The sequence below is a fragment of the Dermacentor andersoni genome, chromosome 3 (genome assembly GCF_023375885.2).
Source record: "Dermacentor andersoni chromosome 3, qqDerAnde1_hic_scaffold, whole genome shotgun sequence".
NCBI lineage: Eukaryota > Metazoa > Arthropoda > Arachnida > Ixodida > Ixodidae > Dermacentor > Dermacentor andersoni.
The window spans coordinates 166917696-167039463 of NC_092816.1; the positions used below are offsets into that span (position 1 = coordinate 166917696).

The window sequence follows — 121768 nt, forward strand, 5'->3', positions numbered from 1 at the left end:
GGGTCAGCTTGTTGCTAATCAGTACGGCGATCCCCCGTCCTTCTTCGTGTTTTGCTACGGGCTTGTAGCCAGACAGCGTGACGTTAGATGTTAATGTTTCTTGTAAAACGATAACATTTGGCTTCTCTGCGTGTGAGCGAATATATTGTTGCAGGGGAGCCCTCTTGGGAAGGAAACCCCTGCAATTCCATTGCCACATTCTGAATGAGCTAGTTTGAGTGGCCATCGTATTGCTCTTGAGGTGCTGTGCTAACCTTTGTAGGGCCGATCGCCCCCGAGCTCTTACTAGTCGATGCTGTTGCTGGGAGTGTAGGAGCTTTAGGTACCAGCACAGGTGCTACAACGTTTTCTAAGAAGGATTCAATTTTGCTGATCCGCTGATTAGTGCGCTCCTCCATGGACGTCATGTTGCTGTGGAAGAGCGAGAACTTTTCATTTATCTGCTTTATGCTGTCACTTAGAGCGGAGAGCAACTCGCGAATCTCCGATTTGGCCCTGCCTGGTGCTCTTTCTTGCTCGTTAGCGATTGCCCTCTTCTTAGCGGGCCTCTCTGTATCGATCATCTCAACCATGGGGACTTCCATTGGCTGGGGAGCTGCCGGTTGCTTATCCGTATCGCTCTTCTCAACCATGGGGACTTCCATTGGCTGGGGAGTGGCTGGCTGCTTGACAGCCATGACGGGTTGACTGCCCTTCTTAATTTCGGCAATTTCTGTCATCAGTCGAGCTATCGTGTTCTTCATCATCTCGTTTTCGCGCTCAAGTTGTGCTAGTCTGTTGTTACCTCTATCATGCCCTGGCGGTGAGCCCCGCGTTACCTTTTCCGGCGTTCCTCGAACTCGGTCGGCCCAGGTTGGGTAGCACTCGGGTCGGCGATCCCTGGAGCAGGACCTCGAGCAGGACCTGAACCGGACTTGACTGCCTCCGCGCCGGGATCCGGAGCGACCCCTGGAGCGTGATCTGGTCCTGGTTTTGGAAGAAGAGCGCCCTCTGGATTGAGAGCGACTCCGTGGGCTCCCTCTGGAGCCAGAGCGTCCCCTGGATCGGGAGCGCCCCCTAGGCTCTTGCGGTGGAAGTTGCTCGACGTGATTCTTGATGCCGCTGCTATGTGGTGTTGACGAAGCCCCACTTGTTGAAGCTTCCACCGTCGCACTCTCCCATCGTCTCCTTCTGACGATGTACGGGACCTGCAATCTCTCCTTGCACGTTTTGTCCGCCGTAGGGTGTGGGCCCCCGCACAACCCACACTTTGGCGTGCACTGGTGTTGATCGTCCGGGTTGACTGCCCCACATCCTCTGCAGGTGGACTCTTCGGGAGTCGGGCAAACGTCGGCACGATGGCCGAGTTTGCCGCACGCGTAGCAAATATCAACTGACACCAAGGACAACATACGGGAGATTACTTGTGCTTAATGAATGAAACAAAGAAACGATAGATTAATGGAAATTAAAGCGGATGAAAAAATTCCGAAGGTTTTTCATCAAGAAGAACAGACTTCTCAAAGATGATGACGAAAGGACACGCAATCCCCCCGGCATGGCACCATCAACGTCTGCTTCCGAAACTACGGAGGTTTGCCTTAGCAGCACAGGCTCGACATCTGCCACTCTAACCCCTGGCTGCGCACTCGTGCGGGTTGTTGGTGAGGATCCACTCCCTAACGTTAAAGCACAACAGGGACGACATTACCAACCAGCTTTGAAACATGCGCACAAAGGGCTTCTGTTTGACGAATCAGTGGACAACGTATTTTGCGAGACCTGTAGCGCTTCATCTGAGATTAGCATTTTTCTTTCAAATACTTCAAGTTGAAGGGATAAGGACTCTCGCTTGTTGACGCTTGTGCGAAATGGGTTTTCCAACTGAAAGAAATCTCTTATAATGCTTAAAAGTGATGAGGCCTTGAATCTGCAATGCGTGGCCAGGAGCGGAACCGAAGCTGTAAAAAGGGGGGGGTGAATATAGCGACTGCTTGTGTAACTGGAAAACAAAAAGCAATAGAAGACGCAGGAAAAGCGCTGATAAGGACATTATCTTCAGCGCGGTACTTAGCATGCCAGGGATTGGCAGTGTGTGGTCATGATGATGCAGAAAGCAATCTCGGACAGTTTCTAGAACTTCCTGCCAATGACACTCCAGAACTGCAATCATGGCTTTCCTGAACCAAGTACAACTGGTTCTCAGCGCTGGGTTAGGGGGGGGGGGGGGGCTAAGAGGCTGCAGCCCAGGGCCTCACCTCGGACAGTAGGAGAAGGGGGCCCATTTATTCTAACCTGCTTATTATATGGAACCATGGGCAACGGAACTTCGAGCGACATGTATGAAGCGAGAAAACCAGAACGAGCATACGGGGTGCCCCGCCTAATGTAACAGCACGCGTTTAGCCTGATCATTTGAGGAGATGCTTGTCGAGCTGCAAATACAGGATTCCCCCACCACCCCGGCGAGGCCCTATTTCTTACGAAGCGAGGTGCGTTTGCTTGGAAGAGGTTTCAGGTTTCCCGTGAGTCCATCTGTCCAGTGCTGTGTGGAGAGGAGGGACAAGGGATAAACACCTAAAACATGTAATGTGGGATGAGGCCCTAATTCTCCCTTGCCCCTCGTTACCATCACGCCGCCCTCCACCTCTCAAATAGCTCAGCCGCTGTCCTTCTCATAGAAAGGATGTGCTGCAGCACCCAACAGTGCCTCCCATTCGACTTTTCTTTACCGTGATGGTAATTTGGGCGGGGTAGGGTGAGTCCGATAGCAGATGATGATGAGTCTGATGGCAGTGTCTAGGCAGGAAAGGAAAGAAGACGTCACACGTGCTTTTGTCCACGTGCCGTGGTGCATGGAATGTTCACTATTCGGGCTATAGGGTTGTCGAAAAGTGAAGGGGGAAGTTGGAGAGCTGGACACAAAGGCCTGTCTCCAGGGCCCATTCTTGCCTAGCGGCTGCGCCCCCTCGCGCGCGCTCGACAGAAAAAGTCGGTCAGACTGGTCGCCGAACTTTCGAGAAAGTAGAAAAAGATGACTCAGAGGCGACGGAGGGCGCGTAACTTCGCCCGTGCTAGGAGTCGCCCTCTCGCCTTCGTTCTCGCGCTCGGCGTCGACGGGGTGAAAGAAAAATCGAGAACCTCCCAGAACAGACTATTGCACCAAGCCAATAGGAAGACGAGACCGGAACGGGAGAAGGAGTGAGTTTGTGCAAGGAATTCTATGCGTATGTGAACGCCTGCTTTGGCGCTAGTAACAGACAGACGCGGCCGGCGTCTATATAAGGAAGTTGATCACGGGCTGCGATTCAGCCCCGAGCCGCCGGTTAAGCTTGCATAAGCACGCCCGCTGAGGAGCTCCCGGGGACGTAGCACTCTCGGCCAGCCACGGACCATCCAGGCAGCGTGCGCCAGTCATCGGGACGGCCACCGTTGGAGACCTGCGGTCGCGTCGGACTCAATTAGCATCCATTCATGCGAAAATGCTCGGTCGGAAGCAACAAAGTGGTGCGTCTAACCGAAAGGCGAAGTTAGAAAGAGAAGAGCGTGAAAAGAAGCTACCAAAGATGACAAAGTACCTACTGAATCCAACTTCCACGGAGCAGTATGATCGCTCTACCCAAAGTCCGTGTCAAACTCCCAATAGTACCGACTGTGCATCTGTGGAGGACTTGCCAACTCCATCACCATGGTTTCCTGGCAAGAAGCAAGGTTTAACTCAACTTGGTTGTCTGGATTCTGTGAAAACGGTGCCAACCTCGGTCGTCCATACTTCTGGGCAACCGACGCTAACCGAGCCCTGTCCTGTTCCTGAGTCAGCAACGGTGTCTCCAGGTGTCCAGGTGTTCCAGTCTCCAGGTGTCCGGTCCGCCACGCCCGATTTCTACTACTGCTAATCAACAGGTGCCAAACCTCCCCGATGAGCCTCCTTCTACTGACGAGCGCCAGAAAACAACACTCCAAGAACCGACTCACTTGTTTCCTGTTAGTTTGGCTTCAAATAACCATGTTCCCACCCACAAAGTGTCCCTCAAGAGGATGAATGAGACGGCTTCTCGTTGTGGCGACAGAGCAGTACAGACACCCCCGCAGAAAGAGGTCCGTTGCGAGATTCTCCGAAGTGACCCTGCTAAGTGGCCGGACGTTATTACTGACAGCTTTCCGAGTGTATGCCTTGAGAAAGGGCCATCGTATTTTGAAAATCGGGCAGAAAATTTTCCGTCTTCCGAAAGGCAATACAAAACTCAGAAACGCTATATGTCACCTCATCTTCTCGTGCGAAAGGCTGTAAATGGGGAGGCGTGCGAGCGACACTGGTTAATGTACTCGGAGTCCAAAGGTTCCGTTTACTGTTTTATGTGCAAACTATTTTCGATTTCAAGCAACCCCAGTGCTTTCACCACGCACGGCAATTTTGATTAGAAAAGAGCAGAAGAAAAGGTTTGCGCACATGAAAATAGCGTGGAGTACCGGAACTACGTGGCAGCATGGCTCGCCCACTCTAACTCGAGCAGCACAATTGACAAGGAGCTGGTTAAGCATCTTGTCACTGAGACTGCTTACTGGACAGAGGTGTTGAAGCGCGTAGTCGTAGTTAAGCTTCTAACTGAGCGCAACCTAGCGTTTAGGGGCAGTGAGGAGATTTTTGGTTCACCGAGAAATGTCAATTATATGGGAGTTCTAGAGGCCATTGCCAAGTTTGATTCCTTTCCAGAGGAGCACATCAAACGCTATGGGAACAAAGGAAAAGGTCACCCATCGTATCTGTCATAAACGATTTGTGATGAATTTATCCAGCATATGGCAAAGGCTGTCAAGGAACGTCTCGTTGACGAAGTGAAACGCGCAAAATACTTCTCTTTAATTGTTTATTCGACTGCAGACCTTACTCACGTTGATCAGCTGTCAGTTTTACGATACTATTTAAATGGGAAAGTGTACGAACGCTTTCTTGGATTTGCTCCAATTGAATCGCATACACTCTTAGGCAAAGTTACACCCTTTGGCTTGCCCCTTCTGCCACACAACAATAATCGTTATCTGCCTTGATGCGTTTCCTTTCTTTAACGCTGCGAGCCCGGTACTTTCCAGTAACGAACGGCATGCTCCTTATCAGCATAGAACAGTTTACACCCTTTGGAGTGCCCCTTCTGATAACGCGCGTGCCGTTCGTTACTGGAAAGTTCCGGGCTCGCAGCGTTAAAGAAAGGAAACGCATCAAGGCAGATAACGATTATTGTTGTGTGGCAGAAGGGGCAAGCCAAAGGGTGTAACTTTGCCTAAGAGTGTACCGGATTGTATCTTTTCGATACCGTGATGTCACTCTTGACGACCAATGGCATCTCAATTGATGATTGTAGGGGCCAAGTTTATCATAATGCGAGTAATATGTCAGGAAAATACAAAGGACTGCAAGCTCAAATCAAACATCTGAACGAATTGGCAGTCTACGTCCCGTGTGCTGGTCATTCACTGAACTTAGTTGGCGCGTGTAGTGTTGACAGTTACCTTAAGGCAGTCAAATTTTTCACTGTAATTCATAGACTGTATGTGTTCTTTGCTGCCTCATCTAAGCGATGGAGGTATCTTTTAGACAGCATGGGCGGAACTGGCCAGCAGCTTGTTTTGAAAAGTCTCTCTGAAACCAGGTGGTCAAGACACCCTGAATCATGTAAGGCCATTCTGAAAATTTTCAATGCAGTCTTGTGTTACCTTGAAGCTATATCAAAGAACGAGGAAGAAAACGGTGACACTGGGAACGAAGCACACTCTCTCAAGAAAATGACAAAACTAGAGACTGCATTCATGGCGATTTTCTGGAGTGAAATCTTGGAGCGCTTTGACAAAACGAGCGTAGTACTTCAGAAACCAGGCCTAGACATTTCGACTCCTGTAGACCTGCTGAGCTCTCTAGAAGGCTTTGTTAATTCTTTGCGAGCTCTCTTTGATACCTTCGAAGAGAGCAGCCAAGCTAAGTAACAATCAATGTTATCAGGATGGGGGCAAACGCATCGTTTTGAGAAAGCACCGGCACGGAAAAAGCGATAGCGCGCTACAAGGTAAAAAAAAAGTTTATCGTAGAGACCTACAATGTTGTACTTGACAGTCCAGGCTCTGCTTTGCGAGTGCGAAAGGCTGCCTACACTGAACTCTGCGAAAGGTTTGGATTCTTAAAATTGCTGACAGAAGTTGCGAGCGAGGCCTCTGTGGCACAGCAGGCTTAGAAGTTGGTGATAACCTACAAAAATGATTTGGAGCCAGCATTTTCCGCTGAAATCGTTCAGTCTGCGAACTTTCTGCACAACTCTGTGTGCCAGGACACGAGTCCCTTGGGAATAATGAAGTTGCTGCACGAAAGAAAGCTTACTGATGTGTTTCCGAACCTTTCTATTGCTTTGCGAATGTACTTAAGCATACTCGTGGCAAACTGTGAGACCGAACGATCGTTTTCCAAGTTGTCGCTGATAAAAAATCGCGTTCGTTCGAGCCTCCTTCACGACAAGGTCAACTCGCTTGCTATCATGTCCATTGAAAGTGACCTCCTGCGCGATCTATCCTTCGAACAGACTATATCTGATTTCTTCAAAGCGAAGGCGCGAAAGATGCCATTTTAAGAGAAGACTGTTTGCGCTATAAATGAATAGTTCCAATAAGTTCGTTGTGTCACCTCCCAGCCTCCACGTTGCCAATGAAACGCTGAGCAGTGTAATTCAAGATATGCAAATTTTCGTCGTTCGTCTTTTGTTTGTTCTTGTGATATTTAGCGTGCTTATAAAGAACTGTACTTTTGTCGTTTTTGATAGTGTCACGTTTATTTGGTGTCGTCTTTGCTTGTCTTACCTTTAACAAAAATATTTTCAAATAATGTTTTGTAATTACAGTTGGTAATTTTCATCTGTACTATATTGCATTTTTAGGTGTTTGTATTGCCTTAAATATTGCATATATATATTGCATATTTAGAGAGTGACGTGTATAACGATTACTGCAGTCTGATGCTTGAGTTTTAATAAAGTATGTTTTGGATACAACGATGCGTCTCCTCACGGAATTAAACTTAGTGATGCAAACAAAGCCTAGCTTCAGAAGGATCGACATCTGAGCTGTGTTGTCTTTTCTACGTTCTTGTTCGTCTTCAGTGCACTAAACTTTTCCTTAAACCTAGCTTTTGCTGAAAACAGAATGACAATTATTCGCAAAGTGAACATATGTATTGGTGTTTACAACAGCACGCGTTTCAAGCAAGTTTTGTTGTTTTCCTTATAATAATAACAATAATAATAATCCCGTTGATCGCACTTTGTTCTTTTTAATTTGGTAGAATTAAAATGAAACATGGCATATTTCTAGTAGCGTAGCAGGCGACGGAGGGGCGGGGGTCAGTACAGGAAGGGGGGGCCGGCATGCACATTAGCCCAGGGCCCCCATTTTTCTTAATGTGGCCGTGCTGGTTCTCCTACGACATTTTAAACGAAATGTTGGAAAAATTGAATCATGATGTTCTTCAGTCACTCACAAATTATGTTCGTGAAGCGGGGCACTATGGCGTGATCATGAATGTCACAGCGGACATATCTGCCAAGGAACAAGTGTCGAAAAAGTCTCATCCGGAAAATAAATCTGTGACATCGCGGACGGTTTTCTTCAGAGATCAAGTGTGCAAAGAAACAGATTCTCGATCGTGCAGTAGCCTTTGTATAAAATAACAGTGAACTTCACGAAAGTATAATGCGCCAGCTTTATTCGAAGTGTCACAGCCCTTTACCTTAATTTATCCCTTCCAATAAGATCTACATTGTACGGCTTAGTTATTAGAACCTTGCTCTTTAAGTATTGTTCTTGTCTTTCTGTTTCGTATCAAGTTCGGTAGCTTGTTTACTTTATTGAAATGCGACGAGCTTATGACCGGTCTTTAGATTTTATATTGTTAGCTTATTGTGGAAATGTTTGTACTGGCCAGTGTTTCCTAGACACGAAGAGTTTAAGATCTCTTTTTAGTTTTTTGAATTGGCTTATTGTGGAAAGGCTTGTATTTTCCAGTGATTCTTACGAGCAATGTGTTTGTAGTGAGTTGCAATACTTTAATTTTGACTTGTTGAGGAAATGCTCGTGCTGCCCAGTGTTTTCTCTGACTTTGACTAAGGGCGTCATGAATGTCTGCCAGGTGTTTACGTGTTTATCAGTTTCCTTTTTCACTTATTTATTTAGTACCTTAGCAACTATGCGGCCATTTTTAGTACATTTGCTCGAGCTTAGAAACAAATGAACTCATGTTTACATATATGGCCTCTCCGCCTCAGTACATCTCTTGCCAAAGAGCTTTCGCAGGGTAGGGGGGCGGGGAGTACTAATGAAAAAAGAGAAGGCGCGAATTGGGCCTCAGCCGTACTCCGATCCGCACACCGGCAGACTAACAACTCGGCGCCTCTGGACACAAACACAGGCACACTTTACTGCCTTAAAATTTCTTCGGCGTTTAGATAGGTGTATGCGTGATGTGAGCATTCATTTTAGAAAGGAGTTGCGGCTGATGCCAAGGGACTACTTATGAGAAACTTGGATGCATTTTGTGTTTGTAATAGTAAGTAGTAATAGTATCAGCACCACAAAAGTCAATGGTGTAGTGCTCATTTCCCGGGAGCACGTTTTCTCCAGCCATGGAAGATGGCAGGAGTGTGGCAGAGAGGAAAGACGAGTGTCTGATTTCAGAAATTGCCAGCCGTCTGTGCGCAGACGCGAGTACAAACAGTAGCGAGCGAGAAACTTCTGGGGGCTTTTGCTCCTTGAATGTCTGACTTTGCCTAGGTGCCACGGAGAAGTTTCTCTGCTCGTTTTGTATACGTTTGTCTCTAGGTGTACCGGAATTGCGGTTTGAAGTCGTGTATATGTGTGCAGGCAAGGGTTAGACGCAAAACAAGAATGGCGCACGAATACAGCGGAAGTGGTCCACGTTATTGTCAGTGCTGTATCACGTGACGTAAAGCACCATCCGGTTGGATCTTCTTTCGAAGTCTACCGCGTTAGTCGCGGCATAGTGGACATGGCTAGGAAAACAGCGACAGCATAGCTCATTCTGCTTAGTAAATGCACCCTGCAAAGTTCGGTGCAGGCTTGAGAGTTCGAAAAAATCGGAAAGCCTATATAAAAAGATATCACTCGAGAAATAGCAGTCCGAAAAAAAGTTCACTGCTGGCCTACCGCAGGAGATCATGGCCAACCGACCTGGACAGCTTCAGTGCTATCTGAACAAAGGACCACTACTGCACGTAGCGCGAAGATGCCACCACTCACGGACGTCCTGGCCTGCCGGAAACTTCCACTTGTAGATGCCGTGCTGAGCAACGCACAGCGGGCACAGGTCCTCCTCGAGTGTGGTGACGGTAAATTTTTGTTTCCAGTCGAAGTATGCCTCGTAGGCGGCGGGATGGTCAAGCAGGTAACGAATGTACTCTTCTAGGAACATGGGCTCTAGGATTTCCTGCACGCTCACAGTAGATTTGGGAGGGAGATTGAGTGGGACATTCGGCGACGACAGTAGGACGACAGGAACCAAGTCGTGCTTAAACGCTTCATAAACGAGTTCGTAGAGACTAGGGAAGCAGGCTGGCGTCTGCGTGACTACAATGAAGTTGAAGTGCCTTGCGACATACGCGACGCAGTCCGCCATTGACTCGCACAAGCCGACACCACAGTTCGGTATGACGTGCAGATTGACGACCTTCGCGACACAGCCGTTTATCTGGTCTTTGGATGCGCTCCAAGTCCGTATTTCTTCCTCGAACACGCGCTGTTCGCAGTCGGCAGCAATCCAGGCAGCGTCCGCTCTTCTCCTAAGCATTGTCGACTTCTCACTAGAATTGCGGTTTCCAGGGGGCTGTTGCCTCCTGGAAGCAGCGGTGGAGCAAGGGTGTTCGACGGACGGGGAGCGAGGACGAAAAGACTTGTACGTACTATTGACGTGGGCGCCTTGTCGACTGCTCATGGTCCAGTTGAAAAGTGCAAGCAGCTCATCAGAGATACTCGAGCGTGATTTCCATGGCCGAAAGAGGTTGAATGGTGCCACACCACTGACGTCAAGCGCCGGAGCTGTGCGCGCCCACAACACCCACAACTGCCGAATTGCACGCCGACCGGGAAGATCGTGCACGTTCACGCTGTCGGCAGGGAACACGATGGCGTCGCTTTCCATCACGAGGCGCCGATCGTACGTCACTGTGCACCTCCTCTGCGCCAGCATATCATCACCACTGTAGCCGACGAAAGAGCACGTAATCCACTTCTCATTATAGCTGGAGGGTTCTGGCGCCGCGAGGACGGACGCAGCGTTCACAACTGGTGGAGCTGCCGACGACTCGGAAGGTGCGCCGGTCCACACCATGATTCGAGGGACTAGGGTGTCGTGCGGACGCTTTATCCAGGGGATCCACGGCTGCATCAGTAGCATGGTCGGGGATGCTCGAGGTCCCAGTATGCCGTAGACGGTAACAGAAAAGAGAGCACAGATCGTACCGCAAACCAACCCATATTTAATCGCGCGGCATTCCTTTAGTTGGTGCAGGAGCGCAGTAGCTGTTTTGTTTATGCGAGGCGTTTCTGGTAAATTTGCAGGAACTTCTGGTGGGTTTGGTGGTGCTCCTGGTGGATTCACAAGGATATCCGGCGGGTTTGGAGGTACTGCCGGTGGGTTTACAGGCGCTTCCTGTTGGCCACCTGCTGCATCTTCAACGAGATTTTCAATAAGCAGATCCAAATCGGGACCGGCTTCGACTTCAAGAGGGACGATGCTGCGAAGAGTGCATAGTTGTATATATTAGATGGGGCAATAAACATTTGACTACATATAGCTCAATTACAGCTTCAGAACCGTAGCTAATAACGGCTTATTAGCAAAGCAGTAGAAAACACAACGTAAAAGAACTGTAACGGCGGCTATAAAGAAGGCAGTGCTTGAAGCAACAACAAAACTAGTAGGAAGGGAGAGCTAGGTTGCAACACGGGAAGTGTTTAACTACCAAGCCTCCCCCCCCCCCCCCCCCCCCGTTCATTCCCTTTACTTTGACAACAGATAGGTTTAGCTTGTCCGACATTCGGGTAAACGCAGGCGGATGGGGCATTGGGGCGGAGGCGTAAACGGAAACGGCCTGCATCGTGCTGCCACCTGTTGGCGCAGAGCTCAAACAGACTAAAAACCGCTAATATTGCCTTAATCAAGTGTATTCTACTTCGCTGCATGTGTAACTTTTCGGCACTGGCGTAATCGTGTTGCTGTCAAAAATTTACACCCGCAGCAAAGTAAAATACACTTGGTTACTGCAATATTAGCTGTTCTTGTACCGGACAATACCGGACAAGCTAAACCTCTCTAGTATTCCGCAGTTTTCTGCGTCACATACCGTCACACTCAATATACATTCCTGTGCTGTAATGGCAGGCTCGCCAATATACCTGGCATTTTCTTATGTGGAACGCTTTCTTTAATACACTGACGCTGACATACTTGTGCCTTCCTGTGTCCTAAACGAGTTCAATCTAGTCAGTTTTATAGTGTTGACTCGAGCATCAAAGACGCACGACATATTTCAAATAAATTTGTTGCATTTGAGAAGTAAATATAATGTTTACCGACTCCCGTTAGCAAAACTTGCGTTTCGGTCCTTGACGATGGTACAAATATTGCCGGAAGCCGCTAAAAAGTTGAAGCGCACTATTTACAAATATTTAAATTTGCGCCATGCACAGGCGTCGTATTTTCCTAATTTGCATATATTATAGCAGATTAGATGGGCAAATATCATATATAAATATGCAGCTTATGTGAAATTATTACAATGATCCCATAGGTTGTGCAAAAGACCTACTCGCAGATTAGTGGTATACTTCAAAAAATCCTGCAGCGCCGAAGCATTACAGCAAGAGAGTGAGTACAAATAATAAAAACAATACAAATAAACAGACAGACAAACAGTTGAAGAGAAGAAGAAAAACCAGGTATTCGCAATTTCAGAGTATGCTATGCACGCCGTTAGAACAGCACAGTGCAACAATAACTCTATTAATTACGAAATATTCATCATTTGAGCGAAGTGGGCTCCGTCAGCTGTGACCGCCACCGCTGGTAAGGTGTTCCATTCAGATATTGTTTTTGCAAACAACGAAAATGTCAGGTAATTTTGCGACATTTAATTTCTCAAACTTTACAACTGTGATCACTCCTGCTTGAGATGTAGTAGCGTGGCTAGATATATTTAAATTTGTCCATACGAGTTGAGTTATTATAAATTGCATGTATTAGTTCCAGTCGGTTTTCCTTGCGCCTTCTGTCAAGAGGTTTGACTGCAATGCTAGCCTTGATTCGCGTGGCACTAACTCCCCGGGAATATTGTTTTAATATAAACACCACCACACGGTTCTGTATGCCTTCAATTTTATCATCGAGGCGTTTTTGATGAGCTCCAACAACCTGGACGCGTATTCTAAGCGCGGTCTTACTAGTGATGGGTATGCCGCCCTGTTGAGTATTTGAGGTGCGCCACGAAGATTCCGAATAACGAGGCTTTAAACATGCTGGCAGATTTCTTTTACGGTGTTATTAATATGCTGTTTAAATGAAACATCTCCCGAAAGAAGCACGCCTAAATATTTGACTTCGAGGACTTTTCAGAGTACTTTATTACCGACTGGGTACCTTGTGTTCAGTGTGCGCTTTCCTTTGCTAAATGTTACGTGGTGCTCTTATCTACGTTTAGACCTAGTTCAGGCGATTGCATGTCACTATCTGTACTGATTGTCCTTTATATTACGCAGTGATACGCGTATAATCTGACAGTGGAAGAAATATTAGACGCGATGTCATTGATGAAAATTAACAATAATAATGGCCCCAATATCGAGCCTTGTGACACAACCGATGTTACTTCCAGAAATCCAGATTGTTTGCCCCCCTGTACGACGTATTGTTTTCTTTTATTAAGGTATTCCCTAGACCATTTCAAAATAATTTGATCAATGCTGAGAGCAGACAGTTCGTGCTCTAATAATTCACGCAAAACAGAACTAAATGCTTTTCTAAAGTGTATGAATATTCCGTCAGTCCGCAATCTACTGTGAGCCGCAGTGGTAAGGTCATGAAAAAGCTCTATTAAGAGAGCGGTACATAAAACACCAGCGTAAAGCCCGTGTTGGCTCTGTAAGAAAAAAATTAGTAGCTTCTAAATGTTTCATCACATTACTGTGGTATAAAGGTTATGAACAGGGATAAGGTGCCTCAGAAAGGCTGGCCAAGGTTTCGATAGGAGGACCTATTTTCGTCAAAGGCGGCCTCGTCATCCTCGGCATGCTAGTTTTAAAGGGTCAGTGCAGTGACGTCACGTGCGATTGTTGTCGGTGGCGGCTGGTTGTAAAGGGAGATTTATACCACAGCGTGCTATTCCATGTGTCAGCCCCTTTCTTGAGTTTGGATTATGCAATATCTTCAAGTATCATTCAAGATATGCAGCACAAGGAAGTCGGCCTATGGTTGGCAACTATACACTTCGGCCCATTTTTGTGAATGGGTGCAACCAAAGTCGTCTTCGATTATTCGGGAACAATTGCAATTTCAAGCGATTTGCCATAAAATATGTACAGGTATTGAGAATTGAGACACAATATCCAAGCAAGGTTTTAGTGCTTTCGGGGATATCTGATCTAGACCAGTTGGTTTGGAATCAGCCAATGAGTGTAGACATGTTCTGATACCCTCAATTGTGATTGTTAAAGGAGGAAGCAAACCTTGCACGTTGTCTTTAACAGCAGATAATGTACGATAACGCTTTAGTTTCAAGACAACTGATTTAAAGAAAACATCAATTTTATCTTCTTTAGATGTATCCGTAGTGGCTGTTAACAAAATTATGATATAATGTATTGTTCCGTTGTAAACTCTACCCTTCATGTTCCTTTTGGGGGGATCTTCAGAAATTTCTGTAAAAAAACGATGGCCTACATCAAAAATGTACTCCCTACAGTGCGTAAATTTACACTTTTAAATGCAACAAACCTTATGGAAATTGATGGTGGCGATGCCATGCAAGGAGATTTTCTATTCCAACGCATTTAGATAAGAGCTTCCTGAAGTAAATCTTCGCCTTGAACATACGCCGGCTCTGCCCTTCACTGTCGTTCCGGCGCTGAGTTAACTAAGTGCACCGGAATTACAATCACTTACAATAACCCTATACTTCCTTGCCAACTTTCTTGACCTCTTCCTCCATTATGTGTCCACGCTTTTGCGATACAAATATTTGTGCACTTCAGCCGCCCATTTATTTTTATACATCTTCCTGAGTCTTTCTTAAAAACTAGTTTAGCTCTGCGCTTCTGTGACTTGAAAGGAAGCCTAACCAATGACAACCTGCACTGCCTAATTTTCGTTTTACAGTAAGCCCTCAAAGCAAACCTTCCTACTCACTTTGGTTAACTTCCAACCTCGACATGATGTCGATTTTAAGCAAGAATGGCATTACCGAACGTTTGCGCTGTCATCATTACTCCTTTTTAAATCCTTCGCACCACCTTATATTTATTGTAGCCCCAAAAAGGTTATATGTTTCGTCATTGGTACATTCCACTTCCCTTTCATTTTTACATTATTATAGTGAATGTTTGCGTTGGTCTTTTCTTCGCTGACGTATATAGCCGGGTATTTTTATTGCTTCACCATTGGTATGACTTACTGTTGAATTAACACCAGGTAATTACTCGTCTCTTCAATAAAGGTCATGATTCCCGATTTCTCTGTGCTTAACTTGAGGCCTGGAGTTGTTGTATTGCCACATGTAGCGCCTGTGTTGTGTTCTTCCTTCAGTCCTCGTCTTTTGCGCTGTGCAAACATGCCACACGTATTCGCAAGTCTCCGAGGATTAAGACGAATGTGTGGCACAAGGTTAAAATCAACGTAAGAAAGAAAAAAAAGAGGAGACAGAAAGAGCGCCACACTCGCATCTAACTTTATTCAAAGAAGTACCAAATGTATAGGCACAGAAGATACGTGCGCAACAGCCGTTACATTCGGCGCACGTGCACGAATTCTCACAGAATAGCTCAACACGCAAGGTAGCTATCACAAGCCAGAGAAACTATGAGCAAATCGAATCTAAAATTTCAAATTCGCTTTTCTGAAGTGAAACCGACAGAACGCTACTGCAGGAATCCCCATTTTCTTTATGTGAAAGGCTTCCAGCAATTCTCGAGCCTGCGCATCCCGGGCTATTTTATAGAGACAGCGTGTTATTAAACGGCGTCACGCACCCTTACGGGGTAGAGTGCAAGCGCCGGTGTGACCGTGTTCCTTACTTAGTCGATGAATTACGTTCCCTTAAACGGTAATTAGTGCAGCGTCCTGTTTGGCCAATGTACACTCTGCCACGGCTCAGATCTACCTCATAGATTGCGCCACGGTGCATCGCAGGAAAGGCCTGGTGTCCTTTTTTTTTTTCGTACACATGGCTTAGCTGTTCGGGGAATAAAATGCGGGCACAGAGCCTCGAGAGCTTGTTTGGAACACAAAAGACCACTGGCACACCGCGCCAGTCTACAACTTTGTTCAGGTCGTGGGATATCTTGTGGCTGTATATGGTAAAACACGTTATCTTTTTTTTCTCTCTCTCTCTCTCTCTTCGAGAGCCCAGGTCTCCTGCTGACGCCTTTCAGCCTTTGAATTGCAAGGGTTATCTGTGGATCTCTTGCATTGTTCGCTAGTAGCACTATGTCGTCCGCATATCAGCCCAGGGGTCTTCTGTTGCACCTTCTGTTTCATTACGGATGTAAGATAAATAAAAAAACCTGTTTCCCATCTTTATATACCCTTAACATAAAGTCTGAACAATACAGACAGTTTTTCCTCGCTCATTTGCTGGGTGAATGTCCAGCATTTCATTGCATTTTTGGCTTCCTCGTACAGTTTGTACTCGGTTATCCCGACATATTTCCCTCTGCAACCCCACGAAATAGTTATCTATGCCGGCGTGCTTGACAATATCCAATAGCGATTCCCTTTCTACGTTTTGTTAGGCTCCCTTCATATCTAGAACTACTATTCATAAAGGTCTATTCCGAGCTGTTGAAATCAACATACACTGAGTTAGTACAAAAATATTACTCTCTAATCGCCTTTCCCTAATTAAACGATTACTGTCTAATCGCCCAGGTAGCAATCGTCTGCCTGGTCTGAACCCATTCTGTAGTTTCCCAATATATCAAAACATCAACCCACTTCGACTACACTTGCCGTGCTGCGCTTAAATTGCTATTCTATATATCACTGACGTTACTGTAACTGGTCTGTGGGCGGTCGTGACACTAACAGTAACAAAGCTCCTGCTTAATTTGTAACAAGTTCTCGAGCCATCTATGACCTGAGTAAAAGAAAACACCTTAAGAGGGAAGCAATATGGGTTTGTTGGCATTACCTGTCCTACTTGTAGCATCTTCTACTTGTGTCGAGCAATGTACATGTGTTCTATGAAGTTTCGAGGTGCATAAATACTGCTGTAAAAGTGGAAATCAATTTCTTGTTGGAAGGGGTAGCGCTGTGTATTGTCTAATGTGCATTTGTGTGTGCCTGTCATTTTGCCTGCGCTTCGAGTATAACAACCAGCTGACTCGCCGCATGGCCTCCGAGATCTGACGAAGTGCTCTGGACAATTTCGGAGGCCGTTCTCGCCGAGAGCCACGTTGGAACACCTTATCAATCGTGTCGGCGCTCCTGTCTATCTTACACTTTGTCCCCGATCGTGCAAACACTGCACCTCACAACTTACGTGAGCTTGAATATCGTTATGATTAACAGATGAGTATACTTGGAGTTATTTTGCACAATGTAATGTTATTTCTTGCGTAAACGCGTCATGTGCGGCAAATATGAAGCTTCGACTCGGCTCGCGCCTACGAGCTGTTCAACAACGCCTGCCTCACCGATTACTTCATGAGCGCGAAGAAGGAACTCAGTGAATGTATCGTTCACACATTTTATGTACATTTCCGTGGCCACTCGCACTAATCAACGGAAGCTCCCTCACTGATGAACATCGTATACTGTAGGTCAGAATGATAGCAAAAGTCGTACCACAATCACCATAAATAGCGTCCCATACCGCAGGCTGAAACACACTGTTATTACACCATCATGCACCTTGGAGTGACGTCTATCCAGCTTGAAAATAATTAACCTCTATGTCGAAACTTCTTTTTTTATCACGCACCTACGATAGGAGGAATATTGTAACCTGAAAGTGGAGCACAACAAGGGCTCATCTGGCAACTTGGAGGGAGTTGCTACGAAATCCTCCGATTCAGCTGTTATTGTATCAGCAGGGCACTTCTTGATCCATGCCACAAGAGTATATGAAGGAACGTTGCATTCGGAAACACATGCTTAGAGCTACAAAGTAGCACGCAGTGGGTCCTTTTCCGTCGTTCAAAACATAAATATTCAACTAAAGTTAGAAATAGTACTCAGTATTCTGCATTCAACACATGAAAGAACAATATAAGTTGCACGAAAACGAACGCACTCATGCAACAATCATACACTTACTTTTTGGGTTATTTCTGAAGCTTGAGACAACCGTCGCTAAGACACCTAACCTCAGACCCACGGTTATCTATCATAGATTGAAACTTGAAACGGTGCAAAAAGTGTTGGAAAATACCGTAATGGGAAACTTATGCTTGGAATATATTTGTTGGTTTACCACCATTGTACAAAGAGCTTTATTCACAATATTTCTGAATTTTGCAAAGAAAAAGATTTTTCTTCGTAGTTTGCATTTATCATTTTAAAATTTCTGGACATTTTACATGTTCACATACAAGGAGTGATCTTCCACTGCGTTTTTCACGCTTGCGTTTTCTGCACATGCTGACTTCGTATCCCGGTATTCCGTCACGGCGCAGTTTCGCGAAGGTCACCGCCAACATAGACAACTAAGGCTTTCGCCTTAATAATTATTCTTGGCACGGTTTGTTTAGCGTCACTTCGGTGAAAACGCGAAACTTCGAAGCTTTTCTCGAAGCTGTTTTCTTCATAAGAACTTCAGTTTGGCCTAGTTGGTATTTACTGCAAATCATATTGACCTTTGACGTTGTCCCCGTCTTTTTTGCGGTCAATATGATTTGCTGTTTTCTTATTTGAAATTATTACGCTATCAATACGAGAAAGCCAGCGTGGTGTCAGACGACCCGCGTTGCTGTCGGTTCTACGTCCACGCCATGCGTGGGATCTAGTAGGGAAGCCCGGAGATATAGTAAAATCATAAGCAAGAAGACGCCAACGGCACGCTCGCCGAACCAGTGACGTAGCATGAACGATATTGCAAGTGAAATTGCACCACGTATATCATACCATTGCCCGGCGGCTGCAATCACTATTGGCTAACGCCTGCACTAGCGAACGGTTTTAGAGACTTTGCGCAGAACAAGGAGTTTCGTGCGTGTGGTTAAGCACACCGGTTGATTTCGTGCCACAGTACAAATCGACCTGTGTAGCCTTCACGCATTCCCATTCAGGCACGCTGTCGCAGCCGCTTCGCTTCCCGTTAAAGTCGGGACGACGGCAGGCTACGTCGGCTAAAATCACGTAGTTTTACACAGCCCCCTGATTATGTTCCATCCGAGCACCACAACATAATTTCGATGGCATCACTATCAAGCTTTCCCACGAGACAGTCATAAATACCTAGAAAATCTGGACAACAATCGTTCTGTACCAGCTCCTAGCGCACTAAGCATTTCTTGAACATACGTTAGCGCGACTCTCGACTTTCCTCAAGAGAATGTGGGCTTACGTGCACCGTCTACTACTGAACATGTTCTCCGCGGCAAGCTCGCACGCACAACGACGCTCTTCTTTTTATTGCGCTCATAGACTTCGCTTACTACTAAATTCTTGTCAAAAGCTTCGGCGCAACCTACGTCATCGATTCACACATTTACACTGAGTTCGAATACTCATACACAGTTATTTTGCATCTTTCGCTGCAGTTGCGCATTACGAACGAACAAATGCACCGCGCGTGAATGCATGTATACTTACATTGAGCTTATTGGCGCCCCTCCGACGCCTCTGCCTGGGCAAGGGCCCATCACTGTATCGTCCACCGAGCACTGGCAAGGCCGATCGATCGCGAACAAAAATAGGTGCAGAACCTTTTATAAATAGTGGACGATACTCCAATGTAGCGCATCGTGGTAAGTTTAGTAGCGCATTCTACAGCGCCGTAGATGAATAATCTAAACCTGCGTTACGGGGAGCCCAGAAATACGCGTACTTCGCCATACCAGCCGTACACGCGAACTGTGCTGTTGCTCCTGTTACCAAGAAAAAGCGAACGCCGCCACCCGCCATGCTGTTTGCTCGTCACGGACTCAGGAGAGGCATGGGAGAGGAGAATGGCGAGCGCGACGTTGGGAGAACGACAGAAGCCGATTCCCCTAAAGCCCCTCCATCCACGCGCAACCGCCGCTTTCTGGTCGGCGGAAACCTGGTCGGCGGAAACGGCTATGGAGGGGCTTTAGATTCCCCGAAACCTCGCGTGAACTTGAAAGGGAGAAGCCCGCATCCCCTGGCACGGCCGGACCAACGTTACTAGACTAGCTTCAGTTGTAAAACTCCCCGCCCGCGCGCTTATAGCCGCTGTCGCCACTTCTGTGACAGCCGCCAGAGGGCAACGCTGTTCCATCGGGCTCCAGTGCAGACGCCTCGTCACTGCCTTGAGCTCGTGCGGACGGGCAGTTTGCGCGTGTTTCACGCTCGCTGGCGGTCTCCCTTGTCCGAATGAGTGATACCACGAGAAAGCGGTATCCACCTACAGCAATAAGATTTATCGCGCCAGTTCGTTAATACTGAAAGAAGGGTAAACTGCACGAAAGGAAGAAACGCATATAGCGAAGCGCAGAAGCTGCGTTTCTAGATGTCGTGTGTTTCTTCCTGTCGCCTGAACGTTTCGCGCAGTTTAGGGTCACGAGCCTGAATATCTGGCCAAAGTGCGTGATTGTAGTATGATGTTCATCGCCACCGAAGCTTCTCACCACGCCACAGAAGCGCTACAAAAATAAAGATGATGTCGGTCTTTCTACACACAAGCCACAAAAAGAAAAGAAGTCAGATTTTTCATACCATGAAGATGTTTAATCAGCGAAGCTGAAACGTGCGGCCCCTGTGTTTATCACTGGGTTAATCCCGAGGGTTCATTAATGTATTTCTCAGTTATGAGGTTACACACACAATTGGCTGCGAGAGAGAACGACGTCACTGACGCTATGCCCGCAGTCCGCAGTTGTCGCTTGCGTTCGATGTCTCGAGTTTGCTCGGCGGCGTGGTTAGCAGCCTTCGCCTGCAATTTGCCGCTTGTGATTCTTCGAAATTTAATTTCTTCAAAATTAAATCTTTCCGTTACGCAAGACCATGAGTGGCTCATACTCCCTTAAGCAATTGCTCATACCCCCGTAAACGCGGCCTCCCCATTACGACGACAGAAGTGAAGTGAAATTCTACGCTGGAAAGATGAACGGCCACGCAGCCAGCTGTGGAAGACGACGACGAACGCGGGAGCAGTGGCGCGAGCGCGTGCCGTTGATTTTGCACAGAGTTCCCGGTCGGCACGAGGAATCGCTCTGTTTCACGCCGAGCGAAGCGTCGCATTGCTGGGAGCACAGAAAAAGTGGTGCGTCGAACTGTTGATATCGTTCCGATAGCGGCCTATGCAGCCAGGTACGCAGCACGCCGGCATCGTCTGCTGATATTCTTAAGAAACTCGGCGAAGGCTACAGTTCTACGGATGACATGCTTGCTGAAATTCGCGGTCAACAACGAACCACAGAATACACCAACGCTGCACCGCGTGCTTAGTCCGGCCCGGCCGCGTAGCCGGCTAGTGAGGAAGTGAAGCCGGGCGCGATTGCAGCGCCACGAAGGCGCGGGCGGGTGGCGGTTCCGCGCAACGGCACCGAGTTTTAAAACTGAAGCTAGTCTAGTAACGTTGGGCCGGACTCGACTCTCTCCTCCGCGCTCCCTTGCGGCCTTCGCCACGCGACGGGAATACACGGAACATTTTCTTGACGAGTAGCTCGATGGCTCGCCGTACGAGGTCGCTACCACCTCACCGTGTCTAGGATGGATGCATGGATGGATGGATGTTATGAGCGTCCCCTTTGGAACGGGGCGGTGGGTTGCGCCACCAAGCTCTTGCTATTATACTGCCTAATGCCCTACCTAAGTTAAACAAAAAAAAAAAAGAGAGAACACTATGAAATCCCACAACCAAATTTTCTGATCCCCTTTTGCGAACTGTGCTTTTCTACGTCTCCGTTTTTTGTCGTTTCCCTGCTTTTCTCCCACCAATCCTCCAATCGCCTCTTACTAATGCCTACGGCCGACGTGTTTACTTTTCCACTGCTCTCTCTGATCCCAAGGGCTTGAAGGAGGCCAGTGGTGCCGTAATCGACCGCTGGGTAGACGCCTTCACATTCTAATAAAACATGCTTCATAGTCTCCCTAGCTTTACCGCAGCAAGCACATGCTTCTTCTTCCGTCTTATATCTCGCTTTATAGGTGCGTTTTCTGAGGCATCCCCATCTCGCTTCGAAAAGTAATGAGCTTCCCTTTGAGTTATCATAAATTGTTTCTTTCCTGATTTCGTTTTTTCCTCTTAAGTAGTTACTCATGGCAGGTTTCCTTTCCATTGCCGCCACACATGAGATTATTTCAGCCTCTCTGACTTTCCGCTTGACCGTCTATGTTGCTGTGTTGCCCACCCTACAGGCCACGTACTTGCTGGTAAGCTTCCTAGTTCTTTTCCTCCACTGTGAATCAATGTTTTTCCTGTACAGATACCTGAACACTCTCCCAGCCCATTTACTTTCTTCCATATTCCTCAGGCGTTCTTCATACTAAATTTTACTGGGAATTTCCCTCACTTCAAAACTAGTCCAGCCCATATCACCCTGCACATCTTCATTTGTAGTCTTCCCGTGAGCGCCCAATGCGAGGCGACCCACTGATCTTTGGTTCCCATCGAGTCCTGATTGTACCCCTGATTTAAAGCAAACAACCTCATTTCCAAAAGTAAGTCCTGGAACCATTACACCTTTCCACATACCTCGGAGGACCTCGTACCTATTGTATCCCCATAGCGCTCTGTGCTTCATTATGGCTGCATTTCTTTTCCCCTTCACTGTTATTGTTTTTTCCTGCGTTTCCATATATCTATTGCCCTCATTTATCCATATACCGAGGTATTTATATTCTGTTACCCGAGGTATTTCCTGGCCCTGTATCTCCACTGTCTGTTCACTGTTTTAAAACCTAAATTGTTGCCTTCCTGTCCACAGATATTAGCCAGACGTTGCAAACCACTTTGCTTGTTAGCTAGCAACACAATGTCATCCGCATAAAATAAACCTGGGAGCTGATGCTCAACTACTGTACCCGCCTGTTTGTATGAGAGATCAAACCCGATATTACTTCCTTCTAGCGCCCTCTCCATCCTCACCATGTACATCATAAACAGCAACGGGGATAAAGGGCACCCCTGTCTCAGTCCCTTGTTGACATGAACTTTGTCCTCGCTTCTCATCCCTTCCCATTTAACGCAAACGGTATTTTTTAGGTAATTCTTTCTCAAAAGCTGTAGACAATCGTTACCTAAGCCTTCCCCTTCCAGAATATCCCACAAAATGTTGCGGTCTACGCTGTCATAGGCTCCTGTAATGTCTAAAAAGGCCACATATAACGGTCTGCTTTCTACTTATGATATTTCAATACACTGAGTAAGAACAAATAAGTTATCATCGAAACGCCTACCTATTCTGAAGCCATTCTAAAGTTCTCATTATTCTCTGCCCAAGTTTGAAGCTTTAATTTGATTGCCTGCATTGCTAGCCTGTATATTACCGATGTAATGGTCAACGGTCTATACGAGTGAATTCTATCTTTCTCCTTCTTGCCTTTATAAATGAAATTCATTCTACTTTGTCGCCAACTGTCTGGTATTCGTCTATCTTTTAAAGTTTGTTCCACTGCTTTTACCGGAGCTTCCCTACTTTTTGGTCCTAGGGCGCCTCGATGTCAGCGCCACCTCGGAGTAGCGCGGATCGAGGCACCCTAACCGTGTCCGGGGCGCGAAGGCACGCGCAGTGGTTCTACATAATTTTCTTGAGTAGCTCCTGTCCCGATTGGTGACTTTCTTCTACATACAACGTTCGTCAGACTTGTCCGCTAATGCCCACGGTATGAGTGCTGGCTGATTTTGTTGGCGCAGTTACCTCACCATTTCTGTACTTGACGGCGGCGCCTATGCCGCCGATCCCTCACGTGCTGCGTATTGTGTACCAGCTTTTGCAGCTGAATTTGTGAGCTTTCTCCGTGGGATCGTTGCAAGCGTGAAAGCGTTTTCTTCCTGCTGCCTCAAACGCTATCACTGTAGCCACGGTGTACGGTTGCGTGCCATTTTGCAAAGTTCAGCAGGGGAAGACGCCCGGCGTTTCCTTTCACGAATTTCCTAGCGATTCGGAACTGTGTTCTAAGTGGCGAAAAAACATTTCCCGTGAGAATCTCGTCATCAACGACAAGTCCGCATCAACTGTAGTATGTAGCAAACACTTCAATGAAAACGATTGTGTTCCCGGATGCCGAATACGGAAGTTGCTTGCGGGAGCTGTACCGACCATTTTCGAACTCTATCTGTCCTACATGGTGCCAGCTACAAAGAGGCCGCGTAAGGACCCTGCATGTCGTGACCCCCGTGCTCCTGTAAATTCATCAAAGTGAAAAGCAAAGTCACCGTTGCCTCCTCATGAAGATTTTAGTGCGCGGGACGAGGTAACCGAGGAGAGACAAAGTGCTTGAACACAAATCAACAGTAACGACGCTCACCGAGCTAGTCGCTACCTCGTCATGATCAAAAGGCTTCGGGCTCAGGTTGCGTACAAAGGAGATCCTTTGTTCACCCTATTGCACGAACAGGACAAAAGTGGACTGCACTATTCAAATCGCATGTTCTTGGCACTTTGGACAAAATTGTGGCTTTCTTCGAAATGGCTGCGAAGCACCTTCCGCGAACGAAAGTGCACAAAGTGCTGCAACTTCTCGTTACACCACACCTTGGACAATCGCCCATCTTGAAGTGCCCAGATGTCGGCATTGGTCACACGAGGCGCACAGCTGATGTGATTGCTGACAAGTTTGTTCGACTACTTCTAGTAAACTGCACAAATATGGTAACGGAAAAACATTAGAAACCAGTTGCTTATGTACATAAGCCACCAAGAAAATATTTTAGGCTTTAATGTACATGATGTGAAGATTGTTGGTACCAAAATGTACAAGAGCGCACTCAGTAAATCAGCAATCAGTAAATTTTTAATTTAGTTGTAGCCTCGCAGTATCTATATCTGTCTTGTAATGAAGTGCGTCTACTGAAATAATCATTTGCCCTAAGTAACGACATGTGTATTCATTAATTGGGGGTGCTGGCTTAACCTTCTTTAATCTTTCCAGCGTCGTCTGCCACAGGCTTACGCTTCAAAAGCTGTCAGCCGTTTCATTCACATATGAAGCTATGACGTTGACTACTGGCACTGAAAATAATGATTAAGCTTAAACATTCGGGATAAGTTGCGTTCGGATAAGTTGCGTTCGGCAAAGGCCGTAAGGGAGCACGAAGGAGCGAGTGAGTCGAGTCCGGCCGTGCCCCTGGAAAGGGGGTCTCGTGGTTCTCCCGGCTTTTAACCCCGCCCATTCGGGGCTCAACGAAGTAAGGGAACCGGCGGTGCTGAGCAGTGGGTGAAAATAATGCAAAACTAAAGTACGCAGCGGGAGCTCCTGCCCGTCGTTCATGGCCACCCGCCCGCACGAACGAACAGCCAAAATCGACATTTGTGGAAGGGCGAAGAAGACGTTTCGAAAACGTGACACAAGGGACGGACGCAGAAGCGCAAAACACCGTGTAAAACGCGACGGTTGCTTGTGTGCTCTTCAGGGCAATACGTGCCTCATAGTGAACTATGAGGGAAATAATGTGGAAATCGCGGCGCTTTCTCATACCACTAATTTCCATCGCTCTCGGAAGTCCATTTGAAAAGGCGGTAAATTATTATCGGTCACTAATGAATTTGCAAAATTGTCTTTGAGCTAATAAAAAAGCAACAGTAGCTATAGCTTCATAAACAAAGAAAGAGGCAGGCTCATTGAAATGCTTTTTCACACGGCTCGTGCACATTTTGTAGATGCGTTGGGTACAGCTACAGTGAGACATTCACACCACAATTTAAGTGAAGCGTCTCAAATGAAGAGAGCTGCGGACGATTGCAAGTTACCCTCCTCCCTAGCCGTGCTTTTTCTCCTCCTCCCGTCTTTACTGCCCCTGCGTCATGATGCGACATCATATCGTCTACTTCCTGTGTCTTGAAGCCGGCGCGCGAAGCCTCTCGAAACTCTCCGCTAGCCGCCTAGGCCCTGCACACTCTCAAGTCCAACAAATGGCCATAGAGGGCGATAAAGTAGACCGCGAAATAGGCTGCGAAGTAGCGAAATAGACCACGCAGCGCTGCTAAAAATGCAGGAATAGGCCAATTAATAAGGTTCCCCCGTGAGCGCAACATCTCCCGCTATATACGCCGTAGTAAGCGCAATTTTAGCCTACAAACTTTCTTCAACAGCAAACGAAGCGTTTTTATCTTATGACAAACAGTACAAAATTATCATTCCTAATTATAGATTGTACTCTTTTTTTACTAACCTTGTTGTTTTTTATCATTATAAACGCAAAATAGCGTACAGCATTATCGACCTCCCACGTGACTTCTGGATTGGATTAAAAAATTTTTACCGGTATGTTCGCGTGCACGGCAGGTGCAAATTTATTGGTCCGTACATCAGTTGATTATTTCGTGCTAAAACCAGTTTATTGCGCTTCGATACCTCGTGTTATTTAGCTTGGGGTGAAGAGACATGTTGCAAGCGTAGATGTAAGCCCGAAACCTAGGTTTCAGTCGTGAGCCATGTGGAACACGTCTGAATCAAAATGGGAGCCGGATACCGCTGCGACTGGGGACGGCAATACCGGTGAGTCGTTTAACATCGCTGCTTCAATCGCTATGTAATATATTTGTCTCCTTAACTACAGGCGGAGACAAGATAACGAACTAGATGCTGCATTAGATATGGGCAGTCAGGGCCCTCCGTTGCTGTTTCCGAAATAAACTTTTAGTTGTGGGGCCATCATCATATACACATTCACGAAAGAGAGAGAGCGACATTGGAATGCGCGTTACATTTTTCCATCTTGTTGTAGCCGTAGCCACTGGTGACTGAGTAGCCCTATGAATATTTTTTTTTTTCGAGCATGCCAGCAACTTCTTTCATCCACAAAACCAAATACTCATTTGATAAACTAAAGCTACAGTACAGAATTTAATTTATTAAACAGCTGTACGCATGCTAATTCAACCATATTTCATACCTGTTGGTTTAAAATACTCGTGCTGTTCAGTTTGATTTACCTGAGTACATTTTTCTTTTTTTTTTTTTGCAGTAGTGAAGCGGTGCATCACGTTCATGCAGAAAAAAGATCCATAATTTCTAATAGCCTCACGATGCTATTTTTATACTCTGCTTTCACTCTCTCTCAGCTCTCTCTCCCCCAGCTCGGCTAAGCTGCGGACGCAATGAGAAGCCCAGCAAGGTTTTAACAGTTGCACTGTATAATAGCGGTTCGCCTGGCTAAAACTACAATTGGTACCGGCCGGCAAGAGTAGTGGCCGCATCAAAGCAAGTAAAGTCATAAAAAAATTTACGCAGACTTTCTGCAAGAAAAAACTGGACGCCCGCCAGCGCCCGCGCAACGAACGCGCCTCCACAGCAGAGGACGCACTTGACAACGACAGCAAAATTGAAGACGTCATGTTGTATTGGGGTCGAGGACACACGGAGTCGCCATCTAAAGGAAGCGCCTCGCATTCGTATCATGAGGGACAACCCGGCGCCCTCCTCATAGGTTTGGCTGTCGGCGCTCAATAAAAACACCATGCGGGAGCCCTCCTGGATATTTCTGTACGTACTTTTGAAAGGAGGGAAGTTTATACTGTCAAAAGAATCATCTTGGGCAAGCAGAAAGCACAGAATGGTTTACAGGTCGCATACCTTTACCGAATAGGTACAGTGAACACCCACTGCGCGCGGTCGCCGCGATGGAGTCCTCCGAAGCGGCTTCTTGCGTCAAAGGTAGGGAATCGCTGAGAGCAAACTATACGAAACGTGTGCTTATAGTAAGCGGTCTCTATAGCCAAAATGGAGTCTAATACAGTGAAGGCTCAATGCAGTGGTCGCACGGGTTCGCTGTAGCCGGCTGCGCTTCTGCATGCATGTCCACGCACAACGTTTCGCTTTCGCTACGCGCCTGCTTTCGCACCGTGCCGCGACTTTATGCCTTGGAATATGAGCATTTGACAGTGCACAAGCAACCATTGTTGCGTGGGCGCTATCAGAGCTCTTCAAAAATGATTTAGTTAGAACTATAGGGACTTCGACGCCTGCGGCGACTTGTGATGTGCCGTTGCGACGATTCAACCTTTTTCATTTCTTTTCTTCTAAATTCTAGGACTTTGCAATATTACTGTTTCTCAAGTTGCATCGCATTGTATATATGTCTATCGGTCTTCTCAGCGAGCAATTTCGCGCTGCTTCTTTTTCATGATCCAGTACCTTCATTGCTTGCTGCTAACACAAACATGAGCATATGCCATGACTTTTTTTATTGCTTCATATCGTTTCCTTTCAATTCCAGTGAAATTGCCAGTATCTAGCATAAACAAGTCCACAGACCAGAGCTTCATGACATTAGCCTGGCAACGTGCGCGGGCGAGCGTCTCAATGCGTGCTTTCTGCTACTGACCGCGAACATCGCAGCCCCGACGCTGTATCAGAAATGTTCCTCGCGGAAGTGCTTTCTGCACACCCGAGTTGTAGCCGATGGCTGCTTGCCGGTTCTAAGTTTCGCGATCCAAGCATGACGCTGCTTCTTGTACCGCGGCTACGTGTGAAGGCTGACACCGGGTTCCGTTGCGTACGTCCGTAGCTTACCATGTTGGAAGCCTTGAAAGGCAGCCACTACCTATTATAGTCCTTTCAAGTGTAGTCAAGCAGACACCCAAACCGGGAAAACCTCCCCACTTAATCAGAACCGCAGCGCAGGCGGGACTTTAAGTGTTCGTTTTCAGCTTGCTTAGGTGCTTGCGAAGCAGCCGACGCGGCTGCTGTGTTCACGTGATCCCTCATGTCACGTCACGCCGACGGCAGCGCCAGCTTTTCCAGTGGTGGAGCTCGCCCCCAATATAACCCATGCCTCAAATATGTGCACGTAGCAAAAAGGTGTGGATATAAATTTGCAGTTGAAATAAATCACCATTATAACAGCGTACGCGAGCAATCTGTCTCAGCGCCCACAGCGAAATTTCATTGAATATGCCCCGAAGCGCGTCTCCCAAGGAGTTTTTATATTGATACTTCTGGAGTGGAGGTGGCTCACCAAAAATGAAGCTGGTCGCCACCATCTTTATCGGTGCAAACCGCGCAGCCGTGATTAGTCGTCGTAGCAGAGTATGGAGTGTGCTGCCGCGCTGCTCTTGTAATGGTATTTAATGATTGTGGCATGTTTTCCTAGAGCATTGCAGCACCTCAACAGGCAGTGGTGAAATACTGCGTAGCTTTCGGCTGTACATATAGTCTTAAAGTAGTAAAGGCAAGGCGCAGAAGACCAGGACTCAAGAAGGAGAACACAAACGACATGACCGGCGCCTATATAATCTTAAGAAGACGCAGGGAATAACATTTCATCTCTAAGTACACGTTTTTTTTTGTTAATTTGCTTACGGTCGCTTGTATGGTTTGCGTTTTCTTCACTTGGGAACCATTGGTAAAATGCAGGCGCATAGGCGCCGACTACGGGGGAGGAGGGGGTCTACGGAGTTTCCCGGGGGGGGGGGGTCTGAGCACCCCCCCCCCGCGCTGCCGAAGTCTCCCCCTCTCTCCCCATCTAACGTGTCATTGCCAGAGTTTTGTCACCCACATCACTTGAGGTTTCTTTTCACTTGCCTCGACCTTCCTGAAATTTTATTGTGGCTAATAACTTATTGCATCATTGTTGGCGCGGACGGGCACGGATATCAATTCATACTTTGCTTTATTTCTGAAAATCCTCTCAATAGGAGGACACGCGCATTAGAAGCACTAGCGGCGGCTGCTTCATCCGCATTTTCTCTCTTAAACATGCATTGTTTTAAATTTCCACTGTAAACACCATGCACATACACAGTGCATCTAAATATACACACAGGACAAATTTTATTATACTTTTTGAAAGAGAGGGAAGTAGCCACCTAAAAATTAGTCTAAAGGTATGGATAGCCTATGCTTAGAGAATGAATATGTTGCTGTATGTTCACTGCGCTTCAAATTGCTTTGCGCGCTTTTCTGACCCTGAAAAAAACTTGCAGACTTCAGTGACCCCTTCGGCAGAGTCTTTTATCAACGGCTTTTAAAATGCACGTGAATATGTGTCTCAGTATTGCCTCTCTTTCCATTAAGCTATGCTAAAAACTCATGAAAAAAAACTCTTCTCATAATTTACATCATTTATTAGGAATGGAAACATGGTCACTTGCACGCAGAAGTCATGGATAAATACAGAGTGTCCCAGTTAACTGTCATGTACTTAGTTCAAAAAAAGAGCAATTGCATTACTCGAAGAAAACCTAGTGCATATTGTTTCCGGTACAGTAGAGTAGCTGCCAGTAATTTTTCATGACTGAGATTTATTTAGGTAATTGCAATTGATTTTCTAACTCAAGACGTAATATCCTAATTATCGATGTGTCGGTGAGGCATCTGTAGGCAGAGCCAAGGGACATCTAGTTGTGGTATTTTGAGCGACGTACTAATTGCGTACAAATTGTTTCCTACTGATAAACAAACCCCGCGAAATATGGAGAATACCACGTGACTGCGCTCCCCCCCCCCCCCTCCTCCACCCGGATCATAAAGCAGCGCCCTTGAACAGGCTCCCTCCATCCAGAACGAAATAAAGGAAATAAAGAAAAAAACATCGTGATCGAGCGTGTGCCTTATCTGCCTTTGGTGTTAGTTAGAAACAAGCTGGGAAAGCTGTTGTCTTAAGGTAGATAAAGCGTACGGATGTGTGTGTGTGTTTTCCACGAATCTATCGCCACAAAAGCGAAACGACAACGCTAATGCAAATGTTTGAAGGTGCGTTCTGTTTCGTCCCAAGCGTGGCAGTTTGGGCGAGTTGGTATGTCATGACTTTTTTAGGCTTGTAGCGCAGCTCAGAATGAGCAAAAAGGAAGGTGGATGCGGTAATGAAAAGGAACGCCTAAAAGCCTAAAAAATGTTTTGACCAAGTCCCCCTGTCTTTCTCTAATGAGCAGAAGGAAAACATGACCCTTGCCTTGGGAGCTGCAAATGGCGACAAGAGGAAGGCCTCAAATATATATCAGTTATGGAAGTGTAGTGGTAGACCAAACGCATCGACTATCATCATAAATTATGAAAACCTGGGACAAACCGGCAGTCATTCAATCTGTGGCGCGGAATTTACGACGGTGCTATAATCGGTCCCATCTTCGATCGCACACTGACTCGACAGCGTTACGTGGACGAAATCCTTGAAGGAGTGGTTGGTGATTTCTCAGCGCAGTCCCGCTGTCACGTCTTCTACTTCTGTAGTGTCAGAAACATGGCGCGCCAGTACACAGCAGCAGCCGAACACAAAACTGGCTGGATGCGACTTTTCATGCGCAATATATAGAATGGGCCTGTAAATTCACCGGCTAGCTCACCTGACCTCTCTCTACTCGATTTCTTTCTTTGGGGTTATCTCAAAGATCGTGCTTACATGATCGATACGGACGTCAGATTCGCTCAAGACAAGGATAACAGATGTCTACCGCAGAATTCGAGCGTCGGTCATCAAGAAAGCCACTGAATATGTGATAAAGCGGACTCAGTACTGCGTAACTGCAGGACACTTATTCGAACTCGTCCTCTAGGCAGCAGCTGGTGTTAAACGGCGCTTACAAATTCACAGATAATAAGGGCACAGTGAAATCTGATATATTTTTTCTTTGTTTTTTGCGCAGGCGCCCCGCCCCGTTTGTCAATTCAGCTCATTTAGAAGTGATTATTTAGTTTCTTGAACGCATCGGTTTTGCCTTTTCTCAACACGTAGGTCAGTTTCCGGTCTATGTATTTCGCTTTTATTTTATGCGATGAACCTGCTTTTGCAGCACGTATACACTTTCATGAAAACTAAAAACGTCACTGTAATTTGGCTTTGGATCGAAGGAAGTTTCTGGCGCGAAATATAGCTGCGCGCGCACTCTGTCTATGCGGTGCGTGGAAAGCCAGGATCTTGAGACATGACAATTGCATTGCTTTTCGCGTTTCGTGCGTGCTTAGGGTGGCGCTTCCGCCACGTTATCAAAGGGCTTTTGTTATCAATGTGATCAGTCAGCCTTGAGAGACGGATAATAAGTGTGACGTAGAAAGGGAATAGCTGCAAAGCCGCGAAACCAGCTGTTGGTGCTGCTTGCGTACGATTACAAGATGATGCGCTGCCTATTCGGGTTTGCGACAGGTAATGCAGCTGCTTTCAAGCAGCTTATTTGAGCGCGCTGCTTTATGATACAGGTGGGAGCGCAGTCACATGGTATTTTTCATATTTCGTCAGGTTTGTTTGTCGGCCGGAAAGCATGTAACGCAAATTAATTAGTACGTCGCTGAAAACACACGTTAGATGTCATTGGGGGGTCCCTGTGGGTGCCTACAAATGCCTCGTTAACACTTTGATAATAAGGACAATACTTACTAATTAGATAATTAATTGCAATTGTCTAATTAAGCTTCAGGAACGAAAGAATTACTGGGTGGATACTCCGCTGTACTGGTAATAATACGCACTAGGCTTTCTTGGAGTAACGAAACTGCTCTCTTTTTACGTCTTGGTGCATGATAGTTGGGACATTCTGTATAATTCACTCAGTAACCGAAATGAGGCCAAGCCGGATTCATTCGAAATCAGAATCAACAGCAATCATGCGCAAGACTCACAGAAAAAAAGAAAAAAAAAAGGAGGCTGCAGTTTCGCTGGGAAGGCGAAGCAGTAATAATGATAGCGAAGTATACGACAATTACACGAAAAAAGATTACACCAACGAGATACGCCAGACTTTTGTTTGTGGGAGAGGACTCAGGCTGTGAAATTGAACAGTCTCCTACCATGAGGTCTTATAAATTCTCATATAAAGCCGTAACTTTAGTGAATAATGAATATTCGAGGTCACAAAAAGTTTCAAGCGCAACAAAAAAAGATATTGAATACCGCTGCACTGTTCTTGCTTAAGTTTTGCAGAATGATCGCATTTTGGCGTCGATTTCGTTTAGTATAACACTTGCAACAGTTAAGTGCCTGGTTTTTAAGAAAAAGAAAGTGCAAATTTGCCTGCGCTTATGGTCATGCGAGCTGCTGCCGCAACGGCGATAACATAAAATTGTTTCGCCGCCTGCCGTCAGCCACAGAAAGCAGCGCTTCAAGGAGGGCTACCCGTGTTGCCCGCTCATTGAGCCTGGAACCATGTCATGATTTTGGAACTTGGAGCTGTATCCCTGGAAAAGGTGACCATGGAGGAAGGAAAAGTTTTCATCCCTCTATAAAGGCGACTTTTCTTTTTTTCTTTTAATTTTTTTTTCTTATAGTTTTCCTATAGTTTTCTTACATTTTCTTATTTGTTTTCTGGGCTCGCCGCCATTTGGCAACATTGATGGCAACGCACATGGTCAGTTGGCGCCATGGAGAAAGGAAAAGTTGGCGCTGAAGAGTTATTTGCGCATGACGTGCTTGCTGTCTCGTGCGGTCGCACATTTCAAAATAGTATAATGAGTACCTTTAGCTTACAGTTAACAAATAATACAATTTGCCAAAGGCTGCGAGTACTGACAGTTTCTTCACTGCCAGCGTTCCCGTCTTGTGGCGTAAAATGTTCGTGTGGTGTAGCAGTGCCTGGTTGTGGAAAGCCGCTGCTGTCGGCGGTGGTCGACCACAGCAGCGGTGCATAGCCACTTGGGAGTCAGTCCGCGAGACGTGATGTCGTGTAGCACCTGGGGAGGAAGGCGCCCAGTGGCAACGCCATTTTCGTCTTTGCACACAAGGTAGTCGGCGACACAAGGTAAGTGCTAGAGCTTCTTCATTGTAAAACATTTTGAATTGGCAGGGCACGCGAAACACACAAGTTACCGGCACTGTGGCAAGCGGCGACTTTCCATATCAAACGAATGACAATTGGGCATTCTTGAGTTTTCCGAGATAATTGTCTACTTTGTACCAGCTGGCATTAAGACAATTCCAATTGAGCCGCGATTCTGTGTCGTTAGCACATATTTCAATCCAGATGGTTATTTGGACAAAGGTTCGTCAGTTGCTTATTCCGGCTGCCTCAGTTTGGAGTCTTTGGATGGAACGCTGTGAAACGGTAAAATAGGATGTAGTAAGCATAACACAATCATAATGGAGGTCCTCAAATGTGTGAGCCCACAGTAGTCTTGTTGGGTCAATAAAGAGCAGCACTTAGTTTTTCAATAAGCATGTACCATTAAGCTTACAATAATTGAAATTCAGGCAAGCTTGTCTGAATTCAGGAAAGCTTGGTTATTTGGACAAAGGTTCGTCAGTTTCTTATTCCGGCTGCCTCAGTTTGGAGTCTTTGGATGGAACGCTGTGAAACGGTAAAATAAGATGTAGTAAGCATAACACAATCATAATGGAGGTCCTCAAATGTGTGAGCCCACAGTAGTCTTGTTGGGTCAATAAAGAGCAGCACTTAGTTTTTCAATAAGCATGTACCATTAAGCTTACAATAATTGAAATTCAGGCAAGCTTGTATGTGGGCATCCTTAATAGGGCGCAAAAATACGACAAAAAGGATCATGACAGGGACAGGTGCTTGTTTTAAGCCCCTGATACTAACTGTAAACAGCAAAGTACATCATGGTGCAAGCACACTAAAATCGCCAAAAACATCCAAACGGAAGCACTTGTCTTGTCACATGTCGGTCAAAAAATCGACCCAACTGAGAATGACAGGACAAGTGCTTCTGTTTGGATCTTTTCAGTGATATACAGATTGAAATGCAACACTGCGAGTGCATGGCCACTGATACATGCAGTGCCGTCCGTGGAAGCAAGGAGTTGCATTGTGGTGTACCGCGAGAGTGAGTGTTTTGAGCGTAGGCTTGCTGCTAGCGGTTGCCTAGGAGTGAGGCTGTGGTTCCCTGCAGCACCAGCGGGGCGCTGCAAGTATGACGTGCTGAACCGTGCCTGTGTGCACACCGCAGTGCGTGCTGCCAATTTCGCGACATTCTTTATCTGCTCGCGAACGCTTGATACACGTGCACCTCCGATGCGGCACACGTCCTATGTGAGTAACACACCGTTACGTTCATCTGAATAAAACGAATGTCTGCACGAAGGAATAGCATAATTGATTCCAGAATCTAAACTTCAAGTGCAAAAGAAAAATAAGACTCACCTGTGGACACGTTCGCATAAAGTATGGAGTATTTTGTCGGCTCACCTCTCACAGCCACAATGGCAGCCATTCTGCATGGCCAACTGTTGTGCAAGCTAGTGACAAAGGTAGAGCATGCTGCCAATCTCTGCCATTCTCCGTCTACCGCCGCCTGCATGTGGTCCACGGAACACTGTTGTAGCGGCTGACATGAAAGGGCTTTCTTTATCTCCGCCCAGATGTTTTCGATAACGTTCTCGTCCGCACCTCGCGGAGGCCAGTCTAGTACCATCACACACCTGTCTTCCCAGAGGCGAATAACGGATGCAGCAGTGTGGGTGGGGCTGCGGTCGGACTTGTTAAAAAACAAGCCGTCGTGAAATGGACTGTTGAGCGCATACGGTACTAGGACGGCGTCTAGCAGGTCTGTGGAAGCTGCAGCGGTGAACTGGCCATCCAGACCTAAGCCTTCTTTGGAGACAGCACACCACACACTCACTCCAGATTGGCCGCTGCTGGCAGTACGCTGGAGATGAAGGCATTGAACCTGGGTAAAGCAGGCAGAGCACAAGGCAATAGAATTTTAGGGTACAGCAATTCATGAAGGCTATAGATTGTGACAACGATAGGCACGGGCCTGCGTGTTGTCCAGCAAGTATTAGGTCGGACACATTGGTCGGTGTAATAGATTGTGCGAGTGTAGCAACAATGTGAACAAGACCACAGGCAGTGGTCTTCTTACTCTACAGCACAATGTGTGGCTGCACATTAGTATTTAGCAAGTGTCATCAAATGTCGCAGTCAAAATCAGCTGACATGCTAATCATTAAATCATTTGGCAATACATATATCAGTGAACCCTCTTACCTTTGTCTGGCAAAGAATTGTTCTCGTCCGGCCAGAGTATATTAAAAAAGTAGTTTATTACCAGTTTTCGCTGGATAGAAAACCTGGCAGTAGGTGTCATGAAATAAGGAGTTGGAAGGTACTGCCCCCCCCTGTCATCTTCGCTTGATCTTTCCTTTATTTTTCCTTTTCACTCATTCGGAGTTGCGCTAATGTCAAGATGCGTACAAAAAATGCTCATGAAACCGTAATCAGGCATGCACCGTTTCCTCGTACAGCATGCGCTAGCACTAGTCAACATTCTTGTGAATTGCAGGTACGCTTGCTCAACGCAGTAACAAAACATTTTTCTTACAAAAAGAAATAACCATGCAATGCATTCGCTTGCCTGTCTATAATATGCAACATGAATATGAAGGTATCGAAAAGTGGATGACCTACCTAGTGTTTCTTGTTCTCCAGACATGCTGCTCTTGGTCCCATCGCATTGTGAAAGTCAATTCCTCCGTCAAAATGATGCTGCGTCACTCTTCCACTGCCCAATTCTGGTGCTGTTATGCGAGCAGCAGCCTTCTGCTTCTATTCTGGGAAGACAGCAGCGGCTTCAGTGCTGCCACACGGCTTCGAAGGCCCAGAGAGTGGAGGCGCTCACATGTCACGTGCTGGCCACGAGCCTCAGGTCATTGCGGATAGCTTTAGCAGTCAGCTTCAGATCCCGTCTTGCGGCTGCCATTGGAGTTTGTTGTCACTTATGGTCGATGTCCTAGGGCAGCTTCACCATGCGACTTTCCATTTCGAACGTCTGCACAATTCTTTTAAAGGGGGTCGTGGCTTGTTGAAGTATTTTCTGTATGTCATGGCCAAACATGACGAAAATACTCACTTGCTTAGTGTTTTATGCTGATTCCAAAGATGCAATAATTTTTAGTGTAGGTCAATGAGTTCAGGAGATAGACAAAGCAGCCACTGTGTTGTTTCTGAAGAAGATAGAAAAAAAGACTGCTCAGCAGAATGCAGGTATTATTACATAGCTAGATACTAGAACATGCACTAAGTGCAGTGCTGGAAGCAGTGTTTAAATAAATTCATAATTAGTCATTCTATAGAGGATTAAAGTGCAGTGTTTGTGCTTTGGCTACCACAAACGGAAAAAAAAATGCTGAATTTAAAAATATATATGCAGGAAATTAAAATTCTGCTCCCAGCATTATCTAATGTACAGATTGGATGTGTACAGATTTGGATGTACAGATTGGATTGGAAGATTGGGCTTTATGTTAACAGAAGAATTGTAGCTCTAGCTTTTCTAGATCATGACATATCACTCTGACAAAATAAAAAAACAGGAAAACAAAAACAGGAAAAAAACAAGCAGGTCTACTTTATGTATTTACAGCTGGAACAGCTGGGGGGGGGCTCCCGTGCAGCTCGGCGTAAAGTTCGCGAACCAACCTCGTGAAGTCGATCGTCAGGTTACGCACCGCGCGATGAGCCACGGGCGTCAACTTTGTCTTTATATAGTGTTGCCACATTTTCGCATGGAGACCACGTTGACTAATGCCCATCAATGAAAATACGTCATTCAGGGCCATCTGTCTATTCCCGGTTGCCTGCATGGCAGGCACAGCCAGAACATTCACATTGAAGAGGCTCATTCTTTCATCACTACGTACCCGTAGCAAGCTCTGCGTCGACAATGTCTGTCCATAGTTCACACACATCATATGCAACGAGTCCGTACTCCTGTTCATCTTTGCGAACTTACAGTACAGCGTTGCATGTTGTGCACTTTGCGAACTACAATAAAGTGTTCACTGCATCTAAATCTGCAATCATGGACGTAGTCCCATCATGCGGCCGAGCTGCGCTGTCCGTGCCATCGCCCACAAAGTCACATTTCCTCTCCGTTGCTGGAGTGCACGACAACTCCAACACTTTTTCTTCAGCTTTCCCATTTTTCTATACCATGTTTTCCTTTTTTCTCTTCCAACAAAATGGCCCTTGCAAGCAGCATTTTACTGGCAGCACGGTGATGCCATCGGTAGTGGGCTGGCTCTAGCTCCAAGCTTTCTGACGACTTAAAGCACATGTGGCCTTTTATGGTCAGGGAGCTTCCATGTGTGTGTTTTGTAATAGTATGGCTTTCTCCACACTGATTGCACGCACTATGGAGCTCCCTCATCATCGTCATCATCAGCCTATTTATGTCCACTGCAGGACGAAGGCCTCTCCCTGCGATCTTCAATTACCTCTGTCCTGCGCCAACCGATTCCAACTAGCACCCGCAAATTTCCTAATTTCGTCGTACCACCTAGTCCTCTGCCATCCTCTACTGCACTTCCCTTCTCTTGGCACCCATTCTGTCACCCTAATGGTCCAACGGTTATCTAATCTGCACATTACATGTTCTGCCCAGTGCCATTTTTTTCTCTTGATGTCTAGTAGAATATTGTCTATACGCATTTGCTCTCTGATCCAAACTGCTTTCTGTCTCTTAAAGTTATGCCTAGCCTTCTTTGTTCCATCGCTCTTTGTCCGGTCCTTAACTTGTTCTCAAGTTTCTTTGTCAGTCTCGAAGTCTCTGCCCCATAAATCGGCACCAGTAAAATGCACTATTGTATACTTTCCTTTTCAATGATAGCGGTAAGCTCCCAGTCAGGAGCTCATGATGTCTGCCATATGCAATCCAACCCATTTTTATTCTCTGAATTTCTTTATCATGGTTAGGCTTCCCTGTGATTAGTTGACCTAGGTAAATGTACTCCTTCACAGATTCTAGAGACTGACTTGCGATCTTGAATTCTTGTTCCCTTTCCCAATTATTTATCATTATCTTTGTCTTCTGCATATTAATCTTCAGCCCCACTCTTACTCTCTCTGTTAAGGTCCTCAATCATTTGTTGTAACTCCTTCGCAGTGTTGCTGAATAGAACAATGTCATCGGCAAACCAAAGGTTGCTGAGGTATTCGTCATTGATCCTTACTCCTAAGCCTTCCCAGTTTAATAGCTTGAATACTTCTTCCAAGCACGCAGTGAACAGCATTGGAGAGATGGTGTCTCCTCGTCTTACCCCTTTCTTGATAGGTATCTTTCTACTTGTGTAGAATTAAGGTGGCTTTGGAATCTGTAAATATTTTCTAGGGTATTTACGTAAGCGATCTGTACTCCCTGATTACGCAATGCCTCTATGACTGCTGGTATCTCTACTGAATCAAATGCTTTTTTGTAATCTATGAAAGCCATATAGAGAGGCTTATTCTACTCTGCGGATTTCTCCATAACCTGATTAATGGCGTGGATGTGAACCATTGTAGAGTATCCCTTCCTGAAGCCAGCTTGTTCCCTTGGTTGACTGAAGTCCAGTGTTGGCCTTATTCTATTGGAGGCTATCTTGGTAAATTTTTTATGTAATACTGGGAGTACGCTGATGGGCCTATAATTTTTCAGTTCTTTAACGTCTCCCTTTTTGTGGATTACTATAAAATTTGCATTCTTCCAGTTTTCTGGGACCCTTGTAGTCAATAGACACTTCGTATAGAGAGCCGCCAGTTTTTCAAGCATTATGTCTCCTCCATTTTTGATTAAATTGACTGTTGTTCCATCCTCTCCTGCTGCTTTTTCCCGTTTCATGCCTTGCAAGGCTCTTGTGACCTCATCTCTGCTTATAGGAGGAGTTTCTTTATACTGTTCACTATTGTTTTGAATAGAATACTCCTGAGTCATCTGTGTACTGTACAGGTCAGTATAGAATTCTTCCGCTGCTTTTATTATACCTTCGAGATTGCTGATGATATTACTGTGCTTACCTTTCAGTGCATACATCTTCGTTTGTCCTATGCACGGTGCAAGAATACTCAGGTGTTGACACTGCGCCCGCTAGAGCGTCCCGATTATGCTCGGCCGCGGAGGAGCGCACCTTGCAGTTCAGCTGCGAGCCGACAGATGGCGCCGATGTCAGCGGGCCCAGTTGAGCGGTGCTGGCGCCTTGAGATTCCGCTGCCAAAGCTCGATTTTCGCTTTCGTGGCATGAATTCAATTGAAAACGCTAAGGAAATTCGTAGCTTAGAATTAAAATTAGTAGTGTGCCAGTCTTAAAATTTTGTTTGCATGAAATTATCTTGTGTAAAGCAGTTAATGATATGAACTCGGTCGAGCAGCACTCGAAGCTCATTCACGTTTCGCTTCCTCGTTCAATTCATGTTTCATTCAATCTAATCATAGATCTAAGCATAATAAATATAAGTGGGGGCCATCGTTCCCTTTTCCGTTCACAAGGGCAGAAAATTATGGCACCGGAAAGTTTTCGCTCCACGCATATCGTTGCTTCTTCACTCTATATGAAGATCGTTCAAACATTGTTTTGCTGAGTGCGCTAATTTTCAAGATGCAGCGCACTAGTACAGCGCGGCTATTTACGACTCAAGTTGTGGAGAGGCTGCGTATAAGGTAAAAATTTTCTCACGCCGCAAATGTATCAGACGGGATGAAAGGGTACGTCGGATCATGGAACATAACCCAACGAGAAAGCTTGAGAAAACGGTATTTTTATTCCGATGCATATTATCATAGAACGGGCATAATTTTCAATAAGCTCCTTTCCGCTGGAGGCTAAATGGCTCTTGAAGGACTGAAGTATGCAGGGGACAGCGTTCAGCCAAGTACGCTTTCGAAACTCACGATGAGGTGAAAAAATATAAGAAAATCACCATCTCACAAGTTTAATCTGTCATGTACTCTATAATTAAAAAACGAAATGAAAAATTTCAGTACTTTATTGCACACCATATGCACAGTGCAAACAAAAAATGCAGTAACTGGGTGAAATATTCAAGATATACACAGTGTCCCTGCGCGGTAACAGCAGTTTTCCATCTAACCTAAACAGCAAAAGTCGCAAAAACTGTGGCATAAAGGAATATATTGATGAAAATTGCGGCTAAGAGGAACAAAGCTTAGCCAGTTAATTTTTTTCTTGTCTCCTTTTTCATGCTCATGTTAACATGCCTGCAGTGCTGCCTTACCCGCATGCTAACATAGCATTGAAGCAACTGAGCCACTGTTTCTTCCTTGAGCTCATCACATGGGAAAGTAATGGTGTAGGTGTCAAGAACACCATCAATTGTGTCCCAGTAGGCAGTCTGGGTGTCTGCATATGCTGCAAACAAATGTTCAGTTTGTTTCAGTAGGTGATAAAGATGCGTATTGGGATGCATAAGTCCTCCTCTGTCCTTTGCATTTGTCAGTGCTGCCTCAGCGGTACTGCTCTTTTCTGAACTGAACGCTGATTTGCATGTAGGACAGTTGGGGAATTTTTTCATTTTTCTGCTCATGAATCCTGCTAAATAAAAGACAATGCAGTCTTCAACTCCAGTTTCTGCTCCTCCTTTCGTTTGGCTGATAATGTCATCACATTCCCAGTCGTCTACGCAGATTAGTTTCTGCTTCACGTCATGTACAAAGTACAAAGTCAGCTGATGACGCTTTGACATTGTTTGGGCTTATCAGTGCCCTAAAATCTGATACATCTAGGAGTGGCTTTTCTCCTTCAACTACTCTGCAGTTGCCAAATTTAGGAGGCTTTAGAAGGGTGTAAATAGACAATGTCTGATACAGCTGCAAGAAAGTAGGCATTGAGGGGTGGTCATTTTGTCTTCCAGCCAGTCTTATCTTTCCAAAGAAGCGTTCAATTGGATCTTGGGTCATCTTGCTTGTTAAAACATATTTGAAATTCAAATCCTGCAAGAGAACATTACAAAGGTCTCTTGTGGATTTTAGTGTGACCCGAAGGCCCTCAGGGGTACTCTTAGTGAGAAACATGTCTTTTGTTATCAAGCCGCACTCAAGTTCCTTCTCCCAGCTGTCAAACCATTGAATGACACGGCTAATTACCCCAAGGTCTGAATTCTGCATTGTAATGCCTTCTGCCGGAAAACGTCGGTTCAGTGCATCGAAAAGGTCATTCAGAAATAAATTCCTCAGTTGCTTCACTGTCGCTAAGACGGCGCACACCTTGTTCTCTGTAGAATTTAATGCCCGATGCCATAGAGCGGCTGAACACTTGCATTGCCAATTTCACATGCATTTTTTCACAAGTAGTTGGATATATGTGACTGTGTGTTATCTTTGGACACATGCATAGGCCTCCAGCTTTGTCCTGGTCCTCATTATAAACTCCACTATAATCTTCCCATCTAATTTATTTGCCCTCCCCCTTCAGGTACCTCTGCTGCTTGAGGCGATTCCTAATACATTTAAATAAGCATGGCACATCCGAAAAGGCGAACACCTTTCTTGTAGGGTTACTTGGGTGGGTGAAAGAGTTGCAACAGTCTCGAAGGCTCCCGCTTATACCTAGTGTACTCCACATACTTCTATTCGTCTGATGCTCCATCACAAACAAAGCCATGAACTTTGGCACCAGCTTCTTCCATGAGCGCAAGTGCTTGAAGGAGCAACTGCACAAGAACAGCGCCTTTTGTTGCACCTTTGGCAGCGAAGATTCCAATTGGTTGGGCATAGCGGTCACCAAAAGGGCAAAACATAAAAACCAGAGCGTGGTCAGCAAGCTTGTCTGAGTCTGCTGTCTCTGAAGTCAATCCCACATATGTCATTGTCCTTGAATTGATATGTTTACTCTTGCGGACTTGCATTTCGTCAAACACTATCATAACGTGTTGTTGAAAACAGTCCTTCGCCAACTTCTTTAGAGCAGCAAAAAACTTGCTGTCAAAGCCAGACTTGAAGCCGACCGTTGCTATGTAACAACATATTGTTCTGATTGATGGCAATGCTACAATTTCATTTTCCATTAGAAATTTGTATCCTGCAGGTGACCGAATATGTAGGAGCCGACAGAGCAGTACCCAGCTGTCGAATACCTTCGGCCCTTCTTTGAATCAACCTTTCCGACTGCCACACACTCTTTAAAAACGAGCTGCTGAGCCTCGGGGAGGTTTGCCTCCTTAAGGAGATGTTCAATAGTTTCCTCATTTAGATGTTCTAGCTTTTCTTGGCACTTAGCAAGTCCTGCTTCAACTTTTTTTTTTCCCGCTTAGAAGCCGTACCTTAGATTTATTACGGGCATTTCTCGCTTTGTGTATCGTCTCAACTCTGGCCTTTTTTTAGAAAAGATGGACTTGCTATGAGCCAAACATGCCTCACTTTGCCTTTTTTCTTTTGCCTGGCATGATGGATACGGAGCACATCTTTCAGTCGTTCACAAGCCTTGCAGATTGTTCCACCAGTAAGCAAAGTGCATTTGTTGTGCCGCCACATTCCACAGATATCAACATATGCACGCTCTGGATGGATGTTATTAAACTTTTCTTTAGAGGGGCCACCGGTGCACACATGCATGTCATGGAAACATTGAAGAGCACTTTCTACTGTACTTAAAGTATTCATACTTCTGTCACTGCTCACACTCTCGACATTTATAGAGCGGCCATGAACAAATGCCCTCACCGAAAGAGAGCCGTCAGTGGAAGGTGTTACCTGTACTGTCTTGCAGAGATAAGCTGGGTGGTTACAGTATAGAGTGTTTGGCAAAGCCGCTTCAGAAAAAATCACAGCATGCAGTCCAAAGTTCTCGACTACTTGCACTGCCCATGCTTTGCTGGGGAGTTGAATACTTGATGCATGTTCGCAAAGCAGTCAAACTGATACCCCTGTCACACTGGGTGCTTTAATGTCATTCGAACCGAATGGCACTAGCATCGAATGACATTATTCGGTTGCTACACAGCGATATTTAACCCTTTGATGGATGCAACGAGAACAAGTAATTTAGGCGCAATTTTTCATCACCAGAGGCTTTCTGGGGCAGTTTTATTACAAACAAAACAAACACGAGTGGAAACTGTCTGCTTACAAAAGAGAAAAAAGTGGGACAGCGTATGTCCCACTAACCACATAGCATGTATTCACTATGTGGGACAGGGTATGTCCCACCATCCACTTCAGTCAAATTGTCAGCAGCAGTGAAACGGGCCAAAGCAAGTGACGCATAGTGGCACATTGCACATTTTGCAGAGGTATTTGGTGCGCACTTCCTTCTGCTTTGTAGAGCACCACCGGCACCGCAGTCATTTCCCAGTGAGGACGGGGTGGTGACCATTTCCGGCAAATCGGAGTTCATCTGGTACACCACTCATTGCGCGCCCATTCTTCTTGCCTTTCTTGTTGTAGTGGGCTTTCAGCGTTGTTTTAGATTTTCGAAACGTGTTTTGGGCAATCAGGAGACGCCCAAGCATCAGGCGGAACTGCAGATAGGTGACAGGACTCATGGAGGAAATTTGAATGAAAGCATTGACCACCGCTGCGTCCAAAATGAAGTAAAAGATACGGCTCCACCAGCGCTTTGAACGGCGGTCCGCTGGATAGGCATTCCTTTTCTGGTCAAATTTATCAACCCCTCCCATCCATGCGTTGTATTCTTTCACAACACATGGACAGTCCACTTCCTTTCTCTTCCCGTTTTGAAGGGTTCGCTGGACCTGCACGACGCTTTCTGGGTCATGATAGTTGGACATGATGTGCACATTTTTAGAGTCTCGCCATTGGTAGGCTACCACATCAGCCTTCTTCCTCCAAATGTAGGACCCTCGCTCCAGCTTGTTGTCAACTTTGACTTCGGATGGCAGATCCCTCTTGTTCACTCTAAATGTGCCACAAGCAAGGATGTCTTTCTCTCGCAGCTCTTGAAGCAGCTTAGTGGAGCTGAAGAAATTATCAAAAAATAACTGCGAGCCAGCAGGGACGGCACCATCGGCCAAAGTCAGGACAACGTGTTCGCCCAAGGTTCTGTCTTCTGGCTTCTGCATACTCTTTCCTTCGTAGAGCTGGAACTTGAGGAGATAGCCCGTCTCAGAATCCGCTAGAGACCAAACTTTGTATCCTCTCTTGATTTTTGGTTTCATTGGCATGTATTGTTTCATGCTTGAGCGGCCTTTGAACAGAATCATGCTCTCATCGACAGCGAGGTGACTGGATGGTGAGTAGTGGGCCTGGAACCTCTCGTTCATAATCTATATCAATGGCCGAACTTTGTATGCACGGTCAAAATCTTTTGAGCCGTAGTCGGGCATTTTTTCATTGTCGTTGAGGTGCAGGCAGTTTGTTATGTGTTGAAATCGTTTGTAGGTCATCACTTGGGCGATTTCTTTCACATGAAATAAGCTGTCTGAGCACCAGTACATTTGCAGGTGGTGCATGCGATTTACACTCATCAAAATGAGGACTCCAAGGTAGGCACGAAGCTCCAAGCATGTGAGTGTCGTCCATCGTTTCCGGTTGGTTGTTGCTGCATACAAGTTTGTTTGATCCATGATATGTTTGATCACGTCCTCATCGAAGTAAAGCATGAATGCTTCAATGGCAGTGCTTCTTTCCAAGATCTTCTGCGATCCAGATGCATTATGATTTGTCGGAATCGTCGCAATGAATTTGGACATGTCCCACTGGCTGGCTGTATTATCATCACCTGACCCTTCAGGGAGCTTCTTGACTTTTTTTGGTTTTGTTCTTTTTCCTGATTAAGGCTTGCGCGCAATTTTTTTGCGCTTGCTTGTCGTGGGAACAGGCAGAGGTGGCGAAACGTCGTCCTCTTCGCTGCTCTCAGCGCTTCCAAGCACAAAGTCTTCCTCATCAGAACTATCGCAGTACTCATCGGTGCTGTCATTCGACTTGTCCGGTAAACTAAAATAAAGCTCCAAGGCTTCTTCCCGACTCAGGTTTTTTCGTTCTCCTACGCAAAAAAAAATAAATCGTGGCATTCAGCTCCAGCGTCATGTTTGCGCACACACTAGACTCGCTAAGCCTAACACTACGGGCATCAAAACAGACCACTGCCGCAAGATTCATACATGCAACATTATTTTTGCCCGAAAATGATAACTATTGCGCCCTTATTTTTCTCTCAACATTGTTATAGTGCAAGAAATAGGTAAACTTACCAGGCATCTCATAGCAGTTCACGCAGCTTTGAAAACAGGAGAAAATCACGAAGTGGATCCAAAAACTGAAGAAAACAAAACTGACGGAATTTGTGGCTCCATCTGTTGCTAAGTGCAGAAAACAGCTATGAATGTTTTCTTCGAAGTCTCATAGAGGGAGCCACATCACTCAGTGCCGTAATACGTTTTGATTTTGCGTTCAATCTAGAAAGAAAGTAGCGCGTCAAGTGGGACCTCTGTGTCCCATCATCCATCAAAGGGTTAATGTCATTAGCACCGAATGACTTCCGCAATCGAATGAGTTCGAGAAACTCATTCGGCTTCGCACTCGGAGCGAATGTGTACTCTCAACCCCAGAAACAAAGCAGAACAGGACACAGGATTTGCGAATTGAAAACCATACTCGTACAGAAATAATAACCTTTGCGTGTTTTAATGGTTTTGCTACTTTAAAGAGACAAAATATGTGCGGCAGGCTGTCGCAAAATGTTGTTACTCTCCAGCTCAGCAGCGTCTGGCCGTCGCCCATGCCGCCGCCACTCTGCTCGTCGGCCATAGAACGTCTAATCGCTTCCTCCGGTTATTATGCCTTGCTCGTAATGCAAAGTACGCAGCAACTAATCGCTTCACCTGCTGCAACTTAGCGTCGTCGCCCAGCGTCGCCATGTCAGCCATTTTGTTTGTTTTCAATTTATCGGCTACTCTGGTGGCTAAGCCTTGTTTTGGCTTATAGTGGCCACATAGTCTGAAATAGAATAACTTTTTTTATAGGCATTACTAAAATATTTTTTTTTTTCAGTGAAGGGACGTCCCAAAACTATATTTAAATATATGGATTACTTATGCAAGCACTTTATACCTACCTTGTTCTACTTTAGTTGCCACGTTTTTTTTTTCGGAATGATCGCCATTGATATCGCCACCGAATGACATTAATTTTTCGAGTGTAGCACCTCCGCGGGCAAATGACATTCGTTGCACCGAATGCCGTTCGATTCGAATGACATTAAAATTCCCAGTGTGACAGGGGTATGACACCGGCTCTTCTCTGCCCAGGGTGTACGAAGGTGTGGCGTTGTGCTGTGTCTTGTCTTTGTTATGTTCTGAGTTTCCTTTGGGTTCAACAGGAATCCTGTTCATGCTGCTGCGTTGAGAGGAACTGGCTGCTATGCCGTCACCTTCTGGGCTGCCAATCCAGACGACAAAAGTGTGCAGGAAGGTTAAAGGTAATGATGATATAACAAGCAAAGCTAGAATATTGAGATAAGCAAGCAACTTGCAGCAACAATCTGGGGTAAATAAGCCTTGACAACTGCACTGGAAAAAAATTTCAGTTGCAACACTAATAATGCAGGTTGCTGGAAGAGCTCATTTCACAATGATGCAGGTGATGCATAAATTGAGATATGACAGGATGGCAAGAAAAATAACGCTGAGTACAGTTTAATGTCGGCCGAATAAGCACAGTCATTGCAGTAGCCAAAGCTAGTTTACCTGGCATTCTTCTTTTTCCTGAGCGAAGCAAACTGTAATGTGATGCAGTTCAATCGGGTTCCCTTCTTTCAGGTATTCTTGTGGGTTCATAGAACTGTACGAGTGAGACGAACTAGCAGTGACGGTGCTGGCTGCAGCGCAGTCCTAAATCGTGCTGTCAATCTGCATAAAACATAATTGTGTATAGATTGTTTGAAGCTATTTAAACAAAGCAACCGGGCGCACATAAAGTGAGTAACTTACCTGCATTTCACTTGGTTGAGCATCACGAGGCAGTGTATTTGTTGCACCATCAAGTACCAGACATGACATCAGAGTGGCAGAGTCAGAGTCAAGATGTCGCTTAACCTCTGGCTCCAAGGCTGTTTCCGGATCTTCAGGCATCATCACAGCAGGCAAGGAAGCTTAGAGAGGCTGCATCGCACCGCTGTCGTCGACTTTCGGCCGACATCGCTTAGATGCTTGCACAGGAGGTTTCCTCTTCCGAAGTGGCTTTCTATGTCTCTCTGGCCGTGTTAGATACTTGGGACAGTTCGAAAATAACGTAGGGACTGCCTCTCTGGAAAGCACAAGCCTCTTTTCCGCGTTATGCAGCACTCTTCCATCGAGCTCCGCGTAATATGCCCGGGATAGCACGTCCTCTGCAAAATGCTTGGCACAGACATGGTCAGTGGGCATTAATGTCTGGTCTGCCCTAGGAATTGCGTGGCGCCACTTCTCCAAACGAACATTGTCGAACGGAGCTTTGAACAATGTCACACGCTCCGCACAAGTCCGGTAGCCCGAATTGCAGTTCGGCACGAAGCACTTTCGTCCCATAGCGCAGCACTCAGCGCAGCATTCACCAGCTGCGGGCTACTCTGCGGACGATTGCCAAACACAAAGTCTTGGTCTAAAATAAAGGAACTTGTTTAAAACAGCACAGCAAGCAGCCGCATACTCCAAAATGTGGCAAAAACACGTGCGCAGTGCCGCACCACGCCGGACCGAGCCGCCTAGCGTGGGCCCGCCTTTCGCAGTGCCCTCTAAGTTAGCGACTGGTCGGACCAGTTTCCAAGGCCCCCCCACCCGAACATATTGTGGCCGCGAGCGGGCGGCGTTCTTGCGCGTGGCGGGGGGAGTGTCAACACCTCAGTATGGTATATTCTTAGACCGTGGTCCTCTGCTAAATTTCCTTCTCACTGATTTCAGGCTGTGTCCATTTTTTACGGCTTCTTCAGTCTTTCTCACGTTATAATTTCAATATCACTTATTTTCGCTCTGTTGATCAGTTTTGACAGTTCCATGAATTCTATTTCATTTCTTGAGTTGGACACTTTCATTCTTTCTCGTTTCTTTATTAGGTCCTTTGTTACTTGGGAGAGCTTGCCGACTGCTTGCCTTGGTGCCTTGCCTCCCACTTCTATTGCTGCCTCTGAAGCCAGCCTTGTTACGGTTTCATTCATTACCTCTATGTCATCATCATAATCTCTCTGTTCTAAGGCTGCATATTTGTTTGTAAGTACCAGTCTAAATTTGTCTGCTTTTACCCTTACTGCCCCAAGTCAGTGACCAATATAGCATAGGTTCTAGGAATACCAGGGGAGAGTTATTAGTAGAGTTTGCAGAACAGAATAATGTGCGGACAATGAATACCTTCTTCCGCAAGCGGGCTAGCCAAAAGTGGACGTGGAGGAGCCCGAATGGCGAGACTGGAAATGAAATAGACTTTATACTCTGCGCTAACCCTGGCATCATACAAGATGTGGATGTGCTCGGCAAAGTGCACTTCAATGACCATAGGATGGTAAGAACTCGAATTAGCTTAAACTTGAGGAGGGAACGGAAGAAACTGGTACATAAGAAGCCGATCAATGAGTTAGTGGTAAGAGGGAAAATAGAGGAATTCCGGATCAAACTACAGAACAGGTATTCGGCTTTAACTCAGGAAGAGGACCTTAGTGTTGAAGCAATGAACGACAATCTTATGGGCATCATTAAGGAGTCTGCAATAGAAGTCGGCGGCAACCCCGTTAGACAGGATACCAGTAAGCTATCGCAGGAGATGAAAAATCTGATCAAGAAACGCCAATGTATGAAAGCCTCTAACCCTACAGCTAGAATAGAACTGGCAAAATTTTCAAAGTTAATCAACAAGCATAAGACAGCTGACACAAGGAAGTAAAATATGGATAGAATCGAACATGCTCTCAGGAACGGAGGAAGCCTAAAAGCAGTGAAAAAGAAACAAGGAATAGGCAAGAATCAGATGTATGCGTAAGAGACAAAGCTGGCAATATCATTACTAATATGGATGAGATCGTTCAAGTGGCTGAGGAGTTCTAGAGAGATTTATACAGTAATAGTGGCACCCACGATGATAATGGCAGAGAGAATAGTCTAAAGGAATTTCGAATCCCACAAGTAACGCTGGAAGAAGTAAAGAAAGCCTTGGGAACTATGCAAAGGGGGAAGGCTGCTGGGGAGGATCAGGTAACAGATTTGTTGTGGGCAAATTGTTCAAGAAAAACTGGCCACCCTGTATACGCAATGCCTCACGACCTCGAGCGTACTGGAATCTTGGAAGAATGCTAACATAATCCTTATCCATAAGAAAGGGGATGCCAAAGATTTGAAAAATTACAGACCGATCAGCCTACAGTCCGTTGCCTACAAATTATTTACTAAGGTAATCACAAATAGAATCAGGAACCCGTCAGACTTCTGTCAACCAAAGGACCAGGCAGGATTTTGTAAAGGCTACTCAACGATAGACCTTATTCACACTATCAATCAGGTGATAGAGAAATGTGCGGAATATAACCAACCCTTATATATAGCTTTCATTGAGTACGAGAAAGCATTTGATTCAGTCGAAACCTCAGCAGTCATGGAGGCATTACAGAATTACGGTGTAGACGAGCCGTACGTAAAAAATACTCAAAGATATTTATAGCGGCTCCATAGCCACCGAAGTCCTCCATAAAGAAAGCAACAATATCCCAATAACGAAAGGCCTCAGGCAGGGAGATACGATCTCTCCAATGCTATTCACAGCATGTTTACAGGAGGTATTCAGAGACCTGGATTGGGAAGAATTGGGGATAAAAATTAATGGAGAATACCTTAGTAACTTGCGATTCGCTGATGATATTGCATTGCTTAGTAACTCAGGGGACCAATTGCAATGCATGCTCACTGACCTGGAAAGGCAAAGCAGAAGAGTGGGTCTAAAAATTAATCTGCAGAAAACTAAAGTAATGTTTAACAGTCTCGGAAGAGAACAGCAATTTACAATAGGTGCGAGGCACTGGAAGTGGTAAGGGAATACATCTACTTAGGGCAGGTAGTGACCGCGGATCCGCATCATAACACTGAAACAATCAGAAGAATAAGAATGGGCTGGGCTGCGTTTGGCAGGCATTCTCGGATCATGAACAGTAGGTTGCCATTTTCCCTCAAGAGAAAAGTGTATAACAGCTTTGTCTTACCAGTACTCACGTACGGGGCAGAAATATGAAGGCTTATGAAAAGGGTTCTACTTAAATTGAGGACGACACAACGAGCTATGGAAAGAAGAATGATAGGTGTAACGTTAAGGGATAAGAAAAGAGAAGATTGGGTGAGGGAACAAACGCGAGTTAATGACATCTTAGTTGAAATGAAAAAGAAATGGGCATGGGCAGGACATGCGATGAGGAGGGAAGATAACCGATGGTCATTAAGGGTTACGGACTGGATTCCAAGGGAAGGGAAGCGTAGCAGAGGGTGGCAGAAAGTTAGGTGGCCGGATGAGATTAAGAAGTTTGCAGGGACAACATGCCCACAATTAGCACAGGACCGGGGTAGTTGGAGAAGTATGGGAGAGGCCTTTGCCCTGCAGTGGGTGTAACCAGGCTGATGATGATGACCCTAACTGCCTCTAAGTTGACCTGCTTTTTTGTTAAGAATTTTACTCTTTGTTAAAATTGAGGTGAATCTTAGCACTCACTAACCTATGATCACTGCACTTTACCCTACCTATCACTTCGTCATCCTGCACTAGGCTGAGATCGGCCGAAAGTATGAATCAATCATTTCTTGTTTCACCATTAGGGCTTTTCCATGTCCACTTTCTGTTGCTTCGTTTCCTGAAAAGGGTGTTCATTATTCTCAGCTTATTCTTTTCTGCGAATTCTACCAGCCTCTCTCCTCTAGCATTCTTTGAATCGACACCGTAGTTGCCAATTGCTTGTTCACCAGCCTGCTTTTCCCCCACTTTTGCATTGAATTCGCCTATTACTATAGTATACAGTGGAACCCCATTCATACGTTTTTCACCGGACCGGGGCAAAGAAACGTAACAGCCGGGAAAGCGCAACAGTGAGGAAAGCTCCGAAAATCAATGAAAAAAGTGCAGCTTCAACTATAGACAATTTATTTCCACAGAGTGTGCTTAGGACTTAAAAAAGTCCAGAATGGTGGCTTGCCATTTCTTTCGCTCGCTAGAAATCACCACATGTTTCTCAATAGCCTGGAAGGCCGCATTGCTGTCAGTGTCGCTGTGAGGTGCAACGTACCTGCGGAGGAAGTCCAGAGCCACGACGGCTTCTCCAAAGCTAGGATTTGGCAACACCTCGGCATCATGCGGCTCGTGCTGCTCCTCGTCATCGCAGTCCGTGGCTTCACTCGCGACCGAGTTCTCAACGATCTCGGCGATGCTCTGACACTCTGACGTCATGACGGCAGCATCCACGGCGATGTAGTCATCGTATGCGACTCCCATGGCACCCAGCGCATTCATTGCCTCAGCTAGCGCTTCTTCACAAGAGGCAGTTTGCAACTCTTCAGCTTCCGTGGTAGCTTCCATCTCGCCGTCCACACGAAAGCCACACCGCGCGAAGCTGTGCTGCGCAGTTGACGTACTCACTGCAGTCCACGCTGAAGCGACGTAGTGCATAGCGTCAAGCACCAAAATGGTCGCAGGCTGCTTTCCGCAATCAATGTGCGCGAACCAATGCTTGTCAATGCACTTTCTGTAAGAATGCTTCAAGTTTTTTATGACGCCGGCATCCAATGGCTGCAAATGGCTTGTCGTATTTGGTGGTAAAAACACAAGCTTTACGTTCCGAGAAACGGCGGGTCTCTCAGGTGGGCAGCACAATTGTCCAGAAATAGGATGACTTTCGTGCACTGGGCACCCATCTTGTTGTCAAAGTACCGAAGAAGTTCCTCGAACAAAGAACATGTCATCCGTGCACGACTGTTGCTTCGGTAGTGACATGGCCGCAGGCGTGTGTTTTTCAAGCACTGTGGCTTTCGATATTTGCCAATACCCATGGCTTGAGCTTGTCTGAGCCATCCATGTTGTAGCAAAGGAGCACAGTTAGTCGTTCTTTGCTACATTTGTCTCCGTGGCATGCTTCGCCCTTCAGGCTTAATGACTTAGATGGCTGCACCCGAAAAAAGAGGCCTGTTTCGTCGGCATTGTAAATGTCACGAGGCTCATGCCCCTTAATTATTCCAGATAGGGTGGCCTTCCAATCATCCACTGCTTCCATGTTGACACTCGCTGCTTCTCCGCTTACCATCTTATAAGCAATGCCGTGCCTCTTCCGGAAACGGTCGACCCAGTCATTGGACGCAGCAAAGTCGGTGATGCCCAGTTTGTCGGCTATGTCCATCGCCTTCTCGCGCAAAATGCTGCCGTCGAAGTTGACACCGGCAGCGCGAGCTTTCTTGAAGCAGGTAAGAAGAGCCTCGTCGAGCTTTCTATACTTGGCGCCACGAGCCTGCTTTGCTTTCGGGCCGAAGAGCGCGGCATTCCCCTCTATGTCGGCACGCTTCGAGACGATGCTGTTAAGCGTCGAGGGTGGGAGACCAAGGTCCTTGGCAGTGTCGACTCTCTTCCGCGCTGGCTGCCTGTCGACTGCGCTTAATGCACAATGACGATAGCACGATAAGAGGAGTCGGCCCGTCCAACAACCATGCGGTCACCGTAATCACAGTGATGATAGTGAGAGCATTTTTCACGAATGGCCACCTAGTGGCGGTCTCTCAAACTGGCATGCGGCTTCTTGCAGCCAGTTCCATAGCCAGGCTGGGCCAAAACTCGTCAAAAGCCAAAATGGCAGTTGGAGCGCGTTGCCTGCTTTAGCCCGGGTGGGTTCGGGGTGCTAAGTTGCAACGTATCATGCAGGAACGTTTTCACAGCAACGTTTTCACAGCTACAGCGGGGTTCCTTATACATTGGATCCTATGGAAGCTATGCCGGGACCGGATGAAAACGACGTAGCAGCCGGGGAAACGCAGCAGTGAAGAATGTAACAGCGGGGTTCTACTGTATTGAGTTTGCACTTTTCTCGTTGCTAATTCTAATGGCTATGTTTTGATTGTATGTTCATAGTTGCCATATCTGTATTTGATTTTATCACCCATTGTATATTCACCATTTCAAAATACCCTGTGATGTAAAGTCTTTCAAATTGTTCTTTTGTGAATGTATTGCTTTGCCTACTGTCTGTATTGTCCCCAGGTCCCCTCAACTTGTATATGGCAACTTTTTTGCCTGGAGGACCCCCAACATTGTGTTGGAAATAAGCTGAACTAATTCAACTTCTTCATAAAACTGATTTACTTCTTCATCATCGACTGGATGTTGGAGTGAGGCTTATACTACCTGTAATCAATACCTCTTATTAAGTTTGATTATTACAACTCATTAATGCTGTAGAATTCGTCAGTGTTGCCCGCTATGTCCTTATGGATTAGGAATCCTACCCTGTATTGCTTCTGATTTAGGAGACCTCTATAGCAGAGGACGTGTCCGTTATTCAGCAATGTATAAGCCTCACCAGTTCTTCTAATCTCACTAAGGCCGATGATATCCCAAACAATGTCTAATAATTCCTCAAAGAGTCCTGCTAAGCTAGCCTCACCCTAGAGGGTTCGGATGTTAAACGTTGCAAGGGTCAGTTTCCATAGGCAGCCTGTCCGGATCCACAGATTCTTAGCACCCTCTGCTGTGTTACAGGTCTGACCGCCGCCTTAGTCAGGTGCTCCGCAGCTGCTGGGGACTGAGGGCCATTGGTTAATTGTAGATATAATCAGGGAGGTTGCGGCCGAATACTGCACCAGGGGGCCAATTCCTGTTCTGCTGAGGGAGTGTCTTTGTTCAAGCTTAGTGGGCCTTCCTAATTTGGTTGTACCTGGATTAGCATGGCTCCACTCTCTCTCTCTGCATTTTTTGCCGGTGTCAGGTGTCACTCCAAGCCTGCAGATGTAGTGCACGAGAGGCCCCGATAAGCAGACACGACGAGCGGACGATACGCGACTCGGGGCCACTTGGGGGGCTCCCTCATCATCATCATCATAATAATCATCAGCCTATTCATGTCTACTGCAGGACGAAGGCCTCTCCCTGCGATCTCCAATTACCCCCGTCCTGCGCCAACCGATTCCAACCAGCACCCGCAAATTTCCTAATTTCGTCGCACCACCTAGTCTTCTGCCGACCTCTACTGCGCTCCCTCAAGTAACTTTCAAATACTATGTTTTTTTTTTCTTTCTTTTTAAGTCTGGAGTGTAGTTCCATCCCTGCAAAAAGAATATTATGTTACTATAGTTCATGGTACTATCAAAAACATGCTAAACTTAGATACATGCTGTCACCTGACAGCAGATGGTAGCTAGTGCCCTTGGCCTCATTGACAGGGGCAGCGCGGGCAAACTTCATGTTTGAGTTCATGCTGTAGCTGGCACAAGTGGCTCAGTGGCAGTATAAGGTAATGCAATACAATTTCACTGGTGGGTGGAAGTGCAGTCTGGAGGCAGCTTAATTATCTCAAACTCTCAAATGAGTGCCTTAGGCTGTAGCTTGCAGTTTAGTTTCTCAGGCGAAACTGCTATACTTCAGGCGGAATTAGTGTTGGGGTTACCAGGAGAATTGCAGATTACCGAGTTTAAGAGTGATCCACAAGGAGGTGAACTGTAGTACAAGAACAAAAACAGTATTCTACAAAAGGTATTGAAGACATCACGAAGAAATTCTGGTAATAGACTTTGTTTTGGCCAGGAAAATGGTAGGGGACTTGGAGCACCAAATTTTATGCACTGCACCTTCTGGTAAGTAAAGTCACGCAAAAACAAATGTATACTATTGGTTGCGATTTGATTGGATTTGCCTTATTGGGAAACTGAAACATGTTTTCATGAACTCAGGAGGGGCTTTAATGAAAATGAAATGAGGGGTAATGCACTATATATTATGAAGCAGAAGTGCAAAGACCTGAAGAAAAGATAAGAGGGAAGTGAAAAATAAAGGATAAACAGGATTGCAATGGATGCAATGCCTCTAATTCATTGCTGTCACCTCATTCTTTTTGCACTATAGTTAGGTAAATTTTGGGGAAAAGGGGCGTTTACTGCTAGAAGGTGGAGGCACACGAGCCTCCACCAATGGGCGCGCACTCTAGACTGACATCACAAGCCGGACTGTCGCCGTCGTTGAGTGGTGTGAGTGGCCCTCTTGAGTAGTCTTTTTGCTGGTGTTTGTCAACCCGCTGGCTTTGTCCAACCTGAACGGCTGGGAGTGTTGTTCGCAGCGGACGTCCTTGTATTATTTCAGCTGCTGCCCGGCCGCATTCCAGTGGAGTTGACCTGTAGGCGAGAAGACCAAGCCAAAAGTCTTATTTAGCTTCACTCGTTTTCTTAAAAATTCTCTTGACTACTTGTACCCCTTTTTCGGCGAGCCCGTTGGAGCGGGGAAAATACGGGCTGGAAGTTACGTGCTTGAAATCTTAGACCTCTGAAAAGATTGCAAATTGTCTACTAGAAAACAGGTCCGTTGTCAGTGCATACCTCTACAGGTATGCCATATCTGGAAAATATGGCACTTGCTGCATCCACAATAGTTTTGCTGAAGTGTCTGCGAGCTGTCGGACTTCGGGAAAATTTGATAGGGCATCGTAAATGCATAAATATGACCGACCTGCGTGGCTGAAAATGTCCATGCCGACGCGGTACCATGGTTGGTCTGGAACCGGGCGCATAATCAAAGGCTCCTGTGGCAACTTGTATGCATACTTTTTACATACAGGACATGCCTGTACAAACGTCTCGATATCTGTGTTCACACCTGGCCAGAAGACCAGACGCTGTGCCCTTTCTTTGCATTTGTTGATTCCCATGTGGCCTTGATGAATTCTTGCCAGCATATCGCGCTTCATATTGGCAAGAATGACAATCTTGCACCCTTTCAAGAGGCCCCCCCTTTACTTCCGATAGCTCAGTAGTAGAAGACTTCAGCAGCCCTTCAATTGGTTCCCCATTCTGCAGGTGCTCTAGAACAGCGGTTAACTGTGCGTCGTTCTGTGTCTTGGAAGCCAGATTTTCCCACAGGGTTTCACTGACGAGAGACTCGGCCACACTCACTGTGTTCACTTCGATGTCGTTGTCGGTGTGATCTGCTGCGCCCGTTACAGAAGCCCTTGACAGCATGTCTGGCAGCAAAAGTTGTTTTTGGACAGCTTTGCGGCACCGCCAATGGTCCCATAGACTTAATGTGTAAAGACGACCAATATTTCAGACAGCCACCAGCTCTACATTCGATTATCCAGACTCCGTCCACGGCCGTAGCGTATGCCAACTCTGCCGCCATTATCTCCTCTGGCAACCTCAACGAGACATCAAGTATGGCCTTGGAGGTTACACGCTAGATGGTGATCACTAAGGCCTTTATCGCCGCCTTACGCCTCTGAGATTTAACTGCTACTGCTGATCTTGGAGGCTTTGTCTGATATGCGAGGTCGCATCAACATCGCGATGATCACATCCTTTTCTGGCACCCCCGCACATGGCCCGTTGTTGCTATTCCGTAGAATAAAGAACCAGTTTTAGAGAGAAGGGAAACTGTATCTTCCACAGTGGTATGAAAATAAGCAGAAGCACATGGAACTTATGTAGGTGGACGCTAGATGGCGCTGTTCAACCAGAAAGCGGAAATGCAGCTATCTTGTTTTTTTAGAGCAATATCCAATATGGCCACTTTTCACCAGTAGCATATGCTGGCACGCACCGTGCTCGCCCTGCTGGCTATGCAGCATGCCTCAATGCCTTGGCTGCCGTGTAACTGGTGCGTCAGGAGACCAATGAGCCTCCACTGATGCCCATACAAACAACTCACAATTGAGCGAACAAAACGTGCGAGTTTATTGGCAAAAGACAAACTGCGCACCTTCTCACCAAGCACGTAAATAAAATTTGCATTTCGAGATACGCTAGAATCATTATTGCGAGCTCTTAAACGGCTCTTTTTCGTCATTGCGCATGGCGGTCTGCTAACAAGTTACAACCAGCAGCGAAAACAGATTTGACAGAGCGTCCTACCTGTTTGAACCAACAGTTGCCGTTGATGATGAGTAACTTGCATTGCGAAGCAATCGGGTGACGCAGGCATCTGCTGCCGCAGCCAACACAATGCATGGACTACCCGCTACTTTAGCGTGCACCCCCTTTCCAACATGCACGTTTCTCTTTGTTCTTTCAGTTGATGCTAATGTGTCACCGTTTCGTGGGCATCACCTTTGGCAGCCACTTTTGCAGGCTTTTCTGCCCACATGGCTATGACCTTCACACACTTAGACCATGTAAGCATGTATGCTGGTCTCTGTTCATGCCAGATCGCGGCCGAGGAAGGTCACAAGCACAATTTGCCATGTAAATTGGGAGTCCATGTCACTGTGTGGACTGCAGGAGCAGCTGCTTACCTCGAGAGACTGCTGCCCAATGCAACTGACCAGGCCGCCACATTTGAGAAACGTAACACGGCAACTATGACCAAGAGGGACAGCATCACAATTGAAACTCTGTAATCACTTCAGTGTATCTGCAAAAACACGGGCTTCCAAGCAAGGAGAGCAATTCTGAATGAGACTAGCAATTCAATATGGGGATGAGAAATCTTGCATTCAAGTAGGAAGCCACTCCGCTCTGTAAGCACTGAAGGCGAAACACAAGACATCAAATGCAATGTAGCAAGAGTCGCTCGAGCTTTACGTTTGGATGGGGAAGAGGAATCGCCTCGAATAAGAATGGGGAATGAAAAAGCTTTCATTCATAAAAAAAATGTTATACTTGACACAAATGGAATAATTTGACAGGGATGGGAAGCTAATTATGAAAAGGAAATTAAAACCACGAGTCATTGAAGTGAAAAAGGAAGAAAGTGTTGCGCTTAGTTTCGTAAGACACCCTGACAGTTACCTACTGCAGCGTCATCAGTTTTCTTTTGGCAGCTGATTTAGCTGCTTTTGACAAGCTTAGCTCCCGGTTTTTAAACTGCAAATGCCAAAGAAGTATAAGGTGGAGATAGAGCTGCAGAAATTTCTGCTTGCAGTCTGAACTACAAAATTGTGGATTGCCGACCTGCTCGGCCACAATGGAGAACAATTCACTTGTAACACCATGATGGTGTACAATAGCACCTATTGCTCGTGTAAATTTGACCTCGAGCTTCTTGACATACTCATATGCTGCGTCAGTTGGCACAGTTAGAGGGCTTTTCCCTTTATTTCAACAGCTTTAAAAATCATAAATAACTGACTAGGTCTTGTGAGGTCCTGGTTACTTTCCTTCAGGAGGTTGTGGCATGAGCTGCACTGCCTTTTCTTTAGGAATGTATGTATAAAATATCCACACACACCGTAAACTATGTTTGACTCAAGCATGTCATCACTTGCTCCTGCACTACTTTCAGAAAGCCCTTCTGTAAAAGCAGCACTTGTGGAGCTAGGAGCCTCTTCAGTTGGTCTGCTAAGGTTTGTCAGTTGCAGTGACTTGAGTTAAAAGAATACCCTTGTCCTCCTTGCCGTTACTGTTGTCAGAAAGCTTGAAAAGCTTTGATACAACAATGCACCTTAGACTGGCAGAAAACTGGCAGACATTTGAAGTTTTATTGTAGCCGTGCTGCTGCTTAAAGAGCCCGAACATATTCATAAGTGGGTCCTGATTCAGCCACTGTGTCAGCAAAAATTGAAAATTATAAGATTGGTGGAGGTGTTGCCACAGCAACAAGATTGCTTTGTAACCTGCCATTAATATATAGTCCTAGGTTAGTGAGGACAATCAAACTTTTCAGGACTTGATCCAAAGCACGCAAGCCTTTAACAATTTAACGGGCTCAATGGACGAGATCATGGCATGTCTCATTTTCTGCTCTTTTATGCACACTGCAGAGCTGTTGAAAGTATCTAATAGCTTGTCCATCCTTTCTACAAAGCTGCTGTGTGTGTGGCAGTAGGACACAGAATATTAAAAGCAGGGAAGGCCTCCAATTGCCAAATACACATTGTTGCTCAAGACCTGTGAGGCAAACTTTACTTTAATGTTGTCAAAAGGAGTCTCATACAAATGCCTGTCAGTCATTTTCGGGGTATTTCAGTTTTAGGTGATGGGTGGACTCGTATATTTTGAGTATTTGTTTCCATGAAACAACATCTTTGCCAATCTCGAGGTCATATTTCTGCAGGTTGTTTCTAGTACACTTCTATAAGTGCGTCAGATCAAAAATGAAGTATATTTTCATCCCATTCATTTCAAATAGAGGATCTTGTGGGCTTATTCTGAGTGCTGTCCCAAGTGCACATTTGTTGATAGCTTGATCACAGATAGATGCCTTTACATAGAGACCACATTCCTTCAGCTTACTGAATAGTCTCGGTAAACTCGTAAGGGGTCCACAAGGAACTGTGCTGTCACTTATCAGGAAAGCTACAGGTTGGAGCCACCGCTTCGCTATGCCAGAAACAAGAGTGCTGTGTTTGCTACATGATCAGACCTTTCAGTGCTGCTGTCAGCATAACCAACAACATCAAGCTTAGAGTCATACTGCAGGTTTCATTTCAGAGAAATTTCATTAAAGATGACACATGCCCTGTCCATGAAATCCTATTTTTGTTTTTTCTTTAACAAAATCCAGAATCTCTGGCATCAATTCAGGTTTGAGTGATATTGCCCATAGCCAGGTTCTTAACGTTATTGCTGTTAGAACACTAAGGGTTTTTGTCAGGTACCTGTATGCTTTTGGGCTACTTAAATAGAGGTTAAGGGGAGACACTGGTTTGAAAATATATTTTTTTTAATTTTCAGTATTTCCAGCTGAAATTTTTATACAATGTATTTTTCACAGTTGAAAACAAATATACAATTAGATTTGGGCTATCACTCCCGGATTTTAAAATATTGACTGTTCCATAAACTTACATTCTGCCCAGCCTTTTGACAGCTTTCCCATAAAAGATTGCTACTAATTTGGTATGAGCGCTCTAGAGAGACCAGGGAGTGCAGGGAAACCATAATTGTATCTTTAGCTTCATTGGTTCAGGAGTTGTGACCGTATCAAGTATACTCATCAGAAATTTGAAACTGTTGCTTAATTTTATTGTAAATAAATCACTGTTCTAGATAAAAATATCAACATTACTTGGTTTTCCTGCACTAATCAATGTACTATAAGCTTTCAAATGCTACAAGAATTATCAAAATCCGACCACTATATCAAAAGATACTGCGGGCAATGGCCTAGGATGTGATGAAAAATGTTTTGAGAAAATGAGAAAAGAAGTTTAGAAACATGGCGAGCATTTTTATTTAACAGGAGCTGTGAATCAGTGTAGTAACGATGCTAGAAGCCACCAGGAACGTAGTTATCATTTTCCTTGGTGCGCTTTTTCATTACACACCGAAGTTTTCAGCATATGCATGCTTCTTCTCGCATGCCACTAGTCAGTGACTGTCCTTTTTTGAACATCTTTCAGAGGCTACGGCATTCTGCTGCAGGTGCAGTTCATTTAGTATTGCTGCATCTGCTCTCCCTTTGCCTGCATTAAACCTTGACTGCTTCGGCCGCAGCAGCTTCCACAGTGAAAAGGGAGGCATGTTTGTTCTTTGACACAAGCAACCAAATGACAGAGTGCAGGCTCTCATTTGGGTTTCGTGTTTTGCCTCTCTGACAACGCTTCAGCAATTTCTTGTCAGAGAGGCGCGTGTACACAGGCCGCAAGGCATCAACAACATGCTGCGGCAGGTTGTAGCGACGCTTTGGAGGAGTCTCCTGCTTGGCAACAGCCCTGCTGTACTTGCACCAGGATTCTTCACCACTTGGGCAATGTGAGTGCTTTGGGCTTGCATCAGTTGATGCTGCATGATAAAGAGTTGCCGAAACAGCATTACGCATGGCTTTGATGTTTCCTTGATGAGTTTTCAAAGCCCATCCATAATATGTAAAGAGCTTTGTGACCAGCTCTCTCATGAGTTTGCCCTTACCGCCAAGGCTTGGCCTTCCTTCAGCTCTTTGTTTCTACAGGCGGTTTCGAAGAGCTGTGCCCATGCACTTGTGCACATGGTTGACACAGTCCTCTTTTTCTATTGGCACAAAGCCACAGATACCTGTGCCTCCTGCAGGCTATTGAAGGCCGGGCTGTCCCCATCACATAACATAGTTGTGTAGTGGAGCCCGTGCCTTTCTGATGAGCGGCCAAATAAAATTTCTGCCACTTCCACCTCCATTTGGCCTGGCTTACTGGAGGTGTTCTTTTGGCAACTGTGGTCAGCTAGCCACTCGGCATACCTTAGGTAGTCCTCTTTCGGCCCTAGCTGGCACTCCAAACAGAAGTTCGATAGGACGACGAAGTCAAACACATATCCCGCAAATAGCTCGATCACTGTCCCAACACAAATATGGGATGAGTGGCCCCTGGTCAACCAAGTCCCATCAAAGGAAACAGTGATCTTTCCAGGATTTTCATAGTTCAGATCAGCATACAGCGTTTTCACAATGCTTGCGCAGTCAATAACAAATGCGGCAGCCTTCGGAGAGGCAGACTTCATCTTCAATTTGACATAATCTTGGTAGGTCTGCGTGTGCATGCGTCTCCGCGAAATATTCAGAGCAGAAAAGATATCATTTAGCGCAGTTTGTCCGTTCCCTGTGCTCGTTGCCGCGCGAACCGCGAGCACGTTGATATTGAAAAGACCGCACGCCGCGTCCCCCCTGCTCTCGGCGAGCTCCATACAGTCTTCAGTTCTCCGCACTCATCACAGGTCAGCACCAGTTTCACAGCGAGGCCATATTCTCGGTCTTTGGAGATGCTGCCAGGCCTGCCACACACACGGCACTTCATGCACTGAAGCAGTCGCGCTCCTTCCGAGTCTCGAAAAAAAGACCGCTTATGTCGTGTCTGAAGAAAGGTCTTGCTGTATATCACTCGCACGACACTCGATGGCCACTTTTTCAGCGTCGGAAACCAGGGAAGTGTCGACGCGCACAGCTTGCGTATGAGCTTTGGTCATGGCTACCGCATCCGCGATCGCGGGTGCCGCTTTCCTGATAGCGCCGGCACAGCCTGCTTCTTCCGTGTTCTCGGCGGCAGAAGGTCTCGCTGGTGATACGCTTCGTGCTCTCGGACGGCGTTTTCCCCTCTTCCCGAACGCATGAACAGTCGGGAACTTCCGATGACTGCCTGCCATCGCACCGATCGCTGAGCCGTAGCTTAGGCCTCTTTGCAAAATGGTGAACCGCGTGCAAATGTCTAGCAGACGAATCCATTGACATCCAATAGGGAATCGGGAACTGCCCCACGTGATAGAAACGCACCAATAATGTGCGACTATTCCGTTTTTTTTTTTTTTTAATGCACGATAGCTGTGTTGTTGGCAGACTGAAAGCGCTCTACCGCTAGGAACTGACAATAGAAGAATGCGTCTTTCAAATGAGACCAAAATGGCCATGCTACTTGCCGTGGTTCTCAGGTGCTGCAGCGTTGAACATGATCATTTTTGAGGTGGTTTTGCAAGTGAAAACGGCCATGAAACTGACTTTGAGACCGAATAGCTCGACAAATGCACATTACATCGCTATAGTATTTTAGGAACAGTTTCTTTAGACCTTATTGATTGTGAAAAAAAAACTTCAAGAAATCAATTTTTCAGAAATGTTTTGGCCTCCCAGACTGGTGTCTCCCCTTAAGAACAAACTGGTGAAACTTTTTGGCCACCTCGTCCATGCTTGTTCAGGGGTAGCAGGTGTATCTGGACACGAAGAAATTATAAAAAGTCTTTGTTGAGTTACCTCGATGACTCAGCCAATATCCATGCTGATGGAATCGTGGCTGAGGCTCTTTTCAGTCTTGACGCAGTCCTCCGTAACTTGCTATCTCATCCAAATATTTCTGTATCCATTTCTTTGTTCGTGGTGTAAAAGCCTTGCAAATTCAACTCCAGCCCCTTGCTGTTGCTGTACATGGCAGCTCCTGCAGTGAGGACCAAGATGTGCTTGGCACAGACGATTGGGCAGAACAGCAACACGTAAGATATAGCACAGGCACGAAAGCCAGCAATTTGCCACACACTAGCTGTGAACGCATCTTGAGCGACAACTGGCTGGGGCTTGCTGATTGGGTCGTGCAGCTGGGTCAGCTGTCTGGGTCAAGATGTGCTTGGGACAGGCTTTGTTGGGGCAGGAAAGTAACACATCACATGCTAGAACACAGGCAAGAAGGTCAGCCACTAGCTGTACAGCAGCTCTGAACGCATCTCTAGTGATGGCTTGCTGCTGAAGGACCCCGCGAGAAGTGCTTGATACAGGCTCTGTTGGGGCAGAACAGTAACACATCAGATGCAAGAACACAGGCATGAAGGTGAGTCATTAGCTGTACACCAGCTTTGAATGCACCTGTAGAGACGGCTTGCTGCTGAAGGACCCCACGAAAAGTGCTTGGGACAGGCTCTGTTGGGGCAGAACAGTAACACATCGGAGGCAAGAACACAGGCAAGAAGGTCAGTCATTACCTGTGGACCAGCTCTGAATGCACCTCGAGCAGTGACTGGCTGGGTCATTCAGACTGGGTTGAGATGTGCTTGGGACAGGCTCTGTTGGGGCTGAACAGTAACATATCACACGAAAGAACACAGACAAGAAGATCAGCCATTAGCTGTACACCAGGTATGAACGCAGCTCGAGCAAAAGCTTGCTGCTGAAGGACCTCGCAAGAAGTCCTTGGGACAGGCTCTATTGGGGCAGAACAGCAACACGTTAAATACGAGAACGCAGGCAAGGTCAGTAGTTAAACAGCTTGTGTAAGCTGTAAGCTGTAAGCATCAGGAAGGATATTGTTTCTGAACCCAGTGTTGTTTACCTTGTAGTAGCAGCCAAAGTCCACACAATGGCCTAGTTGTAGCAGACAGTAGCTTCCTTTTTTTAACCCTTTCCCTACCGTAGACGAGCTGAGCTCGTCCACACTGTTTGTACTGCTCCAACAGAAGACAAGCTGGACTTGTCTACACTGAAACAAGCGCTTGTGCACTGCCACAGTCAAGTGACCCCGATTAATTTTGTTTTGTTCCTTTTGGTTTCAACAGATGGTGCAGTAAAAAAAAAAAAAAAAAAAAACTTAAGGCTTGCATTTTAGTCGAGAAACGTTTCGATTCTGACAGCTGGCTGTAAAAATGGCATCCCCCTAATTGCGTGCACTTTCCGCAATGGCTCCGCTCCAGAAAAAAAGAAAAAAGATATGTTCGCTTGCGGAAGTTTTGTCGGACTCGGACAGTGAAGAAGTTCGTTTTTCCACAGAGTGGCAGCGATGATACTGAGCAGCGTATCTTCTCGGAGTCGTCGAATTCGGATGACAGCATCTCAACACATCGGCAGGGGACACTTATATATGTAAAGAACCCACCACCGGTGCCTCCAAGGTTTGTTTTCATGGCCGCACCTGGCATAAAGGTACTTATGACAGAGGATGGGAACTGTGTGCGGTATTTTGAATTGTTTCTAATGAATTAACTAACAGATTTCATTCTCCGCGAAATCAACCGCCAGAGGTACCTGGTGCGAGGAACGTGGAGTAGCAGTCTACACTATTCCGTGCTTTGAAATGTACCGCACCAACTCTCCAATTTAGGAGTCTGACACCCCTTGCCACAAGTATGAGCTCCGCTTGTCACAGTATTGTTCTGAATTTCCAGAGACATTTTTTGCCATGAGGACTACAAAAAGATGGCGACACTCCGCTGTGCAGTGCAGTTAAGCCAATCCTCTCTGCATGCTTAAAAAAAATATTTTGCAGTATCTTAAAAAAAAAGTGCTTTTAAGGATATTTTTTTTTGGTTGTTTCAGGATACATAGAATTATTTAGGCAATTAAAAAAATTGGCATTTTTGTAATATCTTTGGCCAAACAACTCGGTAGGGAAAAGGTTAATGTTTTGGAGTGCCTTGCTTTACACTGGTGCCATCTTTCTTACTGCATGTCTGGAAAAGAAGTTTTGACTCCATCAGAAATTGTAAAAAACCGCAATTTCGCTACGTGAAATGCAAAAAAAATAACTTTGACATTGGAATCGTTTGTGACTGCAGAACACGTGGAAATGTACACTGTTTGTTCTAGGGTGCTTAAGCAGCATGTTAGCTCCACAAAGCTCGAACACCGTTTCACGTCACAGAAATTTAAAAAGAACGTGCTCAAATGCATTTCTGGTAACAGAGAGTATATCGGTATGAATAAAAGAGCAAAATTATAATTGAGTAGAATTAATTAGTATGGTGATTACTTATTAGTATTTAATGTTCTGCAACTGAACGCTCCCTCCAAAATATCAAAAAGGCTAGTATGGGCTGTACATTGGGTTTATAGCACAAGATCAGACTTTTCAGGCATCCAATCCAGCATATCAAAAATGGTATGTTGGGCTTCATGGGGCTAAATCAAATCCAGCATATCGAAAATGGTTTGTTGGGCTTCATGGGGCTAAATGAATGTTTCTATTGTTCATAACATTGATGTGTGCCAAACTACAATGTGTGTTAACAGCTTAAGTATTAGTAGGATTACAAATGAGAGCATTTATGGGCTCATTTATACACTAGGAGTGCTCTCAGTAGTAGTTCCACAAGCAAATGTGTGAAAGACGTGAAGTTATTAGGACTGACATTTTTTTTCTGCACGAACTTCATGTACCACTTCACTACTGCAAAAACGATAGCTTAAAATAAACCAAACTATGCACCAATACAGTTTGGAACGAACAAGTATGAGATATGGTTGACTTATCATGCGTGCAACTGTTTAATACATTAAGTTGAGTACTTTCATTTCAATTTACCAAAACAATGAAGTTGCCGGCGGGCACGAAAATAAACCACTAATTCATCCATGGCCACGGCTAAAAGATGAAAACTGTGATACAGGTTCCGATATCTCTATTTTTTTCATGATTTTGTGTGTATAATGACGGCCTGCTGCGAGTGTGCGGTGTTTATCACCAGCTGAGATATGAGATATGGTTGACTTATCATGCGTGCAACTGTTTAATACATTAAGTTGAGTACTTTCATTTCAATTTACCAAAACAATGAAGTAGCCGGCGGGCACGAAAATAAACCACTAATTCATCCATGGCCACGGCTAAAAGATGAAAACTGTGATACAGGTTCCGATATCTCTATTTTTTTCATGATTTTGTGTGTATAATGACGGCCTGCTGCGAGTGTGCGGTGTTTATCACCAGCTGTCTTACGAAGTCTCCTTAATTTGACCAAACAGCACAACAAAGGAAGACAAAAATTAGAAGTCTCCACTGACTCACAACTGCTCGCAACTAAAGGTTTATTTTGGAAACAGCAACGGAAGGTCCTGACAGCTGATATGTAATGCAGGATATAGTTTGTTAACTTGTCTCTGCCTGAAAGTTAACGAGACCGATATCACATAAGGATTCATGCAGTGATATTAACCGACTCACCGGTACTGCTGTCCTCACTCGCAGAAGACTACAGTTCCCGTATCGATGCAGACGCACAGGTCACGACAGAACCCTAGTTTTCGGGCTTGCATGTCCGCTCGCAAACATGTCACTTCACCTGAAGTTAAGTAGTGTGAGACATCGAAGCGTAACAAACTGGTTTTTAGCACAAAAGAAGCAACCAGTCTAAGTATACAAACGAATGAGTCCATGCCGCCGTGCACTCGAAAGTACAGGTAAAAATTTTAAATCCACGCCATAGGTCACATGGAAGATCAATGATGCCGAACGCTATTTGCGTTTGTAATGACAAAAAAACAACAGTTACTAATAAAAAGTACTGTATCTAATTAGCAATGATAATTTTGTACTCTTTTTCATGTAATAAAAATGATTCGATAAATGTGGAAAAAGTTTGTAAGATAAGATTGCGCTTACTATGGCGCCTCTAGCGAGAGATATTGAACTTACGCAGGCATCCTTCAAGTGGCTTTATTAAGCTTGTTTTGTTAGCAGCAGTGCACAGTCGATTTCGTTCGCCCTCTGTTGCCATTTGTTGAACTTGAGTTTCCTACGCCTGGCCATGCTGCTCGTTGAGTTTGCCTTCCACACAGTGTTCTGCGATCTGTGCTTGTTTGTTTAGTTTCTGATCCAGACAGCGCTCTGCTGGCTCCAACAAGTCTTTCTCGTGAAGTTATAGATAGGCCGCATCAAATAGCACCCACGGTGCCCTCACAGTCTGACTCCAAATGAGTCTCTAGTCGCAGTTCGAATGAGCCCGACTCCGCAACTGAAGAGGCTGAACTGCTGCCTACCAAAGCGTGCTCAAATGCGGACATTATTGATGGCCTGCTGGGCTGTGGTATGCTGATTCCTGCTGCCATTAGATTTCTAAATTTTGCAGACATCGACTGCACTGTTTCGTCGTGTGCCGAACTGAACAATGGCAAAATAACTGAGCAAGTTCTCCTACTGTCAAACAGCGACTCTGACTTAGATGATAATGTGCCGTGTGCTCCAGAGCGGAGCTGATTCAAACCTTTGTAGTCCTTGCATCGGCATACAGCAAAACTCGAAACTGGCAGAAATACAGGCGGACTTGGTTGCACATAAGCAGAAGTGCGTGCAGCAATGCATTGACCACTTGTTCGGTGCACAGGGCCCTTAAAACGTAAATAAATGTATTTTGTTTTTATACATTCATTTTTTTAGACATTCAATAGTTTGGACTTTACGCTCCCCTGTGGAGTCCAAATTACTGGTCATCGACTGTATTTTCCTCCTGGCAGGACTGCTTTTCTTGCAAGCACGATGTCACGAGTCAAGAAGGAAGGCATGGTCTGCAACTGTAAGGAATACTTGTTAAAAATAGTCATAGATTCAATTGGCTAGTTCCATGAGCCTGTCCAGAGACATGTTGTCCACAAGGGCCAGGGCCACCACTGGGTTCTGTGGCAGGTGCTGAAGGAGCTGCTTATGCAACAGCGCGCTGAGTGTGTCCTGCTTGTGGTCACATTCAGTGTAAAAGCTGCCACATTCAATGTAAAAGCTGCTACAAGCTTTTTTTTTCATAAAGGAGATACTGAAGATTGGCTGCACTCTGACATGGGCTTGTGTTCCATACTCTCGCTGTGGTGGTGTGAGGCATGTAAAGATATTTTAGAATCATGGACCACCTTGGAAGCTAGGGCAAAGACATTGCAGAAATAGTACTTCACATGCTGTGAAGTAGCGAGGCAAAATGGCGGCAGATGAATCTGCACTGTGGTGCGCCCTGTGCGCTGGTCAAAGGGACTTTGTGACCACCTCAAAGTATACCCCCACAAGGGTAGGTTTAAGATAAGGGCCATCAACATCTGCTCAGACTTTAAATGGGGCATGAAAGTCTGTAAGATATTCCACAAGTGTGGCATTCTCTGACGCTCCTTCCTCAGGTGCGTGTCATATTTGGTCTTGCCTCAAACCTGTGTACAAGTAGAAAGGCGAGCAGATCAAGATTGTCACTATTAACAGTCTGCCATTGCTCAGAAGTACTGAAGTTTGGGTTGTTAGGGTGGAAGGTATGGTGTCTGTTATAAAGATCTCATCCATCTTATTGCCAGCTCTGCCATCTCGTAGGGCAGCATCGTGCCTAAAACGTTCTCCTAGAATGTCAAACTTTTGCATGCATTCCTCCTCAAACTCCAAAATGCTGCCTTATACCACAAGCACATCTAGGGTTTTGTCTGCCATGCCTCCAGGTATCTCCATAAGCTGCCAGGTGTACAGTGGAGCCTGTACGTTATGGGTGACTATCCATCCATCAGTACGTAACCCCACAGCATTCTGGCAGGCAGTCTGAGTGCAAGCAGTTGGGGGGAGTCAATGGAGGCTCAATCTCCGACTTGCAGCCATGGCAGCTATACAGCACAAGGCACGGAAGAGTGTGTTCATTTGTGCTGGTGAAGGGTCCCCAAAGGCTCAGTTAGCCAAAGGCCCTTCTTTCTTCACAAGGTTTTGTACAGCTGATTAAGGCCACATGGCTACTTTGAGTTTTTGACACCACTTAGTTCACCTGGAATGATCCCCAAAACCATCTAGGGGGCACTATGAGTTGGTGGGTGTCACTCAGGCTGCATTAATATTGCCCCTAGGCGTCACGAGCCAGTGCTAAGGAAGAAGTTAAGACTGAGGACGCAGTCTTTAGAGTTTCCACACTGTCTTGTCCAGCAATCTGTCTTGCCGACTCTGCACATCTTGTGTAATGTAAGAGTAATGTAATGTAAGTGTAATTTTTGGGGCAAAACTGGTGGAAGTGCAGGGTGCGGTTCATCTGATGCCGCAAACCCCTCCTAGTAGCAGGAGTGCCATCGGTGCCCCCACGGATAGGCATCTACATCTCCACTGACAGTTATGCGAGGTACGGCCACAACGACAACTCTGTACATGTTTCAGAATCAATGAGTGCTGAAAGTGTTCCACAGATATTTTTGAAGGCACGGAGGACTGGTGTGCTACGAGTGTATTGCAGAGATCAAGTGAAGCAATACGACTAAGTTGAGAAATGTGTAGTTCAGCTTTGATGACTGTGCTCACACTTGGTATGAGAACCAAGAAGGGCTCCTCCAATCATGGCTCGAGTTCCGCCATTCCTTGATCGAAGCCTACACCAATACTGGTCGCCACAAACGAGCTGAACGGGCGTTCCACTTCCATCTGTGGAATGAAACCGTAACGTTGTACATTGAGGACATGACACACCTCTTTTGTCAGGTGGGCTCAAACATGCCAGAAGAAAAGAAGCTGCGCGATTTGATAGATGGAGTTAAAGAAGTTACTTGCTGGCCTTGTTCGAAGTCTGCCGAAGACTGTGGCCGCATTCTTGACTGAAGGCACCACGATGGAGAAGGTGCTATGCCAATGCTCTGAAAGGCAAGTGAACGCTACTTCACCGAGAGACCAGCGGTCAGCTATGTATGACAGGGAAGTGAACACTACTTCACCAGTGGACCCAATTGCCATTGATAACATCTTTCTTTTGGACCTATTCGCCCTGTGGTGTGTTATGAGCTTGCATGACTTTGCTGCCCTCCTCATCCCATGCTGGGTTCCATTTCTGCTCTCATGGGAAATGAAGCTCAGCAAGCGATCCAGACCACTTCCGAGCAGCAAAACGCCCCCTGTATCAATACAACTACAGCATGCATCGTATGCGAGAGTTTTGGGGTGCTCTTTTCCTGCTCCGGCACTTTTCATCCTTGCCACGTCTTTTGCCACAGCGTATGTCCTGCTGTCATCACTGCACCGATCCAGCATACATAGGATCAGCGCCCACTTCGGAGGAAATCTGACACCTGGCATGCCCGGAACAGACAGCCGCTCTACTATCACTGGTGAAGCCGGTCAAGTATACTGTGAGTGCCTTACCGCTGCCTCAGACCGCGAGGTTTTTCCGTGGATTCACCAAGGCCCAGATATGATGAAAGGCCCAGGGCAATTTGGGAGTACTTGAATGAGCAGAGCATGCCACTGTTCCTGTGGTGGCAGTCATGATCACCATTTCCCAGGGATTTTCCGCAACCCCTCAGAGCCCTCCAATAGCAGTGCAGGGACAGTTGCCAAGCCCCTCACCGGGAAAACTAACAGTGACCTTCGGGAACTAGGCCACTGGCAATCACCCTTCCAAAGACCTCCCATCGATCTGAGTACGAAATATTCAATGCAATTCAGTGACGATAGCAGGTGATCTCAGAGACAGACTCTTGTGGGACATACTTGTTGTGTTCAACAATCAACATGTTAGTGTGTTATTGGACATGGGTGCCAACTACTCAATCTTGTGTGAGAAACTAGCAACAGAACTCTGAAAAGTTAATACACCTTAATCTGCAACCCAAATTCGTACTTCTGGCTGGCATATCATAACACCGTTGCACATGTGCACATTCAGAGCACAAATTCGTGGGTCGTTTCCGGCCAGCTGCCTTGTATCCAGCAATTGTGCTCAGGGCCTCATCCTGGGCGTCGACTTTTTGCTCCAGTATAGAGCCATTGTAACCTCTGGGAGTGCACAATGACCTTCTTGGCAGAGAGACCTGCGAACAGCCTTGACGGTTGCCATTGTAATACGCTTCGAGTTTACGCTGACCGCGTAACGGTACCACCGTATGCAAGTGTGCTGCTGGCCGTCATGCACAACGATCTTTCTGAGAGCGAAGTGGTTGCAGAGGGCAATTTTTCTTATGCCGACTCAAGGTGTCTGTACAGCCCGCACTCTCGTCATGCTTCAAGGTCGTTCTGCGCTTGTGATTAATTTCAGCAAAGGAACATTGGCACCTATTTCTTTGTACTGTTATCGGTTTCGCTGACCCCGTAGCAGATGTTATTAAAGGTTCTACGTCTATGAAAATGGACAGCCCAGCCCCACCACTTGGCATTATCTACCATATCTTCCGGTGTATAAGTCGCACACCCCCCAAAACAGCAGTTTTTTCGAGAAATAGCGTATATAAATAGCACCGGTATACAAGACGAACCTGTTGATTTGGTAAGTGATTTAAAAAAATATAGACAGTGACGTTTCACTTCGGGAACGAGGGTCACACGCAAGCAGTGATAGGACACTCCAGGCGCATTTCTGCCATCATGGTCACCGCAATGTACCATCTAAAGTCCAGGGGCAATACCATCGCCTCGCACGCCGTTTATGCTCTATGTGCGAGTGAAAGCTAGCAACCGAGCCAAAACACGCACAAGGGTGGAAAGCGGGAGGGCAGCATGGGAGGGAGGAAGGGTGGCTTGTACTCTGGTAGCAGCTGCATAGTTTGCGCAGCGGTGTGCGCTGTACCTTGAAAGCAATCTGCAGATGTGACGACTTCGGAGTTGGTCGACTCGCGGCCTACCACTGCTTGCATTGCTGCTCTGTCCTTGCACTGCCTTCTGCAACTCGATCACGAGAAGGACCTAGCACCTCCATAGCGCCCACGCAACCTGTAGCAACTGCCAGAGAAAGTCAACCCAGCACGTTTCGCATGGCCATGTCATCCAGACCGAAGAAGCAGCTGTATATAAGTTGCACCTGTGTATAAGACACACCAAAGAAAATTTCAGAAAAAGAAAGCGACTTATACACTGGAAAATACGGTGCTTCGGAAAATACACGGAAAATAGGTGCTTCGCATCTTCTAAGGTATGCCAGACTCCCATCACGGGACGCTGAATAATCACGTATGATGATTGTCGTCTTATATGACAACTGCCTTACCATGTTTGGCCAAAACAGCACAACGTGATTAATGCACAAGTTGGAGATACTTGACAACAACATCATACAACCGTGCCAAAGTCCTGGGTCATCACCAGTGGTCCTTGACAAAAAGAAAGAACGCTTCGGTTCCATCTTGGACTACACAGCGAGCTGAATCACATCACAAAAAAAAAAAAACTTTTATCCGCTTCCACGAATCGTTGATTCCTTAGATTGACTGCAGTGAACCAAGTATTTTTCACCCATAGATCTGAGAAGTGGATGTTGCCGTATCAAATTTGACGAATGAGATTGCGAAAGAACTGCCTTTGTTATCCCAGATGGACTGTATGAATTTAAAGTGCTCTTATTCAGCCTGTGTTCTATACCAGCCACATTCCAGAGAATGATGGACACTGTTCTCACCAGTCTGAATTGGCTCAATTTAGGGCACAGATGGCGTCGTCATGTTTGTGGCAACGTTCGAAGAACATCTGAAACATCTAAAGATGGTACTTGAGGTGCTCTGCTCCACTAATCTCGCACTAAAGTCGGAAAAGTGCCCCTTCGGTAACAAAGAGCACAAGTTTCTCGGGCATGTGGGGAGCAACGGCGGCTTTTGGGCTGACCCCGATGAAACTTCTGCTGTGGCTGCTTTTTCAGTTCCGCATGCAAGAAAGCAGCACATTGCTTTCTCTGCCTGTGTGCATAGTAACACTGCATTGTCCCTGATTTTTCCTCAGATTGCAAACCACTCATTAGCCCCACGCAAGATGACGCACCCTTCATTTGGGCTGATCATCAAGATGCAGTTTTCACAGAGTTACAACAATGCCTGCGGGATCTACCCATCCTTGCCCACTTTGATGAGGACGCTGACACCGAGATGCGTACCAAAGCAAGCAACATCAGTCTCGGCACTGTACTTGTTCAGCACTAGGAATATACTGAGTGAGTTATCGCTTACGCTAACTGCACTCTTTCGTGCACTGAAATTGACTGCTCCACCTCCAGGAAAGAGTGTTAGAGTTGAGTGAGCCATCATGAAATTTCGGCCTTATCTCTATCGTTGCCCTTTCAAGGTAGTGAGACACCCCCATTCTTTGTGTTGGTTGGTGAATTTAGAATACCCGTCCAGGTGACTGGCATGTTGGCATCTTTGTCTGCAGGAGTTTGATGTTACCATTGCCTACAAATCGTGCTGCAAACATGATGATGCCGACTCGTTGTGACTCATTATCGGACGCCTGTCAAGCGTTGGAAAAAGAACATGGACAAAAATGGCAGATTATCTGAAACCCTCACTGCATCTCACCTAATCTTATGGCAGCACGAGGACACCAAAATTTGCCCTCTCATCAATCACGTAGAAGGAAAGAATGTTGCCATGCCACAGCACCTTTCTCGCAGTCTCTTGACCTTCTGCCTTTGAAATGATGCCCTGTACAAGCAAAACCCGAGTGCCAGTGACAAAGCCTTTTTGGTGGTTGTACCTGCCGACCTCTGTAATGACATTCTCCTTGCTTGCCACGATGAGCCCACATCTGGACACTTGGGTTTTTCACGTACCCTTGCCAAAGTACGCCAGACATGCTACTGGCCCAGAGTTTCTACCATTTCAAAGCGTTAGATGCAAAGCTGCCCTGAATGTCAACATAGAAAATCACCGTCTATAAAGCCTGGGGGTTACTCCAGCCCATCGTACCGTGTAACATGCTGTTTGATCAAATTGGCATGGATCGGCTGGGACCTTTTCCCTTGTCAGTCGCCTGCAACAAGCAGATTATAGTTGCCACAGACTGCCTAGCACGCTACGTCAAGACAAAAGCTGTACCAGCCTACAAAGTTGCTCAGCTTTTTATGGATCGCATAGTCCTCGGACATGGGGCCCATCATGTCATCACCGACAGAGGAACTGCTTTTATAGACCAGATGGAGGAGGACATGTTTAAGCTGAGCTGCACGCAGCATAACATGGCAACTGCATATAATTCGCAGACCAACAGACTTGACGGAACATTTGAACAAACTATCACTAACATGCGGTGGATAAACATTGACGTTCAGCATAGAACATGGGATCAGATCCGGTCATAGGTTACACTTGCGTAGAAAACCGCTGTTCAGGAAACCATATGATTCACGCCGTTCCATCTTGTCTATGGGCGTGCGGTTCAGATCGTGTTTCACACCGTGATTCTACACAACATTGACGCTTCAATTGCTTCTGACGCTGATCAACTTATTCAATACTCAGAGGAAGCTCGTCAACTCATGAGCATACACATCATGAAGCAGCAGTGTTCGGACTCGCAGTGCTGCAACTTTTGGCCTCTGCAAGTTGAATACCAACCAAGTGACCAAATCTAGATGTAGACTTTGATCCATCACCAGGGGTTATCTGGGAAGCTGTGTCAGGCCTTCAGGCCTTACAAAGTGCTACACCACATTGGTGAAGTGAACTCAGAGGTTAATCCAGACATTTCTGCGTCGCCTTGGCATCCAAAGCACCACTTGGAGATACTCCACAGTGTTGGCCTGAAACTATTTCACATGTTAACGCATTGCGATCCCCATTCACACAAATTTGCCAGTTTCATTTCGCAGAATGCTTCTGTGTTGTCCAGTGCTCACTGCAAGTGCACTGCTATGTTCTTTTGTGCTTTATATATTATCAAGCATTCGGACGATGCTTTTGTTTTGGCGAGGAAATAGTGTCACTAAGTGTCATGAGCCAGCACTAAGAAAGAAGTTAAGATTGGGATGCGCACTGGGGAAGATGCAGGCGTTGAGAAAGAAGTTTGGACTGACGACGAAGGCTTTAGAGGATAACGCCATCTTTCCCAGCTATCTTGCTGATGCTGTGCACATCTTCATGTGTAACTTTATGACAATACATTCAGAAACTAATCCACATACCTAACCCCAAGACTACGAAAAACTGAAGAGGTTGACCTGAACAACAAGCATCATGACAAAGACCCAGAAGTCATACAAACCGGGCAAAAAAGTTGATCATTTACATATCTTGGTCTAGTATATCCACATGTATGTTTGTTTCTCTTTACCCATGAACCCAGAAACGGCACCGTCATACTTCCACTCTAGGATGGGGTCTCCCACGGTGCTCTTTGTGGTTCATGAGGTTTTTTTTTTCTTAGAGAAGTTGCTTTACTGTTTTAAATTTTTTCCTGCTATACGAAATTTTTATAACAGACGACATTTAGAAAAATAGACAATTTTCGAATTCACATGAAGCATGTCGTCGGAGTTCGAAGCTCATTTTTCAAGTTTATAGGAGACAAGAAGTAAAGCAGCTTGAGGGATGCCTTGCCACCTACAACTACATGACTTCACAGTGTAGACCTGCAACACCATGACTTAAGGAATGGGAAAAAGAGCAAATGTGCATTTCTTCACAGAATAAGAAATTGTTTGCACAAGAGACCTCTCATATGCACATGCTCACATACAAGTCTCATTAACAAATGAACCACAGCCAAGCTGCAACCATAGTTAAATGAATGTACTTCACATATGAATTAATTTCCCAGCATTAGAAAAATGGAATTACATATATTTCACATTTTTAGATATATAGGGCTGATTCTTGTATAGCAACATTTTCTTGGGAACGTTGAATACTCCCCACCAGGTTTAGTAATTGCAGAGTCCTTCCATTTTTTTTTTCTGGTCACGAAACTGCCACCTCAGTTTCATATAGAGCCAGCGCCCGCTGCTAGAGGCGCAACTGTGCATGAGAGGGCATGCGAACGCCGCTACCGCTGTGGTTGTGTGTGGGGCAGCCTCGGTATTCTAGCTTTCTCAACTTCCTCAACCACCGCTTTAGTTTCACGTAACTATTTTTAACATTGAATATGCTTAAAAAACTGCCTGAGCGCGTCTTCTGCATAATATGAGTGCCCGGGACGAAAAAAAAAAAAAGCTGCACATAACATGGAGCTTGCGGCGGTCTCAGAGAGAAAAAAAAAAAGGATTTTAAGAGCCAGAACCGCGATACGATTATGAGACATGCCGTAGTGGGGGACTAGGATTAATTTTGACGACCTGGGATCCTTTAAAATGCACCTAAATTTAAATAAATGTCTCAATGAGATTTAGGTAGGATTAATGCAAGACAAACTTCGCTACTAAATGTCTTTAAATGCACCTAAAGGTCTGCAAAGCGATGCTATTTCTGAATGAGATTTAGGTAGGATTAATGCAAGACAAACTTCGCTACTAGATGTCTTTAAAATGCACCTAAATTTAAATAAACGTGTTTTGCATTTCACCCCTGTCGAAATGCGTCTGCTGTACACGGCCGGGTGGTCTCGGTCCGGATTTCTACATCATCGCCGTTCGCCTCAACACTTCAGTGGGCTCCGCTTTTTAATATTTGCCTGAAATTAAACACCGCGCATTCGCAAAAAAGTGCCAGTGGTCCCACTTATCACCAGATGCAAACATATGGGCTGTCACCCCTGCTTACCAGTAAGTAAGCGCCAACTCTCTGTTGTGCATAGTGCCAGTTGTTCGCCAAGCACCAGCTGTTAACTTTCTGTTAAACTGTGGCAGAGAAGGACTCTGACTGTGAGCAGTATCTTATAAGGAGATCAAAAGAATCAAATTGTTATTGCGAAGGGCTACTACTGTAGAATACTTAATGACAAAGAAAAGGAAATTGAGCTGCTCCGTGCGCTTAAGATTTCTCTGCAAAGCAATGCCATTTCTGAATTAGATTTAAGTAGGATTAATGCAAGACAAACTTCGCTACTAAATGTCTTTGGTGTGGCTTTTAGCAACGGATTAAGGCAAACGTGAAGTGTTAGGACCTGCGAAGTTGAAACTAGCTGTGTTGTAATTAGGCAATTGCCTTAGCAAGGAGTCGTTTAGAAGCGTCGGTAAGCCCAGCACTTATTCACGCTGCTCGTGGTTTCGACGCAGACACAACGAGACTAGATATTTTGGTTCTTAATGTGCAACTATTTACAATATGTTAAAACCTTTAATTACAATATGTTAAAAACTTTATAATTCGATTAAGAAAAGAAATAGAACGTGTTGGTGCAAAAACAACATGCAAGCACAATCATTTATCATGTAAAGTAAGCGGAGCAAAATACAGACAGCACAGAGGCGTCCGGTCACAAATGGTCCACCATTCACAATGCAAGAAGTTTGTTAAAAGCATGACACTGATATAATAAGCATAAAGAAATAACGTCAACTGTGAGAGATATGTATTGGGGGGCAGGAAACAAACACCAGCAAACGAATGGCAATAAATACAGAATGCATAATAGATTGTTTCTATAAACAAGAAAGTGTAAAGCATAAGCATTTCATAACACATTGCAAAACAACTCTCAAACGAACACAAGTAGCCACATCACAAATACAGCAACTTTTTCTTTAAATAACTTGTTAGAGATACCACCATTCTACTTCTTCAGCTGTTACTTGAAACACGTGTTCGGCATCGTTGTCCCATCCCGCCACTTCAACTAAACAGCCCAGCACTCGAAAAATAGCGCAGCACATGCACAGAACGCACCCGATCACTCAGCTTGCCTCGCACTGCGCACGTGTTTCGGCACGCGAACGATGTCCTCTGTGGCACAGTGGCGCCGCGTCGCGGCACCTTTGGGCAGCGTATGAACCTCTCCCATAGCGTCACGGCGGAGTTTCGTGACCAGAAAAACATGGAAGGACTCTGGTAATTGCAAACTGACAAACGCCGTTCTGAGACATTGTTGGTACTAATATGACACACACAAATAGATACAAAAGAAAATAACACGGGCAACACCCAGTTGTCCTCAATGTAGTGCACTGTCTCATAAAAGTTGCTCATTGGGATAGGATCATCGATTTTCTGGGTCTTCAGTACCTTTAATATGTACTGGCTAACATGAAGGAGCCAAGTACCTCATTTGCTAACAGAACTAAATGGTATACCAGGCTTGTACATTTTAGAAGTGAAAAACACATTGAGCATAAAACTTTTCACGTTACTTACGCCCCTTGCAAACCTGTCCAGTTTTAGGCACGTCATATAACTTTACTTTTTCTCCTCGAATGTGACTTTCTGATATAAGAAAGATTCTTATTCAGTGCCTCGGAGGCTTTATTACTGAATGTACCTTTGGAAAACACTACAAAGCATTCCTCCTAATCCACTTCCAAAATTAATCAATGTCCCTACAAAAGCTCACTGTCCTTCATAATGCTGACACTACAAAGATTGTTACGGCCCTTGCGAAGCTCTTCTGAAAACAGTCAACTCTATTGAGCAGACATCTTTCCTGGTTCATTTAGAGCGCAGCTCTTGGGCGCCCATTCCTGCAGCAAGCACCGGCACAACCGTGCGAATGAGCAAAGGATGAAGGAGCGAACATGGAGTGCAGCGGGGATTAAAGATGTGATGAGGAAAGTGGAGGAGGGGGATGTAGGGAACCATGAAGTGTAATGTGGAAGACGAGGGTATGGCAAAAGCGTGAGAAAAACATAGTGTAGCACCGATGGCTATAAGATGGCGCCAGAGTAGAGTGCGTAATCTGCTGTGAATCGCACCGACACATCACCTGCACGCTGCCTCTTGCGATCTCTACGTTAGTGAGGCAGTCGCCCCACACTTCACTCCAGTTGCAATGTGCTGCACAAGACAGATCGTTCCCACCAGCCAATATATCGCAAAAAGAAAACCCGTATGGAGCTACACTCAAATTTCACTTTAGTGAGTATCGTAATCGTCGGTGAATATTTCTCTCTACTTCAGTGCCGCCAGCAAGGCCAACTACACGTTTTTCGAAGACGAGCAGTGTGTAGCTCACATGGGGACAATCATGTTTACAAGGCGTTACACCAATGTATACCGTGAAATCAGCTGAAAACAAAGAAATACCTGCATGCTCTTGAAAGAAACCACTGACAGCAGGCGGGATGACGTTGTGTACAACAGTGCTACGATGTAAGGCACGTTGCTTGTACTGCTAAAATAGCTGGCAGCAGCAGCGAGAACAAGTTCTGCATTTCTGTGACACACGCAGCACACGAAACCACCTCTGAATATGCACCAAGAAGACGAAAGAATGTTGGGCAGCGCCGTGACAGAAAAGGAAGTGGGTCCTTAGCTGTGATGTGGCAGAACATAGGAGAGGTGTGCCACTTGCAGTTGCTGACTGAACCAACAGGGAGTGTCTGCTTGCTGGGAAGGTCACCTTCCTCATTGAAAAATTACTGCCCCATAAAACATGTGGAGAGCTTTTTCTTTTCTTTTTTTTAAAGAAATGAGCCTAATCCACCAGAAAAGGAATGAAGAAAGAAAAGAGAAAAAATTAGTTACCCAAAATAAAAGAATGCATCCAAGTTATTGTATTTTGCTTTACATGCAAGCTAGAGTAATCTTACAGTTACAGATAATGAAATTATTTACATATTTGGCCAATACCAGGATGTAAACATAGGATTTGATTCATATTGAATCGAAACATTGTTTGACTCGGTTTTGTTCCGGAAACTTTATTGGTATTGCTGTAAGTGGAGCTCGTAAATAAACATGACCCTTTAGAATGGTGATGCTGTTATTTCAGCATGAAAGGCATTACAACATTCACAATCATGCGCACTGGTATTCATCAGCTATCTTAATTATACATGGATAACAGGTTGAGTGTCTTTGCAGCATAAGCAGTCTTCTTCACAATTATTTGCAAGCTTTTTCTCTTGAGTATGATGGAAGCAGAAATGAAATAGGCAAATTCTTTATTGTCTTCCTATAAAATTCCAAAATACTTCACGAGAAGGCCGGTGACATCTTTCACTTTCACAAAATTTGACAGAGATCTTATAGTGGGGCTCGGCTCTAATTTGAGGGCTCCTTCCCGCAGCATTCTTTTAAATCTAGAGAACCTTTTTCTGTTACATCTAAAGGCGAGTTTGAAGTAGGCCTCATCATTGCCATGCCTTCCAGTTGTAGACGTTCCAGTGCTTTCTGAGCTCTAATACAGTGGCATGATTTTCAGAAATCCACTTATACCATTCTGGACTCGGTATTTCTTCATGACTTTTCATCTACGTTATGAACAACTCGACTGGTACCACGGTCATCCTTGGTGTTTAACCCTTTCAGCCCTCATTTTTTTTCTATGCAGATTTTTTTCGATACATTATTTTTTCTTGTTTAGGAGATAAATAACATTGCCAAAAAAATTAAACTTCATAACATCGGTACTTACAGAGTTACAAGCATGGTGTAAAGACCATACATCAAGGCTAAATGGTAAAAGGAGTAATAAAGGGAGTACAGGCTAATGGTAAAATAAAGGGAAATCAGGAAGTCTACTTTATCGACCCCACCCACGCTGCGGTTGTATGCGTTAATGACAGCTCGTCACTTCACTCTACAAAACGCTTTTCCGCCTTGTTCCAATGACGAACGCTACCTTCCTCCTCAATCGCAACAAAATTGTATGCAAGGGTCACAATCCTATTGTCCATCCACCTTGTTATCGCTATATTTCCATTAGTGCTCACAACACACTCCGAAGAAGCGCGGCCACTTTTTGTCGGCACCTTCTGTATCGACCGGGTCCCGGTCGAAGAAACCAACAGCAGGCGTTTCAAGACAACAGTGAACTCTTATGTTTATTGCGCTGGGCATTTTATACCAGAGCGAGGGAAAGGGGAGAGTGGAAATAGAGGGCAAGGAAAGGCACGTGTCGTTCCAGCGTGCTAAGATAGCTTGTGCTCGTTGAACTGATACGATACACCTTCTCAGTCTTCAAAGGGCACTTTTCACACCTGTTCGATCTTACAGTGCCGGCAGGAAATATTTTTTTTACACAACGTTTTACGGAGCAGTGGCGGGGACGTGAAATAGCTGTAGAAAAAAAAAAAAAAGCTTGTCCCACACCAGATGGAATTCTGTCAGCTAAATGCGAAACTATTGCACCTGTAACACCATAGTGCTGTTTGACGTGGTCTTCGATCTTTGTTGTGGACCCCTGATAGGGTAGAAAGTCATATACAAGGCCAGATTCGCTGCAGAGCATAAATATTTTGATGTCCCATGGGTGCGGCTTTCCTTTGACATACTGTTTTATGTCAAGGCATCCTCTGAAGGGCATCATGTGCTCATCTATGCAGAGGCGCTCCTCCGCTACAAGTGATTTACACTTGCTTTCGAAAACATCAAGCAGTGGCCTCACTTTCCAAAGACGGTCGGCAGAGTCAAGGTGGTTCACGTCTACAATGTGCAGGTTATTGCGCAACTTTTCGAAACAGTTGCATAACATTCCTGCAGATGCCATGAGATCGCACTTCATGTTTGGCTTTCAATAAAGTCTGAGCCTCGGGTAGCGGAGAACACCCATTGCGCGATGTAGTGCGACTAGACGCCTTATCGCTGCCTCGTTGGTGTTGACGAAACTGCCTTCGTGAAGCACCGAGTACTGGTTTGTTTTTTTCAGCCAGCTCCAGAAATACCGTATTTACCCGCGTATAACCCGCCCCTGCGTATAACCCACACCCCTAACTTTGAACTCGGCGGAAAAAAAAACTCGCGTATAACCCGCACGTTTACCTGAAAAAAAAAAAAAAAAGAGTGCTAGAAAGATGCAACTCACACTCAGTGATCATTTCGTTTTCAGAACATTTATTCAAACGACCGCCACCACGTCACTGGTTATCCGATTCTTAATCGTCGCCGCTCTCACTACTGCCATCCGAGGCTTCATCGCCACTCTCAAAGACGTAGTCGTGCTCGGAACCATCCAAACTATTACTGATCGCACATTTTTTAAAGCTTTCGCGCACCAAATCGGCCGGTATCGTTTTCCACGCATCCACGATCCACTGGCACAGCAATGGAATATCAGGCCTTCGCACGCGTCCCGTCGGTGTGAGGGCGTGAATGCCGTCGGCCATCCACTGGGCATACAGCCGCTTCACGTGTGCCTTGAACGGCTTGTTCAGGCACACGTCGAGTGGCTGTAGCATGGACGTCATGCCGCCAGGTATTATGACGAGGTCGGTGCTGGTCTCGGCAAGGCGAGCCTTCACCGCATCAGTGCAGTGGCCTCTGAAGGAATCTAGTACGAGCATCGACCGGCGTGCCAGCAAGGCACCTGGTCTTCGCTCCCAGATTACTCGAAGCCAGTCACAGACTAGGCCACTGTTCATCCACGAATTTTCTTCTGCACGCACAACGATTCCTGGGGGCAGTGGAATGCTAGGTAGCGTCTTGCGTTTGAAAATGACATACGGGCGCAGTTTCGTGCCGTCAGCCAAAGCGCATAGCATGACTGTGCAGCGCAGCTTGGCATTTCCGCCGGTCAGCACGCTGACTGATTTGGAGCCCTTTTTTTCCATGGTCGTGTCCATCGGCATCTCAAAGTACACAGGTGTTTGATCAGCATTTCCCACCTGAGACAGCAAATAGCTGTGCTCCTTCCGAAGTGCGATCACATATCGTTGAAAGTTCAACAACTTTTCCTCGTAGGCTTCAGGAAGCCGCTGGCACATGGTTGTTCGCCGCCGCATAGAAAATCCATGTCTTCGCATGAAGCGCTGAAGCCATCCACGGCTTGCACAAAACTCACGTGGAATGTTCAATTCCCGGGCCAACTTCAGGGCTTCCATTTGCGCCATCTCAGTCGAAACAGCGTGGCCACGACTTCTCTGCTCCTCAATGAACTTCGCAAGCTGCGTCTCGAGGTGGGGGTACGCGCCAGTCTTCGGACCCCGAAACGCTCGCCTGTCCCGGTTCGTTGCTTCGAGACTCTCTTTTTTCTTCCTCCAGTCGCGAATGCACGACTCGTCGACGTCATGCTGTCTTGCAGCAGCTCTGTTGCCGATTTCTTCGGCAGCGGCTATAATCTTTAGCTTCTCTTTCGTTGTGAAACACTGCCGTCGAGTCGCACTCATGATGCCAAAACAAAGCAGGCAAACAGTGCAAACTGGGGTAAATACACTAAACAGCGCCTAACGCGAGGCTCAACAATGCTGGCCTTTTGTTGGCCCTTTATCGGCTTGACAAGCGTCGATGACGATGGGGATGGCGGACTACACGGGGAGGCCGCCGCACATTGCGGTGAAGCCGACCCCCCCCCCCCCCCTCCCAAGGAAAAAATTCGCAGATAACCCGCACCCCCACTTTTTAAACGCGTTTTTTCACATTTTGGTGCGGGTTATACGCGAATAAATACGGTACACTATTGGACACATACCCTTCGACAGCAACTCTCCAAGTTCCGATGCTTTGTGGACATCACCTGTGTAGAGTCCGGTGCCTTGAACGATTTTCGTCTCCAGCTGCCAGATGTGTCCACTGCACTCTCGTTATCAGCTTTCACTGTCGCTCTCCATTTGAGCTTCATCAGAAGCACAATGCCGCACACCCTTGTCGTCTGAGTCATCAAATTCGCCGTCTACGTTGGACGAGTTGCCGTTGTCGAGCTCCTCGAACAGCAGGTCTTTTGTTGCTTGTAGCTATGTGGAGCGGGTTCGGTGGCACAGATAAAACGAAGTCACAGGTATACCTACACCTGTGAACAAAGAGAAACAGGGTAAGTGACATACCGCGTCAGCAGTCATTCAGATATTGCACCTCTAAAACAGGCGCCACAATCGACTTGCACAGCCCCATTTGCAACCGTTGAGCCCTGACGGGGTCAAAACCATACATGACAAAAGCATGCCACTGTGAGAAAGCTGCATGTGCAAACAAAATAACTCAAACGCCTTCTCACTAATGTACTACTAAGGCACAACATACAAAATATGGGCCCATAATCGTAGGGAATTACGTAGCTACAGTTGCAGAAAGTCGGAACCCACCTGGCTCCGTGTTCGCCACGAAGTCGCCGCTACTTCTTCGTGAATTCAGCGTTCAAGAAAACGTGATGTGTCCATGGCAGTAGGTGGGCCAGGACTTCACTTAGGGTGAAAAAATGCAAGTTCTTGTTTCATTTTCTTTGCGTGGCGGTACCATTTCTTTTGTGGTGCCAATTGACACCGCCAGCACCAAAAGGGTTAAATAAGGGGAAATGAGACATCCACCCTACTATTACGTCAAACTCTTGCCTTTGCTTCGAGTTGACAAATTCGACTTCACCCTGCCATCTGCTAGCTGCCTGGTTAACTCAGATGAGAGCGGCTGCCCCGGAAAGGTGGTGGTCCCGGGTTCGAGTCCCGGACCAGGAAAAATTTTTCTTCAACTGCGAACCTTTCTTTCGTATGGGTTTTCTTTGTAGCAACTGCTAAGAACGGGTGGATGTTTAATTTTTCCTTTATTAAACACATAAGTTATCGCACAACCCAAAAAGGATTACCCAACGATCGAATGTGCAACTAGTATTCTCTGCACCTAACAAGCTAGCAAGGCTCTGCCGGATGAATAACCCGAATGCTGCTGCCAAACACCACTGCATCATCTGCCACTTACACCTGCAATGCTTTAGATCCGATGTAGGGCAAACAGGATCATGCCTGAATGATTGGCTAGGGGAGCGTAACAACAATGCAAAGAAATTTGGCGGTGAGTCACTGGCCCGATATTGTAGAAAGTGTGGTTGCACATTTGTTTGACCAGTGCAGTATCATGGGCAGAGCCGGACAACAGCTGACATGTGAGGTAATAGAAGCTGTTCATACTCAGTACTTAGCAGACGGGTCCATCAGCACTACGTCCCTGTCACCATCCCATAAAGAACTTGCTTAGTTAAAAAGTCATGTATGCATGCTGTCATTTACATGACATGCCATTGTGGACATGTGTAGAGAGTCCATAAAAGGACATGTTCCTTTCCAAAATAAGCAGTTGGAAGTTACCACCATAGGTAGTTGTTTCTTATCTGTCCCTGCCTTTTAAGCAATATTGAGGCTCCCAGTATAAGACCAACTAGCCTGAATCAATGCCTTGGCACACCACTATAGAAGTGCACAGTATCTTCCTATGCATACCATGTGTAACCCTTTGTGATTCGAAACCTTTACCCACTTTCTGGCTGTCCTGGTCCGAAAATCTTTTGCCAGTTTCTGGCGCCGCGAATAAAAACGCAAACTGGGCAAGAAACACTCACAGGATATTTATTTTTGCTCTTGAATTCTGCAGGAGGCTCCTTTACAGATATTTGAGCAGCGTGTGATACTGCGTGAAGCATTCTCCCAGGTGCAGGCCAGGGTTGTTACTGCAGGTTCTGCAGAAAAGTTTCCCTCCTGCCTCCTTTTGTTTTTCGATCGCTACAAACAGCACAGTCGTTGCTGCTTCGGCCTGGGAGCTTGTAGATGAAATTGCTCCTCCCATCTAGCCTTGCCTTGCACTTTTTCCATGCAGACGGGCCCCGGCTTTTTGGGTGTAGCCCTCACGTCGACCACTAGCTGTTGGATGAGGTTGATGCGGCACTGCAGGTGTAGCTGTTCTTTCTTCCCATGATTCTGCAGCTGTTTGTGCCTCAAAATAAAGCTATTGACAATGGAAACCTCTAGAAGCCAGAAAAAAGGCTTTTGCCACGTGGTGGCACACCGTCCGTTTGCGTGTCAACAGAGGTGCTGTCTCCACCGCAGTCATCTTCGTCACTCGCTTCTGTAGAAACACAGTCATCGCTATCTGATGGAGGCATGTAATTCTCTTCATCACTGAAGTCATCATCGCTTTCACTAAATGCACCACCGTGAAATGCACGCGGTGAAAAAGTGGCCATGCTTCTCGGCGAACCGCATGCATGTGTGGTTCCGCACGCAAGTGAGGACGCCCTGTGATCCAGCAGCCATTTGTGCTGCACCCTAGTGCAAAAAGAAGTAAACTTCAAACAAAGTTCACTTATTCCTCAAGAGATCGCGCATCATGTATACAAAGAATGCGTGCGAATCGCAGGAAGAAAAACCACGAAATTTAACGCCCGAACACCCTTGTCGGGCAGTGCCCGACAGCGGACCGCTATGGCTGTGTTGCTTTGTTGGGCTCTGCCTGACAACGGACCACAAGGGGTTAAATCAAGTACTATGGATGCAAATCAAGTCAGCTGCCAAAGAAATGTTGTGATAGATGTCATGATAGCAGTGAGATTGCGGCAGCGAAAGGTTAAACTAGATTGTCAAGTTACCAAATTTTAAATATGTCCATGGGAAGCAGTGCCTGACTTGATTTGACGTTTCAAAATCATGAAATTTTGCTCCCCATAAAATATCAATATGGCATTACATACCTGTGAAGGCAACCTTGCCTCACGAAGCTCTGTTTTTACTGCCTGAACTATAGAGGCCTTCAAGGAATCTGCATGGTGCACATTCACATAAGCGCAATCACAATTGTCACATAAATGTCCATACATAGCACAATCACTTCCACTGACTAGCATTAATCTAAAACCTTAGCTTGCATGCTGAGGCATCTTACTACACCATTCATGTGCAAGGACTGACAGCACACTTGTGAGGCAACACAGAATACTGCAAAAAAAATTCTAAACAAAGTGACACAGTCATTTAAAAATAAATTATCGCTCACTCATCCTCTCCTCAAGCAAGCCGTGCAAGTTTCAGGTTTTGCTGCGGCCCTTCCATCCGCTGCTGCTCAGATATTCTTAATTTGTTTTGCAGCCCTGCAATTTCACTTTCAGCTTTCTTGAGCAGCTTCCGGGGCACCAACTCGTCTTCACTGCTGGAGTCTGAGTCTCCACCAGATTTTTTCTGAAAGATCTTTTGCATCCTCGATTTTGTGGCACTTTCTATTCAGCGCCTCTTTTCTTTTGTTGGTGCATCTTAGTAACAATGCAAATGGCAAGACGAAAATGAAGTTGCGTGATATTTGTTTCGACAAACTTTGCAATTGTTAAAGCATTATTATCATTATTATTACTTTGAGGGCTGGCTTCTGCCTGTGGCGATATCTCTCACTTGTATGTTCAAAAACATCCATGGGCACAGGCTTGTGCTGCTTAGACATTCTAGAAATAAGATCAGCTTTGCTGCCTGAAGGATAAGGTAAACAAAATGCTGATTGCAACAAAATATGGCATTTGTGATGATCATCGCAGTTACCGATTAAAAAGCAATAATAATGACACATGTAGAAACATTAGGCGCTAAATATAACTGAGGAACTCCACAAGACATACAGAAAAGGAAAAATAACAAGCAGAAGCAGTAAGTGCCCCAAAACAAGCACACCCCAGCATGGGCATTTTGTTGCTTCACATCACAAATCCGTTAACATGTGTTAACACAGGTAAAGTCTTGATACAGCAAGTTTCCGTTCTTTTGAACACATGTTGCACGTGCCAAATGAGAAACAGAGGGTCTGTTGAGCTAAACCTTTCGGCAAAGTGGGAAATGAGGTCGAATTTCAGGCGAAGTAACGCGTGGCGAGCACATGCAAGATTAATTTTTTTTGCAGTTATTTTCCCATTTCCTTTATCAATGGCATATAAACCACCTACGTTGTGACATGCTTTGCAATGTATGACACTCGATTCTATGCCACTCTATCATCCATCGTTCACAGCCCTGAACACATTGACAGCGCGGTCGGTCACTATGACCACTGATGCAGCGAGAAGGAATAACTTCGGAAAAATCATCGTGATAAAATCGCAGAACTAATCTCATCGATCAGAAGGACTTGTTACAATAACTGGGCTGAATAAAAGAACGCGCACACAGCGCTGTATGCATGCTTCATTTAGCGACATCGAGGCTGCATGAAATGCAGCCAAAGCACCTCGATTGGCACAGTGTTATTATAATCTCAGGTGCTTTCCCGAGGCCTCCATTTGCTAGTTACATGTGCCTTCCTGGAGAAGTACTTGTGAAAAATTCAATATATCATCGCAACAAAAAAAAGCACCCAGCTATGAGAAAAGCCTCCCATGACACCTGGAACACCAGTCAGAACCTTGCCCTGCAGTCGACCTCTGTGTGAAGCAAAGAAAGTGTTGAGAGTTGGTATATACTCACATCCCAACACCATGACGTTGCCAGAGTAGTAGCCTTCCTCACCTTTGTAGCCTTTTCCATTTTGTCGCAAATAAACTCGCTTATTGCAGGCCAAGTCGTTCATATCATTGGGACAGTAATTTTTTATCAGGCTTACGGAGACAATCGCCTTAACTCTGTCCTCATATTCGACATACACGTATGTCGGCGCTGCAATTTCAAAGCACAAATATAGAAACAAAGTACACTATCACTGCAGAAATAAATACGATACCTACAAAAGTGTGAAAGTAACTAATAAAAGAAAGTAGCACAACTATATAAATAAATATGAAGCAAGTTAACTACACTAAATACACATCTACAAATAAATATAAGCACTTATAGAAAAAAACTGAAAAGAAAAATTAACCACGACACTACACTCAAATTAAGCTATATATAGATATATATGTGAAAGATATAGAAAAAGGAAATGTGAATCTATGGGAATAGGAATATATAAGAAAGAAAAAAACTTGGCGTATGGACAAATATGGCGAGGGAAGCAGCGACGATAGCAGGGCTAGGGTAGCAGGGCTTTACACAATGACATACACATGCTTTTATAGTTTTGTATGGCTTGTAGTAGATACGCATAGACTGCTGGCACCTTATACGAATTTATGGAGGTGCTGAATGTGCGTGCTCTGTATTGCCAGATGGCAGTGGAGAAAAGAAAAATTAAAAAAAACAACGTTTATGCACAATCTTTAACACATGGAGGCCATGATGTATTATTTTGCAGTCAGTTCTGTCAATTGCATGCCGCAAAAGCACAACCTTTGAGATCTGCTTCTGGTACCAATTGAAGTTGTCGATGCGCCGCGGATTCAGTGCTACCAATTTGCAATGTACTTAAGTAGCCATTTAAATACCACTTTATCTTATCTGGATATTACCTTTTTGAGGATCATCAGCTCCATTGAAACTGTAGAAAAGAACTGTAAATGGTGTCTACAGTCTGACGTCTATGACATGTTTGTGACTCCGGCAACCGCTTCAGCTGCCTACTGCAAGCAACAGCATGGCCTTCAAGATCGGTATTTTCTACCTAGATGAGGGCATCGCTGAGCCGTGGATTTGGACACCACCTGCCATTATTATTAAATCTCAAACCTCACGCGAACTGATTCGCAGAACATAAAAGACCTGTTCGTGTCTCACGTGCACAGTTTTACTAGCCTCTTTGTTTTCAAAATTACCAGGTATTGCAATGGAACCAGTGGCTCGGAATGTCTTCGAAAGAAAAGCCAGCACCACAGTGTTGGAGGCCAGTTATTGCAACCAGTAATGTTAAAATTTACTAGCAATAAGTTGGCATGTTCAGTTATAACTAGTTTATTGCCAAGGTAATAAGATGTGTGTGGCTCCTTTCTTGTGTGTTATCCGTGCTGAAAGCTGTTGCTGTGCGAAAAGATTTCAAAATTGTGCAGGCAGCTGCTATAGCAGAATATGCACAAGAGAATTATTTCATTGTAATAGTAGTTCGTCAACCAGGTTTTCACGTTTTCAGACATTTCACATGCAAGGTATATTTATGTTCTTTTTAAATTCAAAAATGGGACTTGAATTGTTACATTGTGTTTGTGGTGATCCTCCTTTGTGTTCTCTTGGCAACCATGCGTTCAAATGCTGTCTCATTTCATTTATAGAATAATTGTGCAGACGAAATCCATAGCAATGCATGGGGCGTGTAACTCTTCATAATTTATATTTGTATTTATAGTGTGAGTGATATGTCTTTCTCTTTTAGTGGCATGGTAAGAGCAGATAAATTTACTATGCACAGTTCACTTACCAGTTGTTAGAACATTGAAGCTTAATTACATATTTATCCTAACTGTTAAGAAATTGCTATCTCTGATCCTAATGTATCACTATTTTGACATTTACATCTCTGGTCTACTGTAGTTAAAAACATATCTTTAGTGCAAATGAGAGGTGGCCTTCTAGAAAAGTGATAGTGAAAATTTCTAGTTGATGCATTCACTCTGAAGACATTTTCCAAGGAAGTGTAAAAAAACATGCTCTACTAGCTGTAATACATCTATACCTTTTATTACACAAAAACTTTGGGTATGCCTAGCTTATTGCATTTTTTCTGTTCTAGATTGTTTTAGACTAGTGCAGCAGTCATCACACTTGCAGTATTTTCAGCGTCATGTGAGCTGCATTTTAAGAATAATAATCCCAGTAAATATAGCTTCAAAGTACAGGGCTGTCCACTCTTATTGCGAACACGGCGCATCTCAGTAATTCACGCTGCATCCATTTGGGCTAGATGCATATGCCATTTCATTCCTCGAACCAGCTACCGCAGTATAATAACTAAAGCAGGACTTTTTATGCAAATGGGCGGATCGTTACTGGGAATTTTTTTATTCATGGTAATGTTCTCCAGAATAATATTTTACTTTCTCTTTGCTGCCTCACTCAGTGGCTGTATGCAGAATTTTTAAATTAAAAATGGATGAGCAGATCTCTGAAAGGAAATTATTTGCTTATTTAGACTAATAATTATCTGTGCAGCCTGGCCTCGTTGTTCATCCACGACAGCTTTGGCTCTGTGCAAGCCCAGAGACTGTTTCACACGAGCAAGGGGATAACTTTGCTAGAAATCAAGTGCCCTTTCTCCAAGAAAGACGATTTTATCATTGACCCCAGCCTGTGCCAGAGCTTCATTAGCTATCTTGTGTATGAGGACGGCTGCCTTAGGCTAGCTCGCAAGTACCCATACTACTGTCAAGTGCAAGTGGCAATGTACGTAACGAACACCACAGAGTGTTTCTTTTTTGTGTACAGCAGTAAGCAGGACCTCATTATCTTAGTTGAAAGGGATGAAGCCTTTCTTGCCGAGAGCATTCCACGGCTTCAGTGGTTTTATCACAAGTATTACATGAAGCTGCTGGCACACTAAGCAGCATAGTGCTATTTTGATGTTGCAATCAGGTGATTTTATTTAGCAAGATTGTTTTATTGAGTGTGCGCTCAGCATTCTTTAGTCTGCATCGAAAGTAGGCAGCTGCTATGCAAAATGCATGTGTTCAATATACCATCTCGTCATTACTGGAAGTTTTCTGAACAGGTGTTGTATTTAACTAGGATTTCAATTTCGAAGAGAGGCGAGGTTGTATTGCACATGTTCAGGAATAGTGGTGTATTATAAGCTCCTTCTAAACCTGCTTACATGAGGACTAGTCATCCTGCTTTTGCTGGTATTGTCATATTGCATTTTAAAGGGAAGCTGAAACGGCTTTCAATTTCCATGAATTGCTGGGGTTGGGAAGAACACACCTATTGATTTACGGTTCTGAAATTTTTTTCTTCGTTTTGTGGACATAAGGGGCGGAAATCACTTTCTAAATCCCCCGCGGACACACCCCCGTCGCTTCCCGGGGCGCTGGGTGAGGAGGCAGCCGGAGGAGAGAAACGCCGAGAGTGACGTCATTCCTGGGGACCGTGCTGGCGTGCTTCTTTCTGTCCTGCGCTTTACTAAACGACCCTACGAGAGATATGCTGCCGCTGACGTTTGTTTCCTTTTGCGATTTTCGTGAACTGTGCTTCCTTTTTGTGCTGCGTGAGTGCCTACAGCCAAGGGCACCCAACATGCCCTCGTTCTGTGCAGCATCCAGCTGTGCGAACACAGGCAGGCGAGACGATGTGGTGTTTCACATGTTCCCGAAGGACAAGAAGCTTGCAGCGCAGTGGGTCCGTGCAGTGAGGAGAGATAATTTCGGGCCGACGAAATCAACTGTGCTGTGCTCAGACCATTTCTGCGACTGTGATTATCATTGGAGCTTGACAATGAAGCGGGCAATCGGTATTCCAATTAAATCAGCGCGACTGAAGCCCGGCGTTGTTCCGTCTATATTCTCCCACAAGAGAAACACCTCGCCACCTTGAAGAGCGGCCTTCGCCAAGAGGCGCTCAGTTCTGAATGAAAAAAAAAAGAGGATTTACCCATAGAAACAATCCGTGTACTTATATGGCTGCTAAAACGTTGTTTTAAATCAATTTGCTTTTTGTTATCTTTTAATTGCAGCCCGTCGCGGCAGCTCCACGTGCATACTCGCGCAAGCAAATGCCGCTGGCACGCTGCGAAGCATAGACGGGAATGCGGGGAGTGAAAAATTTTGGTGGCCAGACTTCTTGCATAGCTTCCACAGCGTTGCACCTGAGGTATGAAATGGAGTATAAGCTTGCCTAGCGACGTTCAACGTACGGTTGCAGTTACCGTAAAGTTGCCATGTTTACCATACAGCAGTGCTAAAACTGCATAATATCTGTATGTGAACACTAGCATGCAGCACGCATACCGATTCTTGATCAAGCCACAATCGTAATGTCGTCGAACCACGGTATGAATATTGCACACATAATCCCCCTGGCCCTCTCTGGATGTGTATGATAAGCAACTTCCATGACTGTACCTCACAGCACTGTACGTGTGCGCTTTGAATTTGAAATGCGGCACTTATGTTTGCGACCGTGTATCAACACGCAAAAAAACTACGGAACTTAAGACAAGCAGCGGCAAGGCGCTTGACATCACGGAATTGCACCCGTATTTACTATCTAATGAGAAGTTAGTGCTTCGGCATTCTTCCAGCAACAAGCTCCCAGTGACACTTTAGCGAGTTTTTTTCTCCGGTCATTGGAACGTGCAACTACATGAAAAAACATGCGTACCAGCTAAGATTTCTAACACGTGAGAAGGTGCACACATCGCTCTCGCTGTTGGCACACTCAACATCGCCGTTGCCGCCATTACCGCCATCGTTTTCTGTAACGGCTGTTGGTTCGAAAATGTTTGGCGAAAATACAAGCTGTCCGAGATAGCAAGAACGTCCCATAATGCTTACAACTCAGCTGTGCAGCCAGAACAGAACAGTTTGCTATGCTCTGAAACGGCGGCGTTGACCGGCGATCCCCGTGAATGACGTCACAGCGGTCCCGACCAATCACGGGCAACAGCGGCTTTAGCGCTATGCCCTGAGGCGCTGGTGCGCGTTTTCTTGCAAAAAACACCCGCTTGCGTTTGTTTCCGCCCTTTTTAAACTAGGTATTCGTGTTGAGTGAACTCAAGACTGTACAATGCCGCAGGGAACTCATTTTTTTCGAAAAGTGTTTTAGCTTCCCTTTAATGGCTGATAATAAATACTAGTTTTGAATGTGTGTTTACAACAACATTGATGTTGTGCACTCATGTATTGCCTTTCACAAAGGGCGCATGCTTTATATGCTTGTCATTGGTGTAACAAAACAAAAAGCCAACACAGACATCAAGCAATACTACAAGGTAGGCTTTATTTCAGAGGCTCACATTTATGGACTCACTAAGTGCTAGATGAAGTTAGGAAATTTGCAAGCGCAACTTGGAATCAGCTAGCGCAAGATTAGAGATTTCAGGTAGGGGCCTTCGTCCTGCAGTCGACATAAAAATAGGCTGATGATGATGAAGTGCTTGATTATATATGCAACTTATTTCATCACAAACACATGATAAATGGTGTGCAGGCTTTTTGAGCTGTTGATTTATGATGTAGTTTTTCATTTTCCGTTATGTTGTATGATGGGACTGCAAATTCGCCAACACACAACACGTGAAATATTCTGCTCATGGCAGGGGTCAAGCTAATTGGGATGCGATGTTGCAAAATTCTATGTGTCTTTATTCTTTGTATCATGCACTCAACATGTACTTGAGCAATATCATGTGTTTGCTAAAGTTGCTCTGTAGAAAAAGGCTGATTTCCTGTTGAAAAAGGTGGCATGATCAGCACTGCGCTTTTCCCTGCCACGCCTGCTCGTATGCCTGGACAGCCTTTGTCTGCGAGGATCGCAGTGTCTTCTGAAAGACTGTGATTTGTATACAATGAGGCCAGAAGGAGCAATGGCTACTAAAAATTTTAGTGTAAAGCCATTCTTGTAAGATAAGTACAAAACATGCTGTTGCCTCACTTCTGATGGAGTTTCCGTTCGTAGCTCTGTGCAATCCACAATGAGAGTGCATTCTGGGTAATTAAGCTTGAAGCACTCTGCCATTGTTTCACGAATCACACGCAAATGTGGCTTGTATATCCACTTTCTTGTGGCGTGTGCCAGAGTGAGTGCCCAAGACACTGTGAAAAATTCTTGATGCAGTTGTTTCGTGAATTGTGAACAATGCGGATAGGGCACTAAGTGGCATACCATGTTTAATTTTAACAAGGAAGGTCGCAAGCTTGTTTGGGAGACTGACGTCACTCGCTTTATTTCTCACCTGAGGCAGCATGCTTTAACAGGAGGGAGAACACCTTCTCATCAACCCCACATAAATCTGATATTGCCCCAGGTGTGAGGGAAAGTGTATCAAAGCCCCCAAGAAGCAAGAGCTTGTATCCTGACCTACACCGCGATGAAGCATGAGCTGACATCTCTGCGACGGCAAAGTTATGGAAGGTATGGCCAGTGGGTCAATCTGGCACGGTTGCCCAGTTGTCAGACCCAATGGCTCAGGATACGTTTCTTCAACGCTATGGCTTTGTTGACCAGCGATGTACTAAAAAGCACAAGAACAAAAGCAATAACAAAAAATTTTGCTGCACCTGAACTACAGCAATGTGCAAACAGAAGATCTTTAAACTCACATTTTCACTTGGTGGAGCTACTTGGTAGACAGACCGCTCCTGATTAAGGCTGTGCACAGCAGGCTCACATTTTTCCTGCATGAGACAGGTAAAAACACTTTACATACGGCTGGACACAACATTCAGCTGTGCCACGACACAGTGAAGACAACATATAAGCAAACAGCTGTCGTGCAACATAATTGGACTTGCCATGAGTGGAAGTAAACTTGCACTTTCATCTGGGTCAAGGTGACTATGGCTTTGGGCTTTGGGAGCAAACATCCTTGTCCTGTGAATGAAATAGCAGGCAGCATTAAAGTGGAAGAAATTGTATTAATGAAATGCCTTATTCATGTAACTGTGTTTGAACTTTTACCTTGTCATCATTTTCTGGCTGCGTGTATTGACCCTTGTCAAGCTGTGCAGGCTGACAAGCTCCCAATGAAAAGTCCGCACTGGATCGATGCCGTGCTGCCCACCTGTATAATTAAAACAGTCAGGGGTATTTGCGTCATTTTTCTTTAGATTGTAGTCCATGGTAAGTATGCATGCGGAGCTTGATCAAGCACTGCATTATGAAGCACTCGCAGATGAAACATGTAAAATACAGTAAAAGCTTGTTAATTCGAATTTAACGGGGACACTTAATGAGTTCGAATTAACGGAAATTCGAACTAACGAAAGTGAGTAAGAAACAGCCACTTCTGATGACAAAAAAAAAAGTAGAGCAGCTCTGGGTACTTTTATTTGTAAAAAAAGTCCGTAATGGTTTTTTGCTTTTTTACTCTGAAAGCGATTGCTGCCGCTTTATCTTACAGAGCTCGAATGAGCCGAAAAGCATAGTCTTCGCCTTCTTCAAAACTGAAGAAAAGCCGGGCGTGATTCAGTCCGTCCATCACCTGTGCCAACGAAGGTCGTACCAGTGTTTCACCAACATCATCTTCATCATTTGCGTCGTCATCGCCCACGGCTCGTTCTTCGTCTTCGCCGATGACTTGGGCGATGATTTCATCATTGGTCACGGCACCGCAGACCGCAGCGCAGCTGTCGACATTCACGTAGTCGCTGAAGTCTGTATTGCAGAGCACCTCCCGTACATGAACCGGAGCACGGACGTCCTTTTCAACTTCATTAGCGTCTGCTTAAGGGCTCCGAAACCACAGTGCCAGAAACAATTTGTAATTGTTTCTGTGGTTACCTGACACCAGGCATGCACAAGCATGTGCAGGGCTGTGAGCAGAGTCACGGTATAGCTTTTCTCATTATCGGAGCACAGGAGCAACTTCTCGAGAATGTGACGTCTATAAAAACTTCACATTTTTTATAACGCCCTAATCAATAGGCTGAAAAGCCGCAGCAGTGTTAGCCGGAAGAAAAACCAGCTCAATGGCTCTCAATTCGATTTCCACCTTTTGCGCCGAGCAGTTGTCGACGAGGAGAATCTGCCTCTTGCCAAGCTCAAATTTTCGGTCGAGTTTCCTCAGCCACTGCTTGAAAAGCTCGCTCGTCATCCATGCCTTCTTTGCTGCATAGTCGGCTGGCAGCATGCGGATGTTCATAAAACATCAAGGTTTCTGTGACTTCCCTATCACAAACAGAGGGAGCTTCTTTGTTCCAGTCATGTTCGCCTCGAGCAACATTGTCACGTGCTCTTTGCTGCGCTTGCCGCCTGCGCACACGACCCCCTTGTACGTGATCGTTTTGTCCTGTAAGAGTTTAAAAGACAAGGCGGTCTGATTGGCATTGAAAATATCGGATGGTGCGTACTTGTTCAGGTGGTCTAGTAGCACACCATTCCGCCACACGGTGCAGGTTTCTGTGTCTACGGCTTTGGCTTCGCCGCACACACTGTGGAAAACCAGGTCGTGTCTGTCCCTGAAGCGGTGAAACCATCTGTCCGAAGCAGCAAAGCTGGAGACGTTCAGACGCGCGAAATCAGCCGCCTTCGCTACGATGATGGGGCCACTCAATGGAATATCCTGGCTCCGTTTTTCCTTGATCCATGTGAGCAACGCTGCCTCTTGGTCCGGGTGCTTAGTTGTCCGAAGCCTTCTCCGATCCTTGCCGGAAGTTTCAGCCTCAAAGGAGTCCTCGATTGTCTTCATATTCCGGATGTATGTCGACAGCGTGCTTCTCGGTATATCATGCTTCTTTGCAATTTCGTTCTTGCTCTGTTTCCCTGCATCCACTTCTCGCAGCATTTCTAATTTCTCCTTCGTTTTAGCATGGTACTTTCCACGTGACGACATCGCGGCACACGAGCAGTGTCAGTCTGCGACGGACGCGTACAGAACAAAAGAGATGATGATAGTGTATGTCGCGCCATCTGTCGCTTAACAGCAAAGACTGCGAGCTGGCTATGGCGGCGTGCAGTTCAAATTATTCGTGGCGGACCGGATTAGCATTCGAATTAACGAGCTTTTCAATACATGGGGCTCTATGGAGCATGGCCGGACCGTGCCAATTAGTTCAAATTATTCGAAAATTCGGATTAATGAGGTGTGAATTAACGAGCTTTTACTGTATGACGTCACAAACACGGGGTGGCCAGTATGAAGTCATACATCCGTGGGCATGACTCGGGAGCATGCTACCAATCTTTGAAATTCCTGCTAAGGAAAACTAGTTCATGTTTAGTCACATCGTTTGGCATGAACAATCAGAGTGCAAAAAAGAATGCATACACCAAATTGCAAATTCAAGGTCAGTGGACATAGAAAAATTGCTGAAGTTGCCCTTTCATTGACAATATTAAGTTGGCCGTGAGGTCATGCTTCCACTTATGTATGTGCTGGAGGCTACAAGGCGCTCAAGTATTTAAAGAAAAGGAAGTATGTAATAGGCTCACATGTTTTGAAAGTTCTGCAATGTTGAAGGCTAGGCAAATATTGCGTGTTCAGCTTGAAGTAACACTTTTGTGTTAGGAAGAAACAATGATGTAAGATTAAATCCATAAAAGAATATCACAGACGGTGAATGTATGAGTCCGACTTTCATTTAGCAAAAATTGTTCTTTTGGTCTCATGCGTTGTTAAAATTGCTTCACACAAACCTTTCGTCTCTGTTTCTGAAGAAAGCTGTTGCTCCTCGAAAATTAGCAGTTGCACACTTAATGACTCATACGAACACTTGCAATGAAGACCACCTTGCTCTACAGTGGTGCAACAAAGTTGATTCGAAGTTGAGAAGACGCTGTCAAGGGAAATGCGACACTGGAATCACTACCACAACATCACCGCTAGATACTACTGGAATGTCACAATGCTGGGAGCACAGCAACTATTGAATGACAGTTCTGGATGAAGCATTAATGACAATAAAGAAACCATGGGATGTACACAATGATCTGGTGATGGCGTTATGACTACTGCACGCCGACCATGAGATGACGATGCTATGTAAGCACTAATATGATGACAATGGCATAATGCACACAGCAAGATGACATCATGATGGAATCATGAACCTGGTATGCTGACAAAATCAGATGACAATGGTGTCATCATGACATCAAAGCCAATGATGGAGATGGATTGTGCAATTCTGACTCCGAGATGCTGGCACAAAGTGCAATGGCATGACTGATGAAATAATGACGACTCATTTCACGGTATGCCGACGACACGGTCAACAGCATGATATGTAATGGCAAGGCAGTGAGAGTGATACTGAAAATGACACAAAGAGGATGAAAGGACAAAGAAATCGCAATGGCATTAGGGGATGAAGTAATGACATCATCACAGCGGCATGCTATAATGTCATCATGCTACGATGCTGGAATGTTGTAATGATGTGAAACCATTCTTACTGCTCTCCTTTTCTCACTGTTCATGCAAGAGGCATGAAGCAGTACATTCATTTACTGCCAACAGAAAGCAAGAACACTACAGTTACACATATCCGCACTGCATAACACACGGCCGCACAGCTGTTGCGTTTCAGAGGCAGTAAGTTGCTAGCTACAGCCCAAACACGGGGAACAAGCAAACCTGGGAGTACGCATATCCGTACTGCACGACACGCAGCCACTCAGGTGTTGCGTCTCAGAGGCAGTAAACTGCTAGCTGCAGCCCAAGCATAGCAAACGAGCAAAACTGGGAGTAACTGTAGTCCCACCACATGGAGCACAGTGACGATGCCGCGCCGTGCTGGAAGTACGCTCGTGAAGACTTTTTAGTTGTCCAGTGCGTGACGTTGCACGCGACGGCGAGCTCGCTGAATGTGTAGCAAATGGGCATTGCGATGGATGCCATAAAGTGCAATTTGCCTGTCCCGTGTGGCCTATCCCCTTGTGTACAGGGTTCTGCCGCCATCGGTCAGACTGCCGTCATCACTTGGCAAGACGTCTTCCTGGTCGTCGTCGTGAAGAAGCGGCTCGCTGGCGTCGAGACATACGTTATGCAGCACTGCACAAGCTGCGACAATCTTTTCAGCTACAGCGGGGCAATACTGCAGCGCATGATAATGCTGCAAGCAGCGGAACCGGCTGTTCATAAGGCCGATGCAGCGCTCCACCACAGGCCTCATCGACGCGTGAGCCTGGTTGAAACGGCCCTCCGGAGAGAATAGCGCCGGATGCCCCGGAGCCGGCGTGATGAGTCAAGGCATGATGAGTCAATGTGAGAAGGATTATCTCTGCTTGCGTAGTTCTGCACAACTTCCTGCTCAAGGAGTCCCGCACTTCCCGATCTACATACTGCCCTCCTGGAATAGCTGATCATGTAGACTGGCAGGGAAACATCAGTGAAGGCAGCTGGAGGGCCGAGGACAGCAGCAACAATGCACTGCCACCTCTGCGTAGCACAGGCTGTCACTCAACCAGGTAATGAAGTTTTCATGCGGCACGTTAAATGTATCCCTAAACATATAAAATGGGTGTTAGCATTACTCAAAAGTTCTGTAATAAAAGTGACGCATGCATCCCTTGTTGATGATTAACAATAGAAATGCGAACAATAATTGTTCTTGTGATAAGTGTGCACCTGTTTTAAATGTTCATATGAAAATCATTTTGTTACATGTGGTCTGCTTATATAATCTGTGACTATCATCTGTGAGGCTTGTCTAAGCACATCATCAGAAACACGTAGTGAAATTCTCGCTCCAATCAACACTGCCAAATTGCCTGACAACACAGTTCGTCTTGTAATCATTGCACACGTGTTGCAAATGAATAGAAACTTTTGCTATGCTATTGTCCTGCCTGCAAGTTCCTTGCAATGGCTACCAAGAAGCCGCGCTTCACGTGGAGGTGTAAAGAGCGGTTATGCTACAATGTGGTCATTCAAAGTTCACACTCAGTGGTTTTCTTCAAGGGTCAATATCAATAGCATTATTTTCACATAGGCAACCTATTGAATAGTGCATCAGCAAAGTACATGATTATGGAGAACTTCCCAGGAAGCGTGCAAAATCATGCCTTTTGGTAGTCCACTGCCTGCTACTGCTACTCCTGCATATGCATAATTGTGTGATACTTCTTTCTTAAGAACTGCCTACAAAATGCAGGACAACCTTGCCAAGTACTTCGTCACTGATGGCCACATCTCTTGGCTAGAGTCCATGATCATGGACAGAACGCTGTACACTGATGAGTAAAAAGTTTATTGGCATACTGAGGGTCCTTGTATGTGGTATCAGTGATGAAGCTATTTTTCACATATGTCCCTTTGCTGCTTCGTTCCATCACTTTCTCGTGCATAACTTTTTGTAGCGCCGTTATTGCGTCTATTTGCTGATGTGTATTAAGTAGATGCAGCTGTTGTGCGATTAGCATACTGAAGAAGCATGGTAGGTCTTGCGTTTCTTTCGTTGACTGGGATGCTTTTACTGTACGCAATTGATGTAGACACTCCGAGGCAATGTCGACATGTGACACTGATTGTGCAGATCTGAAAAAAAAAAAAAATGGTGCATACTTGAGCAACATAATCCTCACACTGTGTGTGCCCTTATCTTACCTGGAATCAGTGGTTGACATTCTGGGGATCTTCCGTGGCCTGTTCACCCAGAGGAGAAAATTTAAGTTTGCATTGTCAATCACAGGCTGTGCTACATCACATAATATCTGTGGATAGGATAGCACGCATGCATGCGGACTTTTTAAGTGATCCTAATGCGACTACTTGCCTTTGAGCATGAAACGCTGTATCTTAGTCTGTATCCCCGCTGTCTCTTGACCTGCAGAAGAAATTGCTGTTACCACATATAGATTGCACTGGACTTAAACATATAGAATGAAGTCAAGCTTATTTTCGGGGATTTTCAGGTCAGCACTCTTCAAAAGATTATACTCTCACCTATCTGGTTTGATGACTGCAAGTGTCACGCAACGTGGCGACAATCCTGCTCCAAAAAGCTCAACCATGGAACTTTCATCATAAGTGGGATCCTCCAGCTGGCTTGGCTCGACGACCTATGCTGCTTTCCATGCTTGTGCTTTGTCAATGCATGACTGGTGCTCTGTGTTACCATGTGTCATTCACCAAAAAAGCACACGAAACACTTTTGAGCTTCAAATATTCCTCACAGCTTTGTAGAATATGTGGGGGTTCCACTCTGCGTGCGGCTAGGGCTGAAGGCGAGCTCTGGATCTAGCCCCACGCAGTCGCTTCGTGGTACTCCCAACCCGTAACGCGGGAATCGCGACTACGCCGGGTTCGGACGAGTAAGGCAACTAGCGGTGTCAACGGTAACAACGTTTATTGCGACTAGCAATAGCGAACACTCGCAGAGGGACGTCCTCTCAGTAATAGTAGTAAAAGGTTTGCCTCGTTGTCTGGGTGGGTCAGACAAACGAGATCACTCATGGGATGTGGCAGGTGCTGTGGTTCAGGCGGTCCAAGGTGTCGGCGTCCCAAGAGAGCGAGTCTCTCCCGGTCGCGCGCTTTTATGCTTTTTTACCTTTTTGCGAGGGGAAGTCCTCCTCGCCCGCCTCCAGCTGGCTTGGCTCGACGACCTATGCTGCTTTCCATGCTTGTGCTTTGTCAATGCACGACTGGTGCTCTGTGTTACAATGTGTCATTCACCAAAAAAGCACACGAAACACTTTTGAGCTTCAAATATTCCTCACAGCTTTGTAGAATATGTGGGGGTTCCACTCTGCGTGCGGCTAGGGCTGAAGGCGAGCTCCGGATCTAGCCCCACGCAGTCGCTTCGTGGTACTCCCAACCCGTAGCGCGGGAATCGCGACTACGTCGGGTTCGGACGAGTAAGGCAACCAGCGGTGTCAACGGTAACGTTTATTGCGACTAGCAATAGCGAACACTCGCAGAGGGACGTCCTCTCAGTAATAGTAGTAAAAGGTTTGCCTCGTTGTCTGGGTGGGTCAGACAAACGAGATCACTCACGGGATGCGGCAGGTGCTGTGGTTCAGGCGGTCCAAGGTGTCGGCGTCCCAAGAGAGCGAGTCTCTCCCGGTCGCGCGCTTTTATGCTTTTTTACCTTTTTGCGAGGGGAAGTCCTCCTCGCCCGCCGGATATGTTTCCCTTTCCCGTGAGCCGCGTGGGGGAAGAGGGGTACGCGCGTCATCGGAGCGACGGAGAAAGGGAGGGCGCGTAGTGCCTCTCTCCCATGTCTACGCCGGCCCGTCCCGTCGCCATGTGCGAACGGGACGCCGCGGGCACGCGGGAGGAAATGGAGGCGGGTGCTCCCCACAAATATTGTTTACTTGAAATGAACATGGACTGTTGCTTTATTAAAGCAACGTAAAATTACATAGGGAAACTTGAGAAATAAGATCTTTCAGTGGAATTTTCCAAATGTGTGCCATGCAGTGATGAAAATACGCACTGAAGCCACAATACATTGAACTCGGTGCGATTTCAGTGCAGTTATTTGGTTCTGTTGACATACCGAGTCCATTTATCCTTTAAGGTGGTAAGACGAGCTGAGCTCGTGAAGCGCATAATTGCAAAGGAAGATAAATCACGAGACTAGCTCGTTCAGCGCTTCTTTGTTATCCGTGCAGATTTGCAGATTATTTGAGCTCCTGTAATGGTCTGCACTTCTTCCAGAAGATACGCATGCATTTTATGCTTCTATGTAACAGCACATATTGCGAGGACCTGCTGAAGAGTAATGTTGACAGTGCAGACTCCGTTTTGTTGCTTTCCAGCTCCATGAAAATGTAATATGTTTGTCAGGGGTCCTCCCTCCTCAAACATCGGATATAATGGTGATCACTCCCTTGGGACATATTCCTATGAGGTACTTGGCTGTATTGCTAGATTTGTACTGGGACCAAGTCTGACATCTTGGTTGCAGGGATGATGGCCATTCAAGCTTCATCTCAAAGCAGTTGACTATGACCGCAGCCTTCTCTCCGAATGAGTCAAAAAAGGCTTGAGGCATTGTACTCCTTATTGCATGCCTTCAGGGCCATGACATGAGAGCTTTCAGTCTTCAAAATGCAACATGTAGCCATTTATCAAATATCTGACATACGGTTGATTCTGATATGTTAAAGCGGTAAGCGAGGTCCTGGTATGGCAGGTTTAACTTCAGCTTCATTACGAACACAAAAAATTCTTGAAACTTTCCCAATGAGTTTTGTGGTGTGTGCTTAATGAATATCTCTAGGAGGTTGAACACAGCCATTAGAACTACAAAATTTGGAAGACCTGTGAGGAATCGCGCTTTGTTGAGGTCTTCACGCAAGGACACTTCCAACATTTCCATTTCCTCTTTTTGCTTTTTCACCGTGGCCAGCTCAACGGCTAGTTTGCCGTAATTTTTCTTGAGCAATTGGAAGTCTCTGCACATGAGCTCAGTTTTGGACTTCTGCCTCTGGAAAAAGAAACAGATCAACAGAATTGCCTGTCAGTATGAAACTCGGGACACAATAAAATTGAGAAACCTTTAGACTAACAAGCTTGGTAATCGTATGCACGCGAACATGTTGTTGTAGTAGACTCCAGAATGGGGCCCATTAGAGTGGGCTCATCAGGCTCTAGTTCCAAGCCTGTGGCATCCTCAGGTGGTGTTGCAGGCCTCATGGACTGCTTGTACACTGCAGCAGCATGTGGCTTATTATGCTGTCGCCGTTTACACCGCATGTAACGCGCGGATGCAACCACAGTAGTACGGTCATAACGGCCGTGGCCCAGCCGCAGACTCGGCGCCCAGTCTGGATTTTCATCATCCATCAAATTGGCAGGCTTCCCTTTGAAAGAACACACATGCAAATGCATTAACTGCACACATACTGTGTATTAATTGCAATGTAAAGCGCAGAGTTGGCAACCTACAGAGCTTTGACTAGCGCTTTCAGAAAAAGCTCGTCTGAACGCTGCCTGTAAACAATTGGTAGCAGGAAAGAGAAGCGGCCAGGCAAGTTAGCTATAAAACGGCGTAATCTGAAAACGATCCTACCTGTGACGAAGCCCAGCCACACAGCACACAGCCTGTGTACAGTTGGCAATCTACAGCGCTTTGACTAGCGCTTTCAGAAAAAGCTTGTCTGAACGCCGCGGGTAAACAAACAATCTCGACAGCAGGAAAGAGAAGCGGCCAGGTGAGTTAATGTTATAAAACGGCGCGATCTGAAAATTCCTTTACCTTTGACAAAAGGAAGACTGCAAACACGGACATACTTCTCATTCTTCAAGTCATTTCTATTTATCCTTACCTGCCAAACGCTTCGGCGCTACTCAGACAAGAGCCTTGTTCGTTCACATTGGTTCTCAATAACTGCGGGCAAACTCAACAGTCCGATGTGTGGCTGTGCCTTGTCTTTGGTAGCAGAAGATTCACTTCTCGTTCTGCAGCCAAAAATGGCACCAATTGTCATCGTGAAGCCGGAATTGTCGGTCTTCTACTACTGCAGAGTGCACGACCCAGCACGATCTCTGCAGCAAGTGTTAAACATGGCGGTTTCCGGTTTCCTGGCTTGCGGATGTGACATTGATGCAACCCATGTATACTGAAAGGCATAGATGACGGCGCATTGCAGATGCTCCTAGCCAGGAATCTGCGCACCGTTTCCGGAGTCGTGAGTCTATTGACATGGCCCTTGGCCTGGCAGGCTGCACAGAAAAGAATTTTCCAATTTTGAGCTGCAGTCTTGCTGCCACATGGCTCCCATTCTTCTCTAAAAGCAGCCCTGACTGCTAAGCTGTGTGCCCTGGTCAGAGCCTTTATGCCAGCTCCACGGGATACATGATATACGTCAGCTCCATAGAATGCTTGCTTCATTGCTCTGCCTTTTCCAAGGAACCTGTCCAAGGAACAGTATTAGCACTTCTGTTAGCACATGAACATCATGAAGTTAATCCTACTCAACAAAATGAATCAAACATGCTGACTTGAGCTGGTCAACAGCAAACAAGGAATGTTTGTCAGTGGTGGCAGCTTTGCACTAATGGTAATTGGCTTCTTCATGGCAGCATTAAGTTCCCTTGCCAATACCTTGGCACCATGCTGGGGTTTTCCTTGTTAGCCAAGCTTAATGTTACCTAGGATCCTCACCGCAAGGGATGTGAATGGATTAGCATTTGGAGATGTTGTTTGTATGGATAGTTTCGTTGTCAATATGCATAAAACTGTGTGCCTATAATTTAAAAAAACGTAATTTGCACAATTCACAGAAAATATAACTATGAAAAAATGTAATTCTGTGTCATGTGCAGTAACATTACTGTTGTGCACCTTCTATTTCCTTTTAAACATCTCAGTATGTAAAAAACATGCTTGTATAATACAAAAGCAACATTTCGCTTTGACAAAGACTATCCTGTGGAACATGAAGAATGACTAGTACATTAAAGCATCAAGAAGAAAATATATGCAGAGGTTTCTTGGGTGTTCACAAAAGGGTCATTAACACTGGCTCATGATTATAAACAAAAAAAAGCTTTAAAGAATGTCTACAAGGCTGCTTAGGCTGCAGCACCACTGCACTGTGTAATTCAACTCACTGGGATAAATGCTTTAAGTGAAAAGTAGTGGCAGCAGCCACTGAAATTGTTTCCACTGTAAGCACTGGAGTGCTTTTGTTCATTGAAGTAAAGGCAGCGTCATACATCTCTGGAGTTTGTCACATAATTATGCTTATTTACTGTTGCAGTTGATATTGTTAAGACCACACTGTTTAAGGGAGGTGGACAAAGCAATGTTTTCCAAATGCACTAGCAAATGAGTTCACTATTCAGTGAGTGTGGCCACACTAATGTGAGAGATGTCACTAATACCTCTGTTAGATGGGCACATTTTGAGTGAGTGCACTTCGCCGTTAGTGTCACTCGCAGGCTGCCGGATGGAAAGGTTTATTGATGCTGTGGAATGCAATTGCCAGCAAGTGTGTTTTAGGAACTCACTTCGCTGGGGTTGTAGTTGTAGCCTGAATAGCAATTTGTCAAGAAGAAATAAATGAATGCTCACAGAAGAGTTGGCACTAATCTTCAATGTTTCCTTATTCTTAATGTTACGAGCATCTTTCAGACATCACTGATGCCAAAATGCTTCAAATGGTTGTTTTCGCCAGATTTCACCATTTTGACCCAGAATTTTGAACATGTTCCTTAATTGCATTTGCTCAAAACAAATAGACCGTGTTAATGCGATTACAGCATTTCAATTTCTCATGGCACAGGTTCTTGTACATGAGCATATTTTTTGATAAAACAGTAACCATTCCTAAAACTCAATGCTGAGAATGATATCAACCCCTATGGCTTCATAGATCATTGGATCAATTCCGAATGACACTTTGTTTTGTTGTCTATCACTACACCACCGAAGTGACTCAGTGAAGCGAAGTGTCACAAAATTTGCTCATCTGACTGGGGTTTAAGACTGCATGACACATGATCAAAGTGATATTAAGTCATCCACATCAATTTATATTCAAGGCTCTCTAAATGTCAGAAGCTCATACGCACATGACACAAACGTGTGTCATTATCTCTATAATTTTACTATTTATAACAAATTACTAGCAAGGTCTACTCAATCTGAATTTGCGATTTCGAATTTTTGCACACCCACAGTAATGCGATCATATATATGAAAGATATATACATGACATACTTACAAATTTATGCAAATGACGTTTGGCATAGCTGCCACGTGCTTCCTGGTGATCGCATTAACCCGTATCTTCTGCCTTCTGTTTTCGCCTTCATGGAGGCGAGGGGGATGGCGTACCAGAAAACCTTTCTGGCCATGCCGGCCGCACATTCCAGGACATGCTGCATAATAAAATTTTTTAACAATGTCGCAGAACATGGTGGCACCAGCATTGCACATTCTTCTTGGCATGTTTGTGATCAAAGGGTATGTGCGGTAAAAAGTACTGCACTGAAAACAGTGGTTTATAACGGTGCTGTATGTGGAAGATGGCACGTGCCTCCCACTGCACAACGAAACGTGAATGCGGGCCACATGTGCATTTGCTCGAACAGTGCTTTAAATTTGCATTTCCCCCATAAAAAAATACGCGAGTGCGCGCACACATTCGTGGGGCCATGATGCTCAACGAACAATGCACGCACGCTGAAAGCGGCAGTCCCGATGTCGCAATGATGCCTAGCTGCAGCTAGTCTAAATTGCAAGGTGGATTTTCTTCATACGCTGATCGAAATATTTCAATAGTCAATACATCATTAACAAGACCGTTAATAAAGGCACGCATACGTGCACTCTACACACCATAACATACACGCAATTTAAACGAGATTTCATTGGCACGACATATGACGCACAGTTAGTGCAACAATGGTATGCAAATAATTAACTTACCTTGATCGCTGTGCGCTATTTCGTCTGCCGCTTCAGGTATTGTGACATGACCGCCGACGTAGACGGCGATAAAATCCTGACCGGGCCTTAGCCGCTCCAGCGCCTTGATTAAACGTGGCGCGCGAGCACCCCCAAAACTAAATGTGCATGTGGCACAATTTGGTCCCAAGTATAAACGTGAATCGTTTAGGAATTTCAGTTGGCTATCGCCAATGAGGCAGCCGCGGAGCAAGTCTCGATTACCCGTGGCCGAAGAACAGGCGACGGCCATCATGCGCTCGCTGTAGTGGACTGCCACACCACTGCAAGATACCTTTCCGGATCTCTCTATCGCAAACTGGCGGAGGCCACGTGAAACATCGTTCATGACGATGGCAGTGATTAGACAGTTTGCAAAAATCAGCAAGTTGGCTTTCCTGGAAACCTTTTCCCAACGAAAACTCGCATTCACAGACTGCTTTTCTCTTTGTAGGTACTTTCACCTCTGCACATTCAGCGACGGCGCACGGGCACCACGAAGGCTTTTCAAAAAATTTATGTGGGGATGTCCCGCCCCATTGTAAGGCCCGCATTGTGCAAAGAGAAAGGGAGAAACGAAATAAAGAAAAGGCAGGAACGAGAGCTGAATGGAAAGAATAGTTAGTTTTACGAGCATCTGGTAGAGGTTATTTGGTTGGAAAAATACTTGCTCGCGAATGCGCATTAACATTTCTGCAAAGTGCTCATTACCCAGGTATTATGCTAATGCAGCTTGTGCAGCAGTGGTGCCCCTTGCACCACACCGTTTGTTTAAAAAGGCGCTGGAAAGGTGCACAATGTCCGACCATCTTGTGCACTGTCGTGAACTGGTTCGGAGTGGTGCTAAGCACACTGCCACTGCATGATATAAGCCACAAGTTATTGGAAACCCAGGGGATATATCCCTCCCACAGTGAAACAGCTATCCAACCGCTCCGCTGCCACTCCCATTAACCCTAAATTTTTCAAAAACCGTCATGTCCAGTACATGCTGCAAAAATTTTCAACAGCAAAGTGCCAAGCAAGAATGTGGCTGTTGCTCCTGGACATGGCAGAGCACAGCCAAGTATATTCTCCAAACTAAATGTTTGACTGTCAGTGGCAGAGCTGCAATATAAAGCACATTGTTCTCAGACATTGCATTTGCATGTTGCAAAACATTGCCCTGAGCGCAATAAAATCAATTGGCATAGCTGTGCCTGGTACCAGTACGTCCATTTCACAGCAACTGCGATGTGTTCTTAGACATGTCTTTCATGTGGTTAGCAGTTTCAGATACCCCTGGTAAACATTCGGGCCATGCAGCAATTTATCACAGCACAAAAAACAAACCAGGTGGGCTGATACAGCGCGTGTTACGTGTGCTGCAGCATTTCTGTAGAAATAAAAAAATGATGCCACAAGTGTAGCAAAACAATGCACAGCAAAATAAGCTAAGGTGCAGCAGGATACATGCTGGCTGTCAAGGTGTAGAGATGTCTTAAAAAGCAAGGAGCAACCTTAATTGGCAGTTATCTTTGCTGCCTTATGTCATGTAATATTCCATGCAATGGCATGTACTCGTCACTATCATTACGCCGATAACTACTGTCAAGTAAAAATGTGTAGTGCAGAGGTCAAAGGAGTGCAGGCAAGACGTCATTAGCGTAGTTCACAGACAATTTTATTGGTTTTTGCAAGGTGTGCAGTAGCTGAATGGCAATGTTGCAAGCAACAGAACACAAGTTCAGGGAACATGACTGCAGCAGGTTTATTCAACTCCGCAATTTATGCAACCAAAAGTTCAGCTGGGCTACCTAAAGCAATCTGAGAAAAAAAAGAAGGCCTGTTGGTCCGTGAGGTGCAAGCACCAACCGCTGCTGTTGCGGTAATGCGCAACAGCAGGTCCTCCATCCGCCACCTGGGGACAGCGCTCTCTAGCAAACAGGTGCTGCCGAGAGTGCTGCTGCAATGGTCTGGTTTTCCAGCCATTTGATCGAAGGAAGCACATGCGAGTAAGACAGCGCCAACACAATAGTTTTAAAGCCAACGAAAACCAAAGATTATGCAAAAGAATCGGTTAACTTACAGCAACTCCAGGATTCTGTTTATTTGAGGCTGCACCATAAAGAAAGCAAAACACAAACAAGCAAGCAAAGAACAAACACACAACAAAGAATTACCAATACAGATGAAACATTCATGCAAGGGTCAGGCAATGGAGGAACTTTTCTTTTGCAGCATGAAATGATTCGGCAGCCTGACCCTAAAACAAAATATGTGAGACTGGGCTGTACTAGCACCTGTGCAACTGCATGCAATGAGCCTGTGGATACACGGATACTGGCACAGGCAGTGGCCCGATGAGAGGCTGCAGCAATACACTGTTGGGAATTCGAGGAGCGAGGAACCCGAGCTATGGGTGACGGCAGCTATCGCATCCTAGTGCCGTGCTGCCACCATAACGAGGGAGGCCTCTCGAGTTCCTGACCAGAACACACACTGAGAGGGGCAAGCTATTTACACAGCAGTGGTGCGGCTCTGCTGCTTTGTCGGAGCCTGAAATGTTTGCGACTAAGCTGTACCAACACCTATGCAACCACATTGAATGAGCCTGTGAATACACAGATGCTGGTGCAGGCAGTGGCCCGGTGAGAGGCTGCTGAACACAGACACTGTTCGGAATTCGAGGAGCAAGGAACCCGAGCTATGGGTGACAGCAGCTGTCGCACCCTAGTGCCGTGCTGCCACCATAACGAGGGATGCCTCTGAATTCCCAACCAGAAAACACACCCGAGAGAGACACATTATTCACACTGCAGTGGTGTGGCTCAGCAGCATTGCCAGGGAATTAAATGTTGGTAACTGGGCTGTACCAACACCTATGCATCCCCATGCAATGAGCCTGTGGGTACATGGAGGCTGGCACAGGCAGTGACACGGTGAGAGGCGGCAGAACAAAGACAACATTGAGAATCGAAGGAGTAATCAGTCCAAGCAATGGCTGGTGGCAGCTATTGCATCCTAACGCTTAGCTGCTACCATAACGAGGGATGACACTGAAGTTCTTAGACGGCCACACAACATTGCCGAGCTAACATTTCAGCTGCAGGCTACTGCAAGTCATTCTGTTTCTGCCGGCTTAGCCAAATGTTCGCTACTTTAGCTATTGTGGAATTGTGCCGCTCTTGGTATGCTATCAAACAGGTGACCGAAACTGAGGAGTTGAGATTCACTCCTGGAGAGCTGATGGACATGTCTATGAGGGCACTGTGATATCCTTCTCTGGGTCAGCTGTGTTGCGCACACTGCCAGCAGGACGTCGACCTTGTTGGCAGGCAGTTCCGTGTGCCGCCGTCTCCTGCTGGACCCTTGTGGGGCACCATGGCCCCCACTGAGCTGTCTTTCTGGCGCTCGTGAGATGCGAGCGTTGTGTGCTGACCTGTAGGCGAATTGTTTACAGATAATTACTTGAATAAGTACATATTCATATGGGATGAAACCATAAGTAAATTACGTATATTTGTAAAGACGGGCTTACCATTTGAGAAGAGGGAGACGTTAAATCCGCCCAGCCCTCACTGGTATGCTCCAACAACGAATCACGATCATTGCCACGACTGACCCCCTTCAAGACTTCACCCGAGGCTTTGGCGTGTCCACGGAATGGGAGCTGGCAGTCCCCGATCACCAACATGACGTCCCCGAAGAGCTTCTTGGCGGCGGGCACTGAGTTCAGTCCATACACTAACACATTTTGATCCCACACAGGCCATACAGAGAGGTCCACCTCTCCACAGTCACTTATTAGGTTGCGCACCACAACTCCGGCTTGGCCTAGAACGAAGGTCACCTTCAGATCCAATGTTGTGCATGGCTTGAGCGCCACGATGAGTTCGTCGCGCCCAAAGCGCGGCGTTTGTGCGGCCGCCATTGGGGCTTGCGGGCTCCGCCTTTCAAAGTCCCGCTAGCCGCGTCCCCGTGCGCAGCATGCGCGGGCCGAGTGGGCGTCCGTTGCTGCTTGGCGGCACCGGTGACTTTGGGAACGTGAGGCTTCTGCTTGCGTCGCCATATGCAGACCATGTCATCCAAATATTCTTTGGATGGTGGAAGGTCCTCGAGTTGAGCAGTATCCATGCATACGACTTGCATAGAAGCAGGAATCGTAGCCAGTCAGTCTTCGGAGCCGCCATTGCTGGTCAATCTCCGGCCTGGGCTGGCGGACGCCGCACCGCCGTTAGGCCTAGCGGCGCGGCGGTCGACGAAATCTTCGAGCACTCAGAAATTTGTCGAAAATGGCCGCACCTTGATGAAAGTGGTGCCCACTTGTGCCGCTGAACTTCACGGAGACGATGGTACCAAAATTTGCGAGATCCGGGTTGAATGACCGCAATTAGAGACGATCATTGGCGGAGCCGAGGTGAAGAGCGTTCGTCACCGGCTACGTGCGCCTTGCGTCCCACAAGAGGCGAGACCCCCCTTTCCATAGCCTGGCAGCGCAGCTGAAAATGGGTTCAGTTAATGAGTGGAACCGTGGCCTGTGCAAAATAAAGATCAGTGAGATAGCCCCAGCATCCTACACCCACAAATGATAGGTAGCAGTAAGCATACTGGCAGATGAAAGTGCACTGGAAAAACATGTAATGGACATACTTTGCAGGCCCAAGTCAGTTTAATGCACATTATTTGCTTATGACTGTTGGCAGAATGAACACGAGGGGGCACCCTTGTGGGGCACCATGGCCCCCACTGAGCTGTCTTTTTCTGGCGCTCGTGAGATGCGAGTGTTGTGTGCTGACCTGTAGACGAATTGTTTACAGATAATTACTTGAATAAGTACATATTCATATGGGATGAAACCATAAGTAAATTGCGTATATTTGTAAAGACGGGCTTACCATTTGAGAAAAGGGAGACATTGAATCCGCCCAGCCCTCACTGGTATGCTCCAACAACGAATCATGATCATTGCCAAGACTATACACAACATCGTCGCCCGGACTGTAGGGCCGCTTTACAGTATGCTGATCACCAACTTCCAGGTCACTTTGTTGCTCAGTGCAACCCTCGGTGATGTTGATGCCTGCACAGTATCATTGAGTGGCACAGCATTTGTTTTCCATGTCGCAAAAATTCAAACGGGTAACGGGAAATGCATCATGCAACAGCCATTTACCTGCTGCAGTCTCTTTGGCATATGCAGTTGCCTCTGCAACAGCTGTGACATTAGAAGCAGCAGCAGCAGGCCTGCAGTCATATTGAGCCCTCCTGCAGGAGATGCCAAATTATGTACCAAGTGAGCAAAATATCTAAGACAACGTGAATGGGCCATGAGAACTGGCAATCTTATTTCTACATCCATAGTGGCTCACAATTAACATTACATGAATCCCAAAGTACACTCTTGAAGCAACGCTATAAAGAGAAACACCACATCAGCTAGCAGTGACGAAGTATTTTACAAAAAAATGTGTTGTCGTTAATCTCGCAATAATAGATTTGCGCAATACCACGTTTCCAACGAGCCCAAGAAGCCACTCTTAAAATATGTCTATTATTCCAAAAGAAAATGGAGGTCACCTAATATTTCTTCAAAAATTTCACGCCGAAAACCGAACGCTGTTGCTGTGACGTCATGGCTTCGAAAGCATTCGTATTTGGCTGGCACTGACTCAGTAAAATATCAGGTAACTTGCCATATTTAGTGTTTTGCCCCTTAGGAACACAGTGTGGTCGATCTTTAACGATAAAGCAGTAACGATGGGTCCTAGCAGACGGCCTCAACATCCGTGACGTCACGGCAACTGAAAGGTTGCTTTTACAGCCGTATTTCATGTGCAAACAGAGACAATTATACACGAAGCAATGACTGCTATGCCCTGCTTTTCTGTGTAATAGTTTCAGTTGGTGTAACGTTTTTTGTGCTCTTACGTTCTTAATTTCAGAAGGCCCAGAAAATAAAATGCATATATGCACATGGCGATGGACTTACCTGCGACCCGACACATAGCAACGCAGAAATGACAGTACGTCATAAAAAAAGCCACAGCATTGTCTTCGTCGCTGCGGAACCACTATTAGTCTTTTCCACCTTGTTCAGTTCCTTGTGGAACTTCTCTAAAGTACTGCCATTTTTTTTTTTCATTCGGCACCTTCAAGGAGAGAAATAAGGTGGGAAATGATCAGGGGATAAGAGCATATCACAGCCTATGCAACAAGTGTTTCAGGTCATGTAGAACCCGCCGTGGTTGCTCAGTGGCTATGGTGTTAGGCTGCTGAGCACGAGGTCGCGGGATCGAATCCCGGCCACGGCGGCCGCATTTCGATGGGGGCGAAATGCGAAAACACCCGTGTACTTAGATTTAGGTGCACGTTAAAGAACCCCAGGTGGTCGAAATTTCCGGAGTCCTCCACTACGGCGTGCCTCATAATCAGGAAGTGGTTTTGGCACGTAAAACCCGATAATTTAATTTAACATTCTTTGGACAGTAGCCCAAATTGTCAATGAAAATTGTCTCCTCACTTGAGATTTCTGTTGAAAACAAGCCCTTGCCTAGTGGCTTGTCTGGCGGGCCCTCTAAAGCACAGGCAGCAGTCATTCTTTTGCACAATGCCCGTGCCTTCTCAGAAAAAGCCATGGATTGCAGCAGCTGCGAAAGTTGTAGGCGCATTGCAAAACGTTCGAGAACCTGCAGTGGCACTCCGTTCGCATAACTAATCAAGTTCAACAATGTGCCTTTTCCAGATTCAAACATGAATGTTCAACGATACTATAAAGGCCCGAGCTGCCGTACGCTCTGCGGAAGATGGAGCAGCTGATAGACATTAAATATCATAGCTGGCTTTCTATACAGCTCTTCAACCTTGTAAACGAATTTGGATAGATTATCCATGGTTCCTTTGAGGTCATTTTTAGAAATTTGGGCCTTCAGTAAAAGAAAAAATGCAATTGACGAGGAGGCACAGGTGCTCATGGTACTGTTTTTTTTGTAGTATACCGTCAAGGCATGGAACTGCATAGAAAAAAAGCCACCACTTCCATTCACTAGCCTTCCACATGCTGCGGTCATCCAGTGTACGTGGCAGTCGCGTAAAAAATTGACATGGCCTTAGGTGCACTATTTCACACTTTGTCAGCTCCCCAATGTATGCTGGCGACTGGACATGACAACCAAATTTCCACAAGGTGTTTGGTAACCCCTTCAAGGAGTGCATGCATGTAATCGGGGCATACTCCCCACACTAAGTCGAATTTTGGAAGCTGTGCAAGTGGTGTGGGTGCTTTGACACCATGCTAAGGTTTACCAGTCGACAGGGCCACTCGGATGTCCGATTTGACCTGACTTGTAGTGCATACAGCCGGCACTTGACTTCCCAGCACTGGATACTTCATGGACCCTGAAATATTAAAGCAATCATACTAATCGGAGTACAGCACAACATGACGAAGTCTTAACATCAGTTTCATTGCAGTAAATAGGATCGACAGCACACAGCTAAGGCACGGGTGGATCCAGTGTAGCCTTCAGAGGCAAAGGGGGGCTTGTTGCACTCTCACTACTGAGGGCTTGCATGTCTCGGGCAAGGGAAGCGGTCCAAATAACCAAGCCCCTCCACCCCCTGGTTGTGCTATATATAAGGCGGCAGAGAATCTATACCTGTTTTCTGGATATAAAATTCACACAAAAGAGAACAGGCTACTCAGTAACAACAAATACTACAGGAATTGATGTTAGCTGCGTAATTCAGATAATTGAGCTTGCACTGAATGACCAATATACTGAAACTGAACCACTGCTAGTTGCTCTGACATACAGTGTTAGCAGCATTTATAGAGAAGAAAAACGTTGCTAGTTGCTCTGGCATATAGTGTAAGCAATGCTTATATCGATTAAAAACGTAATAGTGACTTATATTTGTGTCTTTCACCTTTGCGTAGGCAAAGGCTGCATCCAAAGTAGCCATTGAACTGCTTTGAGTTCAGGACTGCTGCACGTGCTGGGACATCCGCACAGCAGCAAATCACTTTAAGCCCCGACTCCAGCTTTTGTTCATTGCATTGCCACTTTATGGAATCTGTCTCAAGCACCTCCTTCACAAAAACTTCTAAAAGTTTACTCATCTCCGGGTGTCGTTTTCCAAACCAGAGACCTCCAAGTAAAACATTTGTCCAACGCAATGCTACAAGTAGCTCACTGATTACGCACAAGGCTGTCTTGTTGCAATTGAATACTTTGGCGCCATCACTGTTGAAAGTGAGGGATATATCAATCCTCTGGCAGCCTTCCATGTGCTTCTGGTACAAGGCGCCATCAGTGATGTCCGTCAATACAGTTGCGTAACCAGAACTTCTCTGTGGTGAGCTCCCGCCTCGATTTTTCCTGCCAAGAGTATCCAGCGGTGTCACGGCTAATTCCTTCTTTGAGAGCAAAACTTCAATTTGTTTTTTAAGCTCAATACTGCAAGGAAATTATGCGCTGAATTCTAGGCGTCACAGTTTATGCAAACGAAGTGTCGCCGAGTCGCATTTGCAACAGGAGTACTGCACGATGTGCAGAAAGTAATAGCGCCTAACCATCTGTCATTGCCAGTTCTTCAAGGCATTTCGCAGCAAGTACTGCGGTGACGGCGGCACGTCAGCTCCTAGTAGAAGGTTAATCACGTGAACAAGCTTTTCCATGTCACTCCAATTCAAGCCAGCCGATGCCGAATGCGGCATCAACACGACCATTGCATCGGCAACACTTAAATTGGAGTTCGGCAAACGTTCATTAGAAAATAGTTTTAGGAAGTCCTCCACATTCCTTGCCGTGTCTTCATCACTTGGGGTGTCTTCGCTTGCGCCGTAGGCAGCGTCCTCCGTAGCCACTCCATAGTCTTCAAAGTCCACGCTGTGCATGCTAGTTCACTCCTCCTCGCATGCATCGTCGGCACAATGCGTTGACTGATGGTGACAATCATCACTCTCTTCTGAGATAAGTGCGCCATCTCTCGCTTAGCAGAAATCTGCTGGCTCTGCGTTTGGAGTCAAAAGAAGCAGCCGTGAAGCAGCTCCATGACCTACGGCTACTTCCGCTCCAGTGATGCAAGTCATGCAAGCAACAATGGCGAGCATATATACGTTTACTTCTTTCACTATTATACCAGCAGCAGCACTCATACTTTTTCTGTACATATTGTTACTATGTGTTTTAATGCCGAAACATTGCTTCAGTATTTGGTGGAAAACAATAACTTATTTAGCTTATGAAAGACTAACATTCACACAGGTAAATACAAACAATAAATGCACAATTACAATGTAAAATGGGATAAACTGTAGGAACAAAATTCAAACAAAAACATCAATTGTAGCATATGTCAAAACTGTACATTAACAAACTGGTACATGACATTATTTAAGTACTCCCACACCCAGTTTCAGCATTGTAAACAGACAAGCGATGGTGTGTAAGTCGCATGTTTAAGATTGTGTCTTCAAAGTATTAAACTGCTGCACAGCACAACAGCAGCAGATATTTCTAACATTTTATTTAAGCTTAAAAACTTTTACAGCTCGCATGCTGTTCACGGCTTCTCTCAGGTAGCCCTGCTTCCTGCCAGAGAAGGGTTATACATACAAACGCTTCATTTGTGCACTGCCATCAGTGTCACTGATTACTGTAAACAACTTTGGCGATACATCCAGTGCAGAACATGGAAAACCAACTCTGGAAGTGAGTCATGTAAAAAAACAAAGAAAAAAAAGGATGCAGGGCTTGTGGATGCTAGTAGTGGCAGAATGGGAGGCTGTCTATGTTGGCAGTGAGCCGCGCTTGGCAGTGGAAAAACATTTCACTTTGTGCTATCTCCTCTAACAATAAAAGAAATTGAAAAATGCTTGCGTTGTTAGAATTTCCTCAAGAGAACGCTTCACAACTTGCAGCATATAAATTTCCAGTTGGGACTGGTTAAAGGTTCATTACATTTTTTCTTTACAGGCTTGTACAGGCACCCCCGTAGATGCATGAACAAACTCAGGCATGCACAGGTGGTGAACTCAAAAGGTTCTTTGCTGCTAGACAGGTTCAATGAGTATGGACACATCAAAGAGACAAACATTTGTCTTGCAACAACAGACCTTTAGTTGCATGCCAGTGCTATCAACTCTATGAAGTTCTTGAATAATTAGCATAAAAATGCAGATACAACACAATATAAAATGAACAAAAAGAACTGAGGAGCTTTGATATGAAACCAACAGACAAGGAAACATAGTAAAGCATAGAGGAAAATAAATGTTATTTTATTTGTAATGTCGACGTTGCAAGGAGAAGGGAAATGAAAGTGGACAAAAAGATAACTTGCCACTGGTGGAAGCTAAACTCAAAACCAATTGAGCTACAGAGGAGGCTATACCTCCATCAATTTCCTAGGGTGTTTATGTGTACCAGATAAGGCTCTGGGAGTGTTCTTGTATGAGTAGCACTGGCTAGCACTGCCAGGGCGAGATCTAGTACATGCACATATCTGCTCAAGAAAGCCATTGCAGCAGCATTATTGGTAGAGCAACGCAAGCATAATGCGAAGGTTGTGGGTTTATCTCCCACCAATTGGAAGTAATCTTTTCATCCACTTTCATTCCCCTTTTCCTCCTTATTTCTACATCTCAATATAAAGCAATTAAATTCCTCAATGATTTCCTTTCTTTCATTGTCTCTTGGATTTATTACACAAAAGGCATACATAAAAAAAAAACTAATTCTTGAATTTCTTTACTAGTTGCATTATTTCAATTGTCATGTCAAGCTGCTTGTCCTCACTGACCTCTCTCATTTCTTTCAGCAGAAAGACCGAAAAAGCATCAAGGTGATCCGGTGGTTTGCATGTGTTTATTGCAGTTGTAACATTGCTTAATTCCTGTAATATTAATTCACCCTCATGTTTCCTTTTCCTTTTCCCCCTTCTTGATGTTGTCGCTTCAGATGCAACACTTCCCAACGTCCCTAGCTCTGCCTGCTGAAGACTGCCTGCTTAAGCCAGCGACGCTTGTGATTGCGGCCTGCTGTGGTGTGCTTCGGAAGCCTCTGTAATGTACAGCACTTCTTCAAGCAGCGGTGAATCAAGTTGTTCCAAAATCTCCTGTGATTCTGCAGACTCAGACGCCGTAGACAGTGTCGCTGCTCCCCGCAGGGGCGTCTGCGCAAGCAGGCGTTTGGTGTGTTGCGACACCACGTACCCGAGCACACGAGGGTCGGACCCTCCCGCGTGTAGCCGTGCGCGGCTTAGCCGTGTCTGGGGAAAAGGGGATCCTGGGGGTTGAGCCGATGCCGGGTGTTTGGACCTTTAAGGCCCCCCGGTGGAGGCAACACACCTCTTTGGCCTCTGCTTCACATAGACGGCACCCCCGGACTGACCCACCCAGGGGAAATCGGCAGTCGCCTTTTCCTGTCTCTCCCTCCTCGAATCTTTGTCTTTATCTCTCACTTTTTGACCTTTCCTGTCTCCTTCTCTCTTCTTTTTACTTCCTTTCTCCACGGCGGCAAGGGTTAACCTTGTGTGGATATCCTACCTTGGGTACACCATATTGGGTTATAGTGATGGCGTACGGCTGGCGTCGTGCAGGCTTGTACACAAGCTGTGCCGCGTCCCCTCGTTGGGCTCCGTGGTGGGCGGTCGGCGCTGTTGCCGAACATACACATTTTCCTATGGCAGCGCAAGCCTCTGTTGTTTATGATCGGCGTCTGAAGAGATGCCGCACCGAAGTACCATTTCAATTTTCCTTTCAAAGCAACGCCCCAACATTTCCAAAGTACTATGTAGTGCATAGTGAAAGCAACACTCCGGTAAGGAAACTCTCTCCTTTCCTGGTAGCGAAGTGTCTGAAAGACAAAATCGGACCAACATACAAAGCATCCAAAATGTCTAGCGGGGACCTCCTCCTAGAACTGAATAACAAAGATCAAGCAGATAAGCTCTCTGAACTTACCAGTATTGGCGAAGCGACAGTGACTGTTTCAGCCCACAGAACACTTAATACAAGCAGGGGAGTAATATCTGAAGAAGACTTCATTGGTTTAAGCGACGAGGAACTCCTGGAAGGTTTTCAGGAGCAAAATGTAACCAAAGTACAAAGAATAGTAATCCGAAGAAACGATCAAGAAATCCCCACCAAACATGTTATACTCACCTTCGGAACAAGCGTAATGCCTACTTCACTCGATGCAGGTTATGTCAAAGTCAATGTGAGACCGTATATCCCGAATCCCAGACGGTGTTTTAAGTGCCAAAGATTTGGACATGCTTCACATGCATGCCGAGGACAAACAACTTGTGCTAAATGCAGCTCCAACGACCACCAATCAGAGAATTGCACTTCTTCGCCACATTGTGTTAACTGCAAGGGAGATCACCCAGCTTATTCGCGGTCGTGCCCTTGCTGGAAAAAAGAAAAAGAAGTCATTGCACTTACTGTTAAAGAAAAAATCTCGTTCTTCGAAGCCAGAAAAAGACTGTCGTACCTTCCCCGAAGAAGTTATGCCGAAGTGACGCAGGCGGGGGCAGCGTCACAGAGGCCTCCGGAGTCCTCCGAGCCCACGCGCAGTGGTGCCGCAGTGACTCCTCCCGCCCCCGTGGTGGAAGCAGTCAGTACTGCTCCACCCTCTTCGACGGCCCTGCAGACACCAGCCCCGCAGGGCCCTAAAATCAAACGAACCCCAAGGCCCGAGGCACGTGTCTCGGCGCCTAACTCTCGGTCCTCCAGCGCCTCAGAGAGAGCGATGGAGGTCGACACAAAAACTCCGGTGTCATTGACACCGAAGGATAAGCGCTCTCTCGAGCGCGGCAAGAGGGATAAAATCCCAATAACAACTCAAACTAAGAAAGCGTTAACCTAAAGGTTATCGCTCATTTGTACTAGCCTTTTTAAATCCATGTCACCTATACCACACCTCTTAATTTTTCCGTAATGCCATTTCTTATCTTCCCATTTTAAAATGGCTTTTATTATCCACTGGAATTGTAGAGGGCTTTTACACAACTTAGGTGACATTAAAGACATATTAATAAACTTCTCTCCTGTAGCCCTGTGTTTACAGGAAACAAACCTAGGCGAAAAACACAAAAACATTTTGAAAGGTCTCACTGTTGTACGGCGCGACCGTACTCAGGCGAACCGGCTGTCAGGTGGTGTAGCCATTGTCCTGCCAGGTGGTATAGCAGCCAGAGAAGTTCCCATTAACACTCACATAGAAGCCGTTGCTGTCACCGTTTTAGCTCACAAAATCATCGCCATTTGTTCAGTATACATTCCGCCGCATTTACATTTTACCGTAAGAGACCTTGAGTTAATTTTAAACCAGCTTCCCGAACCATTTTTATTAGCCGGTGATTTTAATTCACATAACACGTTGTGGGGTAGTCAAACAACTGACACCAGGGGTCAAACACTTGAAGATTTTATCCTAACAAATAACATATGCCTTTTAAACACCGGTGCGGCAACTTACTACTCCCCAAGCACAGGCGCTATGAGTTGCTTAGATCTGGCACTATGCTCTCCATCTCTCTTTGACGATTTTCAATGGAGTGTTATTGACAACCCCTATGGAAGTGACCATATGCCTGCAATTATTAAAAGAAAATCTCCTTCACCTACCATGCCATTAAGACCACCCCGTTGGAAACTCCACCTAGCAGACTGGCCTCTCTTTACTGAAAAGGCCAGTCTGGATAACATATCAGATGAGCTTACCATAGATGAAATGAATGATAAGATCACCGCCTGTATACTTGCTGCAGCAGCAGAAACAATCCCACAATCCTCTGGCTTATTAAGAAAAAACCTGAAACCCTGGTGGACGAAAGAATGTACAAAAACAAAGAAACTACAAAACAAAGCGTGGGGTATCTTTCGGCGATACCCAACACAAGACAATCTACTCTCCTTCAAAAAAGCCAAAGCGAAAGCCAGGTACACACGCAGACAAGCCGAAAGACAGTCCTGGAAAAATTATGTCTCGTCTATAAATAGTTCAATAACATCCAAACGAATGTGGGATCAGCTTTGCAAGTTTAGAGGAGATTACGCTTCTTAC

The 121768-nt window shown here is 45.7% G+C and overlaps 2 protein-coding genes and 2 long non-coding RNA genes across 5 annotated transcripts; 1 reads left to right on the forward strand and 3 right to left on the reverse strand.

Annotated features, from left to right (window-relative positions):
* Positions 1-7699: 7699 nt before the first annotated feature.
* LOC126524485 (uncharacterized) lies at positions 7700-19589 on the reverse strand. Of its 2 annotated transcripts, none has more exons than XM_050172795.2 (2): positions 19052-19589; positions 7700-10763 (listed from the first exon to the last, which is right to left on the reverse strand). In XM_050172795.2, the coding sequence occupies exons 1-2, from the start codon at positions 19099-19101 to the stop codon at positions 9218-9220; spliced, it is 1596 nt and encodes a 531-aa protein (XP_050028752.1). In that variant the 5' UTR covers positions 19102-19589; the 3' UTR covers positions 7700-9217. The 2 variants fall into 2 exon arrangements, with proteins under 2 accessions (XP_050028752.1, XP_054923315.1); XM_055067340.2 differs by lacking the exon at positions 19052-19589 and adding an exon at positions 17244-17630.
* Positions 19590-31637: 12048 nt separating this feature from the next.
* Positions 31638-92192, forward strand: LOC129383083 (uncharacterized). The gene is made up of 2 exons (XR_011893483.1): positions 31638-33252; positions 91970-92192. It is a non-coding gene; the product is annotated as an uncharacterized lncRNA (long non-coding RNA).
* A 4328-nt stretch (positions 92193-96520) lies between these two features.
* On the reverse strand, positions 96521-97060 carry LOC140216582 (tigger transposable element-derived protein 4-like). Its single transcript, XM_072286951.1, has one exon. It carries the CDS (start codon positions 97058-97060, stop codon positions 96521-96523), a length of 540 nt encoding a protein of 179 aa, XP_072143052.1.
* Positions 97061-100545: 3485 nt separating this feature from the next.
* On the reverse strand, positions 100546-103944 carry LOC129383084 (uncharacterized). Its single transcript, XR_008611021.2, has 3 exons — positions 101088-103944; positions 100919-100957; positions 100546-100849 (listed from the first exon to the last, which is right to left on the reverse strand). It is a non-coding gene; the product is annotated as an uncharacterized lncRNA (long non-coding RNA).
* Between the last annotated feature and the right edge of the window lie 17824 nt (positions 103945-121768).

Excerpts from the sequence above, each read along its gene's own strand:
- LOC140216582 (XM_072286951.1), bottom strand. The coding sequence starts at position 97,060 with ATGAAGACAATCGAGGACTCCTTTGAGGCTGAAACTTCCGGCAAGGAT.
- LOC126524485 (XM_050172795.2), bottom strand. The coding sequence starts at position 19,101 with ATGGGCCCTTGCCCAGGCAGAGGCGTCGGAGGGGCGCCAATAAGCTCA. Across the intron at positions 10,764-19,051 it reads GGGGCGCCAATAAGCTCAAT|CATCGTCCCTCTTGAAGTCG; the intron begins GTAAGTATACAT and ends CACTCTTCGCAG.